The 128515-nt window shown below is 40.3% G+C and overlaps 5 protein-coding genes and 1 long non-coding RNA gene across 6 annotated transcripts in view; 4 read left to right on the top strand and 2 right to left on the bottom strand.

The window, feature by feature from the left end:
* LOC307163759 (H-2 class I histocompatibility antigen, K-B alpha chain-like) overlaps nucleotides 1–16112 on the top strand; it is a 17862-nt gene extending 1750 nt beyond the window's left edge. The window contains exons 2-6 of the mRNA XM_079879991.1: nucleotides 1–68; nucleotides 2314–2577; nucleotides 13752–14030; nucleotides 14275–14406; nucleotides 15125–16112. The exon at nucleotides 1–68 is cut by the window's left edge and continues 169 nt beyond it. Coding sequence (XP_079736117.1) covers nucleotides 2439–2577; nucleotides 13752–14030; nucleotides 14275–14406; nucleotides 15125–15156 — 582 coding nt within the window. The 5' untranslated portion in view covers nucleotides 1–68; nucleotides 2314–2438 and the 3' untranslated portion in view covers nucleotides 15157–16112. The remainder of the gene's footprint in view (nucleotides 69–2313; nucleotides 2578–13751; nucleotides 14031–14274; nucleotides 14407–15124) is intronic.
* Nucleotides 16113–36573: 20461 nt separating this feature from the next.
* Nucleotides 36574–43501, top strand: LOC307163348 (H-2 class I histocompatibility antigen, L-D alpha chain-like; the record flags this gene model as incomplete). Its single annotated transcript, XM_079879380.1, has 7 exons — nucleotides 36574–36847; nucleotides 38761–39006; nucleotides 39084–39350; nucleotides 40789–40839; nucleotides 40920–41198; nucleotides 41396–41515; nucleotides 41817–43501. The coding sequence occupies 7 exons, from the start codon at nucleotides 36574–36576 to the stop codon at nucleotides 41981–41983; spliced, it is 1404 nt and encodes a 467-aa protein (XP_079735506.1). The 3' UTR covers nucleotides 41984–43501.
* Nucleotides 43502–61097: 17596 nt separating this feature from the next.
* Nucleotides 61098–68828, top strand: LOC307163715 (zinc-alpha-2-glycoprotein-like). Its single transcript, XM_079879923.1, has 6 exons — nucleotides 61098–61243; nucleotides 66564–66806; nucleotides 66955–67221; nucleotides 67874–68152; nucleotides 68325–68468; nucleotides 68695–68828. Exons 2-6 carry the CDS (start codon nucleotides 66584–66586, stop codon nucleotides 68775–68777), a joined length of 996 nt encoding a protein of 331 aa, XP_079736049.1. The 5' UTR covers nucleotides 61098–61243; nucleotides 66564–66583; the 3' UTR covers nucleotides 68778–68828.
* A 4261-nt stretch (nucleotides 68829–73089) lies between these two features.
* Nucleotides 73090–75470, top strand: LOC307163347 (zinc-alpha-2-glycoprotein-like; the record flags this gene model as incomplete). The annotated part of the gene is made up of 6 exons (XM_079879379.1): nucleotides 73090–73157; nucleotides 73466–73702; nucleotides 73786–74049; nucleotides 74282–74557; nucleotides 74752–75129; nucleotides 75364–75470. The coding sequence occupies exons 1-6, from the start codon at nucleotides 73145–73147 to the stop codon at nucleotides 75468–75470; spliced, it is 1275 nt and encodes a 424-aa protein (XP_079735505.1). The 5' UTR covers nucleotides 73090–73144.
* A 5969-nt stretch (nucleotides 75471–81439) lies between these two features.
* On the bottom strand, nucleotides 81440–91679 carry LOC307163776. Its single transcript, XR_013822131.1, has 3 exons — nucleotides 91599–91679; nucleotides 81866–81970; nucleotides 81440–81584 (listed from the first exon to the last, which is right to left on the bottom strand). It is a non-coding gene; the product is annotated as an uncharacterized lncRNA (long non-coding RNA).
* A 5862-nt stretch (nucleotides 91680–97541) lies between these two features.
* LOC307163666 (NACHT, LRR and PYD domains-containing protein 3-like) lies at nucleotides 97542–121333 on the bottom strand. The gene is made up of 14 exons (XM_079879812.1): nucleotides 120896–121333; nucleotides 117091–117195; nucleotides 113874–113978; nucleotides 113595–113699; nucleotides 113305–113409; nucleotides 113011–113115; nucleotides 104512–106281; nucleotides 104171–104344; nucleotides 103678–103851; nucleotides 102405–102578; nucleotides 101919–102092; nucleotides 99563–99736; nucleotides 99078–99251; nucleotides 97542–98509 (listed from the first exon to the last, which is right to left on the bottom strand). The coding sequence occupies exons 1-14, from the start codon at nucleotides 120943–120945 to the stop codon at nucleotides 98503–98505; spliced, it is 3396 nt and encodes a 1131-aa protein (XP_079735938.1). The 5' UTR covers nucleotides 120946–121333; the 3' UTR covers nucleotides 97542–98502.
* Nucleotides 121334–128515: the final 7182 nt, after the last annotated feature.

The raw sequence follows: 128515 nt of genomic DNA, 5'->3' as shown, positions 1-128515 counted from the left end.
TGATTCTAGAAACTGGTTCATACGTCAGATCAGGACTCTGTCAAACTGCACAGACTCACAGTCTTCTGGTGAGATTCATGCTTTACTCTTATTAATTATCATGTTATGTTAAATTGTATATATTTTTCTACAGTTTAATTATATAATAATATATTTTATATTGTAATCCATATTTTAACACTGAATCTCAATGTACACTGTAAACATGCTATAAATTTAAAGGATTAAAGAGTATTTTACAACAAATTACTGTAATGTATCATTAACCCTCTGGGGTCTAAGGGGTTTTTGGGGCCCTTGGGATGTTTTGACATGCCCTGACATTTGTGCTTTTTTCAGTTATTTATAAACATGTTAATGGCAAAGGTGTAAATTCACTCTATATAGCACAAACAGGGCTACCATAATATGTGATCAACATGAATGTAGATGTTTGTATTTTTAAGAGAATAATGTTTATGCGTGGTTATTGGAAAAAATAAAAATGAAAGTTACTGAAATAAGACCACAAAACTCATACTAAATATGTGTCCACAAGACTTTTGACTAATGGATGTTGTAGATTCGAGTTCTGGCTTCAAAATTATGTGAAAATAGTCTTGCTTTATCGTTCACATAAAACAATACATTGATTTAAATTGTGTAAAACAGGTTTTGCTTGGAAAGCCAATATGCGAGGGGGGCTTGAACGAGGAGTGGTTTACACCTGAGAATACAATGTCCCACCCACTCTGCATAATGAGCTATTCATTCAGGTGTGACACTGACTGAGCCACAATGCAAGGACAAAAGATATATTTAGAAGAAGACTTATATGGACCATTTAAGATTTTGCTTACATCTATCTTGTAAATATGTTTTGCTATTTTATTAAAAAGGTTACAATTACAACAATAATTACAATTTCAACAATATTTCAAGTGTACTCTTTCTTTGTAAAAAAAATGATTATAGGCCTACATTTTATCATATGTATTCATTAGTTTGAATATAGCCAACATTGGAACAGCTAACATCTTAGTTGATGACTTTATTTTTGACAAAAACATATGAGCAGAAATTGCTAAACAAAAGCTTATTTGATGTGGCAGTATATTCTACAGTAAAAACTGTACCCAAATCTAGTCAACAAAATGTTGTCTTTCATATTTCGCCTGACTGTAACGTTGTTTTTATGAAATATTAGGGCATATAAATGTTAATTTGCAGTTTATTATGTTGCTTATACAAATAGCCTACATTTTATTTCAACATATTTCAGTCGATTTTTACTCATCTCAGTATAGCAATACAGTTTGCTAAAACATCATCATTCATTCACACACAGAAACGCGATTTAAATTTAAACTGTCTTTTTGCGAGCTGTGGTAAACAGTGCGCATCTCTGCCGTGCATTCATTCATACACAGAAACGCGATTCACTTGAGAAGGAACAAAAACTTACTACAGTATTCCTCAGCTCAGTCGGATCCTTTCTCCTCGAAATACCCGCACTTCTGAGGTACATTTTCCATTATTATTATTCCTCACAGCTCTGCGAGACGGTGTAAACAAGTAATGATCTGAATAAAGTTGTGTTTTCTCGAGCTGATATGGGGGTGTTCACAGTTTGCATGGGTTGCCTCAGTCATTTGCGTTTGAATAGCGCACTCTCCGTGAGCGGGGTCACATTAAAAATAATTAGATGAGATGAGAACGACTGACATCTCGCTCTTTTCTTACAGATTACATGAACTGAGAATATTTGTTTTTTATATAAATTACTTCATTTAAAAGAAGAGAATTCAAGCTTCATGCCTGTGTGTCTGTATGCCTGTTTGACTGAGTATTCGCTGAGTTATTGTTCATTTTCGGACGCGTTTCAGAATGGACTTCACTGACAGAGAGAAGGCAGAACTCGCTTCGTGTTTATTTTTCTTTATTTGGCAAAAAGCACAACACTTTGTTTTTATTGTGAGTATACACAAAAATAATACACATTTAACAGAATCGATTGATGTATGAAACAGAGCAAAATTAATCTCTTTTGAACTGATAAAAAAAAAAAGCGAGCTGGTATCGCCGGCGATACTGCCGACCCCAGGGGGTTAACACTGTAATTGCTTTGAAGTCACCATTATTGTAATTAGTGTTCATATGCTTGAGATCTTGGACCTTTTATATTCTTTATATACTTTGTAGACGCGGTGTCAGTCGCACCGGTGTTGTACTGAAATCTCACTTCCCTGCTCCTGATTGGTTCATTCGGAGTAGAGGCTGCTATCTGAGTAATCCATACAGTATCTATAAAGTATCTCAGTTCTGTGATTGTAGATCATGTTCTTCAGAGAATAATTGGCTGTGAACTGGAGAAACTTCCTGATGGATCAGTGAATCTGACTGTCTTTGATGAATATGGATTTGATGGAGAAGATCTTCTATCCTTTAATTATGACACTATGCAGTGGATTGATAAAAACCCCAAAGCCAAAGAAACCAAAGAGAAATGGGATCGTCAAACTGGACGAAACCAGTTCCTCAAACAATACTTCAAGAAGTGTGTGAACCTGATCTCAACGTTTAACAACGCAAATAAGAGTAAGTTCTAATTAGATCATTTTAATTGTCTCCTGTCTTTGTGTGTGTGTCCTGGTAAACCCTAAATTATGAAGACAAAATGTCCCCAAAAAGATGGCAATATCCAAAATCCTTGTGGGGAAATTAACTTTTAAACCATACTAACTGTGCGTTCACACCGCCGCCGGCGAGAGCGTCAAAGTGGCCGGAAGTCATTCATTTTCAATGAGAGCCGGTGGTGAGCTCCGGCGAGGGTGGCATGGCACGTCTTGGACGGTGAGAGTGGCGAGGAGAGTTGAAGTCAGATCAACTTTATATGACGCAGTTCGGCGGCAACAAATCGGAATGTAGAAGTCCTCCACTTGAGAGGAGTCCAGAGAACACAGTCAAGTAAATTTTGGTTCCAACCACATTAGTTCCCAAGCAAAATAGAGGAGAGGTTGATCATGTGAATTTGATAAGAAAAACACCCGCAACACTGTTTATAGGAAACATTTTCACGCTAGAACTCTTGTTTTTCAGCGGGAATGCAAATTAGATTAGCACTTAACCATGACCACAAAAGCCACACCACACAAATGGCTTTTAATTGGTTTGTTTCGTAAGCAAACATGTCACTATAATTGTTAAGTTCTTTCCATCGATCAATTTCTTACTTTTAAATGTAAAAGATTACATGAGGTTAACTTACCCTACCCTACTTGGTCAGTCTACACAAATAACGATCAACATGTTTGTGTTTGCTTTGCGGCCCGTCTAAATAAAGTGATAAAAAATATCAAGCATTCGATCTACGTCAGAGCATCAGAGCGTCCACGAATCTTTCTAAGGCATCGTTGGCAGGGCGGCGAGAGCGAATTTTGCTGCTCTCACCGGTGGCGGTGTGAACGCACAGTAAGTGATGTTTTTGGAAAATGCAGAACGTTTTGTGTGATGGGTAGGGTTATTGTAATGCGATAGAATATACAGTTTGTACAATATAAAATAATTATGTCTATGGAAAATTCCCATAAAACATGAAAACACAACGTGTGTGTGTGTATGTATGTGTGTGTGTGTGTGTGTGTGTGAGAGAGAGAGAAAGAGAGAGAGAGAGAGAAAAAGTGCAAAAGTTCAGGAGGTTGTTTATAATTCATAATTTAGTGAAAAATAAGTACTAAAAAGTAATGAGGCTGAGGCCGGGGCCCTCTCTCCTCAGTGCAAAACTTAAATGAGCGAGTGCTACACGCTTCCGGGTCATGTTTCACAATGCTAATCTTGCTCGCCAATGTCTATTGGCTTGTTCTCTTTCATCATCTCGTGTTCGAGATCCACCTATGGGAAGGGCATCCGTACCTGACCTCTGCAGAAGCATCCAATTGCACCAAGTCTGGCTAGACAGACAGAAGCGCGCAGCCAATGCCAGGTAAGGCCTTCACATTTGTGCCAATGCACATTTGCACGTCTTCAGGAGGACATATCGCCTGATCAGCCTCCGCCAAACGTGACAGTCGTTTATTCAGCCTGATTAGCTGTGTTCTGCATCCGGAGCCGCCCATGCTCTTGCTTCTCACCTGCTCCCCCTTCCAGGGCTGCCCGCCACGGATTGTTCACCGGTATGTCGCTGTCTAAATCTGCCGCTTCTGCAGGGAACAGCCCATCACGGGCCTTGCCGGCCCCATGCTGTGCGCTGATCGCCGATAAGGACCTTCACTCTTTCTGCGTGGTCTGCTTGGGCCTCAAACACGCTTAAGAAGCCTTGGAGAACCCAGAGAACTGCAGTCAGTGCCTTATGCTGCCCAAGAAGCTTTTGCGACGCCATCTTAAAGACGCAGCGACCCAGTGTGCTGAGCTCTGCCTTGCTGACTCAGATGGGGGATACAGTGACGATGACGCACTACCGGGGGCCTCCTGGTGCCCTACTTCACTTATTTGGGCTGACCAGCCTAATACTGCGTTCCCCGAAAAGGACATCTTCGCGGGCAACCTCCCACTCGGCGACGAACCGGCCGGCTCCGGCGATGAGGATGAAGTGGCACTTCTTGGGGTCTCAGAGGATGAGGAGGCTATCCGCCCTCTGAATTTCCTCAGGCTTACGCCCCCGCGGCCTTGCCTCAGTCTGTCCTCCCGGAAGCGTGTGAGCGAGCGGCCGCTCACCTCAACATTGAGTGGCCGGCTCCACAGAGCGCCACCGACCAGGAAAGGGACATTTACGACGGGAAAGTGCTGGGACCCCCTTCCGGTCCGAGGAAACAACTCTGTACGCAGGAATGAGAGCATAGTTCCTAGCCATATCAGCCTAGAAAATCGCAGCTTTTCATTTTCCGTCGGTCTTAGTACACGATGTAACTACAGAAGAGTCAAATTTTAAATAGGAAAAATATCGAAACTCTTTGGTCATTTTTTTGAGAGAGATGCTAATGGTCTTGTCTGATTTAATGATCTATGCTAAGCTATGCTAAAAGTGGTACCGCCAGACGCTGAATGGATTCGAAAACGGTAAAACTGTTTTTTTTTCAACTGTTTAACTCTGGAGGAGTTGTAAAATGAGCCTATTTCCAAAAAAAGTGGAGTATCCCTTTAACAAAGAAATGGGCCTGTAATTGAGGTTTAAGTTTATGCTAATTCGGGTTATTTCGAACCCCTGCAGACAGTCGGTCAGAACTGTGTAATGACATCAAATGTAGTGAATTCACTCTGCAGACTCCAAATCTCTTTGAAAGTGTTTACTGATGATAATTTCAATTTAACAGGTGTGGTTCTGGAACAGAAATACAGAAATAAACTTAAATGAGTGACTTACATAAATTTACTTTAACATTTGTAAGTGATATGATTATAAGGCAATGATCATTACAGGTATGAATAACAATAACATTGAGCCCTTAATAACGTAATAGGAAAAACAAATAGAACAGCCATTCTGTATAAGTCCGCTAGATGGCGCCCTTAGCGCATTTATGGGGACTGAACACATTTAAATCAATGATAACATGTACTGATAAATCACAAAATAATCCAACACATTGTCATGTCTTACTGTAAATTGTGTGTATTACTTGCAGTAGCTATTATGGATACTGAGAAAGGGATAACAGGACGGCAGTATTACTTAGATAACACAGATTCATATGGCGCAATGGCGCTAGATACATCTGAATCGCGGCATGAACGATCGGCGCATTCTGAGGAAAAACTGACAAAATACACTTACTTTCTATTCACGCACACTATATTACATCAGTAATATTCAGATGCTGCCAACAAACGTGCGATAAAGTGGAGTCATCTTGGAACAGCATACGTTCATTGCATCTGCTCGGTGCACCTGCTTTTCCTCCTTGGCACGTGATCGGTGATGACGTTGAAGGGTGCGATTGGTCAATAACAGAGGAGCCTTTTGAACAGCCGCCCCCGAATTCAATGTTTGAATACGCACATCTTACAAAAGGGTTTGCCCTATAGTAAGTTACTCCTAATCAAGAAGGGCTGGAAGTTTAATAAGACGAGATACTGGTCGAGTGTACCGTTTTTTCTTAACCTCTACAGTGGCTGACCTCACCCTGGAGTCTACTCCTGGAAACACTTCTGTGATTTTTCCCACTGGCCACAACGCCCGAGGAAGTTGAGGGTCAACAATCATCACCACTTCGTCTACTTGCAGATTCTCTTTATTTAACCTCTATTTCTGGCGAGCTTGGAGACTAGGCAAGTAATATTTGATGAAATGTCTCCAAAAATGATCAGCCAGCAGTTGGCTGTGTCTCCAGCGGCGACGGCTCAGCACATCTGATTCCTGATAAACTACCTGTGGCAAGGAGGCATCTCTGCGTGCGATGAGAAAGCAGTTGGGAATTATTGGGTCAATGTCAGATACATCTGAGGATGTGTAGCCAAGAGGTTTTGAATTCAGGATGCCTTCAATTTCAGTTAAGACTGTTCTCAAGACCTCTTCCGTCACAGTTTGCGCCCCGATGGTAACTTGGAGAGCTGATTTAATCGAACGGATCTCCCTCTCCCAGCATCCACCAAAGTGAGGTGCTCCTGGTGGATTGAACACAAACTTGATTTGTTGGTCAGCAAGGTGACGTTGAAGCTCACTGTGCAAGGCAGCAAAGGATTCTTTCAGCTCTCGTTCTCCGCCCTTGAAGTTAGTGCCTTGGTCACTTAACAATTCATATGGTTTTCCCTGTCGAGAGATGAATCTTCTCAGGGCCATCAGGAATGAGTCTGAATCTATACTGGCTAAGTGATCTATGTACACTGCCCTGGTTGTCAGGCACTTGAATAATATGCCCCATCTCTTCTCATTTCGACGTCCAATCTTGATTGTGTAGGGTCCAAAGCAGTCCATGCCATTTGAGAAGAAGGCAGGTTTAAAGAGCTGTTGTCTTGCAAGTGGCAAGTCAGCCATACAGGGAACTTCTGGTTGTCCCTTCCATCTTCGACACTCTACACAGTGTCGTTGGTGGCGCTGAACTGCTTCACGTCCTCGCAATACCCAGTAGGTCCTCCTTATCTCTGCGAACACTCGTTCTGGCCCAGGGTGGTGCAGCCTTTCATCATAATCTTTGATAATGAGTCTGGTCACAGGATGTTGAGGGGCAAGGAGGATAGGATGAATTAAATCTAGATCTGTCTCACTGCGACGTCTCAGGCGCCCACCCACACGAATGAGTCCAGTGGTATGGTCAAACTCAGGAGAAAGAGAAGCAAGCCTACTCGTACCTGATACCGGTTTCCCTGACTTCAATTGGGCCATCTCAGCAGTGAAAGAGTCTGTCTGAGTTTGACGAAGCACTAATAGCTCTACCTCTCTCCGTGTATCAGCGCATGATAATTTTGCCGCCCCGTAAAGCTGCTGACTGCATGCTTCAAGGAACTCGGTTAGCGTGTCATATTGCTGTGGATTTGGCATGGGTATTACTGTAGTTGATCCACAGAAAGCAGACTGCCTTAGCTCGTTACTTTGCTCATCAGTTGATAAGGAGGGTTGCTTGGGCCAATTTGCTTGTGGCAGTTTAAGAAAGGAAGGCCCTTGATTCCACTGGCTTCCTTCTATAAGGTCCCAGAGGTGTTTGCCTCATGTTATGTTGTCCGCAGGATTGTCTTCTGATCGTATGTGCTGCCATGTTGCAGCTGCTATGAGTTCTTGTATCTCCGCCACCCTTGTCCCCACAAACACTTTGTAACGGCAAGAGCTCGACAACAGCCAGGTAAGCACAGTAATGGAATCTGACCAGAGTGTTAAAGAACAGATGGGGATAGTGAGTTCGGTGACAAGGACCTTGGAGAGCTGAGCACCACTGAGAGCTGCACATAACTCTAGGCGTGGGATGGATTGCTGCTTTCGGGGTGCAACACGTGACCTAGCTGCTAGGAATACAATTTCAACTTGGCCTTCTTAGTTCTCAGTACGCAAATAGGCTACAGCCCCATAAGCCTTCTCTGATGCATCACAGAACACGTGTATGTCACGCCTGCTAGAAGGGAGGTCCATTTTTGGGCTGGAATAGCACCTCGGCAGCGAAATCTTCTCCAGATCACTCAACTCTTCCTCCCACAATCTCCATAACCTAAGGAGATCCTCTGGCAGCTGCGGGTCGTCCCAGTCACGCTTTTTATCCCATAAGCGTTGCACCAGTATTTTCGCTCTAGTGGTGTATGGGATAATATATCCAAGAGGATCATATTGGCTAGCTAGAACACGATAGATGCTGCGCATAGTTACTTTAGAGCAGTTCACAATCCGATGTTTGTAGTGCAAGGTGTCAGACTGGCACTGCCAGTGAAGGCCAAGTGTGGATTCAGGGGTAACTTGCTGTCCCAGACTAAGCCAGAGCTCACAACTGTTAGATCTTGATTCAGGTGGCAGGTGAGCGATCACCGATGGACAATTGCTGGCCCACTGCCGCAATTCAAAGCCTCCCTCAGCTAGGAGGGAACAGAGCTGATCGACAAGTTCTTTGGCAGCATCTTTGTTGGTGAGACTGTACAGGCAATTGTCAACATAAAATGACTTCTCGATAACTTCCCTCACCTGGTCACCTGGTTGACTGTGGTCTAGCACATGTTTCTGCAGGGCAAACGTGGCACAACAGGGGCTACATGAAGTGCCGAACGGAAGCACCTGCCATTGGTAAACATCTGGTGCTTGTTCTAATGCCATGTCTCTCCACAGAAACCGAAGTAATGATTTGTCTTCAGGGAGCAGCCTCACCTGATGAAACATCCCTCGGATGTCGCTGCTTATGGCTGTGGAGCGTTCCCGGAAGCGAAGTAACACCGCTAACAGGGTAGGGCTTAAAGTGGGACCTGGAAGCAGCAGCTCGTTCAAATTCTGGCCCTTGTACTGAAATGAGCAGTTGTAAACAACACGATTTTTACCATTATGTTGGATCATGTGGTGGGGAATGTACCATGATTCTTGTGTGCCATCTACTTCACATGGTCGCAGTTTCTCTACATAGCCAGCATTCTTAAGCCTTTCAACCTCGGTTTTGTAAGCCTGGGCTTGTTCAGGGTACTTTATTAGCTTTCGCTCAATGTTTCTTAGCTGCGGCAGTACAGCTTCTTTAGGCATGCTCAAAGTTGGCATGTTTTGGACTCGAAGGAGCGGCGTAGCATACCGCATGACCCCATCCACATTAACTCTCACCGTTCTCTCTTGAAGGAGTTTGATGGCCTCCTGATCAAGCTTTGATCGCATCACTAATTTCTCACTCTGATAAGGGATTACATCCATCTGCCATAGCTTTTCTACTTGAGCAAACAACTCAGAATTGGGTGAGATAGCAGTAAAGAGGCACTGATGAGAGTTGAGCCCGCGTTTGACTTCGTGTCTAGGGCCTTGAAGTGTCCAGCCTAACTGAGTTCTAACGGCAGCAGGTCCACCTGGCGGGCCTAGTAGGACAGGCTCAATGGGGGTGACTAGATGTGGGCAGTCTGAACCAATTAACAGTACAGGCTGTACTCTGTCTATTTGCTGCAGCGGCAATCCCGCTAAATGTCGGTACCTCTTTTGAAGAGATGCAACAGGGTAAGTTTGCTCAGCAAGACAAAGCCTTTCGGCTGTGAAGGCACCTTGAATAGGGATTTTTTTGTGTCGATTAGTGACTGGAGACACAGTAAATGAGACTGCCGCCCCATGAAGAACCTGTTGGTCTTGCCTCACTGTTCGTAGTATAAGGTCCTCAGGCTGTCCCTTAAGATCTAACTGCTGTGCTGCTGTATGGAGCAGTATGGTCCTCTCAGACCAATCATCTAACACAGCATACACCTCAATTGATTTGTCACCATTGGTGATAACCACTTTGCTCACCTTGAGGAGAACCTTGCGGCTGTAGATGGGCCGATCTACATACAAGATGTCCTTGGTGGTGTTAACCAAGCAGGAGCTTCCTTTTGTGTCTTTCTCCGTTGTATCCTCCACAGACCATTCATTTACATCATGCAGCTCCATGCTTCCTGTTGCATGTCTTACAGGGGGTTTTCAGGTTGCATTTGGAGGCATGATGACTACGTCCGCAGCACCAGCATCGATTGTTCTTACGAATCCAGCTTTCCTTTTGTTCCTTGGATAGCTCTTTGAAATTGGCACATCCATTCAGAAAGTGATTGACACTGTCACAGTAGGGGCAATATGCTTGTAATCTTCCTTTAAATCTGGAAAAATTTAGATGTTCCCTCTGAGGCAGGTGCCCGAGCTTCACTCTTACTCATAGGTTTCTCTGTGCCCAGCAGTATAGAGGTTGGTTTCCTAGTAGGTCTTGGGTCATGGCGGCCCTCTCTTTTCTTACTGCTGAATTCTGGTGGGAGACTAGACATCCTGGAGCCCTCATCCTGTACTTGGAGCTCATACTCTAACCAGTTAGAGAAATCAATGAGAGTAGGTATGGTTACTCGTAATGGGTGTATGTATCTCTTGAAGCTTGTCCTCAGCTCATGAGGGAGTTTGCATTGAAGTCTTGACACATGCGACCCACAGTCTAATTCAACAGTCCCCTCAGGCCCCAGTTGTTCTAACATGCTCACCAGTCAACGCACATGGAGTGCAAACAGCTTAAAAGCCTTTACGTCTCCAGTTCTGATGTTTGGGCCGTCCATGACTTGAGCGATGTTCTGCAGAACCAGCTTGTGCGGCTGCCCGTACATCTTGATAAGGGCTTGCAAAGTATCTGTATATGGGTGTGCTGAGTTGCCATAAGAATCCGCCACTAGCAGCGCTTCCTCTAACTGCAAATGATCTGTAAGGATCTGATATTTGAACCGTTCGGTGGCGTCAACGGGGAGGAGGTTTTCTAATGCCATGCGCAACCTTGAAAACTCTCTGGGATCTGATGTCGTCAAGGTGGGTATCGAAGGCTTGGGTCCCCTGTAGGTCTTCTCTTGGAAACATGGCGCTGCAGTTGGTTGGATATGTTCGGATCGCTGTGTAGGATATGACTCCCTGACACCCATGTGAGGATGATAGTTGTTTCTAGAAGCCTTTTCATCATAGTGGATGGGTTCAGCATACTGATATGGATGAGCATATGAATGCGTACCGAGACTCTGAGTAGGCATACGGTAGATGGATGTTGCTTGAGGCTGGTTAACTTGTACAGGTGAAAGAGTGCAGTCCATCATCTGCTCAGTTATCTGTCTGATCTGTGCAGAAGGATGTTCATGGGAATCTCTGACGTGCGTGGTGAGTACAGGCTGGCTGCGGCTTGTTTCTGGCACATGGAAACGGGGAGCTGGCGATGGGGGCACTGTTTTGCATGAGGTGGTCATGTTTGTGGCTAGCTGCTGGATCTCACGTTTCATGATGGCATTCTCCGCTTTCAGTCCCTGTAATGCTGATAAAATCTCTGGCAGGTGTTGCACGCAGCTACGAAGCTCATCATTCTCTCTTTGCATCTCCTTCCATGTAGGCTGTCTGTTCTGCAGCTCTTCATTCTCTCTGTGTGAGTCTCCCAGTGTATCTTGCCATTCATCTTGTATCACCAGGTCACTGAAGTGTGAATGTTGACTTATTGGGGTGGAGACACGAGACTCACGTTCTGCAGACAGTGACGCAAGTTCAGCATCATCTTCATCTTCATTGGAATATGCAGGTTGCAGTGATCTTCTCTCAGGTCCAGGTCTTTGTACTTGAAAGTCTGCCAAGTATGCAGGTGGCTTTAGGTGTCGTCTGGGACGGACAACAGGAGGCTCTGGACGGAATGTCATTCTTCTGCACTAATTCGAATCCGGCTCGAAGGACCATTTGTAATTGAGGTTTAAGTTTATGCTAATTCGGGTTATTTCGAACCCCTGCAGACAGTCGGTCAGAACTGTGTAATGACATCAAATGTAGTGAATTCACTCTGCAGACTCCAAATCTCTTTGAAAGTGTTTACTGATGATAATTTCAATTTAACAGGTGTGGTTCTGGAACAGAAATACAGAAATAAACTTAAATGAGTGACTTACATAAATTTACTTTAACATTTGTAAGTGATATGATTATAAGGCAATGATCATTACAGGTATGAATAACAATAACATTGAGCCCTTAATAACGTAATAGGAAAAACAAATAGAACAGCCATTCTGTATAAGTCCGCTAGATAGCGCCCTTAGCGCATTTATGGGGACTGAACACATTTAAATCAATGATAACATGTACTGATAAATCACAAAATAATCCAACACATTGTCATGTCTTACTGTAAATTGTGTGTATTACTTGCAGTAGCTATTATGGATACTGAGAAAGGGATAACAGGACGGCAGTATTACTTAGATAACACAGATTCCTATGGCGCAATGGCGCTAGATACATCTGAATCGCGGCATGAACGATCGGCGCATTCTGACAAAACTGACAAAATACACTTACTTTCTATTCACGCACACTATATTACATCAGTAATATTCAGATGCTGCCAACAAACGTGCGATAAAATGGAGTCATCTTGGAACAGCATACGTTCATTGCATCTGCTCGGTGCACCTGCTTTTCCTCCTTGGCACGTGATCGGTGATGACGTTGAAGGGTGCGATTGGTCAATAACAGAGGAGCCTTTTGAACAGGGCCCTTAAACTATTGGCTTCTATGACCCCTATATGTTTTAACATGTTGAAGACCTTTCTCAAACACAAACTAAGTCCCTATTTCATTTCTGGAAGCCGGACTGAATAAGCAAGCACTATTACTGTATTCAGATATCAAATACAGACATTAGAGAATACATGAAAAGAACATATCAGTGATCACACTGGTAACTTCTATAACAAAGTAAAATCTCCAGAGAATTAATTCAACTCATTTGATATTTAGAAGGAAAAATATTGATTAAAACCTTTTAATCACTCATTACATATACATTGAAGCAGTAGTGGATTACAAACCACCCCCTTCAGGTCGATCTCTCGACTCGATGTTTCAGAGAACCGGGATTACGATAGTAACCTATTGTTTTGTTTACACTTGCGGCCTGTTTACACCTGGTCACATCATGCGTTTTTACTGATCGGATAGCTATGTGATTTATCAAAACGATTCCAATTTACATCTGGTCACTTAAATGTGTTTTCAAAAACGGATGTGGTGAGCAGGACGAGGCTGAGGGCCGTGAGAGAGCGGCGCAAGGCCGGTGGTGTGATTAATGATGAGCGACACCTGTGAGACGCACTAGTCTCGATCTCTACTGTCATCGCTCCTCCTTTTATGCTTCCACTCCTCCGTGAGAGATACGAGACCGGTGTGGTTTCAACAACCGATGCATTTACACTTGTCCAGTTTCGTCAGGAATGCAGCCCAGACCTCCTCCTGATGTATTTTGAGCGATCGAATTCAAATCCGTCTCGAATGCGTTTCGGAGGGCATTTATACCTGGTCTTTTCCCGATCGGATAGCTATCCGATCACAGAAAACGCATGAAGTGGACAGGTGTAAACGGCCCCTTGAAGGTGATGGGCTCTCATGCGAGATCATTATTTGTCAGTCACCTGACATAACATCTTTGTTCCCTCCTTCCCAATTTCTTTGTAAAAATTTGTGTTAATTTTATTATGCTTCCTTTTCCAGGTAATCCAAACATTCACATGTTTGTGAGGAAATCTCCAGATGATGAAAGTAAACTGGTTCTGAGCTTCCTCCTGAACCAAAACAATGAGCTTATGCTGCGTTCACCACATAACTACTGTCATTGGAAGAGAATTTAATGCATTATTATTTTCTTCTCCAGGTAAACCAGATGTCTTTGTCTCTGCGTGGAAATCTCCTGATGATGAAAGTAAGCTGGTTCTGGTCTGTCTGGCCACTGGTTTCTACCCCAGAGATGTTCAGATGAACATTAGATTGAACAGAATTAATCTTGAGGATCAAACATCTTCTGGAATCAGACCAAATACTGATGAAACCTTTCAGATGAGAATCAGTGTGAAGATCAACAGAAACCATGAAGGATCTTACGACTGTCTGATCACTCACAGCAGTCTGACTGAACCAGTTACAGTAAACTGGGGTAAATATAAATTCTAGTCACAGTAGTCTGAAATGACCAGTATCAGTAAAACGTGGTGAATATCATAAATTTAGTTACTCACATACAGTATTATAGCAGGAGAACATGATAATGCTGGAATTTATTGTTTCTTGCCACAAACAAATACATTTAAAGTGCCTCAACTCATTTCAACAGTTCCTAATGTTGATTAAAACATTTATAACCATTTTGTTTTATTTATTTTTCTCTTTTCATTCTGCAGATGGAAAATGTTCTGACTGTGAAACGGATTATACAGAGATTATTACAGCAGCACCAGCAGCTCTCGCTTTAGCTCTCGCTGTGATTGTGTTTATGATTGTGACTGATGTCTACAAAAGGAAAAGGTCAAATGGTGAGTTTTAAATGTGCAACATTGTTGTAAATATCCTTGTTTTCTTTTCTTTTTTAAATGTATGAAACAAGAGATGGACAGTTTGTCCATATACCACGTGACAGTAATACAAATATGTGATTTTTTTTAATAAGATTTGATGATTTTTTTTTACGTTTACTCTGCATCTAATCATAAAAAAATATAATGAGATTTAACATATTAACATGCAATTCTATATTTACAAAAGCAGGATATCTGTATGTTCTCAAGCTCAAGTTTTTATACAATCTGTTTTATCTTTTCTATGTCAGAAGGAAATATGACATGAGAATATGACAGATGCTTATAATCATCGTCTCCACACACAAGTATCTACATCACATTTACTGTCTTTCTTGTGCAGAGAATCATAATTCATTCCAAAGAATCAAAAAGCAAAAGTGTAATTTCTTGACCTGGAAAAATTATGGAAATTAAAATCTTAAAATATCTTGGGGAAACTATATATATATATATATATATATATAATGAAATATTTCTTATGTCAAGGTCTAATGTAAAAATTGCAATTTAAAAAAAATCCTCAGATTCATGAATGACTAAAAACTCATAGGTAATAAAAAGTGTAAACATTAAAGAACATTCAGTTATTGAAACTGGATTTATTATGGAATGTAAATGATTTTATTGTTTTATTTGATCATTTTTAAATTTTCCACTTGTTTTTTGTCTTTAGTTGGTAGGCCACAGAACAAGGAGTTACAGTAGTCCAAAGAGGAGGATATGAAGGCATGGAGAACAGCTTCAGCATCTTCAAGATTGAGAAACAGTCACATACAGACAATATTGCAAAGATTGAAAAAACAGGATTTATCAAGCTGACTGATATGCGGTTCAAAGCACAATTTCGGATCAAATAGTTCCTCCAGATTCCGTACATTGGATGAAGGCCTAACCAAGACTCAATCAAACTGAATGGAGAAGTCGAGGAAAGTCCAGGGATTTGAGGGCCGCCTAACATGATTTCAGTTTTAACAACATGCAGTTTTAAGATCTTCAAGATGAGAAGTGATGGATGGGGTGGAAAAACAGAATTGGGAAGCAGAATAGATTTGTGTAACGTTAGTGTGACGATGAAAGTTCAGACCATGATGCTGAATGATCTGGACAAGAGGATCATGACAGTCCCTGTTTATTATGTTTTTTATGCTCTGTTGAAATATGACAGCTTCAGATATTTGACAGTTTCTTAAACATTTACAGGCTCAATAATTCTTAATATTTTTTATGTGTTTAACAATATTGTTCTCTGTTGTTGTTTCAAGCAAATGGAAATGGTGAATTAGGAAATGTTGTATTATTGTGGAGATACCTCAGAGGGATTTAATGCTTCCAGCCACATTGACTACTGTAAAATTACACACTGAAATGTGATTTGAAATTCAGATTTAGAACAAAAGGTTTTGAAAAAAGAAATTTCCCCAGCTATTACATACATCACTATATTGATATATTTATATTTAGTTGTTTTCTTTTTCTTTTCTCTTTTTTTTGGGGGGGGGGGGAGGGGGGGGGGGGGGGGGGTTCTGTATGTCCCTCTCTCTTCTGTATGTGTATATATGTCATTGATCTTTTACTTTGTATAAGCTACAATTTTTTAACTTGCAATAAAAAAAAGAGAAAAATACAGGACATAAAATACACACATCATAACTTATTCAGACAAATAACGCTGACTGCTTTATTTCCAAGATGATGCATACTTTGGATTTTAATACAATATAGTGCAAAATAGTAACAGAGGATTGTATTAATATTAATTGTATAGGCTAATCGAATCAACTTCGGCAACTAAACACAGATATATGTTCTTTTAATATTTCCTCCATAAAGAAATATATTATTGTGTTTGGTCAGTTGAGTTTGATGGTCATCAAAATCAGAGAGAGAGAGTCAGCCAATAATAAGACAGATCTCCGAGTCAGCTGTGCTTTTACATAGACATAATAAATACATGCGGAGTAAAATAGAAGTAAAAGCAATAATCAAATCTGTTTTTACTTAATTTTTATTTCCTGTTTTTATATGTTTTTATGTTGTGTGTGTTGCATGTTGTGTCTTAAGGATGTCCTGCCTCTTAGACTGCAAAACTAGTTTACCTACGGGTACCAATAAAGTAACCTGAACCTGAACCTGAACCTGAACCTGAACCTGAAGGTTCCATGATATCCAGGCTTCGATTAGGCCACCTATCCCATAATTACATTGTTTCACTGTTAGGAAAAGAGAATCTGAAAGTCGTTTGCAATATGGCTAGCCAGAAACAGTGTGTGTTGATTCATTACACAGAATATTACAGAAAAAAATTACAGAATCGTTAAGTTACATAGGAATTAATAATTTATCGGTAATATTTAGTAATGCACAAAGACAAGGGTTTATAGTGCTCTACTGAGGTATCTAAGGGAAATCCTATCTAAGGATTTTTTAACAGAATATAATACAGTATTTTTTTTTACTTTGCTCTCTGTCAATGCTTCACACACCTGTCCAGTTGGTGGCGGTAAATGCACCTTTTAGCTGGTTACCAACCGCCATAAAAGAGCTAAAGAAGAGGAAGAAGAGGAGGATACGCATTGTCAGGCTGAATACGAAATCGCCCCCCTAAGCCCTCATTCACTATTCCCTACGTTAGTCCACTAATACTGTTCACTTAAAGAAGTGAATGCTTCATTAAAATCTTCTCCAACTATAACTGCAGCAGATGGATATTTACATTTTAAATCAACAATTTTAGAAGACATATCCTGAAAAAAATAAGCTATTTTGTGTATGATTATTAAAACCATAAACATTAACCAAGATAAAGAAAAAATGATAGCAATAATCCATCTACCCTCTGCAGAAGAAAAGGACTGCAGAATCGAGCCGCTAAAATTACGGTGAAATAAAATCAAAACTCCAGCGGAGTGATTTGTACCATGACAAAATAAAACCTTACTTCCCCACTGATTGCACCAAAAGGTTTCATCTTTAAAACAAGAATGTGTTTCTTGAAAAAAAATAAACATCCCTTTTCTGTGACGTACAAAATAAAAATAAAGCTTTGAGTTTAGATAAATCACGAATCCCCCGTACAGTGAGAGAGAAAAAAACGAGACAGTTTAATCGTCATATGAACAATAACAAAACAAGAAAAAGAAAATAAAGATACTATACTACTACAATCGTAGCAAAGTTATGAAATGTAATACTGAATACAATAAAGTGCAAAACTTGAAACGTATCCATACCCCTCAATAATGGTTTAGGCTATCTGTTATATCCCCTCCTTTAGCTTACGTTAACATATAACTTAATGCTCTTACATATTTGTCAGCTTTTTGCCAATGTCAGTAATTATTTCACCAATCAAAAGTTCTTCAGCCAAAACGGCAGTGAACATCCCTGGATTTGCGTTCACCTCCAACATCCTAAAATAAATCAGACATCGTCCACAGAAATCCTCCTTCCATCCACGATAGCATTTGGACCCCTGAAGCCAGCACGGCGACCCTCCTTTCGGGCTTTCTCCACCAAAGGCCACAGCTTGTTCCGGGCTTCCTTCGTCCTCTGCGTCAGGTCCTCTGAGATCCTAATCTTCTTCTGTTTGAGCACTTCTGATCTTCTTGCATCAGCCCAGATAAGATCGCGGTGAGAAATTATACAATTATCGTGCGAGGGCATGCATTTCCCAGTTTAGGGCCAAGCCTGTGTGCAACATCAATCGAGGACTGCAGAACATCTGCTAAGCCTGGTAACACCTGAAGAAAAATGTCCATTATGTCCAGCATACCTGAAATCCTCAGATTCCATCGCCATAGGCATCCGGCTCATCCACTTTATCCCATAAGCGTTTGTTTTCTGCAGCCAGCGAAGACAGCTGAGAGTCCATTTTATCAGATTTACCAGCTGTATTCTCAGATTTTTTATCAACAGCGTCAACCCGTGTTGTGAGATCGGAGATGAGGGTGGAATTGGATTCAAACAATTTCTCGATCTTCAGAAGTTTCTCCATAAAGTCATCCTGCTTCTTACCCAGTCTCTCTATTGCTTCCAGCAAGACGGCATTTAAAGGATCTGAGGCAACATCGCATTTTCGGTGAAGGGCTTGCCGCTGGAGACTCGGGAAGACACACATCCAATGAATCCAGATTATGGGCAGTTTTGGCATAATTATGCATACGTTTAACACTTTCAGATTTTGGGATATCGTCCCCCTCCATCATGACGCCACACAGGAAAGCTCAGATCCATGTGCCGTGTAGCCTATCGTGAATGGTCGTTGAGGAAAACGGGGAAACATTTAGGAATTCGCAAAACACAGCATCTTTGATTTATGGGGAGCGTAAACAAACGTAATATCAGTGCATTGAGAACAGAAGAGTCTTTAAAGTGGAAGAAAAATCAAGTTTTGCACAAAATTCAGGAAAGAGCCAAGAAAACGTAACCTACACCGACGCCATCTTGAGGACGCCCACATCCAAAAGTCTGCTTGCCATGATCCATAATCTTTGAACGAAACAACAACAGTGTGAGCGTACTGCTAATTGTCCACGTCTGTCGCCATGGTTACTATGGCAGTACGAGCGGAAACCAGGGATAACGAGTCATATTACGTCATTGACAGGCGACAAGTGAACAGGGAGTCAGGGATGAGCCATTATTTAAAATTGGAATTTCTCTGAAATTAAAAATCTTTGGGAACTTTTGGGATATTGTAAGTAGGCTACAATATATATCACACTGTGCAAGTGATTTTTGAATATTTTATTACAAAATTCTTACATAGTGTAGCATTAAGCCACTGGTATTGGTAACAAGAGATAAAGTATTTGACGCGTAAAAACTCCATGAGCACAGATGTAAGATGCAAACAGTGTCTGTCTTTATTGTGCTCCAATCAATAAACATTGTTTCCAATTAGCTTCCTGTGGTGTCTCATTCTTTCAAGTTCACAGCATACAAATGTGAAGTCCATACTTTGTGTGAAGTGTCAGTTAGTATGTGAGTCTCGAGCGGAATGCCTGACAGTTGAATAATTAACTAGATGTACCGCATCGCGGTACAAAATATGACCGCCGCTCAGGCCTGCACTGGCTTTCCAGTGGGACCAAACTAAATTTTTCCGTAGAAGTCTAGTGGGGCTACATGCCCACCAAATTTCATGTTCCCCGGTGCTTCGGTGTCCCTGGTATCGTTGACGAAAAATTTACGGGGGCCCCAGCGCGGGGGGGGGGGGGGAGTGGCCCCCGGGGACCAAATGAAATTTTTCCGTAAAAGTCTAGTAGACCAACATACCATAAAAATTTCTTCATCCTCGGTGCCACGGTTCAGGTAGTTATTTAGGAAAAACTGCATTTTTTTGGGTTTGGGGGGGCCCAGCGCGGGGGGGGAGTGGCCCCCGGGGACCAAACAAAATTTTTCCGTAGAAGTCTAGTGGGGCTACATGCCCACCAAATTTCATGTTCCCCGGTGCTTCGGTGTCCCTGGTATCGTTGACGAAAAATTTACGGGGGCCCCAGCGCGGGGGGGGAAGTGGCCCCCGGGGACCAAACGAAATTTTTCCGTAAAAGTCTAGTAGACCAACATACCATAAAAATTTCTTCATCCTCTGTGCCACGGTTCAGGTAGTTATTTAGGAAAAACTGCATTTTTTTGGGTTTGGGGGGGCCCAGCGTGGGGGGGGAGTGGCCCCCGGGGACCAAACGAAATTTTTCCTTAGAAGTCTAGTGGGGCTACATGCCCACCAAATTTCATGTTCCCCGGTGTTTCGGTGTCTCTGGTATGGTTGACGAAAAATTTACGGGGGCCCCAGCGCGGGGGGGGGGGGGAAGTGGCCCCCGGGGACCAAATTAAATTTTTCCGTAAAAGTCTAGTAGACCAACATACCACAAAAATTTCTTCATCCTCGGTGCCACGGTTCAGGTAGTTATTTAGGAAAAACTGCATTTTTTTGGGTTTGGGGGGGCCCAGCGCGGGGGGGAGTGGCCCCCGGGGACCAAATTAAATTTTTCCGTAAAAGTCTAGTAGACCAACATACCACAAAAATTTCTTCATCCTCGGTGCCACGGTTCAGGTAGTTATTTAGGAAAAACTGCATTTTTTTGGGTTTGGGGGGGGCCAGCGCGGGGGGGAAGTGGCCCCCGGGGACCAAATGAAATTTTTCCGTAAAAGTCTAGTAGACCAACATACCACAAAAATTTCTTCATCCTCGGTGCCACGGTTCAGGTAGTTATTTAGGAAAAACTGCATTTTTTTGGGTTTGGGGGGGCCCAGCGCGGGGGGGGGGGGAGTGGCCCCCGGGGACCAAACGAAATTTTTCCGTAGAAGTCTAGTGGGGCTACATGCCCACCAAATTTCACGTTCCCCGGTGTTTCGGTGTCCCTGGTATCGTTGACGAAAAATTTACGGGGGCCCCAGCGCGGGGGGGGGGAAGTGGCCCCCGCGGACTAAACGAAATTTTTCCGTAAAAGTCTAGTAGACCAACATACCATAAAAATTTCTTCATCCTCGGTGCCACGGTTCAGGTAGTTATTTAGGAAAAACTGCATTTTTTGGGGTTTGGGGGGGCCCAGCGCGGGGGGCAGTGGCCCCCGGGGACCAAACGAAATTTTTCCGTAGAAGTCTAGTGGGGCTACATGCCCACCAAATTTCACGTTCCCCGGGGTTTCGGTGTCCCTGGTATCGTTGACGAAAAATTTACGGGGGCCCCAGCGCGGGGGGGGAAGTGGCCCCCGCGGACTAAACGAAATTTTTCCGTAAAAGTCTAGTAGACCAACATACCATAAAAATTTCTTCATCCTCGGTGCCACGGTTCAGGTAGTTATTTAGGAAAAACTGCATTTTTTTGGGTTTGGGGGGGCCCAGCGCGGGGGGGGAGTGGCCCCCGGGGACCAAACGAAATTTTTCCTTAGAAGTCTAGTGGGGCTACATGCCCACCAAATTTCATGTTCCCCGGTGTTTCGGTGTCCCTGGTATCGTTGACGAAAAATTTAAGGGGGCCCCAGCGCGGGGGGGGGAAGTGGCCCCCGGGGACCAAACGAAATTTTTCCGTAAAAGTCTAGTAGACCAACATACCATAAAAATTTCTTCATCCTCGGTGCCACGGTTCAGGTAGTTATTTAGGAAAAACTGAATTTTTTTGGGTTTGGGGGGGCCCAGCGCGGGGGGGGAGTGGCCCCCGGGGACCAAACGAAATTTTTCCTTAGAAGTCTAGTGGGGCTACATGCCCACCAAATTTTATGTTCCCCGGTGTTTCGGTGTCCCTGGTATCGTTGACGAAAAATTTAAGGGGGCCCCAGCGCGGGGGGTGAAGTGGCCCCCGGGGACCAAACGAAATTTTTCCGTAAAAGTCTAGTAGACCAACATACCATAAAAATTTCTTCATCCTCGGTGCCACGGTTCAGGTAGTTATTTAGGAAAAACTGCATTTTTTGGGGTTTGGGGGGGCCCAGCGCGGGGGGGGAGTGGCCCCCGGGGACCAAACGAAATTTTTCCTTAGAAGTCTAGTGGGGCTACATGCCCACCAAATTTCATGTTCCCCGGTGCTTCGGTGTCCCTGGTATCGTTGACGAAAAATTCAGTAAGGTGACGGGAAAAAAAAAAAAAAAAAACTTTGACAATCCCTATATGACCGCTTTCGCTAGCTACGCTAGCGGCGGTCATAATAACAGAATTTTCATTTATGAGTGAACTATCCCTTTAAGTTCAGCCCAAATGCTGGAGATAATTGCTCCATTGTTCTGATCTGATTGGTTGTTCTTTCACAATATGTACCAGGCCCGGAAATCCTGCTCAGATCCGGCCAGAATAAATAAAGCTCTATTGTATAAGGCTTTTCACAAGGGATATTGTATAGGCCTAAAGGCTTTTCACAAGGGGAAACGCGGAACGCGGAAATGGTTCATTTTATGTTCAAAGCAGAGACACTTGAGCATGAACAGTACTTCATAGTGTATTATAGGCTATCATATATTTTACGCACACACATTCTGTTTTTAAAAGTAGGCCTAAATGAGTGAACATTTTTGTGAGACAATCAATAGGCCTATCCTTCCGAACAAAAAAAGCCATCAAGACAATATCAAGGTTTTTAACATGACATTTCATAGATGAGCATGGTGCTGTCTGATATTCATTTTCATTTAAGTTTGAAATTTGTATACGTGCATTATGTTTCTACTGTGTCCATTAATACGTTTGAGAATGTTTGCTTAAAAAAGTATAGTATTTTATTTGTTATTTACCTGTAGGCTGAAGCTATATCTGTAGTTTAAAAAACAAAAACAAAACATTAAAGCATTAAATCCCGGGCTGAAAATGAGTGTAAGTGTTGATAAACTCGATACATTTTGAAAAACAATAAATAAATATTAAATATAAAAAAGTAGGCTACACCGTACCTCTTAGTGGAGTAGCATATTCATTTCATTTAAACTTTATTTTCACAATTTCTTGCAGAGTCGTGGTGTAACTTGGGTGGAAAAGACTGCTAGCACAAAGCTTTAGAGAGCAAGCAGTGCAGAACATCTTATTTATTTATTTATTTTATTCGTCATTTTTTTTATTGAATTTCAAAAATACAAAACTACTTAGTTGTTCTCAAAACATTTAACATTCCACATGAGGATGCAATAACTACCTAAAATAAATTGTTACCTAAAAGCAACACAAACATTAAATTCATTTGGCCGCACGTCATCAAATGACGCCATGCGCGTGCATGCGGAAGGCATTTATATTCTGGCAGGCGGTCTTTCGGCGAAACACAGTGATGATGCTCCTCTCAGCCTGTCTGTCTTTTCAACTAGAAGAAGATGCACGCTTTTACCTGCGCCCTCACTCAGAGAGCGTGTCTAAAATATAAATAGCAAATATGTTTCACACGCTCTCGTTTATAATAATTTCCTTTATACACGCAGTAATCGTTGGGCTTATTTGTTTCTCTTTTCTGAGTGATGCGCTTCAAGGTAAGAACTGAGTTCATTTGTTTTTCTTTTGATCCGTAACAGATAATGGTGCAGTATTTAGTTATCTACAAACTAAACTTTTTGTGTTTGCAACAGAAGTTGTGACCTTACCAGACAGAGTTAGATGGAGATGATCTATGGACTTATCTAACTCTGGGGGATACGGTGAATAACTAAAGTCCCCAAAAGTCGGCGTGTTCCTTTATTTGCTGCTTTTATTGACGCAGTTCAACACCCATGATTTTATTGGCGTTTTTGTTAAACTCTCGCCAAGTAGCGTAATGAAATCATTTGTTTTTTAGGCTATCTTTACAATAATACCAGCATCATCTAGTGTAAAGGTTTAATTGTATTGCACAGGCTTTCGAAAATGACGTAGCCTACACCGAGTTATATTTAAAATAGTTAACAATTTTGAATATTTAAAAATATATTTAAAATAGTATTTAAAATGTGTGTATTGTGGGGATGCACCCGTGCAGGATCGTGCTAATGCGTGCTTTATCATGTTGACCGTGCTTATTGGGATAATGTGCTTATTGGATTATAATGTGTTGGACTGAGCTAAATGGTGCTTAACCATGCTTCAAGAGTGATGTTCAAGGAACAATATGGACTATGTTGGTGTATAATATTGTGTGCTAATATTTGCAAGGTATGGACTTCATATTTGTGTGCTGTGAACTTGTGGCAAATTGTGGATTTTCCATCGCTGTTCTTGTTGAATTCATACTGAATTTACATCGCTGTTCTTGTTCAATTCGTTCTGGATTTTCCGTCGCTGTTCTTGTTCAATTCGTTCTGGGTTTTCTTTGCTGTTCCTGATGAATTCATACCGGATTTACATTGCTGTTCTTGTTGAATTCATACTTGATTTACATTGGTGTTCTTGTTGAATTCGTACCTGATTTTTGATTTGATACCTGATTGACTCTGTGTACACACAAAAATGCACGCAAATCCAATGCATTGGTTGCCAAAAGGTTAAACCTTTATTCTTTGTACTCCGAGCCGGCCTGTCCATTAGGCGATATAGTCGGTCACTTTGCAAAGGGGGGCCCCCTCAACCTTCGAACTATACATTATATCATTTTAATTTCTTGAATTCTGATTTTTACTGGATGCTCGGGTGCGCGCACCTCCACACAGAAAATTTAGTTAAGAAGCATTGCATAGACCTAACTAAACATGACACAGTTCACAAAGACGATGAGTAGCTAATATTACCCAGACCCACAACATACATAAAAAGGATAGCTCTGTATATTTCATACATGACAAATTTCCAAAAAAGATAATAAATACACAACAATAGAATGACTAAAATACGAAAACATAAGAAATATACACATAGCGCGTCTCACACTATTTTGCATAATACCGCCCGCGATATAGTGGGAGACCTCGAGTCAGGCCCGGCTGCAGGATGAAATGACTGAGGGGGCATGTGAAATTGTTAAGGGGGCTTAACTTTATACCATCAATGAACAATACACTGATAACTTGCTTGGTAAAAAAAGATAAGCCAGCGTCATTTATTATGCATATATGTGACCATGGACCACAAAACTGGTCTTATGTGTAATTTTTTTTAAATTGAGATTTATACATCATCTGAAAGCTGAATACATAATCTTTCCATTGATGTATGGTTTGTTAGGTTAGGAGAATATTTGGCCGAGATACAACTATTTGAAAATCAACATACAAAAAAATCGAAACATTGAGAAAATCGCCTTTAAAGTTGTCCATTTCTATTGGCGATAGTGCTGCATCCATTCACAAAAATAAATGTTTTATATATTTAAGGTGGAAAATTTACAAAATATCTTCATGGAACATGATCTTTACTTAATATCCTAATGATTTTTGGCATAAAAGAAAAATCTATAATTTTGACCCATACAATGTGTTGTTGCCTATTGCCACAAATATACCCGTGCAACATAAGACTGGTTTTGTGATACAGGGTCACATATTAAACCTTTCACGCTTAATTTTAATATTCTAACTGACTCCCCATAGTGAGTTTTTTCAAGGCGACTGTTATTTTAGAATTTAGAACGTTCCCCCTTAATGTTTCCATGGCGACGCGTCATATTTGTCACGTGACACACCGCGGATGTATCGCTTTTATTTCCTTTTCCTTTTTTATTCAAAATATTCACAAACTTGCTTACCATGTCATCAACTATCTGATATTCCGATTCTCAAAAATGTGTATGTGAGTGTGTTTGGTCATTTAAAAACCTTTATAAATAATTTTGATCTTGATCTATAACGTGAGATGGCTGTTTCTTTGCGCCGCAGTTCAGAGAATCCTGAGAGTCATAAATTTCTCCCGAAATACATGAAAGAAAGTGTAATAGAAGAATAGAGTAAACTACTTTATAGTTAACGTACTTCCACTGTGTTTATCTGATGAAAAACACACCGTCGGCAAATTATATTTGAATAGCTTCCACAGACATCAGTGTGTATTTTACAAACTTCAAATGTATTGTTTTACTAGTGCTTATGAGTATTTAAATGTCTGAAACCTAAAATAAACATTATGAGGTTGAAAACACTGCATAGTTGTGATATATGACAGCGCTGAACGCATCCGACTCTGGCTCAGCGGCGCCAACCAACGCGCGAAAGCAGTTTGAATCTGGCAGTTATGTCGTCACTGAATATTCTAAATCCCATATATTGGACTGTACCGCTCAAAAGGTTAAACATTTCATTTGTAACCATGAATACAAAATTGAAACTGAGGGGGCACAAATCAGATCTGAGGGGGCAATGCCCCCTTTTGCCCCCTCGTGGCGCCGGGCCTGCCTCGAGTACCGTAATTATCACAGTATTCACACACACTGATTCCACCACACTTCTCTCCAAAATGCTCACGGTTTAGAAACAAGAGACATAGGCTATTATTATTATTCTTAATTTCTTTTTTTTCTTTTTTTGTTGCGCTCTTACTCTTTAGTAATGCTTAATTGCTTAGGCCTATAATAGGCATTTTGCATGACAGAAAATGTGCTATCAAAAATAAAATGCCAAATATTATAATCTCTATGGTAATATCAAATCCATATTTGGATTGCCTCTTGTCTGTAATAATGTCACGAAGTCTCGTCTGAGTAGTCATACAGCAATGCTATTTTTAGTTAATTGAAATAAGAATAGATGTTAAGCTGTGGTAGAAATGGCATGAAAAAAGGAAGAGGAGAATGGTTGAGGAAGAAAGGCAAGCTCAAAGTAAAGGTATGTTCTTCTAACTTCTATAAATAGTAGGGGTGTGCATTGGCACTGCCCTCACAATTCGATTCGATTACGATTCACCAGGTAACGATTCGATACAATTCGATTCTACGATGCATTGCGATGCATCAAAATTCTACTGCACACAACAAGGCAAAATTTTCATCAGTCATGAAGCAATACAAGCAGTCAGATATTGAACAATAGATTTTATTGGCTGCTATGTGTGTATTATCACTCTCCTGTATCTTTGACATTTTGTCATTAAATAAAATAAAATTGAATGGTACAGGGTATTGGATATGGCATTTTCAAACCTGAAAAAGAAAAAAACATAAATCACTGCTTTCAGTGCTTTGAATGAGAAATGTTTCTCTTCTCTCTGCTTGAGAACCATTTGAAATTAAATTTCAACTTTATTGTCCAACTCAAGGCCAGAAAATAAACAGTGTAGGGGTGTAACGGTTCACAAAATTCACGGTTCGGTTCAATACGATATACACTTGTGTCACGGTTCGGTACGTTTTCAATAGGCCTACAGCAAAAAGAAAGAAATGCCAGAGAAATTTCCTTGATTTTTTTTTTTTTTATTCTTTTTTTATTAGAACTAACATCATAAAGTATGACATTTTTTTCTTTGAGCAATGATGGATCTATAATTGACTATTCTTAGGAGCATATAAAACAAAACAGCTCCTTGGAAAAAATTAAATGTAATATTTTGTGCTTATAAACAAATGTTTATTTTAGTTCAGATTAACATTTGAGGGCAGAAATGTTATTCATAATGTCGAAATAAATCCGACGTAATGTTACTTGAAAGCATTATAGCCTACTATTCCTGCCAAACTTCCAAAGTTGCAGTTAGTGTTACTACAGTAAATCCATGGTGAATATTGCAGACCTGTGGACACCGGATAGTTCATTCATGGCACAATGTTTCTTCCTGGTTTCCACGTCAGCGAGGTTTGATCCGTTAATAACGGAGAAATGTGAATGTTTCTCACTAGATCTCGCAGCGATGTTATTACTTTAGTGGCGAGTTCAAATGCTTTCTTTACTGGATCTCTTAGCGCTGTGTAGTATAAGATCGGCTCGCGCTGCGTTGGTCCAAACTGATAAACAGTCCGTCACGAGTAGCTCAGTTTCATTCCGTTTACATTGCGTTTGCCATTTGATGTTGTGGTTGCGCCAGCGTCTACATTATGAGCGCGCTCGCGACGCGCTTACATTTGAAATAACGTTCGGTTTGAAACGGTACGGTTTAATACGAATACGCGTACCGTTACACCCCTAAAACAGTGACATAATCGATTATGGCACTTTGCCGCATCGATGCTGAATCGTGCATGCCCCGCATTGCGATGCATCGCCGAATCGATTATTGTTGACAGCACTAATAAATAGTGTGTTATTTATTTCTGTTAGTTTTAATAATAATAAATGTAACAATGCCCATGATCGCAGACAGACAGACATGGAAAAATTGGGCCACATTCAGCGTGTTAAGAATTATCTACCCATGCATTTTGTATAGATTTTTAGTTAAAAAAAAATGACCCTCTGATGAAGTTATCGTAGTTGTTTAAATTAAGGCGGGCCATCTCAGGCCTAGGTGAAGGGTAGGTTGTAAAGAGCACGCAAAACGGCCGTTTTACCCCTTTGATATGCTAATTATGCAATTAATTTAAAAAAAAAAATGTCATATGTATGTTGAATAACTTAATACATATTTATAAACTTACATTTTTTAATTGTTGTCTCATGTGCTTTCTCTTCCTTCATAAAATTATGACAGTTTTATACTCCAGTGGGGCCAATTTTCATGATCTTGCCTAGGGCCCCACAACCCCACGGGCCGGCACTGTAGTACTGCATGGTTTTTAAGGTAGCCTACTGTGTGTCATATGGATGAACAGCGTTTGGCCACGGAGGAATCCTCTAAAAACCGAGACTGAAAGGCAATAAAGGTTAATTAAACTCTCAGCAAAGGTTTTGGTGGAAAGACTTGATTCATTACAAAAGCTGAGAAAAACAAAGCTGAACAAAGCACACAAAATGATTGAGACTATTAAAAGGTGGATGGAAGATAACAAAGAATATGAGTCTGAGGTACAAAATTATGTATGAAATCTTCAATGAGTTGTGTAGAGGCTAAGGAGGCACATGATTCATTGTTGACTGTGCTTTGAATTTGAGAAACATAAAGGTCGTATTTAACATTCTAGAAAGCAGTACTTTCCAACAACAGGACTCGCATTCTTTTGGTACATCAAGCTCAACCTCATACACTGTTGAAGAAAAGACTCGCAATAAAAGGGACTGCTTGTACTTTTTGGAACAGGTCACCAGAGGATAACCTGAAGACCTGGTTTGGAGTTGCCAACATCTTGATCCAGAAGTATGATTATCATTAGCCAAACATTTTCTGGAGGAGCAATTGGTAAAGAATTTAAAGTTGTTGCTGCATATATTGAGAAGTTCTTTAGGCTGGCCCTCAATAAGGACTGAGGATGCATAAGGATTACATACTTGCTCATTGTTTTTGCATGCATGTTGTAACATCATTGGTAATATCTTCTATATGCAAGAGCTTAACATGCCAAGAAGTATGAGAACTGTGAAAATGAAGTTACCTTTCTATTTGAGAGAATGTTGAAGAGAAAGAGCTTGTGAGATAATGGAGTTTAACCAAGGTCGAGCTAAATTCTCACACATTGTGAACTTCATCGAACGACAGACAAAGATGGCATCAGATGCCAGAGAGCCTGACATCAAAGCAAATTTAAAAGTGCTGGCTAATGCTAATCGTAAACTCTCTAAGATCATTATTCACGTCGGCACTAATGATGTTCGACTCCACCAGTCGGAGATCACCAAAATTAATATTAAAGAGGTGTGTGAACTCGCAAGTACAATGTCTGACACTGTAATTTGCTCTGGCCCCCTTCCCACGCAGGAGTGATGAGAGAGTCAGTAGATTGTGTTCACTGAATCGCTGGCTGTCGAAGTGGTGTCCGCTAAATAATATAGAATTCATAGACAATTGGAAAAGTTTTTGGGGCAAACCTGACCTGTTGAAAAGAGATGGTATTCATCCCTCCTGGGATGGTGCTGCTCTTCTCTCAAGTAATTTGGCTCATAGTCTTAGAGATAAAAAATGACAAATTGGGCACCAGGTCAGGAAGCAGACAGACTGGCTTAACCGACTGTCTGGTAGTGGCCTCGTGTCACCAAGGTCAGATAAATCCCATTACATAGAGCCTCTTTCACCTAGCTATCATCATATAGAGACTGTGTCTGTTCCCCGAATTTGGAAATCCAAAATGTTTAAACCCAGGTTAACCCCCTGAGGTCGGCGCGATAGGCTCGTTTTTTTCCTTATCAGTGCAAAAAAGAATCAAAATACTAATATTAATTTTTATCTTATATGCTTGTTATACATCAATCTCTCCTGTTAAGTGTGTATTATTTTTGTGTATACTCACAATAAAAACAAAGTGTTGTGCTTTTTGCCAAATAAAGAAAAATAAACATGATGTGAGTTCTGCTTTCTCTCTGTCAGTGAAGTCCATTCTGAAACGCGTCCGAAAATGAACAATAACTCAGCGAATACTCAGTCAAACAGACATACAGGCACACAGGCATGAAGCTTGAATTCTCTTCTTTTAAATGAAGTTATTTTTATAATAAACAAATATTCTCAGTTCATGTAATCTGTAAGAAAAGAGCGAGATGTCAGTCGTTCTCATCTCATCTAATTATTTTTAATGTGACCCCGCCCACGGAGAGCGCGCGCTATTCAAACGCAAATGACTGAGGCAACCCATGCAAACTGTGAACACCCCCATATCAGCTCGAGAAAACACAAGTTTAATCAGATCATTACTTGTTTACACCGTCTCGCAGAGCTGTGAGGAATAATACTTTCGTAATAATAATAATGGAAAATGTACCTCAGAAGTGCGGGTATTTCGAGGAGCAACGGATCCGACTGTGCTGAGGAATACTTTAGTAAGTTTTTTTCCTTCTCAAGTGAATCGCGTTTCTGTGTGTGAATGAATGAACGGCAGAGATGCGCGCTGTTTACCACAGCTCGCAAAAAGACAGTTTAAATTTGAATCGCGTTTCTGTGTGTGAATGAATGATAATGTTATACTGAGATGAGTAAAAATCGACTGAAATATGTTGAAATAAAATGTAGGCTATTTGAATAAGCTACGTATTAAACTGCAAATTAACATTTATATGCCCTAATATTTCATAAAAACAACGTTACAGTCAGGCGAAATATGAAAGACAACATTTTGTTGACTAGATTTGGGTACAGTTTTTACTGTAGAATATACTGCCACATCAAATAAGCTTTTGTTTATCAATTTCTGCTCATGTTCTATATATATTAGTGATCGACCGATATTGATTTTTTTATAACCGATACCGATACCGATTATTTGCAGGTTTATGTGCCCGATAACCGATATGCAGAACCAATATTTATTTACTGTTATACTTCTGTTTTTGACACAATTATTACAACACAAATGAACTGAACAAACCATTTTATTTATAACAATCACTCCCTCCTTGCATACACAATTTTTTTTTTATATTTATACACAAATAAATAGAGGGGTCTGAGTCCAAAAAATAAAGTGCACTGTTACTAAGTGTCTTTGTTTAAAAATAAAAGCTTTGATGAGGTAAAAAAAATAAAGCACAAAAATTATTCTAACATATTGGGGGAAAAAAAATCTAAATTACCTGATTTTTTTTTTTTTTGCATAAATATTAAGAATGTTTTTGTCGGTCTAGATCATGAAATGCTTTCTGACAAAGTGCTGTTTATCTATGCATTTACACAGAACTATAACTTAGGCTACTCAACCGCGATCGCGCATGGAGATAATAAATAATTAATTTCCACAGAGCAGTATTTATTTAGATTTGTATTAGCGAAATAATGGTTATGTAGTAAATGATAATAGCCTATAATTCAGTGTGTTTAAACGAGATAATCTTGTCAAAAGTTTCATGCAGTAGCCCTGCTTGAGTATTCCTGATCATCAACCCAGTGAGTGCTCAGCAATATGAACGAACTTTTTTTTTTCGAGACTAATGGTGATCAGATACAACAGATAGAGAATTAAATTCAGCGCTTTTATTTTCAACATGCACTCATTCATGTCTGCTTTATTTAATTCATGTAAAGTTACGTCTTTATTGGGGCAGGACATGACGGATTACGCTACGTGACTCCATGAGTTCGTCTCAATGTTTTAGAACCAAGCTGCATAAATAAACTATATCAGGCATTTATGTCTCAAATCTCATTTCTGCATGTCTGTTATGTTAAATAAAGTTGAATAATTAAAGCAAAGCAAGCAGAACGTATACTTTACATGTGCACAGAGTTGTTGTTGACTGATCTCCTCAGACGCGGGCTGCAATGGCGGAATTCTCAAAACGGCCACAAGATGGCGCCGTATATCGCCGAATCCGATATTACAAAACCGATACCCGATTATGGGAAAATGCTTAAATATCGGGAAAAATATCGGTACATCGGTCGATCACTAATATATATATATATATATATATATATATATATATATATATATATATATATATATAAATAATACTATTTGTCAAAAATAAAGTCATCAACTAAGATGTTAGCTGTTCCAATGTTGGCTATATTCAAACTAATGAATACATATGATAAAATGTAGGCCTATAATCATTTTTTACAAAGAGTACACTTGAAATATTGTTGAAATTTTAATTATTGTTGTAATTGTAACCTTTTTAATAAAATAGCAAAACATATTTACAAGATAGATGTAAGCAAAATCTTGCAAGGCATTATGCATAATGGGTGGGGCATTGTATTCTCAGGTGTAAACTACTCCTCATTCACGCCCCCCTCGCATATTGGCTTTCCAAGCAAAACCTGTCTTACACAATTTAAATCAATGTATTGTTTTATGTGAACGATAAAGCAAGACTATTTTCACATCATTTTGAAGCCAGATCTCGAAGCGACAACATTCGTTAGTCAAAAGTCTTGACACATATTTAGTATGTGTTTTGTGATCTTATTTCAGCAACTTTCATTTTAATTTTTTTCAATAACCACTAGGGATGCACCGATGTGAAAATTGTGGCCGATACCGATAACCGATATTAATATTGCTGTTATGGCCGATACCGATATTTACCGATGTCGATATCTCTGTATAGAAAACAAATTTTAATGATTATCAAATAAAGAGCTATTTTCCAAAACACTTTTTTTTTTTTTTTTACTTTAGAAATGACTGATATTGGGCACCTTTACCTGTATGCAAAATATGTCACACATACGACACATATGCATTATATTGCATTGCATATAATGTGTGCTGGTCAACTTGTCTAAAATTAAGAAACCCTTAGAAAACAGGGAAAAAAAACCAGGAACATTGTGTACAATTAAGATAGGCTACTTAATTTATTATTCCAATATCCAAATATGATACTAAATAGCACAGGGAAAAGGGCTTCTATTTGTGACGTGCTGTCTTTGCCTTTGAACATTGCACATTTTAAACAGGACACGCATTAGCTGAATAAATGTTAGCCAATTCAAACATATTTATAGAAAACAGTTGACAATGAATAGACAGGAGTCCAATAATAGCATAACGAATCACTTATTCTAAAAATAATAACAAGTAGGCTATAAGACGAATCCGACATATGGGCTGTGTTAACAGTAAAACGTCCGTCATTTAACGAATTTTAAAAACACGGATGGATAATACAAAGTGCTTTGACATTTTGAAAGAAAAAAACAAAACAAGCAAGAACAAAATTTAAACTTAGCCCGTCAATTTTTCATTTTACAATTATATTCTATCTCTATGCGCGCGTCCGTGTTTGTGAGGGAGAGCTCGCGCAGCACTGATACATCGGTAGCCTACTTTTTAATCCATAAGTAACGAACGCGCTAGTTTTCATACAAAATAAATATGTAACATAATTAGGTAGGCTACTTTAGTTATTATTAACACAATAACGTAACACATGAAGGCTACGTTTCTCAACACTGAGAATGAATAATAAACGCCTGTTTCTCCACTCGCGCTTATCAGTAATCCACAAATCACACGTGCGGTCACTTTTGAGAAAAATCAAATTCGAACGGGTATCAAATATCAAGCAATATTCAAATATCTACGAGTCAAAAAACGATCAATCAAAAATGTGTCATGAAGAGGGAAAAATCATAAGTCGCACTGGACTGCGTTAACAATGTTACTGACGGGACAGTTCTCTGTAACGCACGTCCAAAGACTGCTTTAAAACTTTCACAGAGACCTCAAACAGAAAGCACAAAGCCTGTCTTTAAATTTAATTTCGTTTTGTATTAATTGTATCTTAATTTTGATCAATGTTTCATCAAAAATAAACAAAGTAAATATTAGAAAATATTTAATCAGGACATGGAGGCGAAAGCGCGTGAACTGAAGCGCGTCTCAAATGAACCGAAACCTACCTGCCTCACAGACCTGAGACATAGCCTATATAGAAAGCTTGAAACATCTATTTTTAAACAGAACAATTCAAAATGAAAGAAAACAGACTGTTCTCTGCTTATGTCATCTGTATGAAATGTGTATTTCTCTCAGGCGCGTTCACTGCACGAGTCAGCATCAGTAACTTAATCTTCAACTTCACACGTCAAATATCGGCCTGTTCACATCGGCCCTATTTTGACATCGGAACGATACCGATGTGTAAAAAAAATGACCATATCGGCCGATATTATATCGGCGGCCGATATATTGTGCACCCCTAATAACCACGCATAAACATTATTCTCTTAAAAATTCAAACATATACATGCATGTTGATCACATATTATGGTAGCCCTTTTTGTGCTATATAGAGTGAATTTACACCTTTGCCATTATCATGTTTATAAATAACTGAAAAAAGCACAAATGTCAGAGCATGTCAGAACACCTCCAGGGCCCAGAAAACCCCTCAGACCCCAGAGGGTTAATAATGTAATTGATGTTCAACAAATAAAAAACAGCTATAATACAGATGAGCAAATGCTAAAGCTTGGGTTGCTGAATATTCGATCCCTTACTCCAAAAGCACTTATTGTTAATGATATGATTTCAGATAATAACCTAGATGTGCTGTGTTTGACAGAAACCTGGCTAAAACCAAACGATTACATTACTTTAAATGAGTCCACCCCACAAGATTACAGTTATAAACATGAGCCTCGTCTGAAACACAAAGGGGGTGGTGTTGCTGTAATTTATAGTAATATTTTCAAAACCACTAAAAAATCAAGTTTTAAATATAATTCTTTTGAAGTGTTGGTGCTTAATGTAAAAATATATAGTATAAACGATAAATCACGTTTGTACTGGCTACTGTATACAGGCCACCAGGGCACCATGAAGATTTTATCAAAGAATTTACTGACTTTCTATCAGAATTAATATTGACTGTAGATAAAGTACTAATTCTTGGTGATTTTAATATACATGTAGATAATGAAAAAGATGCATTGGGATTGGCATTTAAAGACATTGTAAACCCAATTGGAGTTAGACAACACGTGTCAGGACCTACTCATTGTCGTAATCATACTCTAGATCTAATATTATCACATGGAATAAATGTTGTTGCCGTTGAAATTCTGCAGCAGAGCGATGACATCTCAGATCATTATCTAGTCTCGTGTAAATTACATTTAGCCAAGGCTGCAAAGCCGACCCCGTGTTTCAAATATGTTAGACCTATCACTTCTGCCACTAAAGATTGCTTTATCAATAATCTTCATAATCGGTTTCATCATCTCAGCATCCCGGATAGCTTAGAAGAACTTGATATTGCAACAGAACTATTGAACCAATTCTTAATGCGCATGTGAACACCATCAGCGTTTATCACAGGTTCACATTTAAAGTCTGTGTAGAGAGAATGGTGTCGTCTTGGCGGCCCCTAATTTAATAACAAATTATCGTTGCGACGGAAGCGAATCAATCAAAACTAACTTTAGCTGTAAAATAACTTTATTAAAGAACCGCTATAAAGCCAAAACAATCTCTGTTACCTTAAATTATACGTTTATCTCTGTAAAGCTGCTTTGAATGGTAAATGGTAAATGGACTGCATTTATATAGCGCTTTCACAGACCTATGGCCACCAAAGCGCTTTACATATAGCCTCACATTCACCCATTCACTCACGCATTCATACACCGACGGCGGTGTCGGCCATGCAAGGCGCCATCCAGCTCGTCGGGAGCAGCTTGGGGTTAGGTGTCTTGCTCATGGACACCTCGACACTTGAAACAATCTACATTGTTAAAAGCGCTATATAAATGAAAATGACTTGACTTGACTCGAGAAACTTTTAACTCTCTCTTTTCCAGCACTTTAGACACAGTTGCTCCATTGCGCTTAAAGAAGATTAAAGAAAATAGTCCAACGCCGTGGTACAACGAGCACACTCAGGCCTTTAAGAGAGCAACCAGAAAAATGGAGCGCAACTGGAAGAAAACAAAACTAGAGGTATTTCGCCTCAAGCGTAGCGCTGATAAGACCGTATCATCAATGTTCCACCTCTACAAATTAACTATCATGGTTGATAACACCCGGCTACAGCACTAGCCCTTCCCCACATACCTTGGCGTGAAGCTTGACAGAACACTGTCATTTAGACAACACCTAGACACGTTCAAGGCAAAGACAACCTCCCGTGCCGCACTTATACGGCGGGCACCACATGGGAAGCTTCCACAAAGATGCTTCGCATCTCCACCGAGGCCCTGGAGTTCTCAAGTGTTGAATACTGAATACCCCCATGTCATTAAGCTGGACACTGCCCTTAACACCGCCCTGTGGGCTATTTCCGGATGCCTACGAGCCACTCCAATCAACCAACTGCCCGTCCTCGGAGGAATTGCCCCTGCAGAGGTCAGGGCGAGAAGGAGCAATGCTGGCTCTCGCTCGAGAGGCACAGGCGAGTGAATCCCACCTCCTCCACAAAATGGCCATGGAGACACCACAGCGCATGCGCCTCAAGTCCTGACGACCTTTTGCCACATACACCCAAGAACTGCTCCGCACTACATCAGCCAACATCTGCAAGGCTGCCTTGGTCAAGGCGAAATGGAGGGACCAGTGGAAGTAAGCGGAACCATCTCGGCTACACCTCTACGTTGAAGACCCCACAGACGTTCCTGGGCAGCACCTGCCCAGAAAGCAGTGGACAATCCTCAACCGCCTGAGGACAGGTGTGGGACAATGATGAAGTGGGGCATCACGGATAGCCCTCAATGCGAGTGCGGAGACCCACTACAAACTGTTGAACACGTTTAAACTGCCCCATATATCGGCCCCCAAACGGTGAACGTGGTTTAATTGACCTTGATTACAGGACGCTGGACTGGCTCGCCTCAACAGAACTGAAGGTCTAAGGACATATGCCAGAGAGAGAGGATGATCAAGTTTAGAAAACTGCTGAATAGGCTAAGTATATAACTATTAGCATTGGAAAGAATTGCAAATCTGTATCCACCCATAGTTGGGTTTAGTCATTGATAACCTCTTTGAAGCTGAAATGACTGTCATCAAGTAACTTTACAGATGATACAGGTTTAGTGCGAACAGTAAAGATTAAAACCCAAAGTAGTGTTCTGGAACAACCTGTTAGAAAGCTTTCTTTTATTGGAGGTAAATGATTGAGTTAAAAGTGGTTTTGTGATTTACAAGGTTAATAATGTCTTGAATTTATGACCAAATGTCTGTATGACATTTTTATGTTGTATGTAACATTGTATGTTGCTGTTTAAACTTTTGCTCAACTTTTGAAGTTAATGAACGCTTTAAAGGACAAGCACATTACAAGGCTTGCATGCTTTTTCTAAAAGTTCTCATAGGCGGAGCGTGTGTAAGGCTGAGCTCCTGAATCAGAGTAGATGACTTCTGTACATGAATTCTGGCACTGATAAGGACAGTAAAGGTCGCTGGCTCACTACACATTGGGAAACTGATGACTCCTGCAAGATGACAATGTCCTCATTGTAGAACATCACTACTGGTATTTATGAACAACAGCAGAACTGATATCTTTATGGCATTATTTTTAATGTTATTTAAAGTAAATTATGATAAATACTTTGGTTGTTACATTTATATTCTGTAATCTGTATATTCAGGATGTCACCATTAAAGTTTTTAGGTTATTATTACATCTGCACAAATGCAGGCTCCCCCATCATGGATCAGTGGAACATTCCATTAGTACTGAACATTATTAACATGATATTAACATAAATGTGCTGCTCGACACTGAGAAAGTTGTTTATTTATTTTTATCTTCATTATCAATGCAATTTCAACTTACAAAAGAGATGGGGGATATATAAAAAGTCATCCAAACAACAAACAAGTTCTTATCTTATCTATCTATCTATCTATCTTAATCTTATCTATCTATCTATCTATCTATCTATCTATCTATCTATCTATCGTAATAATGTATGATTTGCAAAAATGATAACTGCTGCGTCTGTGTGTAGATGAGAGAATCAAAGTGTATGCGCGTTGAGCACATGCTACATTGATTATGGCCCTTAAAATAGCATATGAATAACATGCGCAACGCGCCACTGACTTTAAACTGTTTTTTTCTGCCAGTGGCGGAATTGTTTTCTAAACCTGCAAAATAGCATGAGGGAACGTTTGCGCCGGAACACGCCTCCTCTTTGCGCCGAACCGCCCCGGGGAGCGCAAGTGTATTTCTGAGTTAACCGACGTGCGTCTGTGGAGGGAAAAGTCCGCTTTGCGCGGGTGTAAAATAGGAATGAAACATGCGTCAGTGTACAAAGTCAATTGTGCTGGGTGCAAGATAGGGCCCCTAGTGTAAAGAATGGTGGTGGTTTGCTATTGGTGGATCTCATGTGAGTGACAGGTTGTCCCGCCCTTGTGTCCATGTTGATTTCTTGGTCTGAAAACATCTGATCACTGGTGTAATGTATTCCTTGACCAGATAACATAAAGTGTTTTTATTTGTTGTTTGTGTTTTATATGTTACTTAGTGAAACATTTCTTCCACTACAAGTTTACAGTCCTGACCAAATCAGACACATTCCCAGAGTTCAGTGCTGTGTGTGTTTATGACGACAGACGGATCAAACACTTCAGTAATGAAGAAAAACTCTGGGTAAGAGAGAATCTGACTGTAGATGACCAGGATGAAGCTCCTGTAAATCCTCCTGATTTTAAACACTGGTACATACATCAGATCAGGACTCTGTCAGACTGCACAGACTCACAGTGTTCTGGTGAGATTCATGCTTTACTCTTATTAATTATCATTATATTTACTGAGTTTCTCATGAGTGTTGTTCTGTGATTGTAGAGCTTCACGTTCTTCAGAGAATAATTGGCTGTGAACTGGAGAAACTTCCTGATGGATCAGTGAATCTGACTGTGTTTGATGAATATGGATTTGATGGAGAATATCTTATATCCTTTAATTATGACACTATGCAGTGGATTGATAAATGTCCTAAAGCCAAAGAAATAAAAAAGGAATGGGATCGTCACACAGAACGCAACCAGTACCTGCAGTATTTCCTCAAGAACTGCATGAACTGGATCTCCACATTTGACCATACAAATAATAGTAAGTTCTGATCAGATCAGTTTAATTATCGTGTGTGTGTGTGAACGTGACATAAATTCAGGAGGACATCATTCAGTGAAAAATTATACTGAAAATTGAGAACACGTTCAGAAATGTTGTAATATCTTTGTTTGAGTGTTTTATTCAACTTTCTGCATTTGTAGTGACACATCAGCAGATGTGTATACAGTACTAGGGGTGGCACGGTACATGAAAAAACATCCGAACCGTTCGGTTCGCTTGTCTCAGTTTGGTGTGTGTGTGCGTCGCACGGTTCGACTCTTGCGCAATGTAGCCTCGTGCTAATACAATGCTAAATCATAAATGAGATGTATGTAGAATAACATTACGATGTCCAGCAATCGATTTAAATAGTGCACTGGGTTTACTTAGACATTTAATGAGATCTACTATATGTTGTTTTTTCACGTGAATAAATGCATATATCGACTGTTTCACTAATGTACTTTAATGGTCCAGTGGCAGAACTTTTGCCAAGCGTGTCGGTTCTGAGTTCTAATCCGCACTCGTATATATATTTTTTTCTTTTTTATCAAAACCGATTATGTTTATCAGTGGTTGTATATCAACACATTTGTGTGAATTTTGTTTTGTGATTTCACCGGAACGAATAGAGTCTCCACAACGGATTGAAGCACGCGTCCGAGTGAAGACTGTGCGGCGTGTGCACGAGCCACAAGAGAACACAGTATCCGCGCCACTGATCGCAGCGGCAACGAGCACTTTGATCACTTGATAATATATATTTTTTTTAATTCAGCGCTAGATTGCTTCTTATTTAACAAACGAACGAAACAAATAATTTGCTAGTTTACTGGAGATGTTTTATTTATTTGTATTGGTACATCCATGCCGCGAGATGTTTCAAAAGTGGTGGGGACATGTCCCACCCGCAAATTACGCCTATGATGACAAAACGCGAGGAGAAATTGACAAAGACCTGTCCGACACAGCCCACGTAGCTCTCACTACAGATGGATGGACCTCCAGGGCCACTGAAAGTTTCCTCACGGTGACAGCTCACTCACTATATTACTTCGAAATGGGAAATGAGAAGCTGCGTTTTGCAAACACGCCCCATTTATGAAATAAATAAATTAATAATTAGATAATTAAGCTATATATAAAATGCTGAAGTACATTTTTGGACTGTTAAAGATTAAAAGAAAAAATAACAACAAGAACCGTACAGAACCGAAAACTGTCACCCTAAAACCGTGATACGAACCGAACCGTGGGTTTTGTGAACCATGCCACCCCTATAAAGTACTGCCCAAAAGTAGGCACTTTTTTTCAGTATTTTCATAAAAAAATTAACCTTTTTAAACCTTAAAACGTTTTTCTTTATAATATATTTTTACACACAAAACCAATTTCTTTGTAAATGCTTGCTTGTTAATTGCATCTTCTTCTTCAGGTTCTCCAGATGTTCACATGTGTGCGAGGAAAGCTGCTCCTGATGATGAAAGTAAACTGGTTCTGATCTGTCTGTCTACCCCAGATATTCTTTGTAAATGCTTGTTTGTTAATTGTGTTGTTATTTTCTAGGTTCTCCAGATGTTCATGTCTTTGCGAAGAAAGCTCCTAAAGATGAAAGTAAACTGGTTCTGACCTGTATGGCCACTGGTTTCTGCCCCAGAGATGTTCAGATGAACATTAGATTGAACAAAACTAATCTTGAGAATCAAACATCTTCTGGAATCAGACCAAATGATGATGGAACCTTTCAGATGAGAATCAGTGTGAAGATCGACAGAAACCATGAAGGATCTTACGACTGTCTGCTCACTCACAGCAGTCTGACAGAACCAGTTACAGTAAACTGGGGTAAATATAAATTCTAGTGCTCTATATAAATATAAAATATAAAACCATAAATTCAGTCACTCACATATTTGTATCAGAAGAACATGATGATGCTGATATGGATTAATGTTTCTTGCCACAGCAATTACATTTGAAGCGCCCCAACTCATTTCAACAGTTCATAATGTTCAAAATGTTTATTTATATTTATTCTGCAGACGGAACATGTATTGACTGTGAGATGGATTATACATGGATTGTTACAGCAGGAGCAGCAGGTTTAGCTCTCGCTGTGATTGTGATTGTTCACTTCATCTACAAAATGAGAAGGTCAAATGGTGAGTTACAAATATGCAACACTATTGCTTTAAATGTCTTATTGTTGCAATATAATTGTTTAAAAGACATTTTAAAATGTATAGACAAGAGATGGGCTGTTTAACTGTATAGACCGAGTGACAGTAGAAATATGTGAACTAGTAGAGATTTAGAAAATTATGATATTTTATGATTTTTCAATTAAGTTTACTCTTCATGCATTAAAATGCATTGAATTCTATATTTACTCAAACTGGGTATGTGCTCAATTTGTATGTCCTCAAGCTCAAGTTTTTGTATAATCTGATTTATCTTTTCTAGCTCAGAAAGCAATGACAGATAAGAAAATGATGATGAGAGAAAAACTGAATAATAATCATCCTCTCCAAACACTGGTATATCCATCACATTTACTGTCAGTCTTTGTGCAGAGAATCATAATTCAGTCCAAAGAATCAAACCGAAAACCTGCAGACACCAGTCGATAGGTATGTGATGGGCACATTTTATAAAGTGTGATTTTTAGGCCTGGAAAAATTGAAATAATTAAATGATTATTTTAACATTTTGCCACTCTTCGTTTCTGTAAATTAAAAAGTGTTTCAAATATTGTTTTTGGTAAGTGTTCAATTAGATGGAGAACTGCTGTTCCCTTTCAAAAGCTACAATCAATGCTGCGCTGCTTAGCACATTGGGAATTTCTTTAATTGTTTTCAGATGTGAATTTGTGTAACAAGTCAATAGAATTGACCCGGAGGTTTTAATAGCATCGGTCGGTGACGTCACTGGCGCGCTCCCGCAACACGAGGCTATAAATAGATGAGCTACCGGTGCATCGTCAGGTCTTTTGTCTTCAGAGACTATTCTGTGTATGTGTGCGTCAAGAAAGCTTCTCTTACCTCTTTATATCTGCTACAGTTAGGAGTTGTTTTGAGTTAGCTTTTGCTTGGCAGTGCACATAAAATCTCTCTTTTCCTCTACACTCTGTCTGACAAGTGAAAGAAAAAGAAACTAAAAGAAAATTAGTGATTTACAAAACAAATGGTGTGTTCCTCTGTGTTCACATTCTATGGCTGAATCAGACACACAATGCAGTTTTGTTTGTTTGGGGAAAGAGCATGGTGACTGCGAGCACAGTGGAATGTTCAGTTAAAGTGCTTCGCGTTCGCTTTGCTTATTTCAAAGGAGTAGCACCCACATGTGATTGTGGGGCTCGTGTGTTGTTCTGGCTTACCCCTTTTCCACCAAGGCAGTGCTGGTGCCGGTTCGGAGCCGGTGCCTACTCGCGAACTAGTTCTTTGTGTTTCGACAGCCAAAGAACCGGTTCTCAGCCAGGAAAATTGGTTCCAAAGTGGAACTCTTTGCTGGACTAGAACCGTTCTTTGACCACGTCATGCTTACGTCGGGGGCTGGGGGCAGGGTTATTTTGACCAATAACTCGACGGGAAAGTTTGTGACCGCCATTGCTAAAAACACAGCGCTAGCTAGTAGAAAGAATGATTGTAGAAAGATGGATTCTGACCCCAAAATAGGATCGCAAAGCCAGGAAAAACATTTGCAGAAAGACAATGTAGTCCGCCATTGTAATTGTTATGCTTGAAGTTGGCGCAAGCGTTTCTGGGAAAGCTAAGACGTATGGCAACGTACACAGTGACGTAACAATGTCGTTCGCTGGGCTCTCTAGTCAGTGGAAAAACAAAAAGGTTCTGAGAAGGTTCACAAGTTGAACCAACTTTGAACCAGCACCAGTTCCGAACCAGTTCTTTTTTGGTGGAAAAGGGGTAATTGAGGAGCGAGAGACTGATGGGTCCCTATCGCTCGCTCTCTCCAGATCGCGATTTCCATTTGCCTGACTACCGAAGCGTGCCTCGGCGCTTCTTTGGCTCAGGCAGAGGACACTGATCTCATGGGTTCACCGCCTCCGAGCGTTCCTCCCGTGATGAGGAGAACTGCTTGGGGCGATCGCTCTTGCAGTGGCCAGATTACTCTGATCACAGCAAAATAGTAAAAAAAAAAAAATTGACTGTTTATGTTATGTATCTGTATTATTTTTCTTTATTCATTTTCATAATAATTTCATAATGTATTTTGTCAAGTCAGAGTTTTATGTGCATGTGTTCAGTGCATGAGGAGACTATAGATAGCATGGAACCATGTGAAGATCATATGTCAGAGACAAGAGGGAAGCTATATTTTTGCTTTGAGGGGTGAGTACATTGAAACATGTTTCAACTGATGCAGATGTAAACAACAAAGATAGTTCTTAATATGGAAGTGAATTGTGCCATGTGTTCGCATGACATATATGTTCCATTTTTAAAACTTAAGCAACATAGTTTACCATAAACGGAAGCTGCTCTGTAATGTATATAAGCTCAACCTTACTGTACCACTTCAGAGAAATGAAGGCAGAGAAACAAAGACATAAAGGCAGAGAAACAAAGACAAAGGCAGAGAAACCATTTACAGTTAGTATGATGGGGTGAGAAGATAGAGAAATGGGGAACAGAGAAATCTAGAATGAAGAGATCTCATGTAGCCTTATGTTCTTATATGCCTGTTTCTCTCTGTCTGACACATGATACATAATAAATTGAGATCTTTTGGCAAAAGTAACTGGTGTAGCTTCCGTGATTCAACCATAATGGGGGAAACCATGATATACTGCTCAAAAAAATTAAAGGAACACTTTGAAAACACATCAGATCTCAATGGGGAAAAATATCATGCTGGATATCTATACTAATATGGACTGGGTAATGTGTTATGAATGAAAAGATGCCGCATCGTTTGATGGAAATGAAAATAATCAACCTACAGAGGATTGAATTCAAAGACACCCCGGAAATCTAAGTGAAAAAATGATGTAGCAGGCTTGTCAATTTTGCTGAAATTTCATTGCAGCAACTCAAAATGGTACTCAGTAGTTTGTATGGCCCCCACATGCTTGTATGCATGCCTGACAACGTCGGGGCATACTCCTAATGAGACGACGGATGGTGTCCTGGGGTATTTCCTCCCAGATCTGGACCAGCGCATCACTGAGCTCCTGGACAGTCTGAGGTGCAACCAGGTGATGTCAGATGGACCGAAACACAATGTCCCAGAGGTGTTCTATTGGATGTAGGTCAGGTGAGCGTGGTGGCCCTTCAATGGTATCATTCCTTCATCCTCCAGGAACTGCCTGCATGCTCTCGCCACATGAGGCTGGGCATTGTTGTGCACCAGGAGGAACCCAGGACCCACTGCACCAGCATAGGGTCTGACAATGGATCCAAGGATTTCATCCCAATACCTAATGGCAGTCAGGGTGCCATTGTCTAGCCTGCAGAGGTCTGTGCGTCCCTCCATGAGGGGGTGCCTCCCCAGACCATCACTGACCCACCACCAAACCGGTCATGCTGAACGATGTTACAGGCAGCATAACATTCTCCACGGCTTCTCCAGACCCTTTCCTGTCTGTCACGTGCTCAGGGTGAACCTGCTCTCATTTGTGAAAACCACAGGGCACCAGTGGCGGACCTGCCAATTCTGGTGTTCAGTGGGAAATGCCAATCGAGCTCCCTGGTGCTGGGCAGTGAGCACAGGGCCCACTAGAGGACGTCGGGCCCTCAGACCACCCTTATGAAGTCTGTTTCTGATTGTTTGGTCAGAGACATTCACACCAGTGGCCTGCTGGAGGTCATTTTGTAGGGCTCTGGCAGTGCTCATCATGTTCCTCCTCGCACAAAGGAGCAGATACCGGTCCTGCTGATGGGTTAAGGACCTTCTACGGCCCTGTCCAGCTCTCCTAGAGTAGCTGTCTGTCTTCCTGGAATCTCCTGCATGCTCTTGAGACTGTGCTGGGAGACACAGCAAACCTTCTGGCAATGGCACGTATTGATGAGCCATCCTGAAGGAGCTGGACTGCCTGCGCAACCTCTGTAGGGTCCAGGTATCGTCTCATGCTACCAGTAGTGACACTGACCCTAGCCAAATGCAAAACTGGTGAAAAACAGTCCGAAAAGATGAGTAGGGAAAAAATGTCAGTGGCCTCCACCTGTAAAACCATTCCTGTTTTAGGGGTTGTCTCAGTAGCCCCGTTTACATGCACACTTTTTTGCTATTCTGATTGAGATCGTTCTGATTGACGGATTCCGGTTGACTGTTTACATGGGATGTTATCTAAACCGATCTGGTGTTTACATGTGCTGACGCTTTCAGTCGAAGTCATTTTCTGACATGCGCACACAGCTTGTCTGACGGATCTGGAAGCTCATTATTTCCACGTTTTCAATCCTGTCAAGATGGTGCATCACTTAATTGTCGCGTTTAGTTGTAGGCATCAGACGCGTTTCCACTGTCGGGCCAGTGCGAGCCATAAACGGGCCGTTTTATTGTATTGTGTAGGCTATTGCTCTTTGTTAATTATTGTCTTGTTTTGTAGCCTATTTGCATCAGCTTTTCATTATCATACTCATATCACACTCATGATAGCATATAATTAAATATAGGCCATCATTATTGTAAAAAAAAAAAGAAGAAAAAAAAGGAAGTTTTATCAGAAAACTGATCGGAAAGAAATCACTGGAAACAGCCTGATCGATCGCAAAACAAGAGCGACTGTTTGCTGGCATTTTTGTTGTTTAATTGAATTTTAAAACCCAAGAATAGATGTTTTACCACAGGTTTACAATAAAAATCGATACATTTATCATAATGAATTAATTTGTGTCAAAATTGCACACTAGTCACAGAAATAAAGTGGTTTACCGTTTATGACGTTTGTGAACGTTTACAAAAGAAAGAGGACACAAAACTTATTCGCGTCTGTTTCTGTTTATTTGGTAGCCTAGTAACAGGACGTATTTACATCACATTTAGAAAGAATGTTCATTTCTACAAATATGCCACCAAAAATATGACCTGAGGAGCTTTAGCACTCTCTCCCAGAAGGATACAGTTATATTTTCAGTCAGAGAAAAAGAGGATAGTCCGAGACATAGGCTACTGAAAGATAAAATAAAAACAGGATTATGATTTGTCTGATTTCTTCAAGCGTACATATTTTCCATGTTTACTATGGTAATGTTTAGCGTGCATAGTTTTTTTGCATCGGGTATAAATATTCCTACCTTATACGGTGATCAGAATCCACATCAGATCACAAACAGAAGGCATTATGTTAGCTGACAGAATTATCTGGCGCAAAACCAGGCATGCGCAGAAAGACGTACGCTCAAAGTAATCGGAACAGCTCGTTTACATGGTGTAATCTTTCGTTTGATCGGTTCATGAAAAGGTTTATTCCACCCCCTTCAATCCGACTGAAATTTCAATCGGTTTGAGCATTTTTATTCCGATTGAGGTGTTGACATGGAGCATTTTCATTCTGATTGGACTTGCACCTGGTTATAATCGGAATACAATGCTACATGTAAACGGGGCTAGTGTTGCCCATCTAGTGCACCTGCTGTTAATGTCATTAACACTAAAGCAGCTGAAACTGATTACCAACCCCCTCTGTTACTTAACTGACCAGATCAATATCCCAGGAGTTTAACTGACTTGATGATATTCTCTGATTAAAAAGTGTTCCCTTTATTTTTTGAGCAGTGTGTATATATATATATATATATATATATATATATATATATATATATATATATATATATATATATATATATATATATATATATATATATATATTAGGGCTGTCAAAAGATTAATCTCAATTAATCGCATCTAAAATAAATGTTTGTGTTTACATAATATATGTGTGTGTACTGTGTATAATTATTTTGTATATATAAATACACACACATGCATGTATATATTTAAGAAATATTTGCATACATATACTGTATATATTTATATATAACTTATATTATATATAAATATATATTTTTTATATATATATAAATTACACATTTTTCTTAAATATATACAAGCATGTGTGTGTATTGATATATATACAAAATAATAGGGGTGTAACGGTACACAAAAATCACGGTTCGGTACGTACCTCGGTTTTAAAGTCACGGTTCGGTTTATTTTCGGTACAGTAAGGGAAAGAAATGCAAACATTAAACTGCAGGTTGTTTATTACTATAAACTTTTTTTTAACAATTTGTTTACACTTTTTTAAACACTTTTTAATAAAATATAATAAAATAGATATAAAATTTAAAAAAAGAATAAGAAATAAAATAATGCTGCAAAGTTCTCCACTAAATAAAATACTCTCAGTCTCAAACCAATATCACATAGTAAAATATAATGAAAAATATAAATAACTATGATTACAGTGCAGCATTACCAATCCCAGCTTGTAGGCCTGCTCATATTTAAAAATTAAGGCTGGGAATCGATAAAAAAAAAAGAACCAATTTGCTGTAATTAATTGCAATTCCTCCAAGCTTGTAATCATCAATAATTAAACTTATAATCACCTAATTAAATGAAACATGGGGAAAAAAGGAACAGAAAATAGCCCTATATTAAAATAATATTAAGCATAAATATATTATTTTTCAATAATCAATCAACATAATCAATTTAAGATTTTTTTTTCCACTTTTTTAATAATTATCAAAATAAAATATAGTCCAAAGCTATAGTAGCCTACGAAGCTATTATTACCAGAGCATGTGATCAGAGCAGGTCATTTTACCATTGTTGCCAGCATGACTATACCAGCTCAGCAAACAGAAGTGTACTACTGAGAAATTTCACCTTATTTGAGCGGACTTTGCTTTTCCAGTGCGTGATCGGTACGTGATCGGTACATGATTGGAGTGTTTGGGCCGTTAACGACAGAGCAGAACGCGCATCGCAAACACGGAGTCGAACATTGAACATTGAGCAGAGAGTGCAGCGGCGCACACGGAGCGGAAAAGCTTTTTTTCGCCCTGCAGTTGATTTCATTGGTTTAGGTTACAGTGACGACGGATAAAACTTTAGAATCAGCTGCAGGGCGGGATTTGCGCTGAACGCGGAGACTTCCGCCACTTAATATGTTCGTGTGGAAACACGAAAATGTACCTATGTTCCACACACAAAATATTGCATTCAGTCATTCGGTACACACGTGCACCGAACCGAAAGCCCTGTACCGAAACGGTTCGGTACGAATACACGTACCGTTACACCCCTACAAAATAATTATACACAGTACACACACATATATTATGTAAACACAAACTTTTATTTTGGATGCGATTAATCGCGATTAATCTTTTGACAGCCCAAATATATATATGTGACCAGTCACGGAAAGTAAGGACACAAGTCGGTTCTGGGGCATTTTGAGTTATTCACATATTCTGAAAGTGTAGTATTCAAGCTTTCCAACGATGTGTAACACATGGAAATCTGATAATATTTGGAGAAGTTGTGGCCATTTGAAGGTAGGCACTCAAAAAAACTGAAATGGTAGAAATCTGCTTCTAAAGACTGGCAAGTTCTCACGCTTCTGGGAATGACAATAGGGCTCATTTACATCTCATTTAGATAAGTCATACCCCCTGTAAAGCTCCCCCGTCTCCCCCTCCCCCCTGAATGTACCAATTCTACAAATTCTCTAAATAAAACATCTCCAGTTAACTGGCAGAGCATTCATTTCGTTCGTTTTTAAATAAGATACTAGCGCTGAAATGTGTTTTTTTTTAATCAAGTGATCAAAGTGCTCGTTGCCGCTGCGATCAGTGGCGCAGATACAGTGTTTACTCGTGTGGCTCGTGCACACACTGCATTGGCTTCAATCCGTTGCGTTGTGGATACTCTCTATTCATTCTGTTGAAATAACAAAATAATTCAAACGTTTGCGTGTCCCTGCTTGATATACAACCACTGATGAACATAATAGTTTTGATGAGAGAAAAAAAACTATACGAAAAAAAACAACCTATACAAGGGCTGATTTGAACTCTCAACCTCTGACACGGCTGGCGAAAGCTCTACCACTGTACCATTCATATACATTTAAATATATATTTAAATCGATTGCTGGACATCGTCATGTTATTGGCGTCCATCTTCATTGAATTTTGAAATCAGATAGAGCCGGCCAGAGCGCTGCATAATAAGTAGCCACGCCGGCTTATTCAGTATGGAAATACACACCGACAATGACACGCCCCTACTGCGTGCTAGAATCTCCGAAAAACAAGCCGATTTCAACATCAAAATGTACGCTTTTAAATATACCAATACTGCTATCTCAAACATGGAGAGGCTTCTTCGTGATCTCATCTAACAGATTCTGCAAAAAAACGAAAATCACCCATTTTGAAAAAAAAAACGCTTCTTTCTCATTTTGCTCGAAAGTTGTACTGCCGACTTGTGTCCCTGGTTTCCGTGACGGCCGGGTCACATATATACAAGGGCGAAATTGTCAATCACACATTGGGGGGGACAGCTGTGGGACTTTTTGTGTTGGCGCATGCACACATTTTTTTTAATCAAAATAAAATAAAAGTCAGAGTCCGAATGTTTGTAATTGTATCACAACAAGGAATTTTATTACATCTAATCGTCAAACCAACGTATACTCACCCTGTAATGATTAGAGCATCGGCATCAATTACAAGCCGACATTCAATTACAAAAGTAACTTGTCAGTTTAAAAATAAACTCGCTGAAGTACTCAAGCCACATATTATAATAAATACCGTTTGTAGGCCAATGTAGGCTCATACAGTACAGTAGGTCCTATTTTCAAAATGCTGTATTTAAAAAAAAAAATAGAAAGAATATTTTTGCATCACTATCAAATTATTGACACATCTTTATAAATCAAACACAAAGTAATAAACTTCAAGAAGGTTTATGAAACCTATAACAGGGTTTTTTCCTGGCTCAAAATGAGGCAGAGGTGGTAAAATCCTAATAATGTATTTTAATAATAAGATCATTAAATTTGTATTTTTCTGTAGATCATCATGTAGCCTAATGTATTTCCCACATTATTTTTGTGGGTGGAGCTTACCCCTCTGGAATAAATTTTTTAACATTTTAAAGATAAATTCATTAATCTGGTGCACTTTGAGTCTCCCGAATCCACTGTTAAAAAGAAATAATCCACCCGCAAACCACCCTTAGATATCTGCATCTGATCATCACATTACAATTATTCAAATTCTTAGTTTTAAGCATGATAATATGGTAACATATCACACTGAAGTAGGCTGATTTAAAATGAACATTTATTTAAAATAAAAGTTCTTCTTTTGGCAAAATTACATTTCCTTAATAGCCTAAACAGAGGCTTTACTCCCTTCAAACTTAAATTGTCAATGTTTCCTTACATCACTGTTTGAAAACACAAATTTTTTGTACCTTTTATAAAGGGCATTTTTCCCCTAATTTTATTAAATGTATGCTCCATCTTTCATTTCAAATTCTTAAATTTGATCATTATATTCAATTAAAATAAGACACTAGGCTGTTACCAATCAAATTAAATAATTTACATTGAACAATTATAACTGTATTAAATTAGATTATTTTAAATATTTTTGAATATACAAATAAGGAATGTTGAAAAGAATGATACTTTATGAAACTAAACCGCCAGTAGGAGGCGGCAGGCGACCGTCTTAATGAGCGAGTCATTGAGTCATTCATTCAAACGATTCGTTCAAACGGCTGATTTATTCAGAATGAGGCAGTTTATGAATGGGTAATTGAATCTTTGACTCAACCGATTCGTTCAAAACGCTGAATCATTCAGTAATGCAACAAGTGTTGCTGTGAGATGCGCGATGGTTCTGCGGTGATCTTTGTTTGGAACTATTTTCGCTGCTGAAACAGAACAAAAACAGTCATTGCGTCTAAAATGTAAGTGACTTAATTTGAACTATTTGTTTATTGAACTGTTATGAAATCAGTCTCGGTTTCAATCTTGATGGCATTCAGGAAAAAAGCTCTCTGGTCGTGTGTAGCCTAGGCTATATATTGTTTCTTAATAAATAACTGATGTCTATTAAGCTTTTGCAGACTTGTTTTCTATCAATTCTAGCTATCGGCTAGCTTGTAGTCCTCCCATACATACAAGCTGTATAGTAGCCTATTACAGTCGAAATTCACAAATTCTACAATTCGAAATTCTAGTGAAATTCACCTGGTCGTTATCTAAGGGATTATGTCAGCCAAATACAGGATATTTACCATTCATAGATATGTGCCAAATGTCTGTCAGATTTCGCGCTCCTAACTCTTCTTCTGTTTGGTTTTTCCTAACTCACTGACGGTGCACGAGCTACTAAAGGTATAGGGAAAACATGACATGGATTTCAGGAGAAATAGGTTTTGTTAATGTACAGTGTAAGGCCAGTCAAATGGATTTGGGAAATGGACCGGCCGGGATTTTATATTTTCGGAGCTGGAAAGAAAGACGTATTTGCAATCACATCGATATTGCCCGCATAATCATACAGTATGATCAAATATTGGGGGGGACAAATTGTCCTTCTTTGAATATTGGGGGGGACGTGTCCCCCTGTCCCCCCATAGAATTACGCCTATGCATATATATATATATATATATATATATATATATATATATATATATATATATATATATATATATATATTATTATTATTATTATTATTATTATTATTATTATTATTATTATTATTATTATATATTTTTTTTTTATTTTTTTTTTTATTGATATATATATATTTTTTTGTCCCAGGTCTGTGGGGCTGTGCCCTGTTGGGACGAGGCATTTAAATAAATCAGCTACTTCCTGACACCCTCACGAAACCACTGTAACATCCCCGCCACCTCTGGTGATTCGGGGGGCAGCGGTTTCCAGCGACATGTTAGATGTTCCGTTGCTTCCTGCTGTCATCCAGGACACAGAACATCTAACATCCCCTCAAAAAGGAAGTTTTAAAATTGATACCGCTCTCAGAGAGTCTGGCAGCGTGGAAACTTCTGCCAGGCTTTTCTGCATGGGTATTAAGCATAGTACAAATAGAATACAGAATCCAATTTATTCATCGTGCTCCACATTTCAACGGCGTGGTCTCCACTTCCGTGAAACCGGAACTGATGCATGTACTGTCGCAAGAGCTGCAAACTCTTCTGAGCAAAGAGGCCATAGAACATGTTCCTCTTCCAGATAGAGAGTCGGGAGTTTGCTATTACAGCAGATACTTCCTGATTCCCAAAAAGGATGGGGGTTTGCTTCCAATCTAAAATCTTCGAGGCTTAAACCGTACAAAGCACTCAATTTCAAGATGTTAACTGTAAAGACGATTGTGTTGCAAATTCAACATCACGATTGGTTCGTCACGATTGATCTGAAGGATGCATACTTTCATATAGAAATATTGCCACAACACAGGAAGTTCCCAAGGTTTGCTTTTGGGGGCGAAAAGCAAAACTCTGTCACCATCGGGGGCACAACTGTCTCCCGCTCATGCTAAGACCAATTTTAAACACCCTAAGCAACATATGGCTAGGTCAGGACATTACATAGGTCTCATGGCAGCTGAGTCCACAGTGATCCCTCTGGGCCTTTTGCACATGAGTCTACTTCAGTTGTGGCTCAAAACCGGGGGATTTCAACTATACAATCCCCAAGGGCAAATAAAGGCAAGAGCACACGCTGAGTGCTTTGTCTCCTTTCAAAAATCCATGGTTATGGTAAGTCACGCGCTGAACTCTTCGTGCACTTTCTAAAATCCATGTTTATGGTAAGGGTTACGCACTGTGGCTTCGTTCCCTTTCTACGTGGTTTAGACCCTGGTTCCTTGCTTTGGGTCCCACTCTAGATGTGTCTTGCCGTCGCAGAATGCTAACAACAGACGCCTCCCTGATGGACTGGGTAGTGGTCTTAAATGGTCATCCAGCTCAAGGGGAATGGGAGGGTCATCAGCTCGATTGGCACATCAACTGCCTCGAGCTGATGGCTTTATTTCTGGCCCTGAAATACTTTCTCCCTCAGTTTAGAGACTGTCATGTCCTAGTGCGAGTGTCACAGCGGCAGTCTCTTGCATAAATCACCAGGGAGGTCTGTGCTCACGCAATCTGAACAGAATACCAAGGCAGATTTTTCTCTGGGCCCAGGAGAAGTTCCTGTCACTCACAAAGCGGAGTTGGACCTCCTCGCCTCCCATCAGACAGCGCAATGTCCCCTCTACTTCTCTCTGAGTCACCCAGCCCCCTTAGGTCTAGATGCGATGGCACACACATGGCCCAAAATGCGCCTGTATGCATTTCCTCCAGTATTTCTGCTCCCGGGAGTTCTAGCCAGAGTTCGCCAGCAAAGGTCTTGCTTCTTACTGATAGCGCCGTTTTGGCTGAACAGAGTATGGTTCTCGGAGATAATATCTCTTCTCGATTGGCTCGCCGTGGGTGATTCCGGAGAAAAGGGACTTTCTGTCTCAGACGGAGGGCACGATATTCCATCCCAGGCCCGATCTGTGGAACCTTCATGTTTGGCCCCTGATGGGTACCACCTGAGGGACACTGGGCTTTCACCTAACGTTATTGAGACCATTTTAAGTACTAGGGCCTCCTCCACTAGAAATAATTATGCCAGTAAATGGGGTGTCTTTGAAAGGTGGTTCACAGCACATAATGCAGATCCAGTCAACTTTCAGATTGCTTCAGTTCTGGACTTCCTGCAGGAAACGTTGTTGACAGGCACATGCCCCTCCACTCTCAGGGTGTATGTGGCCGCTCTTTTGGCTTGCCACGCCTTGGTGGAAGGGGGCGCTACTCGGGATACATCCTCTGCTCGCTCGCTTCATTCGTGGGGCCAGACGACTGAGGCCGCCTGTAAGAACCAAGATCCCCTCATCTAACGGGGACATGCAGGCTCTGTCGATCTCATCATCCTGCTTCGTCTTTGCCCCAGGTTTGGTGAAAGCGATTTTGCATCCTCATCCTGACTACCTGCCTAAGGTTCCTTTCTCAACCATACATCCGTCACCCTTGAGGCCTTCTGCCCTCCACCGTTCACAACACTGAAGCAGGAGAGATCTCACAGACTGTGTCCAGTCCGTGCTCTTCAGGCCTACGTCCACCGCACTAGCCAGTGGTGTTAGTCAGAGCAATTGTTCATCTGTTATGGGGGCAGTAACAGGGGGCACCACCAAGCAGACCATATCATATTGGGTCAGGGATGCTATTGCTTTTGCCTGTGAGGCGCGCGGTCAAGTTCTGCCAACGGGTCTACGGGCTCACTCCACCAGGGGGGGGGTTGTCTCCTCTACTGCTTTTGCAAGAGGTGCCCCCTTGCAATTTGTTTGTGATGCGGCAGGCTGGTCCTCTCTGCAAACACATTCAGAAGTTTTGTTAGTTTGAATGTTCATGCCACTCTGGTCTCTCATGTCCTTGAGTCAAAATCTCAAGCTAATGTGTAGGGCCTTCTTGCGTTCTTGTGAACACACCTACACAACCGTAAGGGGTCCAGACACTTTCAAGCACGGCGGCGTGGGTATTCTCGTTCCCAATGCGCTAAGGAGCACAGCAATGATTGTAGATTTTGAAAGGAAATGATCCGGGTTACTTGACTGTAACCCTGTTACCTGAAAAAGTGGAACGATTAAAGACGTTCCCAATGCGCTAAGCAGCGCAGCATCTCGTTCCGCTTTTTCAGGGAACAGGGTTATGGTCAAGTAACCCGCAGCATTTTCTTTCATTCTGAAGAGAAACAATATTCTGAAGCTATTACTTTTATCTTCTTTCAGCTGTTTCTAATGTCTGTTTATTGGTCACCTCTAATTTAATAAGAATAATGAATCATGCCAGTCCCTGTTTTTTATGATCATCTGAAATATGATGCTTCAAACTTTTCACATTTGAGTTTCTTGAAACATTTACAGGGTCAATAACATATCAAATTTGTTACGTGTGTAACAATATTGTTCTCTGTTGTTGTTTCAGGCAGATGAAAATGCTGTATGGTTGCAGTGAAGCATTAGTGGTTTAAATGCTTCTGGACTTACTGGACTAATGTACAGTCACACACTGAAGTTTAAGTCATTTGCACTAAAATCATGAATGGACTGTTTTTCACAAAGTTCTTGAACGTGAGACTACAGCAAATACGACAAATATGCATTCCCTTTTGCTCCAGTAGCAAAAATAATAATCCACGGTTGCATTTAATGACTTTCCAAATTAGGAAAAAAACAAAAATCTATAGATTAATTGCAGTCCTTAGAAGAGAGAAAGATGTCAAATGTGCCGTCACTCCCTCAGCCATTGGGTTAAATAATACATTTAAAAAAATTCTTGTTTCACAGAAATAGATGTGTATATATAATATGTAACATAAACACTAATGTACATACCTTAAAAAATAGGTAACACTTATTCAAATGAAAAGTTATCAAATGTGAAATGCCTCACATGTCAGGGAATCCAACTTTTCAATGTAAATTATAAGCTGATTTGTACTTTTTTACTTCCAAAACCACCTTTAACAGTATTTTAGTATTTTAGGGCAGTCGTGGCTTAATGGTTAGAGAGTCAGACTTAATAGACGGTATTAATTCTCAATACCGGCAGGAAACTACTTAGGTGCCCTTAAGCTAGACACCTTTGCACAGTGTGTGTGTGTGTGTGTGTGTGTGTGTGGATGGGTTAAAGGAAGAGGACAAATTCTGTGTATGGGTTACCATGCTTGGCCTTCACATGTCACTTTCACTTTCATTTTACTGTAAAATTACATGAAATGTAATGTTAGACAGTTTTTCCCCATAGTAAAGGAACTTCCTGTTAACCAATGAACTGGTTTTTGTTGTACAGGTGTTTTTTTTTCTTTTTTTTTTTTTTTTTGTTTTTTTTCACAATGTAAAAACTTGATGCTTTAGATGCAGAAGTTTAGATAGTGTTTGAAGTTATTTGACTTTTTACTATGATTGTTTGCCTTACATTTATCTATAAGCTACTGTGCTAAACAAATACAAAATTAGAATATATAAGCGTTCAAAACTTATATATGGCCAATACGGATCAGCAGTTTTGATGACATCACTCTGCACTACAGCTTCTCATCAGATTTTCTGTCCAATCAAATTCTCTCTAGAATGTGAAGTTCCGCCCCCTACATTATAAATGAAGCTGTGGTTTGTTCAGACATTTACTATTTTCTACATGGCTATACTATTTGTGAATAGCACATAGTGCACTACATAGGCAGGGTGTGGATTACACCGTCACCTTCGGGTAACAGATTCACAGCTTTAATGCGCACTCTTATTTCAGTGTTGTTGTTAATGTTGTGGTTATTTTAGCAAACAGTTTGCTTCGTATGTTCAGTTCAACAGCATTAAGTTATAGAGAGTCAACTTTATCACTCAACTGAACTCTGCACATGCATTTGATGATTAGGTTTTCTTGCTTTGTCCAAGCAATAAATGCACGTCCTTGAATGAGCTATTTACTTCAACTGCTTAGGTAATGTCAATGGTATATGAACCATTTCAGGGGCTGTCAAAATTACAATTTAAAATAAGTTAGAGCTACAGAAATGCATCTTAATATGTACAAATAAAGCCCCATATTATGCGTAGGCTGCTTTCTGTCAGACCACCCCAATAACCCCCTCCCCCCGATAAGGAATGATTCAGACAGTGTAAATATGCTTTCCATTGGGGCGAATGAAGTCTGGTTTCACGTTAGTGTCACTTGACTTGCCGCAGCTCCTGTTCAGAGACATTAAACAGAGTGGATCATATGATCCAGAAAACATTTCGGACCTGTTTGAATTCTGCACAGAATGATGTATTTTACAGCGATATGGAGGAGATAAGGTGGAGAAACGTTTAGAGATTAGGAGGAAACTGCTGCTTTACAGAGTTTAACAGCTCTGGTCGAGCTGTGATATCAAAAAAACGCTACTGGCTATTTAAAAAAAGGGGAGGAGCTGTTTGATATGCCCTGATCTGTTTTCTTGTTTCAGTGGAAATTACATCAACACATTGAATAATGCTGCGCGTTTCAAAGCACTTCAGTGGGACTTTAATAACTGTAGAAAAGTATCATCACAGTCTGTGAAAAGAAGCTTTGATAACAACTGTTGAATTGTATTTTGTTTTATTTTACTGTAATTGGTAACACTTTATTTTACAGTGTCCTTGTTACACATTACACAGCTGGCCACCCCCACTCTCACACACACACTGAGTGAGCACAGCCCAGGACCAGAGACAGAGAGGGTAGAAGAAAGCAGCGGCGCTTAAGTAGCGTTTTCTCGGAGTTCACTGTGTAGCTGCTCCCTGAATAGTTACTATAGTAATAACTTTAAATTAGGCTTGATTACATGCAACTAAACAAAACCCTAACCCTAACAGTAGTACATGTAGTTAATTAGTATTACACTGTAACAAGGACACCTGAAAATAAAGTGTAACACTGTATGTATTTTCATGTTCTTAAATGAACTTTTTTTTCACCAAACAGGACAGCAAAAGTATTGCACTCTTCCGGAAGTCAAACTAACAATGACTTCTTGTTGAAAATTAACATCCAAGTATGTATTTAATATTAAATATGGATTTTTAGCTTTTGTCATTGCTGAAATATTTCTGATGAATCACCTTCTCTTCTCTGCAGATCCTTTTTTGTTCATACAGTGATTAATCTCATGTTTTCTAGCTATTTGACTGTTTGAGAGATTTTGTATCTCCTGTTTATTGCCTCCTTAAAGGGGCTATATGCAACTTTTTCCCCAAAATAAACGTAACAATAGCCTTTTTATTTTACCATTTATGACTCAAACATCTCCTGATGAGCATACGGACACCTTGTCAGCTCACAGTGGGTGCACCTATAAGCCTGTATCCTATTTTTCCTATTTTCTGTCGGGTCGGATTTTTCGCGCGCTGTCTGCGGATGTGACGTCAAGCGCGTTCATGTTAAACGTTTCAGATCACTCTGCCACCACCGCTTTTCAGCAAACAAACTTAGTTTCTCAAACAATATATGTATTTGACTGTTCTTACCTCTGTAAACATAATGTTGACTTCTTTGCAGCGGATGACTTGTGAAGTGTGCACGTACGAGAGCGAGCAGAAAGGAAGAGCAGTTCCGTTTTTTGGCCACAGGTGTCAGTCGCGAATTTAAATTTCAGAAAATCGCATGTAGCCTCTTTAAGATGATTTTTTTTTTTTTTGTATTCCTGATTTTTAAGCCATTTTGGATAAAAGTATCTGCTGAATGTATTTTAACTGCTCAGAAATGTTTCTTGTTTATAATGGATTTATGTGAATGGTATTTTTATTTTAAATAAAATGTGTAAAACACAAACAAGTATATAACAGTGGTCTACGGCTATACTTTTCAAACATGCATGACCTGCATTTCAATTAATATTAAAATTGTTTTAATTGAATAATTGATTTAATGATTGTTCAATTGACCCTTCGCTAAGCCACGCTCGAAAACCGTCACAGGCCAATCGTGGCTTAGCAACCGTAACTAGGCACGGGAGGTCTGGCAAGCTTTCGAGCGAGGGAAACATACCAAAGCGTTGTGCATATGGATTGTGCAAATCTGATACCCGGTATCCTAAAAAAAAAAAGCCTGGCGCACTAAAAATATAAGCGGGAGAATGTTATCATTGCAAAGTGTTCAGGCTAATGTCTTGTGTTTATTCCACAAGATTTATGGATAAGCTGTTTGGTTTATAATTATTAGATTATTTTCAAATGTCACTTACCCTGCTGTGCATGCACATAGCAGTTCCTCAATTTGTGTGTTTCCCATTTGAATGGTCAGCGTATGAGGCGGCTGCTGCTGCTTGCGCTGGGACCGGCTTTAGCTTCAATTTTGATTAAATTATTCTCTAATCGGTTCCATATTATGTCGTGGATATATCCCTCGAATGCATGCTGCAGTCCCTTTTGTCTTGCTCTCTCAGATATTTCACCTGTTCGCCACACATGACTAATTATCTCCTTGGGAATGTCTGACACCGGTGCATTCATACTGTAATAGACTTGTCAGGCGCGAAACCTTGTCAGGCGTAGCAACAGTAACTAAGGAGGGCGGGGCTTAGCGAAGGGTCAATTATCTATCTATAAATTACAGAAACGTCTGTCTGTCTGTCAGTCAGTCAGTATGTCTGTTATTCGCATATCTCTCGAACCGTTAGTCCGATGGATTTCAAACTTGACAGGTGTCTCGCTACGGGCATGAGTAAGTGCAGTGCCAAGGATTGGCATTGTTTGGATTAGAAATGCAAAAGATATATATATATATATATATATATATATATATATATATATATATATATATATATATATATATATATATATATATATCTCTGTAAAAGAAGCACACACTGGCTTTTGCCGCTTTAGCCACTTTCCCTCTCACACTGCACACTGAGTGAGCACAGCTGGCCACCCCCACTCTCACACACACACTGAGTGAGCACAGCCCAGGACCAGAGACAGAGAGGGTAGAAGAAAGCAGCGGCGCTTAAGTAGCGTTTTCTCGGAGTTCACTGTGTAGCTGCTCCCTGAATCGTGTATTTTCCACATTTATTGTATGTCATTATGTCAGTATCAGTCTTTGCTTTCAATCATGCACAAATAAAGATGTCCCTGAACTTTTGCTGTGTAATTGTAACAATGAGCACTCAAACACACAGAACCAACAATTACTAAAAACACACACAAAATCTGATTTTGCACGGGCACTTTGCACTGCTCCCTGAATCGAAGCGCTTATTCATTTGTGGATGTTAACTGAATCTGTAAGTCAGCTATGCTGTTTACTTCTGAATATTATATTTCATTCTGGTGCGCTTAACGTTTTGACACTTTGCACTAGTTCAATTAAAACACGCAAGTATTATCCAATTCAATTTGATAGAATTTTACTATTAATTGAAACGCGCAATTCGTAAAAATCTTTTTCTGCGTGCAGGAATGAAGACGCAGGTGTGATTTCATCCTCAGCCATGCAGTGAGAGGCAGCAATACACCCGGAAGAGATGGTGAATATAAAAGGTTTTTTCCTTCTGTTCTATGATCTGCGAATGAATGAATGAATGAATGAATGAATGAATGAATTCTTTCTTTCTTTCTTTCTTTCTTTCTTTCTTTCTTTCTTTCTTTCTTTCTGTGGGGGTTCCCTCTTTATTTTTATTTAGGCCTTGGCTATTTATTAATTGGGAAAAGTGACTTGTGAGCACAAACACTTGACAAATAAATAAATGTGTTATTGGATAAAATAGTGTTTGCTGAACTGCATAATGGCACTTAAAGAAGGTTAAACAGTAATTCATCTACAAACAGCAAGATTCCTTTTCATAATTCTGTGGTAAATGTTTTATGATCCATTGATGTTTTTTAGTGAAAGTAGAGGAAAACAGACCATTTTAGCCTAATTCAGCTGTATTCTAAAGCCTACTGCTTAACGTGTTTGTTATCAATGCAACGGTAAAAGACAATAAAAAGCTAATTAAATGAAGTTTAAGTGTAGTGTTTTTAATATCATGACTACAAGTTACAAAGCCTGTTGGATTTATCACTTCCCTTTAATCTGTTGGCCAATAGTGTTAATACACTCCGCCTTATATGCCCAACTTTCACGACCAATAAATATCTTTCTGCAGAAATAAAGCTCTGACATTCAGAGACACTTCCAGATTTCATCAGTGAAACACAATAGAGCGCGCGCTGGAATTGAATGGCAAACATGTTTCACGCGCTCTCATTTAAAAACCTTATCTTTATCTAGTTAGCGATCGTCTGGTTTATTTCTCACTCTAGTCTGAGTGATGCGCTTCAAGGTAAGAACAGTTAATTTGTTTTTCTTCTGATCCGCAGCATACAAATGTTTAAACTAAACCTTTCGAGTTTGCTTATATTTTTAAAAAAAGTCTTATTCATTCAATCAATTTTTTAGACTTCTCACACCAACGTAATATGTCTCTGAACATTGTGTTATGCCACATATTTGTTATAGCATGTGAAACGAACTAAAATCGAAAGCGCAACAGGCTTTTTGTGTTTTAATGAGGAGTTCTGTTCCGCGCATTTGCTCAGGCGATCATATAGCTCATGATCAGGGGTCTCATTTATAAAGCGTGCGTACGCACAAAACGGGGCTGGAAACGTACGTACGCCAGTTCCCACGCAAAGGTTGTGATCTATAAAAAACAAACTTGACGGGAGAATGTGCGCACCTTTAAGCAAACTTTGAGCCGTGCGTACGCACATTCTGGAGACAAAGGGAATTGGCGACACCGATGGTGAGCTGGAGTTAAGTGTCTTTTTGGTCACTTTTAGACAGAAAATCTAAAGAAAATTAAACATATACAGAAAGATAATACAAATATAATTTCACTCACCAAGCCTGTCACTTGAAGTAAATATCCATCCCTTCTTAAATGTCCGCGCCAGCGAGCGCGTTGGGCCGTTTAGTGAAACTGACGCAAATAACAGTTTAAATAAATAAAATAATGAGTTAAACTATGTTTTACTTCTGATATAAACATTTAGATTAAATATGCCATTCAAATTAATGGAGTTAAGCACTTAAACATAAAATCATTACTTAGAAGTTACAACATTTTTATATTCAAATTCAGTCAATAGAAATATTTGTTGTGGATGCGATTGTTTTTGAACACTTTTCCTGTAGCGTGCTGTATGTTTTAACCACAGAGATAATTGCTTATCATGATAATACCAGATTGTCTGAGAAAATAGTTTCGTGCAAATAATGCCCAAGGCCTATCTGTTTCCATTAAAAATATAAATCAATTAAAAATACAATTCGGCCAGTGGAAAATATTGAGAAAAACTTTCTCTGAAATATATTTTACACTATTTGATTTATGTATTCAAAAACAAGGCAAGGATAGGCAAGGATAGGCAACTACTTGATTTTTATTAATGTAATGTGTCTTGTACCGTTAAATGTTATCACGTGGATGAATAATCATATGCAAATGATATGCAGATGAGGATATGCATAGTAAAACTAGGCGTTGTAAGCTCCATATATGGTTATTTCGGGGAGGAGACGCATGTGCGCACAATCTTCCGCTGACTGGGATTTATAAAGTGAATTCTGCGCAGGTTCTGGCGTACGAACGGTTTTATAAATCTGAATATTTTTTTGCGTACGCCATTTTTGGCTTTCGGGCGCACGTACACTTTTAGTAAGGTTCCTACGCACAGTTTTATAAATGAGACCCCAGGTGTTTCCCGCTTCTCTGAGCGACTCTGAATCAAACTCAATCTCTGCATGTGCTTTCAGTTTCGCATGCCTTTGGGAACGGGCACAAGTTACGCGTTTTCACATTCGCATAAAACATATATATATATATATATATATATATATATATATATATATATATATATATATATATATATATATATATATATATATATAAAACAAACAAACAAACAAAAAACATGATAACAGCAGATTTGTAATGAGAAGCGTTCGAAGCGATTCAGCACGTTCGGGTTTCCATGAAAAGTAAAGTAGCCTATTGTTTTCTTTGCACTGGTTTCTGGTTACTTTTTTTGCTTTTAAGGCTCTGGCCTGATAGGCACCAACAATCTTTCTGAGCTCATTCTGAGTCCAAAAGCATCTGTTAGATATCTGATGTCATCTGAGCAAAGATTATTGATGATCCCGAGACTGTGATTTTTCAAAACTGTGGAATAAACTAGTTTGAACTGAGCTCAGTATTTTTGTCCTTTTTTTTTTTCTTTTTTTTTTTTTTAGAACAAATTCTAAACGTTCTTAAATCAGGATACAAGCAAAGTGGCATAAGATATTAAGACTCGCATTCTAAAAAAATAAATAAAAAAAAATCAAAATGAAGTTAGTTTAAGCTTGAAAAAATAACAAATATCTGGGTCAGAATAATACATTTAATTTAAATGGATTATTTTTCTGACCCCATTGGCAGATATTTGTTCTTGTTTTAAGAAATATAAGGAGGAACAAAAATATTTGTTTTTGCAGTGTAACTGCTTAAAGTGTTTTGATGTTTCCTCTTTTCATTGCGTGAAATTTCATTGCGTGATAATGATAAATGATGATGTGTGTGTTTTTTTTGTTTTTTTTTTTAGTACTGTTGTATGGAACAGTGGTCAACTAGCCTACTGTTGTTTTTACTGTGCTTAAAAAAATAAAAATAAATATTTAAAGTCATGTCAAATTATATTTATGGAGCCCATTTTACACAACTGTTGACTCAAAGTGCTTAAACGATAAGACATAGTGGAGCAGAAAACGCATGCATGTGTACTGGTTTTAGTGCCACCCATCCATTGAATCGGCTGATACCCATCCGGGTTTATTAGGCTACTTAGTAAAATTACTGCTCTACTGATGATGTATAATTTGTGATGTCACCTGTGACTATATGTATAAACCAGATGTGACAATAGACACACATTTAAGTGTGCACACCACTTGCCTTCAGGACTTTCTAGCAGAAAGGCTTTATAGTTGAAATTGTGAAGGGGTATATATTATCTAAACCTGATTTAAAAAAAATGCAAATGAAAATAATAGCCTAATAAAAAAAATGTAAACCTGAAAATAATTATTCAATGCTAACTTTTGTCTATACAAATGGCAGTAAATTGGGGGTTTTAAAACCAGGGGTCTGCAAGAGAGCGCAGTCAGTGCAAAAGGAAAAACAGTGTAAAAAGGTATAATAATTGATAAAAAAAAATAAGATGAAAAAAAAAAGAAAAAAAAAAAGAAAGAAAACGTTCACTGAAGGATTAAGTGGAAGAAGTTCTGGAAGTTTTTCATCAGGTTTGCTGGAATGAGGTAGCCTAAACGTTCACCGTAGAAAACAAAATTAAAGCGTCGGAACAACAACAAGAAGAGACCGGAGACTGCAACAATAACAGATGACAAGTGCTTGATGAGGGGGTTATGGGGTTATGAGATAGCCACAACTTTAGTTTGAAAGAAATCAAAGACAAAGAGTAGTTTGATTTCTAACATTATTCTCTCAAAAAATAATAAATAAAACTGTCTGCACACTTGAATCCTTTAAGCAAATTTAATAGCCAAGCTTTCGGTCAAACGACCATCCTCAGGGCATCAATGTAGCAATCATACATATATGTGCCTGTATTTTTGTATATTTGTATTTATGTTTGTTTCTTGTATTGGGGATTTTCACTATGGGGAGTAAATGTGTAAATTACCTAGATAACTCAGTATGTTGGGTAGGTTGAAGAAAAACTACAACTCCCACCATTGGACTACAACTCTCCTACCTGGCTTCCACAGGTGTGGTAATCACGGTTGATTGTCCTGATGTGTTTGAACACAGTTAAGTTGATTGCTACATTGATTGTCTGTATGCCCTGAGGATGGTCGTTTGACCGAAAGCTTGGCTATTAAATTTGCTTAAAGGATTCAAGTGTGCAGACAGTTTTATTTATTATTTTTTGAGATCTTCAGTTTTGTTTGTCTGGCACCTTGGTGATCGTGAGTGCGGTGTTATTCCTTCATAACATTATTCTCTCAACAGACATTTACATCGATGGTCTGGCGTTATAATTTATTTGCTTTTGGTGTACTGTGGAGTGGGTAAAACTGTTTTTATGGCAGGCTAGCAGATACCGTTGACTCGCGCTAGCCTAGCACTGGCGAACTATGCAACTGGAAGGACTGGATGAAAAATGTTGAAAACTGTCTCCACTGATAAATAGCACCCAGGCTAACTTGGAAATGAGGTCTGATGTCCAAAATCCTGAACCAACCCTTTAAAGCTACAATATGTATTTTTTTTTTGTGTGTGCTGACTAATACTCACACAGGTCAGTTTATTAGACGAATGAAACTTGTGAGATAACGCAGTGCTGTTTCATTCGGTCTACACTATCACATTAAACTGCATTTGAGTGTGTTCAAAGTTATAATGTTATTCTATGTGTTAGTTTGTTGGCTGTATGAGACTAGCAGTGCACTAGATCAACATTAGAATAACATACTGATCATCTTCTAGCATTTTATCATGTTGAGCTATATAACATTGATTAGTTTTATGTACACTTGCTCACCTGTCTAATAAAGTACATGCAAAAGTGTCCCTGTCAAGTCGAAGTTAGTCGCAGACTTTGAGCTCTCGTCATCTCGTCACGCTGATATTGATCCTCGTTTTAGTTCTCCTTTTGTCCCAAAGTCTGCTTGCCATGGTCCGTAATGTTTGAACGAAACAAAAACAGCGTGAGTGTGCCGCTAGAGTAACGCAGTTGTCCACGTCTGTCGCCATGGTTACTGTGGCAGTACCAGCGAAAACCAGGGATAACTCGGACATTACGTCATTGACAGGCGACAAGTGAACAGGGAGTCAGGGACGAGCCATTATTTAAAATTGGAATTTCTCTGAAATTAAAAATCTTTGGGAACTTTCGGGATATTGTAAGTACACAACTGCAGGAAATTGTCACTTCTTCTTGAGTCTCTCCATCTCTGTCCAACTCGGTTTGAGCATAAAAGGCTTAACAGCTTTAGAAATGTTGTTGTTGTTGTTGTTGTTGTTGTTGTTGGGGACATTTAATATTCAACAAAATTATTGATCTGCCTTACTTCAGGTGGACGATGACACAATTTTCTTCTAGAAACAAACTGTTGTATTATTTTCAGGTTATCATTGTGAAGCTGCTTTGATACAATCTGTATTGTAAAAAGCGCTATATAAATAAAGATGACTTGACTTGTCTGCGTGAGGTAATCAGAGCTTCTAACACAAGAGCTCTTGAAGCTCCGCCCCCTGTGCCGGGAGCAGCAGCTCATTTCCATTTAAAGGGACACACACAAATACGGTGCGTTTTTGCTCACCCTCAAAAAGTGACAACTTTAACATGCTATATAAAAATATCTGTGTGGTATTTTGAGCTAAAACTTCACATACACACTCTGTGGAGATCAGAGACTTATTTTACATCTTGTAAATAGGGCACTGACAACCCCATTAACTCGCAATCTTGGCTCCTCTACTCTTTGGCACTTTGCTCCAAATCACTGGCTCGACACAAATGATTTGCAGATGTTTTGAAGCTTTGTGAAACGTGTTTCGAAAGCATTCACAAGTTATTTGTGTTTTATGTGTTCCTCAGAGAGACATTACCTCCAATACATGTTTACAGTCCTGACCAAAGAAGACTCATTTCCTGCGTTCACTGCTGAGGCTGAGTCCGATGACAAACTCATCGCTCACTACAGTAATGAAGAACGAGTCTGGATAAGAGAGAATCTGACCGACTGGACCAAAGCTCCTGGAGAACCTCCTGAATCTAGAGACTGGTACCTGGATCAGCTGTACACTCTGTCAAAGTGCACAACATCTGCAAACTGTTCTGGTGAGTTTAGATGTTAATAAGAGAGAAGGATTAATCAACATATGATCTTAGGTGACTTGCGATTACGAAGGTGTCATTTTATCAGTCAGCCCCCATATCCGTGGGTGGGTGGGTGTAGCTTCTCGTGAGTGTTGTTCTGTGATTTTAGAGCTTCATGTTCTTCAGAGAATAACTGGCTGTAAACTGCAGAAACGTCCTGAAGGAACAAAGAGTATGACTGTCTTCGATGAATATGGATTTGATGGAGAGGATATTCTATCCTTTAATTATGAAACTATGCAGTGGATTGATAAAAGCCCAAATGCCAAAGAAATTAAAATGAAATGGGATTGTGAAATTGAACGCAACAAACTCCTCAAGCATTACCTCAAGAACTGCACTGACTGGATCTCCACATTTAACAACACAAAAAAGAGTAAGTTATGTTCTGATCATTTTATTTATCTCCTGTCTTTGTGTGTGTGTGTGTGTGTTTGACACAATAACTGCAATAGGATGTTTCTCTTAGTACATGGGTTATTTATCATCATTATCGTTACCAGTGAGGATTGGTTCAGAAATGTTTGTGATATTTTAATTTCCCATTCGCATTGTGAAACACTGTTAATTCAGTGCAAGTTATTAAAATATATCTAAAGAAAATCTTCCAAGGTTTAATCATTTATGCAATGGTTTTCCCTGCAGTTTTAAGATGTGTGTGTTCACAATGCTTCACATCGGTCAGTGAAGATCCGGTTACTAAGAAAATGAGAAGTGTGGAGAGTGACTTGTTTACCAGTTAAAGTTTAGTTCCATTAGATTAAACGGTAGCTAAATTATTTGATTATGAATTATAAATGTTTGGTTAAAGGGATAATTCACCCAGAATTGAAAATTGTGTCCTTTTTTTACTCACCCTTATGTCATTCAAAACCTTTATGACTTTCTTCTGCACAGCACAGGAAATAATTTTTTAAAGAAAATGAAGAATACAGTTTTGTTTTTGTTTTCAGCACAGAAAGACAGAAGGAAATTCTTTGTTAATATTTATTTGTTAAATGCTAGTTATTTATTATTTCCTGCTCCAGGTTCTCCAGATGGTTATGTATTTGCGAGGAAAGTTCCTGGTGATCGAATTAAGCTAAATCTGGTCTGTCTGGCCACTGGTTTCTACCCCAGAGACGTTCAGATGAACATTAGATTGAACAGAATTAATCTTGAGAATCAAACATCTTCTGGAATCAGACCAAATACTGATGAAACCTTTCAGATGAGAATCAGTGTGAAGATCGACAGAAACCATGAAGGATCTTACGACTGTCTGCTCACTCACAGCAGTCTGACTGAACCAGTTACAGTAGACTGGGGTAAATATCACCATAATTACAGTCAATCACATATTTCTAACAGGAGAACATGATAATGCTGGAATAGATTAAAGTTGCTATTAATAGTTTATGAGGTTGATATAAAACATTTATTTAAAAAATTACATTGAATTTGTTTTTATATATTATATTTAATTTTTTCACTCTGCAGATGGAAAATGTTCTAACTGTGAATCAGAATATCAATGGCTTGTTATAGCAGGAGTAATAGCAGGAGTAATAGCAGGAGTTTTGGGTCTAGTTCTCGCTCTCATTGGGATTCACTGGTACATCAACAAAGAGAGAAGGTCAAATGGTGAGTTATAAATATTCAGTATGATCAAGTTCTTTTTTGTTGTTGTTTAAAGACATTTTTAAAATGTATGAACTAGAAATTAAAAGTTTAGCAGTATACAATGGTAGGTAAATGTGAACATGGTGATAGAGATTTTGATAATTTTGAAACAAATGAGGAGTGTGAATAAATGTAAACATATTTATGTTTACAAGAATATAATATTTATTTTATACTGTATCTTTAGGTCGGGTGAGAAATTCGTCCTCTTACGGCTCAGTGAATGATCAGAGGGAGATGACCAGTTCAGCTGATGAGATTCGATCATGAGCTCAATACTGATGGATCTACGACTGGGACGTGAACAGGTTTACAGGCATTAAATAAAAAAAAAAAAAAAAAAAATAAAATCATTTTGAATGGACCTTGTATTATACTTTTCCAGTTCTTTTTTTGCAAAAAGTGCATTTTGTTTTCTGTTTTTTTTTTTTTTAGCATTTTCTAATCTGGTTCAACTCTGCTTTATTAACAGTAATTTTGACAGTTTTTGTTTATGATGTTCTTTATGCTCGGTAGAAATATGATACATTTCACATTTAAGAGTCTCTTGAAACATTTCAAAGGGTCGAGATCACATGATAATGTTTCACTTGAAATTCAGTTTTCTAATAGTTTCAGTCAACTGGACAGTGAATTGTGAATTGGTGTTTTAGTGAAACATCTGAAAGTTTAAAAAGCTTCTGTTTTCTGTGATCAGATCAAAAGTGAAACAGAAAACACATTTGAAACGCTTGTTCAAACCAGTTAAACACAGATCAGTGTCACAGTGTTACACTCAACAGAAGCCAAACTAACAGTGAATTATTAACAGATTTAACATAAAACTCAAACTCATTAAGAACTAAGAGTATTATAAATTGCAAAGCCAAGGCATTTTTTATCTCATTATTTTACCTTGTAGTAAATCATAATGTGGGGAAAAACTAATCAAAAATTAGTATTACATCTAATACTTATTGCTATTAGATAAAATGCTAAACTAAAATGCTATTTCTGGTCATTACATTCAGCTGTTACCAGGCAGAATTATCATACATTCTACCAAGAAACCCATGTAAGATGATAAAATGAGACGGGCTAAAAGGAAGTGAGATTATTATGCGGTGCATGAGTTATAATATTTTCAGCACTGGGAAAGTTTATACAAACGTTTAGCAGTTACGGTTAAAGTCTGATTTTATGTAATGATCCTCCGCTGGAATCAAAGTCCTTCCTTTCAAATGATGTTTTTAAATACTGTCAGATCACTCGTTTTCTTTCTAGTTTTTGAGTCTGTGTAAAATGTTGTTATGAGTGTGGAAAAGCATATTTGTATTTTTTGCATCATGATTAGATTACACTCACCTAAAGGATTATTAGGAACACCATACTAATACTGTGTTTGACCCCCTTTCGCCTTCAGAACTGCCTTAATTCTACGTGCCATTGATTCAACAAGGTGCTGAAAGCATTCTTTAGAAATGTTGGCCCATATTGATAGGATAGCATCTTGCAGTTGATGGAGATTTGTGGGATGCACATCCAGGGCACGAAGCTCCCGTTCCACCACATCCCAAAGATGCTCTATTGGGTTGAGATCTGGTGACTGTGGGGGCCATTTTAGTACAGTGAACTCATTGTCATGTTCAAGAAACCAATTTGAAATGATTCGAGCTTTGTGACATGGTGCATTATCCTGCTGGAAGTAGCCAGAGGATGGGTACATGGTGGTCATAAAGGGATGGACATGGTCAGAAACAATGCTCAGGTAGGCCGTGGCATTTAAACGATGCCCAACTGGCACTAAGGGGCCTAAAGTGTGGCAAGAAAACATCCCCCACCCCATTACACCACCACCAGCCTGCACAGTGGTAACAAGGCATGATGGATCCATGTTCTCATTCTGTTTACGCCAAATTCTGACTCTACCATCTGAATGTCTCAACAGAAATCGAGACTCATCAGACCAGGCAACATTTTTCCAGTCTTCAACTGTCCAATTTTGGTGAGCTTGTGCAAATTGTAGCCTCTTTTTCCTATTTGTAGTGGAGATGAGTGGTACCCGGTGGGGTCTTCTGCTGTTGTAGCCCATCCGCCTCAAGGTTGTGCGTGTTGTGGCTTCACAAATGCTTTGCTGCATACCTCGGTTGTAACGAGTGGTTATTTCAGTCAAAGTTGCTCTTCTATCAGCTTGAATCAGTCGGCCCATTCTCCTCTGACCTCTAGCATCAACAAGGCATTTTCGCCCACAGGACTGCCGCATACTGGATGTTTTTCCCTTTTCACACCATTCTTTGTAAACCCTAGAAATGGTTGTGCGTGAAAATCCCAGTAACTGAGCAGATTGTGAAATACTCAGACCGGCCCGTCTGGTACCAACAACCATGCCACGCTCAAAATTGCTTAAATCACCTTTCTTTCCCATTCTGGCATTCAGTTTGGAGTTCAGGAGATTGTCTTGACCAGGACCACACCCCTAAATGCATTGAAGCAACTGCCATGTGATTGGTTGATTAGATAATTGCATTAATGAGAAATTGAACAGGTGTTCCTAATAATCCTTTAGGTGAGTGTAGATTAAGATGTCCTTATAGTGTTCCTGTTATTTTGCTAATCATGATTATAAGCAAGCACAAGATCACGGGTTTGATTCGGAACATGTGTTGATCAGATGTAAAGCTGTAAAAGTGTCTGTCAGATGCGTACTGTAAATGAGCCTCTTTGGACAACGTGTGTTAAATGTGCAATATTAAGAAATAAATGAGTCTTGAGTGTGTGTGTTTATGTACTGGATATGGTGAAATATGATGCTTATAAAGATCTTCATATCAGACATTTCTCTCAGCTCATATAGAAAATCATGTTAGATATAATATATAATATGTAATAACTGTAGGTTTTGAGACTATGATGCCCAGAAATGCTGTCTATGTAATTCAGTGTGTTCACTTCATGCATTTAACTGTCACAGCTTTAATAGTGTTTGTGCATCTTTGACTATCTGGAGATATTAATATTAAATATTAATCCTGCTGTATTTGACAATCTCAGGTGAAGCTGTTTAATAAACTACTGTGAAAATATCGTCTGATGACTTTTACACACGTGTCTTTAGCAGAGACTGATATTGATTCATTTAGATTTAGATTTCATTCAATTCAACTTTGTTAAAGAGTTGAAGGATCTAATTCTTCGGCACACCAATATATACAAGTTCAGCGATCAGCAACATTTATTAAATAAAAATATATATTTTTAATTGTTTAAATTTGTTTAATTACTATAAATTAAGTCATAAAACTTATTGATTATTTGTGAATTGAAAGTGTTTGTATTTTTATAGACCACATCCACACTGAAGCTGAATATCAGACTCGCTGCTTCTATAGTGTTTTAAATCAACATCAAATCAATTTTGATTATTTTTTAACTTTTTCAACATGATCCTAAATTAATTATATTTATATTTAATCACATGGAATATTTAGAGAAACTTCACCATCCGCACAATAGTGATGATAAAATTAAATGTCAAATGTATTATGGTGCGTTCAAGTCATCTTGTATAGATCGTATTTACGAGTTGAATGCACATAAACGCCACCACAATGTCGTAAATACCAGTGGGGAGCTCGGGATTTTCTTTAAGCCCCGATCTGTACCAGTTGGGGGCGTGTCAGTGAGAAACATGGCGGAATCAATGAATGCAACGTCTGTAGTTGAGCAAAGTGATATAGTGACATTGTAAGGCTTTTTCATTTATAACAAAGTAAGCTCTCTGCACAAAATATGATATAGCCTACTTGTAATATAACAATTATATACTAATTATATAATGATACAGTTAATTTACATTGGCTTCATAAGTTAATTAAAAACATAAAAAGAAAAACACACCTGATGCGAATTCTTTGTTCTTCATTTTCTATAAGCAGAGTTAACAAACCTTGCTATATTTTCGTGTTATTCATTAAAAGAAGGTACACCACCATCTTGCTCCGACGAAACTGACTTGAACGCACCTCACGTCGTCAACACGACTTCCCACCTTGTTCGTACGAAATTCCCAGGAGGACTTGAGCGCACCATTACTCATTAGTATTTGTGTCACATGACGGAGGCCCGTCTGACGAGGTCGACTCTGATTGGATTAGACTTGCGAAGAGGCGTGTCCAGTTCTGTATGCATGTTTTTTTTGTTTTTTTGTGCAAATTTCAGTAATAATTTAATTAAATTTCAGTCCACTCATAAATTTTTCAAATGACTTAAGAAGACCTTATGGCACAGAATGTCATAGGGACTATTTATGGAGTACGATTTATTTATTAATTTACATTCATTTACTTATTAATTGATTGTCCTGTTTGGACCGTGATATAATGTTTTGTTGTATATGTTAACTGTTAAAATTGTGAAAACTGTGTTTTAAGATAGTTTTAAAAAGATAATACTGTCAACAAAGAATGTAAATACATTTTTTTACGGCTGGACTTTTCCTCAACATATGACGTCAGGAATGAAAACGAAAGTGTGATTCCTCCAGCAGCCAGTGAGGGGCGACAGTGAGTGGATACACCTAAAGCTCAATACAACCCGGAAAAACGAGACAAACATTCACTTCAGTGTTTAATCTGTTCAAGACGCTTGTCTGAAATATAATGGATGAAAATGGTTGATTGACTCTACTTTTTTACATGTTCTGTATAGACATAAGAATGTTTTTGCTCATTTTTGTATTGTTTCTCTCTCTATTTAGCGATGGGCTGGAAGATAAGAACACGGTTTATTAGTTTCAGTAAACTAGATGCGACCTACAGTCACTTACAAACATACTATGAGTAGTATAAAATATAATGTAAAATAAAATACAGTTTTACAGTATGCTTTATAGTATAGTATGTTTTCAGTTTTTAAGTTAATTTTATCCACCATTTGTCAATGTTTACATAGCTTGTTTTTTTACACTGTATGTTCCTCAGAGAAACACTTCCTCCACTACAAGTTTACAGTCCTGACCAGATCAGACTCATTCCCAGAGTTCAGTGCTGTGTGTGTTTATGATGACAGACGGATCAAACACTTCAGTAATGAAGAACGAGTCTGGATTCTGACTGATAAAGACTGGACTGAAGCTCCTGAAGATCCTCCTGATTATAGAGACTGGTTCATACATCAGATCAGGACTCTGTCAAACTGCACAGACTCACAGTGTTCTGGTGAGATTCATGCTTTACTCTTATTAATTATCAGACATTATATTTACTGTGAGTTTCTCATGAGTGTTGTTCTGTGATTGTAGATCATGTTCTTCAGAGAATAATTGGCTGTGAACTGGAGAAACTTCCTGATGGATCAGTGAATCTGACTGTCTTTGATGAATTTGGATTTGATGGAGAAGATCTTATATCCTTTAATTATGAAACTATGCAGTGGATTGATAAAAACCCCAAAGCCAAAGAAACCAAAGAGAAATGGGATCGTCACACAGAACGCAACCAGTTCCTGCAGTATTTCCTCAAGACCTGCACTGACTGGATCTCAGCGTTTAACAACACAAATAAGAGTAAGTTCTCATCAGATCAGTTTAATTAATTGTGTGTGTGTGTGTGTATGTGTGTTTGTTTGTCTATATGAGTTGAAGATCCTTAAAGGAATAGTTCACTTTAAAATGAAAATTCTGTCATCATACACTCACCCTCTTGTTGTTTCAAACCTGTATGCATTTCTTTTCACCACAGAGAAACCATCGAGACAGAATCAATTTCATCATGATTTTATTCTTCTTTCTGCTCCAGGTTCTCCAGATGTTCATGTCTCTGTGAGTAAATCTCCTGATGATGAAAGTAAACTGGTTCTGATCTGTCTGGCCACTGGTTTCTACCCCAGAGATGTTCAGATGAACATTAGATTGAACAGAATTAATCTTGAGGATCAAACATCTTCTGGAATCAGACCAAATGATGTTGAAACCTTTCAGATGAGAATCAGTGTGAAGATCGACAGAAACCATGAAGGATCTTATGACTGTCTGGTCACTCACAGCAGTCTGACAGAACCAGTTACTGTAGACTGTAAATATGACCATAAATACAGTCACTCGCAAGGAGAACATGATAATGCTGGAATAGATTAAAGTTGCCACCCACAAACAATTACAGTGTCTCAACTCAGTTTAACAGTTTATGATGTTGATATAAAACATTTATTTAAAAATAATTACAACGAGTTTGTTTTTATTTATTTTGTTATTTTTTTCACTCTGCAGATGGAAAATGTTCCAACTGTGAACCAGAATCTCGATGGCCTGTAAAAGCAGGAGTAAAAGCAGGAGTAATAACAGCAGTAATAACAGCAGTAATAGCAGGAGTAATAATACCAGTAATATCAGGAGGAATAATAGGAGGAATAGCAGCAGTAATAGCAGGAGTAAAAGAAGGAGACATTGCAGGAGTAATAGCAGGAGGAATAGCAGGAGGAATGTCAGAAGAAATAGAGGGAGTATTTGTAGGAGTAACAGCAGGAGGAATAGCAAAAATAATAGCAGGAGGAATAGAAGGAGGAATAGCTGGAGTAATAGCAGGAGAAAAAGCTGTTTTGGGTCTAGTTCTTGCTCTCATTGGAATTTGCTGGTACATGAAAAATTGTGAGTTATAAATATCCAGCATGATCAAGTTTTTTTTTTTTTTTTTTTTTTTTTTGTTTAAAGACATTTTTAAAATGTATGAACTAGAAATTAAAAGTTTGCAAGTATACAACAGTATAAATATGTGAATGGTGATAGAGATTTTGATCATTTTGAAATGTGAAGTGTGAATAAATGTAAACATATTTATACGTTTACAAGAACATAATATCTATTTTATTCTGTATCTTATAGGTAAGGTGAGAAAGGTTTCCTCTCACAACTCATTGAATCAGATAGAGATGACCAGAAGGAGATTCAATCACAAGCTCAATACTGATGGATCTACGACTGGGACATGAACGGGTTCACAGGCATTAATGAAATGTTTTTATTTATTTTTTTTGGTCATTTTGAATGGACCCTGTATTATACTTTTCTAGTTCTTTTCTGCAAAAAGTTGTAAGAATTGAGAAATTAGTCCTGACTATATAATGAAATGTAGCAAAGGGTTCGGGGCCTTTTCTGTACCTCAGATTAGCCCGTGAGTCTGAGAGGGAGACCTCATCAGAATCCGTGTATCATTCGTTCAGTCGTTTTTTATTTAATATTGAAAGTAGAAAAATTAGAAAATGGTTCCTTTTTCGATTTTTCTTTATTTTCCATAAAAACGAAAAACAAGAATTCAGCTTGATTTTTCGTTCTGAGGTAGAAAAATGAATAAACAGCTTGAATATTCGATTTCTACACGTGGGCGGGAATGAAACGCCCCTTTCCTCTGATTTGTCAGCCGAAGATCAAAGTGTCCCGTCATCACTGGACTGCAGAATAAGAGTCCTCCGTTGTGTGGATTCTTAACGCGTTTTTTGCAACTTTTTCATATTTTTTCCATCAACCAGACTAACGTATGGCTCGACACAACCCATACTGGGGAATAGACTAGACAGGGCTACCAAAGTGACACCAAAGACAATCATTAAAATATATAAAATCTGGTTAGCAAACAGACAGTATATAATCTGAACTATATAATACAGCAGTCATAAACCGGTTAAAATCTTGTCAACACATTTGAGAAACAGCATCAGATGCATTCTCACAATGAAAGAGAATCTCTCAAGAGTTCATCAGGGCTGATTTCAGCAAAATCACAGAAAGCACCAGAAAACTCCTGTAGAGGTTTAAAAAAAGGGTAAGGAAGGCTGTCTCCACTATTCGCATTCCAGCCAACAACTTCAGGGATTGAGCACTGGCAACTATACTAGAAATAGCAGAGGGAAAGTTACAAGGATTAATCATAGGACACAGGATGGAAGACAGTGGCGGAGCCAGAGGGGGGTCCGGGGTGGCACTGGACACCCCTGACATGCAATTGGCCACCCCAAAATTTTATTTGCTTCTGGCAGTTGCTGATGCTGATTTAAAAAAAAATTACTTTCGCCGGCAGCGCGCGCAGTTTTCAAACGGACGAGCAGAGGACGAGAGATAGTTGCAAGATACCGAACTCCACCGAAGAATAAGAAAACATCATATTTGAAGTAAGTTTTTAAGGTTTAGCATCAGTTGTTTGCTCTGAATACATTAATACACGCATATACAGTACCATGCCATGTGTACGTTACAGTATACAAATGTTCTAGCTAATGTGGGGATGCCACAGCTGTCAGTGTTCAGCGAGTTAACATTTGGAAGTTTGAAATCAATTAGGTATCTCAGTTACTTCAGTTCAGAATAGGGCTAGCAATGATCAAATTGGTAACTTGACTGGTAACTTAGTTGATTTAATGTATAGTTAGAATGTAATTTAAATTACTCTCCCTGGCTTTGACGAGTTTACGGTAGGGCGCTATTACGCATCTCCTGAATGAGTAAGTTAGGCTAACGTTAACTCCAGATCAAAACACAGGCAAAGAAGAGCAGAAACAAGCGATATCATAATGCGATCACTATAGGACTATGAAGCTTTTTGGTGTAGGGTGTTGATGGACTCGATCTACTGTGTTTTGATCATCATTCTGAATCTGATCTAGATGTAGTCTTTGATAAAAATGCGATTTTCTCAGCTTTTTGCTCATGTTGCTTTTTATGAAACTTACCAACAATTAAGTGTTGATAGGAAGCACGAAGCTAGAATAAAACTGTTTGGTTTTTTTTGTTTAAAAGCACAGGGTCTGTTCTTTCTTTTGATATGTTCAGATATTCATACAACAAAATATTCTGGGGTGCCATGAAATTGTGAAAATTTCCAAAAACGCTAATGGTGGCTGACAATTATTATTAGGCTATTTTTTTATGCTGGCGAGAAAGAGTTAAGATAAAAAATGTTGGTAATTGGATGATGATTAGAATATGAATATGATTGGAATCATATTTGCCATTTGTCATATTTTTGAACAGGGTCAATTAAACATGAAAAGAAAGGGAGAGATATCAGAGTTCTTTTTAAAGAAGAACAAACAGGCAGATCATGTTGTATTAAATCTTCCTAGGATAAGATTTTATATTGATGGGCACTAAAATTGTTTACATTTTTCAAGTACATGTCTGTTTGATGCCTGCTATATCTAATAAAAAAATTAAAAAAGTTGTAAATGTGAGTTTTTTTTTAAACTCAGCAGTTTATAATAGACACATGCTACTGCATCTTATCTCCTTGGTGCTTCAGCTTTGTTTTCTGCAAATATTTTGGATGTTCAACACTTACAGACACAAACAGAGTGACCCAATTCCTTCCACTGTGTGGTGTGTGTGTGTGTGTGTGTGTGTGTGTGTGTGTGTACCCCCGAAAGTAGCAGTGGCCACCCCCTGGCCACCCCATGTATAAAACTCTAGTTCCGCCACTGGTCGCAACCGAAATTTAACCAAATATCAAAGTCTTATGACGTTGCGTGCCTGATGGGAATAATCTGTTATGTCTCATTTAGCAGATGCTTTTATCCAAAGCAAAGTAGGAGAGCATTTAACACACACTCGGCACAATCCGGCGCGACGTGACGAGGTCCATACGGGTTCTGTTGTCGTACACGTCTTAAGCCTCTGTTATACTTTCCGCGACCGCGAGGGCGCGAGGGTCCGCGAGGGTCCGCGTGACGTAAAAATCGTCATCGGGGGTGCGCGCGGAGGCTCGTTGCGGACAGCCGCGTGCCTCCCAGTTTTTGTGACCGCGCGGACAAAAGGGCGCGCGTTCATTAGGTTAAAACCGCGAAAGAGATGGAAATAACATGGACGCCAAATTTGAAAAAACGGAAAACGTGTGCATGCTAGAAATAGAACCAGTGCCTATTTTTCACGCAAGCCTGTTGGAAGCGTTTCCAGGCAAAATAGAATAGGAAAAGATGTTTATATGTCATTTTGACACGAATACATATTAATAAATGTCATTTTGATGTTTGAAAGTGTCTAGGTTTTGACATAAATGCAAATATAAACTATAAATATAAAAAATATTATCGATTATACTGTCAAGACCGATCTACTGCGCATGCGTTGAACGCGTTCACCGAGCGGACCTCAGCAGAAAGTATAAATACAAGTAGTCCGCGTCCGAGCTGTGCGCAGCTGTCGTGTACGCGTCCAAACTGGAGTATAACAGAGGCTTTACTCATAGACGGTCTTACTGCGTTACAGTTGGTTAAATCAACAAGGAAACTTTACGCGTGATTCATGTCATCGCGACATACATACTTACAGTGCGTGTTTGAAAAAAGGATGTAATTGTCCTCTGCTTTTTTCTGGGGTTCATTTTACCTTAGACGCCCAAGCAAAGTGACTAAACGAACGAGAATTCTCAAGATCAACAAGAGATTTGAAGCTTATGGCAGACACGCCCAAGAGATGATTCGCGCTGTGATTGGCTGAATGTTAGTTCACTCAAGTCTAAGTAACAAATCAGAGAACACGGGCGGAAATATTGGCGCTGGGTCAAAAAAAAAATGCGGGGGACAGAATCACTTAATTGTTTCTAAAAGTGAGGGGGATGTGTCCCCCCCGGTTGCTACGCCCCTGAATGTAGGCCATGAGTTCAATGCACTTTGCTAATAATCAGTGTGAAAGTTGTTTTGTGTGCTTCTGATCAATATTTCTTCAGTCAACAGCAGTTTTAGGGTCAGTAAAAGGCAGTCAATCAGGATGCTCCCTCTCTTTTCCACTAGTGTTAATATTGTTTATTTTTTACATACTGATAAATAGACCTGCTTATCCTGCATCATTTTCAAGATCAATTTGTCTTTAATTTACATAAAATGATGTCACATAAAAGTCATTTTGATGTGGTCAGTGTAACAAATAAAAGTATTCACCAATATGTGCCAGTATAAAATCAGTTATTGTTTTGTTTTGTTATTGTTGCTATTTCATACTGCAGGGACATGTTTTTGATGAGCATTTCTGATTTTTATTTAATTTGCACTTGTGTATCGGAGACCAGCTAGTAAGATAAGTGCACTGTATCAAATTATTAGTTTAAATGTTATAGAACATAGTAGTTAAAAGACACTTAATATTCAGTGGGACACTTGCACGTAATAAGTGAAAATAGACACATGAAAATTGATCCTAATGTTGTTGATTAATGTGTTCAGATGCTGGAAGATGTATAACAAATCTAAATAAACAGTTTTTATCATGTGAAAACAAAGTTTACAGTGGGAAAAAAAACTTTTTTTTACTCAGTATTTACTAATGTATTTTATTTTCATTTCAATAAGAGCATGTTAAGTACTGTTAATAATACATTGCTGGTATAATCATACTTATTGGCAGCAGCTGCAATCATATGAAAGAATAAAAAATAAAAAAGGGTAATTGAAACTTTTTTCCTTTTTTTTAATTGCAGGTTATAAAGTCAGAATTGCGAGATATAAACATGCAATTGCGAGAAAATGTCAGAATAGTGAGCTGATTTTTATTCTTGGGACTTTATAAGTCACAATAGCGAGCTCATTTCATTTCTCATCTCACAATTCTGACTTTATTTATTAGAAATATTAGTTTATATCTTGCAAATTCTGATTTTATATTGCACAATTGTGAGTTTAGGCTATATATCACAATTCGGACTTGCAATTCTGGAAAAAAAAGTCAGAATTGTGAGATTAAAAGTCGTAATTACCTTTTTAATTTTTTTTTTTTTATTTGGAAAACAAGCCTCTATACAATCCTGACATTTTATTCATAGAGAGAGTTTACTCCACTAGTATATCCCAGACTTCATGAATCTGTATGATTCTGTAGTGCAGAAACTCCTCGAAGTATCTGTGGGAAAAATACAAATTTTGAAGATTGAATAAAATTGTATATTTATCTATGGCTTCTATTCAAATGCAAATATGGTATGAAAATTATAAATCTTACGGAGCAGTAAGATCAATAATGTCATCAAGGTCATCAACCAGATTAGTATACTCCTTCAGTTTCTCTAGGATCCGAAGAATGGCTTGAATAAAGTTCCTTTATGATTCAAACAACAAAAAACAAAAAATAACTTGTCAAATATGAACTGATTTCAAAAAGATCAAACAAAGCTGAAATCATCAAATCAAAAAGAGGAATGAAAAGAATACATGTTTCAACATATTCAGATTTAGAGCAAAGTATTCATAAATAATTAATTGTTCTTAAAATAACACTTGATCTTTCATGTTCCTCTTACTTTGGTGCTTCTTCAAGCTGTTTTCGGGTAAATGCTTCACTTTTCAACAGCTCATTAATGACAACGCTCCTAACTTGATTCCATTCACTGTAAAATATAAGTTATACCATTTCCGATTGATTATTCGATTGCAAAATTCATACACAAGAACAAGCTAAATTTCAGCCAACAAAGTGTTTCAGAACCAGACAGTGTTTTAACAAGATTTCCAAGATTTTTTACTGAACATATGAAAAATAAAGAGGATAAAAGTCCATTTCTTACTTCTCTGATTGCTGGAGTTTATCAAAACTTCTGTATTGTTCTGTGATACCAAAAAAGTACCAACTACAGAAGAACACTGTCCTAATTATGCTATAGCAAACAAAAGATTATGAAGAGGAATATGTTATATATGCATTACATAGAGAGCACGAAGCATTCATTTTCTAGATAAATATATCAAGAACACACAACTTGTCTTACCGCAAAGGCAGTAATAGTTGATCATCTTTGCTCCTGTTTTTCTGTAATTCAATAAATGGACTACACAGATGCAAAACTCTCCTAAAGATGGCCTCAAAATAATGTCTGCAAGACAGAGAAAAACAAATAAAAAAATGTCTTACTATTTTAAGATTAACATATTAAATCATTATGATGTAATTAAACATGAGAAAATGTTTCATGTCTTACCTGTGAGTGCGTGATGCATCTTTCCCTTCAAGAATAAGGATTATGTGATTTACTCTGTTCAGAAACCTGTTGATCTCAGTAATCCCAAAGCCGACTTCAGAAAGTTTTTCATAAACAGGAAGAGTAAACAACTGCGCTTTTGCCAATAGCCCTGAACAAAATGGAGGGATCATCTTTGTTTTACCATTGATTTGTCATTATTATCGATTAACAATTATTAATTATTATTAACAATTCTCACAAATGTTAATGAAGTAAATCTACATGTTTACATGTCATTCCTTTCTGAAACAACAGATGAACAACTTTTGAATCAAAAACTGCTATTTCCTTAAGCTACTAACAAACAAAATCTAAAGTATCAGATACATGGATACATATTCATTAATCATAAATCATGGTTCATTTCATGCAGCATAGATGTCCACTTGCCAGTTAGACTGATTGAATCTGTCCGAACCAAGAGCCTAATTTCCACGACTGTAATATTCAAGGGCCAAGGCGTCAAAGAATGTATCAAAATGAAGTTTAGTCCACCTAGAAAAGAAAATTGGAATCAGTTACAGTAAAAAGGCACAATAAAAATAAAAATTCCAGCCCTTGATTCTGATTGGTGGAGCCACGTTCAATGTACATTACTCTACGAGGATACACTTGACCTCATTAGTTAATATTGAAATAAATATTTTTTTATGGACTAACCGTTTTATAAAATCAATAAGCTCTGAGAAGCTGTGGTTTACAGTGAATTTAGATCTGTAAACCACAGTTGATTTATTTACAACAGCGCCATCTTTGATTTTTAATGGGAATGAAAGCAGGGCTGTGAGGGATAGGCCTACATCTCTCCAGTGGGTTGTACTGTTATTTAATAACAGTATTAGTATTACTGATACTAATATCAGTAGTATTGTGTTTGGATTGTTCTGCTTACAAAACACTGCAAAAATATCTTTCCAAGAAATTTCAGTAGATGAAAAAAACTCTAGACAACATGAGCTCTCAACAGCGGATGCCATAGATAACACGGTAAGCCAATCCCTCACAGCCTCGCTTTCATTCCTGTCATGGCGCTGCTCTGAATAAGGTTTATTGCTTTATTTAACAACATTCAACAGAAGCCCTGAGTCACATGTGTCAAACTGTCCTGTGCTCCGCAACTGAGTTTCTCCAACTCAGCTCCAAAACATGGATTTGTTAAACAAGTTTAACCCTTTGGTTATCTTCGGGGTCTTTTTAACCCGCAAATGACTTTTGCTCAAATAAAAAAAAAATGTATCTTTTATCCAAATGGTATGAAACTTTCTACGGCTCTCAACACTTTCTAGATCAGGGATGGGCAACTTCGGTCCTGGAGGGCCATTGTCCTACAGAGTTTAGCTTCAACCCTAATCAAACCTGAACAAGCTAATTACAGGCAGGTGAAAAAAATAAAAATAAAAATGGAATGATATCTGTTATTATGTTAGCATGAAAAAAATAGTGACACTAGTTGTCTTCGGGGTCCCTGGAGACCCTGCAATGTAAATATACAAAATTCATCATCAAAACAGAAATAAAATGGCACACTTCCAACAATGCAATAAACATCCACAATGCAAAATTATCATGCTCACACACGCGCGCACACACACACACACACACACACACACACACACACACACACACACACACAGAGAGAGAGAGCGAGAGCGAGAGCGAGAGAGAGAGAGAGAGAGAGAGAGAGAGAAAAGTTACTGCTTTATTTGCTCTTTTGTTATGCTGTTCAGTTCATTGCATTTTGGTGTTCATGTCATGTATTTGTACTCAATATATAATATAACTGTACATATCTGTTCTGTAGTAACTGAGGTGTAGATTACATTTGTACAATTATATGAAAAAAAGAAGATTGAAATAAATTATATACTCTAAAAATTCAACTTTTATCTTTGATTCTAATCATAATGTCACATTATTTGGGGGGGGGGGGGGGGGGGTAATTTAGATATGAATCCAACTGGAAAAACTTATCTTTAGAAAAAAAAAAAAAACTTATCTTTAGATAAAAAGATATCTATCAGTTAGTCAAATAGCAAATAGCATATAGTGGAGCTCTATAGCAATCTAGTGGCTAAATGATCATTTTTTACTTTTAAAACTACATTTTACTAAATATGGGCAAACATGTTACACTAAACCATGTAAAATTATCCATGTTATAGCCATTAATGTCATTGAGTTAATGAAATATGGGTCTTTAATAAAGTGAATTTTACATAAAAAATTAAATAAATTTCCTATTTAAATAAATATTTTTAGATTTATTTCTAGAAATTTAAAATCTATCTTAAATCCTCCAAATACTGCACAGATGTTGAGTAAAAACATTAATAAACAGAGTAATCCCAATTGGGATTGGGATCCCAATTCGTTGGTAACTCCTACCGAAGTGACGTAGGAGTGACCGAACGAAAAGGGAACTATATTTCTTGGGGGAACACAATACAAGGATCATGATCATTCAAGTGGTTTTAAAGATAATTATGAAATAGTTTTAGTTGCCTGAAAGAATGAGAAATGCCAAGGTATAACTATTAATTGTGTAGAGCAGGGGTCTTCAACTAAAATTGCTTGAGGTCCAGTAAATGAACCCTCCTCACCAGCCGAGGTCCGGACAATTATATACCTATAAATATGAATTGATGGCTTTTACCAGACTAAAGAAATGAGTGTAGATAACTTTTATTTTTTTTTATTGAACAAAATATAATGTTATGAATAAACATATGTATTTTCATATGTATAAGCAGCCATAAGTAATCCTTCACAGAACTGATCTAATTTTAATGCTGTTCTGTTATGTCCTTTAAGTTGATTTGGTACAAAATATCTGAATTCAACCAGTAACAATGTCTGACAAAAATATGATAAAGGAAACTGTGCAAAATGCCTTCATAAATGTGCACTAAACATACATTAATTTCAACATTAACAACTTAAAAGGAAAACTAAAGTGCTTTTTTCGGCTGAACTGAGATTAACAATCACAATCAACGCAAACCTCCTTGTATTGTCTCTACTTAACTAAATGTATCTAATGTTGATAATCAGCAATATCATTCAGAAACACATGCAAAAAATAGTGCCACCAGTGTTGGAAAAATTAAAAAGTGCAAGAAACCCTTTATCTCTTATTTTGTACAGTCCATAAAAATGTAAATAACCTCTTATGAAATTTAAATAAAATTGTCTAAAATTCACTGTATTCTCAGTGAACACTCAATATGCTCGATGTTGGGCGGCGAATGAGTGAGAGAGGATGACCCGTGTAGATCGCTCATACTGGGCTTTAAGCTCATTTATTTTCTGCGCCCTTACCTCGGACTGCTGAGGATAAGTTCCCTTTCGTCAGCAGGGAACTCCGACGCCTCGTCGGGGGAGTTCCCCTGACGAATTGGGATCACGCTAGGGAGACCAATTGCCTTCGAGTGAATTAAAACGAGCCAATGAACATTGGCATGCAAGGTTTGCATTCCGCGGCCCGCCTACCAGTGCGGGTATAAGGCGGAATCAAGCGCATACACAAACGCTTTCTGCTTCGGAGCCGACCGGTTGTGTCCTCTCTGAGTGAATGAGTTTTAAGATTGTATTTATCTTACGCTCTACGAGTCTGCTGTTTTGGGAAGGGATCTCTCTGTGTTGGTGAGACGGCGTTTCAGCGACCGCGCGATTTCCTGTCTGCCGGCTGCGTCTACACGCTGTTAATTCAAAAGCTGTTTTTACAGCTGGTAAACGGTTGAGTGCGCACAGCGGGCTTACAGTTTCCCCGCTGTGTCGCCGCGTTGGGTCCCTGTGTGCTTCAGCACAATAAAGAGAGTAATTTCTTCCTGAAAGAGCAACACGAGTGAAGATCGCGTCCTTTTCAGGATGACGTTTCACTCGTGTGTTTCTGGATGCGATCGTTCCTGTCCTCATTTGACGGCCACGTTCATTGTTTCACATGCCTAATCAGTGTGTGAGACTGCGTTCGTGGGTGGTTCATGCTCTCTCATGAGTGCATGACCACGTCGGCACGTTGTTCGTCTCCCCTTTTTAAAGGCTCGAGCCGCTCAGCGTGCCGTGTGCCGTCGAGCGCCGGTTGACAGCGTGGGTTGTCACGGCAACCCAGCGCGCGTCATTCGGCGCTCAAGATGCGTGGTCAAGATCAAGACTCGCGTGCCTCTATGAGGTGAGTCCCTTTGCTTGTTTCCCGATCTAGTTCTCTTCTGGTGCACCAGGAGAGGGCTACTTTGGCAAATAACATTGGTGATCTGAGGGTTACAGTGCGGAATGTCTCGCCAGGTGAAAGACCCTCACGAGCTTCCCACTCCTCTAGCGCGTCACAAACATGCTGAGACTGTGTTCGTGGGTGGTTTGTGCTCTCTACATGAGAGCATGACCACGTCGGCACGTTGTTCGTCTTGCCTGAGGGCTTGAACGCTCAGCGTGCCGTGTGCCAGCGATGGCCACGTTCACTGTCTTGCATGCCTGGTTGACGGCCATGATCGCTGTTTCACATGCCTAATCAGTGTGTTGAGACGGCGTTCATGGGTGGTTCATGTTCTCTCATGAGTGCATGACCACGTCGGCACGTTGTTCGCCTCCCCTTTCTCGTAAAGGCTTGAGCCGCTCAGCGTGCTGTGTGCCGTCGAGGCTTTGAATGGGTTTTTGGTCCTTATCATGAGGGACCAAGCATTTCATTCGGGGCCCCAGGGGAGGACAGATGTCGATTGCTACATCGGAGAGAGGGCTGTTATACTCTGAAAATGTAATGGTGTGTTCTCATGCTGAAGGTTCAGACTTGACAGCCACACTTCCTGGGTCTAAAGTGCCTAGATGTGTGTGAAAAATTTTGGCAGTATGGAAGTATTTTGGTGCCAATATGGCAAGCCAAACATGCCTAATTCTGCAGAAGTTTTTCCTCTCTCACTACCCCTGCACATTCAGTGCATGTGGGTAGTTCTGACTCGGAGTAGAGCTGCGCTTTATGACTGACCGTGAATAGTCACAGCGCTGGCCTTCGGTCAGACGATGTCCACACTGTGGTCCAGAAGCGCCTTAAAACCAGCCCGCTCGGAGTTCGTTTCCCCCCCAGCAAAAGGAGGGGAAATGACCCTGAGAGGAGCGACCCAGAGAGTGTGACGAAAACTGCTCTTTGGGAGTGTGTGTCATCACCCCTCCTTCCCCCGGAGGAGGGCCGGGTGGAGACTCCTTTGTTAAATTTTTTGTTTCTGTTCCGCCGCCGACCAGCTGGTCGGTGGTACCCAAAACCTAAAAAAAGAGCAGTTTCTTCCTCCTCTGGGTCATTCACGGTTGGGTCTGCTGAACAAGCAGTCTCTCCCGTTACAGAGTGGGACGGCAGTGTGCGCCACCCTCGGGTCTCGCCACTCTCAGTCCCCTCTCCCCAGCTGGCAGATAGCAGTGGCGCCACCTCGGTCACGTCACTCCTGTCTGCCGCTGGGCGGGAAGGCACGGAGACCAGCAGCCGCCCTTGGGCCTCGCTCCTCGTCTCCTCCCCTTCCCTCGCCAGGCGACAGCCCGCAGCAGAACACTCTCGGGTCTTCTCTGCCGTCTGTCCTCCGGTGGAAGCAGGTAGGTGTTGTCCAAGTACACACCCAGACCCCGCTCTCGGCCGCTACAATGCCACCGGAGCCGTGTCCCTGCCGTCCGCCTCGCTGCCCCTCCGCGGGTACGCCGGCGGTGCGGGTGGGCTCGTTGCGGCAGTTTCTCTGAGCCTGGCTAGCGCTCCCGAGACCCTCGCACTGGCTCATTCGCACCATCCGGCTCGGCTATGCAATTCAGTTTGCACGCCGGCCTCCCAAGTTCAGGGGCATCCACTTCACCCGTGTGCGTCCAGTGGATGCTCCGGTCTTGCGGAAGGAGATCGACGCCCTGCTGGCGAAGGACGCGATCGAGCCGGTCCCTCCAGCCGATATGAGGTCAGGGTTTTACAGCCCTTACTTCATTGTACCCAAGAAAGGCGGTGGGTTACGGCCAATCCTGGACCTGCGAGTATTGAATCGGGCCCTGCACAAGCTCCCGTTCAAGATGCTCACGCAGAAACGCATTTTCGAGTGCATCCGTCCCCAGGATTGGTTTGCAGTGATCGACCTGAAGGACGCGTACTTTCATGTCTCGATTCTTCCCCGACACAGACCATTTCTTCGGTTTGCTTTCGAGGGTCGAGCATATCAGTACAAGGTCCTACCCTTCGGGCTGGCCCTGTCGCCCCGTGTCTTCACGAAAGTCGCGGAGGCGGCCATTGTTCCCATGAGAGAACAAGGCGTTCGCATTCTCAACTACCTCGACGACTGGCTCATTCTGGCACACTCGCGAGATGTGTTGTGCGATCACAGGGACATGGTGCTTCGGCACCTCAGTCAGTTGGGGCTTCAGGTCAACTGGGACAAGAGCAAACTCTCCCCTGTGCAGAGGGTCTCTTATCTCGGTATGGAGCTGGACTCGGTCGCCCAGACTGCGCACCTCACGGAGGAACGCGTCCAGTCAGTGCTCAACTGCCTCAAGTCTTTTCGGGGCAAGTCAGCGGTTCCACTGAAACAATTTCAGAGGCTCCTGGGGCATATGGCAGCCGCAGCCGCAGTAACGCCGCTCGATCTGTTGCATATGAGACCGCTCCAGCACTGGCTTCACGATCGAGTCCCGAGGTGGGCGTGGCAGAGCGGCACGTTCCGGGTCAAAGTCACCCCGCACTGTCGCCAAACCTTCACCCCTTGGTCGGATCCTGTGTTTCTACGGGCCGGTGTGCCCCTAGTCCAGGTTTCCAGGCATGCTGTGGTATTCACAGATGCTTCTGCCAAGGGTTGGGGGGCCACGTACAAAGGGCATGTAGTCTCGGGTCTGTGGACGGGGCCCCAGCTGCATTGGCACATCAACTGCCTAGAGTTGCAAGCAGTACGCTTGGCCTTGTGTCGCCTCAAGGGGTTTCTCAGACACAAGCACGTACTGGTCCGTACGGACAGCACTGCGACCGTTGCGTACATCAACCGACAAGGTGGTCTGCGCTCCCGTCGTATGTCGCGACTCGCCTCCCACCTCCTCCTATGGAGTCAGAAGCATCTGAGGTCGCTTCGTGCCGTTCATGTCCCAGGGGAATTCAATTGTGTGGCCGACGAGCTTTCACGTCAGCCTCCCCTTCCGGGAGAATGGCGACTCCATCCCCAGGTGGTCCAGCTGATTTGGCGAATCTTCGGAGCCGCACAGGTAGACCTGTTTGCCTCTCCGGACACGACCCATTGCCAGTGGTATTACTCCCTGACCGAAGGAACTCTCGGCACGGATGCCCTGGCACACAGCTGGCCCCGGGACTTACGCAAATATGCGTTCCCCCCAGTGAGCCTTCTTGCACAGACACTGTGCAAGGTCAGGGAGGACGAGGAGCAGGTCCTTTTGGTAGCCCCGTATTGGCCAACCCGGACTTGGTTCCCAGAACTCATGCTCCTCGCGACAGCCCCTCCTTGGCCGATTCCTCTGAGGAACGACCTTCTTTCTCAGAGACGGGGCACTCTATGGCACCCGCGTCCAGACCTCTGTAAACTCCATGTCTGGTCCCTGGACGGGACGCGGAGGTTCTAGATGGCCTGCCACAGGCAGTGGTAGATACCATCTCTTCAGCTAGAGCCCCCTCTACGAGGCGCCTCTATGCTCTGAAGTGGAACCTGTTCGTCGGCTGGTGTTCTTCCCACGGGGAGAACCCACGAACTTGCCCGGTCAGAGTCGTGCTCTCCTTCCTACAAGAGGGGTTGGAGCGAAGGCTGTCTCCCTCCACTCTCAAAGTGTATGTTGCCGCAATAGCCGCACATCACGATGTAGTTGAAGGTAAGTCCGTGGGGAAGCACGACCTGGTCATCAGATTCCTCAAGGGTGCTAGGAGGCTAAATCCACCTCGCGATTTGCACCCTGTACCCTCTTGGGACTTAACTTTAGTGCTAGAGCGCTCCAAAGTCCTCCTTTTGAGCCTTTGACGACACTGTCCATTAAGACAGCGCTCCTGTTAGCATTGGCTTCCTTCAAGAGGGTAGGGGATCTGCAGGCTTTTTCGGTCGACGTATCGTGCCTAGAGTTCGGGCCTGGCCTTTCTCATGTTACATTGAGACCCCGGCTCGGATATGTGCCCAAGGTTCCTACCACTCCCTTCGCGGACCAGGTAGTGAACCTGCAAGCGCTGCCCCAGGAGGAGGCAGACCCAGCCCTAGCTTTTCTCTGTCCCGTCCGGGCCCTCCGGGTTTATATAGACAGAACGCAAAGCTGTAGGACCTCAGATCAGCTCTTTGTTTGTTACGGAGGCCAGCAGAAGGGGAAGGCTGTCTCCAAGCAGAGGTTAGCCCACTGGCTAGTGGATGCTATCACCAGGGCTTATGAGTCCCAGGGTGAGCCCTGCCCACCCAGGTTGCGGGCTCACTCCACTAGGAGTGTTGCCGCTTCCTGGGCTCTGGCACAAGGCACCTCGCTAACAGACATTGTAGAGCTGCGGGCTGGGCGACACCGAACACGTTCGCTAGGTTTTATAGCCTACGTGTGGAACCTGTTTCCTCCCGAGTACTTGCTATGGCCAGTAATTAGAGGGAATAGGTGTGTCGGCTTGCGACGCCATTCCGTGAGCGGATACGTGCGTCTTTCGCTCCGTTGGTTACCCAACAAACGGCTAACCTCGTGAGTTCCTCCATCACCCCCTCCGGTGTCAGGCGTTGCGGACCGCCTGGCACCAGGTCTGCTACCTTCAGTAAGGAGTTGTTAGTAGACTGGGTGCCTTTCCAGTGGTCCCTGCGGCGACCCATGATTGCCACGTGCAGTTCAGCCGTGTCTTCCCCTTGACAGACTCATTCTGTCGTCCCTGTTGAGTACGCTCCTCACTCCTCTGGACTGGGACTACCTTCAAGGACTGCCATATGTTTCACTACCCTACGTGGTTAGTACATGTGTGTATTTGAGGGCCTTCCTCTAGGCTGCCTCAGCTTCCGCAGCGTTCCCTCCCCCTATTATATCCTTGGGGTCGGGCACGCTTTCCCAGTGTTATCCAATATCCACTGATTGGGTCTTGCGGAACAGCAGTGTGATTCCCTAGCTAGCTCCCGCAAAATTTCTGGAAACTGCTGCAGGGCTGTAGCTTAGCTGGGCGCTGGAAGGGGCCAGCACCATGGCGTTTTGGTAGGGATCCCAATTCGTCAGGGGAACTCCCCCGACGAGGCGTCGGAGTTCCCTGCTGACGAAAGGGAACGTCTCGGTTACGTATGGTAACCCTCGTTCCCTGAGTCCAGGGAACGGAGACGCCTCGTCCCGTCGCCATGCTGCTGTACCTTCGCGGAGGACTGGACACCGTTCGGCTCCTCAGCGAAAAGCGTTTGTGTATGCGCTTGATTCCGCCTTATACCCGCACTGGTAGGCGGGCCGCGGAATGCAAACCTTGCATGCCAATGTTCATTGGCTCGTTTTAATTCACTCGAAGGCAATTGGTCTCCCTAGCGTGATCCCAATTCGTCAGGGGAACTCCCCCGACGAGGCGTCTCCGTTCCCTGGACTCAGGGAACGAGGGTTACCATACGTAACCGAGACGTTTCTTCTAATAAGTGTCTATGTTTCCACTTTGAACAACCGCGACAGACTCGGAGCAAATGAGACACACGGGCCTTATAACAGTTACAGCTCGATGCAGGAAGAATAAATGCGTATTTTTCCACCAATTATCTCGGAAAACTCGGTTTTCAGCGTCAACTTTACTAATTTTTGAAAATGCCATTGTTTTTCACTCACTGAAAGTTTTATCTCTCTGCGTTTTTCACTCGCTGAAAGTTTCATCTGTCTGCGCGCTCTCTGCCCTCTTCATTGCACGCAATGACTGCGCGCGCGTCTGAACGTAGCAACAGTGAGCATAGTAACTGTAGTAGCAACCATAGCAACCCGTTGCGCTGTTGGACCCAAACGGCTCTACTGAGCTGACTTTGATGTGCCTGATATAAATGTGTTTTTATTAGAAAATAGCGGCATTTATTTATTTCATTATGTCAAAAGGCTTCGCGGTCCGTATGGACGCATTTTGCGGTCCGGATTCGGACCGGAGTCCGCCAGTTGGTGACCCCTGGTGTAGAGGTTTAAATGATATTTGTAATATTCAAAATTTCTTCCTTACTTCAATAGACCATGCCTTGTATCCGGGTCTAAAAGCACATGATAGTTTTCACTTGCGTTTCTCAACTTAATCAGCTCTGACCATTGCCTGTAACACACAAAATTCAGGCATGTTTTAAATGCTCATTTAACTTTATATTTATCAATCTGTCAATCAGTAGCATAGTCTTACTTCATAGAATCCAAGTATTTCGCATGGAACGACAGACTTTCAGTGTGTTTCAAAACTTCATCCCAGTAAAAAGCAATCAGTCCAGATGTGGTTCTAGGAAACACAGAAGATAATTTTTTTATTTAGAGATGTCATTAAGTACAATATTGAAGTTTGGAATTAAAATTAATAAAGGTTCTTACCTTAATGATATAAGGAAATCATTCTTCTCTTTTTGCCTTTCCAAAACTGAAATTTCAAAGGCTTTGTTTCTAATCTTTTCCATAACCATCTGCACTCTTCAGAGGAGACAACAAGTGGTTAAAATTACACTTTATGAAATGTAATAATTTTTTGTCATGGGCTTATTGTGTGCATTTTTAGCCCAACACTTAAGTTTGGAGGACAATAATATAAAATACATCCATTTATTATATTGCATCATTAATCCATAGTTGCAAAACTCAAAGCTCAAAACAGCTCTTACTCCTCATGAAATTGGTTAAAATCTATTTTTCCGATGTCCAAAAAGGTATCCACCCCAGCTGCGAGCATGTTCACCAGCCGGGATCTCACCACCCTTTTAAATGTCACAATACAGAATGTCACCTTTTAATATGCTACCCTTAAAAACTACAAGTAAAATTATTTTGTAGTACAATGCATGTTTTACTAACTCCGTGCCTACACTGGATGCGAACGGCGTAATGCGAAGCGCCAAACGACAATAGAAACCATTCAAATCAGTGATGTTGTCTACACTGGATGTGGCGTCCGGTGTTGACACGGTGTAATCATCACAGAATCTCATGGAGACCCTAAAGAGACATGGTGATGGGGAAAAAATTTAGATGGGAGGAAAAAATATGTCAATGCTTTAGCGTTCCCTCGCAAAAGTTTTGTGTTCAACCTAGAAACTTAGTGTTCGCTCACAAAACCTTAGTGTTCCCTCGAAAAAGTTTTGCGTTCCCTGAGAAACTTTGCGTTCACTCGCAAAACCTTTGCGTTTCTTCGAGAAACTCAGTATTCACTTGCAAAACCTTTGTGTTCCCACAAGAAACTTTGCTTTCGGTCGCAAAACTTTTGAACTTTTTGTAATCTCACATTAAAATGATCTACTTTGCGGGTTTTGCTATTACCTCGGAAAGCAAGTATTCTTATTTTTATGTGAAGGTGCCGGGTCGATTTACCGTGAAATCCAGTGACGTGACTGAGACCTGCATGCGCGCTCCCGAGCCTTTTGCCTCATCTAGCCTACTGACTTTGCACTCAACAGTGACGACACTGCAACTTATGACATGGACTTATGACTTATGCAACTTATGACATGTCTGATAACACTAAGAAACGACCTGCTCCCAGCACAACACAGACTCCAACACAAACTCCACATATTGATAAAAAACCAAAAAAAAAGTTTTTTCTGCTGAAGCTCGTAAGGCCAGATGTGAATCGGATGAACTTCGGGTGAAAACACGGATCAACATCGGCAGGGCATTGGAATCATGGAGAAACCTTCTCTACAAACCTAGAATGTACATTTCCTGAAGAAAATGTGGTGCTTGCAGTGGCAAAATTCGGCACGGTTGCTAGGGTTCCATACGTATCATGGTACGAGCATGGAGCATTAGTTCAACGTCAAGCTGATAAAAGTAGCCTATTATTGTACCGTTGCAGTGGGAGTTTACCTGAGTTTCCAGCATGTTGTGTGATGCTTTCTCCGGTGTGTTGCGTCTCAGTCTGGTCGATACCCAGAGTGCTCGCTCATGAGTTCGAGCACGAGCACTCGCTTGTAAACGTATTGGTTGCAATCTGAAACATCACTGCGAGAATCTGCTGAAAACTACATATAGCCCCTTTAAGAATGTGTAAAGATGATAAAGCTCTTACGGAAAGAACACATTTTCAGCGATGTCCTTGAACGTTGCCACAAATGTACCAGCAGCCGCAAACGGAAAAAAATTCCTGTGAAATAAAGAACAAGCCATATAAATATATTTTTTTAATCACCAAAAATCATACATAAATAAAATAAGACAAATTTGTTCTTTATCTAATAATTTTGACCAGTTCTAACTATAACCATGCGGTTCTAAAAATCATTCTAACTCATTCTAATTGATCTAAGTGAATAGCAGAGTGAGTCCACAACTATAACAATAGCGGAAACAAAGGAAAGATATTGGTCTAAATTATTCTTATTTTGTCTTCTGGAATCAGGGTTTAAACAACAATTAATATTCAGGGTCATTATCGATTTAACTGCAAAGACACTATCGGCGGAGAACAAAATTTGAACTGAATTGAGCTGGATAATGACACTAATTGAGCTAAATAATTAAACCATTGTCTTCCATAGAGATGCTTAGCTGAATTTAAATGGTTTCATATCTGCTGAACTTTGCAACATTGACACTGTTATTGAATTGACTTGAGGAGAACAATAACACTTATTTTCAGATAATCATCACAAGGCATAGTCATACATGTTTGTATGACTGTACAAACATGTATGTGTTGACGCAAGTCATGCTGACAATGAGGTCAATCATCTCCTCCGTAAAAAACAGATTGAACACAGAATCCATGTTCTGGACCCTTGTGATGGCATAGCGCGTCGGCCCTGGAGTCACGCTAGTGATGTAGTACGGACTCGAGTCCGGTCTCGAGACCGATTTCTGCTTTCTCGGACTCGACTCGGACTCGACCCTTCAAAGACTCGGTCTTGACTCGGACTCGACCCTTCAAAGACTCGGTCTTGACTCGGACTCGGCATAGGCGGTCTCGTCCCATCACTAGTCCACTAGAATACATACCACTAGAAAATTTTAATTGACTGTTCGCAAAGACCCGCCCCCCTTAGTTACTGTCGCTATGTCCGACAAGCTACACCGTTCTCACGCCACACCATGTTCTCACGCAGTGAAAAATACATCGCGGAGCAGAGAGGAGACTGACAACACGCTGACAGACAGGACAGACCAGGTTACTTTTCGGTTACTTTTGATATTAAACATATTAAACAAAGTCTCGCCTTTCAAACTTGGTCATTTTTTAAAAGAAATTTAAACAATAAATACCGTTTTGTGGCTCTTAAATGTGTAGTGACAGATCGCTGTAGAGCATCAGTTAAAGCTGCTCGTGAACCGATCATCTCTTCCTTCTAGTTAATTTATAGCCTCAAATAAACATGAACAAACATAAGAAGTAATGTTGTTTTAACCACGGAAAGGCGTCAGTACACTCCGTGTTTCAAGTTCAAATCCTCCCATGTTAACCAACGGACTCGGTCTCGACTCGGACTCGACCCTTCAAAGACTCGGACTTGACTCGGACTCGACTGAATTTGAAAACCAACGGACTCGGTCTCGACTCGGACTCGACCCTTCAAAGACTCGGTCTTGACTCGGACTCGGCATAGGCGGTCTCGTCCCCATCACTAAGTCACGCCTCTGGCAGGCTGAAGAAAGGGAGTTGTCTCCGCGTTAGTGGAAAACCACACTTCGCCGTTTCTCCCAATCCACCCAGATCCAGGATCCTCCGAATCCTCCTCGCCTTCAGTGGAAGCTAGAGAGGATGATGAGGGTGCCACATCCAAATCAGGATCTGACTCTCCTGAGTCTGTGGTGTCAGAGGGAGAAGACGATATATCCTGCAGCTCGCTGGAAGGGTCAGGCTGCATAATCATCTCTAAAACTTCACTACAAGTCAAGCCCTTTCTCATGTTGCTTGCTGCTCTTCTCACCATAAAATGACCAGCAGGCTTGCATGCAGGTGTTTAAATCCACTTGCTTTGTTTTTGTTTAGTCTGCATTTCTCACCATCAAAAGGCAGCAGATGCATAAATACACTTACTTTGCTTTTGTTTACTCCATGTAGTTCTGAGAGCTGAGGTGCATATTTTGATTTTCTCAGACGCATCAAGGTGAGTACACACACACACACACACACACACACTAGTGCTGTCAACAATAATCGATTCGGCGATGCATCGCAATGCGGGGCATGCACGATTCAGCATCGATGCGGCAAAGTGCCATAATCGATTATGTCACTGTTTTAGGGGTGTAACGGTACGCGTATTCGTATTAAACCGTTCGGTACAAGGCACGCATTTTCAAACCGAACGTTATTTCAAATGTAAGCGCGTCGCGAGCGCGCTCATAATGTAGACGCTGGCGCGACCACAACATCAAATGGCAAACGCAATGTAAACGGAACGAAACTGAGCTACTCGTGACGGACTGTTTATCAGTTTGGACCAACGCAGCGCGAGCCGATCTTATACTACACAGCGCTAAGAGATCCAGTAAAGAAAGCATTTGAACTCGCCACTAAAGTAATAACATCGCTGCGAGATCTAGTGAGAAACATTCACATTTCTCCGTTATTAACGGATCAAACCTCGCTGACGTGGAAACCAGGAAGAAACATTGTGCCATGAATGAACTATCCGGTGTCCACAGGTCTGCAATATTCACCATGGATTTACTGTAGTAACACTAACTGCAACTTTGGAAGTTTGGCAGGAATAGTAGGCTATAATGCTTTCAAGTAACATTACGTCGGATTTATTTCGACATTATGAATAACATTTCTGCCCTCAAATGTTAATCTGAACTAAAATAAACATTTGTTTATAAGCACAAAATATTACATTTAATTTTTTCCAAGGAGCTGTTTTGTTTTATATGCTCCTAAGAAGAGTCAATTATAGATCCATCATTGCTCAAAGAAAAAAATGTCATACTTTATGATGTTAGTTCTAATAAAAAAAGAATAAAAAAAAAAATCAAGGAAATTTCTCTGGCATTTCTTTCTTTTTGCTGTATCGAAAACGTACCGAACCGTGACACAAGTGTATATCGTATTGAACCGAACCGTGAATTTTGTGAACCGTTACACCCCTACACTGTTTATTTTCTGGCCTTGAGTTGGACAATAAAGTTGAAATTTAATTTCAAATGGTTCTCAAGCAGAGAGAAGAGAAATATTTCTCATTCAAAGCACTGAAAGCAGTGATTTATGTTTTTTCTTTTTCAGGTTTGAAAATGCCATATCCAATACCCTGTACCATTCAATTTTATTTTATTTAATGACAAAATGTCAAAGATACAGGAGAGTGATAATACACACATAGCAGCCAATAAAATCTGTTGTTCAATATCTGACTGCTTGTATTGCCTCATGACTGATGAAAATTTTGCCTTGTTGTGTGCAGTAGAATTTTGATGCATCGCAATGCATCGTAGAATCGAATTGTATCGAATCGTTACCTGGTGAATCGTAATCGAATCGAATTGTGAGGGCAGTGCCAATGCACACCCCTAACACACACACACACTTTATTATGCTATTATACTCCATATAACTCCATGTAAAAGCCAGAAACTAAGCTTTTTTTTGCACAGGCCTATCTAAAGGGTTAATGGTGCCACCTGGTTATCAACAGTAAAAATAAAAAAATTTACTTCTTCCCAACAGGCAAAACCACCAACAATCAAAAATGCATGATTATATGGTGTCATGGCTTTGCAATCAAAAAATGTGGTTATAATGGAAGTCAATGGGGCAAAAACCGCCACGAACAGTAAATGAGGGAGAAAAAGTTCAAATCTGATGCTGCACAAAAACTAACAATGCATCAAAACCAATGTTGTTTCTAATCTTTGACATGTCCAAGACTGTGATAAAAGGTAAAAAAATAATCCAGTCCACAATCACATTTTATATTGAAAATGAGTAATTTTGTGTGTTTTTTTCCCCCAAATCAGTGACATCATTTACGAATTTGGCAATTAAAGAGTTAAAATCCTGAATTTATTTTAAACATTTAATATTTTTGAGCAGGACTGAGGTTGATTAATAGATTCATGCAAAAAAAAATTGAAAAAAATATTTATCTGATACATTTTTACAGCAGTTTAAAGTAGTGGCTGTTTTCAGCCACGAAACATAACGAAAGGGTAGTAAATTTGCCCACAGTGTACTGTTGAGTTTTTGAAAAATTTCAAAGCATTTTCCCAAAATATGTGTCAAAATAAGATTTGTCACCAAAAAAAATTCCATTTGCTGAAACACAGAAAAAGTTATGGCCAAATTTAGACTCAAAAATACCCCATAGTGGATGAAAACATCCCCAACAGCACATAAGGGTTAATCAATAATCTGAAGCATGTTGTTTTGTTCACTGAGCAATAACTCTGCTAATGATAGTGCAGTGAGAAGTTTGTTTCTGTGCTGTGCTAGCAACATACAGTCATACAATACAATAATACAATATGTCAAATATAAACAGGTTATTTCCGTTCACTTGAATTCACACAGTTTTGAAAGGTAAAAATACTTAAAATAAAATAGCATATCTCACCAAATTAAATTAGGGATTTTACATGATTTATTCAGGTAAATTCCATGAAATAAATCAAGCCTTTACTCAAAAATATGTGTAATATTGTTACCATATTTTTTTTTAAGTAAATAGCTGTAACATTTTTTACAGTGTATGATTCAGGCATTACAGGTCAGAGGTCAGATTGGATCTGAACATTCAGAATATTTATCCAGTTCATCTGGTTGAAGATTTCCTTGTTTGACTTTGGATGAAGGATTGGATCATTCTGTAAAGTTACACAAACACATGTGTGTGTGATGATCACTGTAGGTTTGTGTCTGTTGATTCTGTTGAATGTTATTGTGTCTGTAGAGGCTCTTTATTCTCCATCAGCTGATCCAGAGAAGGTCAGACTAACATCTAAAACCTGTAAGTAAAACACAGACAGTCAAATATGTGCGACATTATTGAATTATCCACTTTAGGACAACTAAAAGAAACTACTTAGATGTATAATTGAAAGATTATAATATAATACTGAGATACACAATTGTTAAAGCTGTTTTTAAACATTCAGATTTTGCTTCTAAGTGACCATGAATGATGACCCTTGACCCTTATCTATAATCCTGTATGACTGTCCTCTTTCTGTGTAACTGGGTCAGGTTTATTTATAATAATGAAATTATAGTGATAAATATTTACCATTATATTTTATTGCAATTTACATTCTCTAAAAATAAACAATTTATGGATAAAAAAAACAATGATAAAAGCAAAAGATTAAATTGTTTGAAATAAAAAGAAACTTGAAGATATTTAATTGTTGCTATAAACTATTATAAAAATAAATAAATGAATCAAACTCTTATCAAACATGTTTATAGTGTGTAATTCACCATCACAAGGAAAGTAAACTAAATTTCAATTATAAAAATTTAAATTTAATTTAATTTTCAATTAAAATGTGAACAGTTTTAATCATCACTACTTACTCAAGTATCTTCAGTTTATAATGTGGATCCTCCTTCAGATCTGAGAGCAGCTTCACATCTGAGTCTCTTAGATGATTAAATGACAGATCCAGTTGTCTCAGGTGTGAGGGGTTTGATCTCAGAGCTGAAGTCAGAGCAGCACAACCTTCATCTGTAACACCACAATCCCTCAACCTGTAGAGAACAATGACACTCTTCAGTCTCTCAGTTCAGGAATCACTGATATAAATGATATGATATATATGAATTTATCCTCAACAGATTTATATATGAAAGCAGTTGTCACCTCTTCAGGACATCCAATCATGTTTTTGACTTGTAAAACTATCAAAAGTAAAATGACCTCAGAAGCTTTGGAAAGAATCCACTGAAGATTAAACATCCTTTTCAGTTACTTGATGGTAAACTTTTTTGCATACCGTATATTATTGATTATTCACCACAGGAGAAAAAGAAACGACATTGAGACTTTTATAAAATCTTACTCGAGTTTCTCCAGTTTACAGTGAGGATCCTGCAGTAGATCAGAAAGCTGTTTGACTCCAGAATCTCCTACTTTATTCAATGTCAGTCTCAGTTCTCTCAGGTGTGAGGGGTTTGATCTCAGAGCTGAAGTCAGAGCAGCACAACCTTCATCTGTAACACCACAATTATATAACCTGTAGAGAACAATGACACTCTTCAGTCTCTTGATTCAGGATCTACAGCAGAAGGATCAGCAGAACTTCATAATCAGAGACTTAATCCACGGCACCATTAACAGGTCCAGTCTAAGGTTCAGACCCGCTTCTACAAACTGCTTGAGCGGGTTAGTTTCCATTTGGTAAAAATTGCAAGAATTTTCAATAACACTTTATTTAACAGTGTCCTTTTTACATATGTTACATGAACTAACCATAATAATAACAGGTAAATTATGCATAATTACACGTAACTAACCCTCAACCAAATCCTAATCCTACCCTTATCCTATACTAAGTACAAGTAGTTGCTTAATATTACTCAGTACTTAAATATATATTTACACTGTAACAATGACACCTTAAAATAAAGTGTAACCAAATATTATTTTTTTATGCAAATACCCAAAATCACACCTGAGCGGATGAACTGAAAGCAGGTAAGTGGAAAGTGCAATGATAGTTTGGAGAGCGGGATGCTGGATGTGTATAGTATGTTTCCTCTGATGGGTGTAATGACTGGTAGATAATGCAGTGAAGGCTGGAACTCTGAACAACACTAGACTTGGAAGAGAATGGAGACGAGACTGGAGAAGGGTTGCTGGAGATATCAGGTATGAGTCGCTAAGGCCAAATTTACACATAGCCGGGTATTTAGAGAAATTAATATCCCTCCCTCTCTCCCTCCGTTTTCAATAATAACATTGTGCACACAACATGGTTTTCAAAAAAGTTGTCATTTACATCAACCCGCATAAATACGCCGTTGAGCGCCATCATAACTATGCCAAACCAGTGGGGGGCCGTGTATGGAGAAGGATAAAGCCATGCAAGCCAATCAGAATCCTCAGACTCGACGGATAACACAAGCGACTTCCTGTTCCTTTCAAAGGGCGCTCACATGACGTTAAGCATGTTCTGGCGCATAATGTGACGTTTGAGAACCTAAAACCCAGTTTCTCCCAGTTGACATGGCAACACATAACTGCCGTTATCAGAAATCTCCACTTTGGCCAGAGTTTTTAGAAATAATCGTTTTCTGTGATAAAAACAGGGATTTCTTGTAAATGAGAGGCCAAACCGCAGGGAAATATCTGTGTCTTCCCTTCATGTAAACGGGGCCTAAGACAGGGTAAGTAGTCCTCTTCATACAAACAAGACCGGACAATGAACTGTGGTGAAGTGTGTTGCTGCGTCCCAATTCACCTACTTATACTACACCCTAAAAGTATGGACTCTTTTTGTGAAGAAAAAGTACATACTTTTGAGTGTGTAGCAAAAGAGTAGGCAAGCTTTGGGACATACTACTTAATCATCTTAATGGACAGATCTGTCGCGTGCATCCTGTCACCGTAAACTGCCCTGTCAATCATCTTGTCACAGTTAAAATCCTCCATTCAATCTAATTTCATTTCCTACCAGTTCGGAGAGAGATGTAGTTGCACGTTAATCTGCCAGTCGTGGGTCTTTCAGGCGGAGACTCTCCTCATGTGTTTGCAATTTGAATATAATGATGCATTTAAAAGTTAAAGGCTAAACGTATCTTTACAAAAGTTCACAATCCTGCTGCAGATGCAATATAATGTGAACAACATTGAATATATATATTTTCGTCAGGTTAGATACAGATAATTAATCACTCAAACCCCTTTATCTAAACCCCTCTACATAACCGCCGGACTCACGCGTTCTCCATCTCTGTAGTTTTTTAACACTTTTCACTCGTGTTTGTAGTTCTAACCGAATCCTCGTCCAACGCGCGATGGGTTATGGGCAATATTAGCCGTGAGTGCTCATCGATCTACACTTCAGATTCTGACCGGAAATAGTAGACCATCCGGGTATCTTTGGAACACTCATTTCAACATACTACGATTTGGGACGTACTAATTCTATATTCTAATACTATTTAGGACGAATATTATGCGAATTGGGCCTAAATAGTGGCTAAATAGTGGCAGTTAGTGGCAGCGCTAAATAGTGGCAGCGCTAAATAGCGCATTGTGCCTAAATAGTGGCAGTGATGAGGGTGATGATGAGGTGCAGGTGTGTGTGATTAGAACTCAGGTGAGGGAGTGCGCTGTGATTGGCTGGAGTGAGAGTCTGGCAGATCTGCAACACAATCATTATTTACCATACGAGACATTTTATACAATCTTACCCCAGTATCTCCAGTTTACAGTGAGGATCCTGCAGTACATCAGAAAGCTGCTTGACTCCAGAATCTCCTACTTTATTCAATGTCAGATCCAGTTTTCTCAGGTGTGAGGGGTTTGATCTCAGAGCTGAAGTCAGAGCAGCACAACCTTCATGTGTAACACCACAATCACTCAACCTGTAGAGAACAATGACACTCTTCAGTCTCTCAATTCATGAAACACTGATATAAATGAAATGAGATATATGAATTTCTCCTCAACAGATTTATATATGAAAGCAGTTGTCACGACATCCAATCATGTTTTTGACGTGTAAAACTATTAAAAGTAAATTGACCTCAGAAGTGTTGGAAAGAATCCACTGAAGATTAAACATGCTTTTCAGTTGCTTGATGGTAAACTTTTGGTGTATATTTTATTTTTGTATATCATTGATTATTCACCACAGGAGAGAAACAGATGACGTTGAGACTTTTCTCAAATCTTACCTGAGTATCTCCAGTTTAGAGTGAGGATCCTGCAGTAGATCAGAGAGCTGCTTGACTCCAGAATCTCCTACTTTATTCTCAGTCAGACTCAGTTCTCTCAGGTGTGAGGGGTTTGATCTCAGAGCTGATCTCAGAGCAGCACAACCTTCATCTGTAACACCACAATTATATAACCTGTAGAGAACAATGACACTCTTCAGTCTCTCAGTTCAGGATCTACAGCTCAGATCAGCAGAACTTCACAATCAGAGACTTAATCCACGGCACCATTAACAGGTCCAGTCTAAGGTTCAGACCCACTTCTACAAACTGCTTGAGCGGGTTAGTTTCCATCTGATAAAAATTGCAAGAATATTCGATAACACTTTATTTAACCGTGTCCTTGTTACATATGTTACATGAACTTACCATAGTAATAACAGGTAAATTATGCATAATTACATGCAACTAACCCTCAACCAAATCCTAATCCTAGCCTTATCCTATACTAAGTACATGTGGTTGCTTAATATTACTCAGTACTTAAATATATAATTACACTGTAACAATGACACCTTAAAATAAAGTGTAACCAAATATAATTTTTTTTATGCAAGTGCCCAAAATCATCAACACATCTGTATATGAACACGGTTGTCACATCTTTACATTATCCAGTCATGTTTAATCATTGATATTGTAAAATGATGTCAGACACATTGGAAAGAATCTAATGAAAATAAAAGCAACATTCCCATGAATAATTTCACAGTAGATTTTGTTGTATGGCAATCTGTTACGGCAGCAGACTCAAGAGAAGGAGATTGAAGTTAATAGGGAGTTTATCGAGACAACACCTGAGCGGATGAACTAAAAGCAGGTAAGTGGAAAGTGCAATGATACTTTGGAGAGCGGGATGCCGGCAGTGAATAGTATGTTTCTTCTGATGGGTGTGATGACTGAGAGATGATGCAGTGAAGGCTGGAACTCTGAACAACAGTAGACTTGGAGACACGGAGGAGAATGGAGACGAGACTGGAGAAGGGTCGCTGGAGATATCAGGTAGTAGTCGCTAAGACAGGGTAAGTAGTCTTCTTCATACAAACGAGACCGAACAATGAACTGTGGTGAAGTGTGTGTCTAAATAGTGGCAGTGATGAGGGTGATGATGAGGTGCAGGTGTGTGTGATTAGAACTCAGGTGAGGGAGTGTGCTGTGATTGGCTGGAGTAAGAGCCTGGCAGATCTGAAACACAATCATTATTTACCATATGAGACATTTTATACAATCTTACCTCAGTATCTCCAGTTTACAGTGAGGATCCTGCAGTAGATCAGAAAGCTGCTTGACTCCAGAATCTCCTACTTTATTTCTAGTCAGATCCAGTTGTCTCAGGTGTGAGGGGTTTGATCTTAGAGCTGAAGTCAGAGCAGCACAACCTTCATCTTTAACACCACAATCCCACAACCTGTAGAGAACAATGACACTCTTCAGTCACTCAGTTCAGGAAACACTAATATAAATGATATGATATATATGAATTTCTCCTCAACAGATTTATATATGAAAGCAGTTGTCACCTCTTCACAACATCCAATCATGTTTTTGACTTGTATAACTATCAAAAGTAAAATGACCTCAGAAGCTTTGGAAAGAATCTAATGAAGATTAAACATCCTTTTCAGTTACTTGATGGTAAACTTTTTTGTATATATTATTTTTGTATATCATACATTATTCACCACAGCAGAAAAACAGATGACGTTGAGACTTTTATATAATCTTACTCGAGTATCTCCAGTTTACAGTGAGGATTCTGCAGTACATCAGAAAGCTGTTCGACTCCAGAATCTCCTACTTTATTTCCAGAGAGACTCAGTTTTCTCAGGTGTGAGGGGTTTGATCTCAGAGCTGAAGTCAGAGCAGCACAACCTTCATCTGTAACACCACAATCACTCAACCTGTAGAGAACAATGACACTCTTCAGTCTCTCAGTTCAGGAAACACTGATATAAATTATATTATGAATTTCTCCTTTTACAGTATTCCTTAGGTACGAAAGCACCTGCTAAACTCATAAATATGATCATGTTTTCTCAGTGTAATGATTGTTGTCAGAGTGACTTACTGAACTGATCTGGATTCTTTAACCACAGGCATCAGCTTCTGAAGAACTTCATCTGCTGTATTATTGACTCTATTAAACTGTTTCAGATCAAAAACATCCATCTCCTGCTCTGATGTCAGCAACACATAAACCAGAGCTGACCACTGTGAAGAGGAGAGTGTGATTTTTCCTATTTTTCCAGATTTCAGATAACGCTGGATCTCCTGCATCAGTGAATCATCACCCAGTTCATTTAGACAGTGGAACAGATTGATGGATCTCTCTGGAGAGCGATTCTCCATGATCTTCTGTTTGATGTACTGAACTGTTCTCTCTTTGTTGTACGAGCAGCTTCCAGTCTGTGTCAGTAGTTCTCGTAAGAGAGTCTGATTGGACTTCAATGAGAGACCCAGAAGAAAACGCAGGAAAAGGTCCAGATGTCCATTCTTACTCTGTAAAGCCTCATCCACAGCTCTCTGATGCAGCTTAGATAATGAATGCAATTTCTTCTGGTTTAAGATTTTAGAAAATAAACCTTGTTTGGTTTTGTCAAACACATTTCTGTTCTTATTTCTAAAGTAAATGTGTGCATATAGAGCTGCTAGATGTTCCTGGATGCTCATATGAACAAAGCAGAAGACTTTCCCCTGATACAAGCCCAACTCCTCTCTGAAGATCTGAGTACACAATCCTGAGTACACTGATGCTTCTGTCACATCAATGCCACACTCTCTCAGATCTTCCTCATAGAAGATCAGGTTGCCTTTCACAAGCTGCTGGAAAGCCAGTTTCCCCAGTTTGATAATCATGTCTTCATCTTTCACTCTCTTCTCATAGTCCTTCTCATGTTTGATGTTGGTCTGAATGATCAGGAAGTGTGTGTACATCTGAGTGAGAGTCTTGGGAATCTCTCCTCTCTCTGCTTCACTCAACATCTCCTCTAGAACAGTGGCTGAGATCCAGCAGAACACTGGGATGTGGCACATGATGTGGAGACTCCTCGAGGACTTCAGGTGTGTGATGATTGTATTGGCCAGACTCTGATCACTGATTATCTTCCTGAAGTATTCCTCCTTCTGTGGCTCACTGAAGCCTCGTACCTCTGTCACTCGATGGACACACTCAGAGGGGATGAGATCCGCTGCTACTGGTCTGGAGGTGATCCAGATGAGAGCAGAGGGAAGCAGATTCCCCTCAATGAGGTTCATCAGTAGCTCGTCCACTGAGGCTGATTCAGATATATCACACAGTTTCACTTCGCTCTTAAAGTTCAGAGACAGACGACACTCATCCAGACCATCAAAGATAAACAACACTTTATATTCATCACTGGATATTTCCATTTTGTTTGTTTCAGGGAAAAAGACATGAAGAAGATCTGAAAGACTGAGTGTTTTGTCCTTCTTCAAGTTGAGCTCTCTGAAAGGAAGTGGAAATATGAGCTGGACATCCTGATTATCTTTCCCTTCAGCCCAGTCCACAATGAACTTCTGCACAGAGACTGTTTTCCCAATGCCAGCAACTCCCTTTGTCAGCACAGTTCTGATGGGTTTGTCTTGTCCAGGTAAAGGTCTAAAGATGTCATTGCATTTGATTGGTGTGTCCTCTGTTGCTGCTCTCCTGGATTGTGTCTCAATCTGTCTCACCTCATGCTCATTATTGATCTCTCCACTTTCACTCTCTGTGATGTAGAGCTCTGTGTAGATCTCATTCAGGAGTGTTGGGTTTCCCTGCTTTGCTGTTCCTTCATACAGAGACTCAAACTTCTTCAGCAGATTTGATTTACATGTGCTTTGGAAAACAACAGATTACAACATGAATTAAAGACAGAATTAGTAATAAAATAAATGAACAATAGTCGATCAAATAATTACTCAATATCATGCAAATAACAGTGTTGTTGTTATGAAGATGAGCACGGCTGTTATTTGGCCATTTGCACAAGCTATTAGTGCTGTCCATGACAGATTACATGATTGAATTCTGTACTCAATTTTTATTTTGTTATTTAATTTGTAATCACTTCAGGTACATGTCAAATTAAAGGGGAAAAAATGAACTAATTCTGTAAAATAAATGTATGACAAAATGATCCTCTCTAGTGTAGAATGATAGATAACTTTCCTGGAGTAATTATAACATCACATTGTTGACAAGCTGTTCCCTTTCGTGGTCACTCCGAGTTACGTCGGATGACGACGATTGGGGTTTCGCTTAGAAGCCTATCACCTTCAAGTATTAGAAAACGAGCCAATGGCAATGAAATGCCATGGGTCTGCGGAATTTGCATAGCGTAACTCCGCCCGCCGCAGGGGGTATATAAGGAAGTACGCTGCACAAATGCAGATATGCTTTCGCTTCGGAGCCGAGAACTTCTCCACTCCTGTAAGCCAAATATTCTGAGTTAGTCTTCTCTTACCTTCGAGACGAGCGAACTCTCCGGTGTTGGTGTGACGGCGATTTCAGCGAGTGCTCACTACCCTGCTTGATCTGTTCAGTGATCTGACAGTTAGTGTGTTTTCTCCCTGTTCGCTTCAGCATCCGCGGAGTTTATCCTCTCACAAAAAGAGCTTGCACGCGGCACGTCTTTTTAAAGATGCCTCGCCCGTGCACTTCTGGTTGCGGTCGCGAGATATTTTTCTCTGATGGGCATGAACTCTGCTTAGCGTGTTTGGGCGTTGATCACGCTAAAGCAGCGTTCATGGATGACTCATGTTCTCACTGCGGGAACATGACCATCTCCATGCTGCGGTCGAGACTCAATGAGCTCACCAGAGCGAGAGTCCCCCTACCCACACCCCGATCTACTGGCTCCGAGAGGGCTAGTACTTCGGCTGGTGGCCGGGGTGACCTGAGGGTGACTGTGTGGGACATACCGCCGACACGTCCACGGTCCACACACCCCTCTTCAGCATCGGTACCCGCGAGTGTACAAACTGAGACCGCTGGTCCCTCTTCGGAGCCCCAGCGCGTCTCGTTTGGAGCTCCAGAGGAAGATACCATGTCGATCGCGGCATCACAAGGTGGGCGCGAGTCCTCGGGAAGTGAGGATTCGGCTGCGTTGCCGCCCTCGGGCGTGCCAGCGTTGCCCGAGTCTGATCCCGAGCTGACCGCCATGCTTTCCCGGGCAGCCGCGGCCATTGGTGTTGAGTGGTCCCCGCCACCTGATCCAGTGCGCTCGCGGCTGGATGATTGGTTTTTGGGAGCGGCCGCTGACACCCGTCGCCGCCCAACCCCAATTCCTTTCTTCCCGGAAGTGCATGAGGAAGTCACGCGGTCCTGGAAGGCACCCATGTCTTCCCGCGATCGTTCGTCGGCTTTCTCCGCCTTTCCTCCCCTCGATAAAGCTGATGCTTGTGGGTACACTGGGATTCCCACGGTTGAACGTTCTGTCGCGATGCAGCTGTGTCCGGCAAGCGCTTCATCACGTGGTGATCCAAAGCACCCATCCAAAGCCTGTAGATTCTCGTCTACTATGGTGGCGAAGTCTTACAGAGCGGCGGGACAGGCAGCTGCTTCTCTGCATGCCATGGCCATCTTGCAGGTTTACCAGGCCAAGATGCTCCGTGACATGCACGAGGGTAGGACAGACCCAGGGCTCTTTGATGAGCTGCGCGCCGCCACCGACCTCGCTCTCCGGGCGACGAAAGTGACCGCGCGCTCCCTGGGTTTGGTGATGTCCACTGCTGTGGTCCAGGAGAGACATCTATGGCTGAACCTGGCCGATATGCGTGAGCCCGAGCGGACTCGTCTGCTTGACGCTCCCATATCCCAGGCCGGCCTTTTCGGCGGTGCGGTCGAGGACTTTGCCCAACAGTTCTCGACTGCTCAGAAGCAGACTGAGGCCATCAAACACATTCTGCCCCGGCGTGCTGTTGCTGCTAAGCCACCGGTACAGAATCCTCAGCCTGCTCGCCGCCGAGGGCGCCCTCCTGCGGCTCCCGCCCCTTCCGCACGGCCCCAGCAGCAGTCTTCATCTGGGTCGCGTCGTGGAGGAAGCCGCAGGAAGGCACCACAGCCCTCTCCAGCCCCGCCGCCCGCTAAACGCCAGGCTAAGCGGCGCTCCTGAGACGGGCAGCTCAGGATTGGCTTTCCTTTCTGTTCAGGAGGTGGTAGCAGGGCCACTCCTTCCCCCGGTGGAGGGCCGGGGGAGAATCTTTTGTTCTCCACTCCCCGCTGCTCGTCCCACGACGGGCAGCACCCTAATGTGGTTAAAGACAGAATCGAAATCCCCAATCCTGAGCCCACAGAGCCCGAGGGCCGCAGTGCGTGCCACCCTCGGGTCCCGCCACTGCCGCCCTCCTCTGTCCCAGAGGTGCGGGATGACAGCACGCGCCGCCCACGGGCCACGCTCCTCTCATCCCCCTCTGTCGCCAGACCCCTGCCAGAGCACGCCCCCGTGGGACGCGCGCCCTCCCCTGGCCTCCTCTGGCAGGACGCGGTTAATGACCGTGCCCCCGCACAGGGCCGCTATGCCACCCTCGCCGGTGCCGGTCATTCCGCCTCGCTGCCCCACCGACGGTACGTCTGTGGTTCGTATGACCCCGCTGGTGCACTTTCTGGAGGCCTGGCTAGAGCTTCCCAGACTGTCCCGCTGGGTCGCGAGAACCATCAGGCTCGGCTACGCGATTCAGTTCGCGAGATCTCCTCCCCGCTTCAGGGGAGTCCGCTTCACTATGGTCGGTGGCAATGCCCCTGTCATGAGAGCGGAGGTCGCTACCCTGCTGGCGAAGGGTGCGATCGAGATTGTCCCTCCAGCCGAAATGAAGTCCGGCTTCTACAGCCCTTACTTCATTGTACCCAAGAAGTCCGGTGGGTTACGGCCAATCCTCGACCTACGCGTCTTGAACCGCTCCCTTCACAGGCTGCCGTTCAAGATGCTAACGGCCAAACACATCCTCCAGTGTGTGCGGCCGCAGGATTGGTTTGCAGCGATCGACCTGAAGGACGCCTACTTCCATGTCTCCATCTTACCTCGACACAGACCGTTTCTACGGTTTGCTTTCGAGGGGCAGGCATACCAGTACGCGGTTCTCCCTTTCGGACTAGCCCTGTCTCCTCGCGTCTTTACGAAGGTCGTCGAGGCAGCCCTTGTTCCCCTCCGGGAACACGGGGTTCGCATCCTGAACTATCTCGATGACTGGCTGATCCTAGCTCACTCTCGAGACCAGGTTTGCGAACACAGGGACCTCGTGCTCCGGCACCTAGTTCGTCTGGGCCTTCGGGTCAACTGGGAGAAGAGCAAACTCTGCCCCGTGCAGACGATCTCTTTTCTCGGTATGGAGATCGACTCGGTCGCCATGTGCGCGCAGCTTACGAGCGAGCGCGCGCAGTCACTGCTGACTTGTCTTCGTCAGTTCGAGGGCAAGAGTGCGGTTCCACTGAAACTTTTTCAGAGGCTCCTGGGGCATATGGCATCCGCAGCCGCAGTAACGCCGCTGGGATTGCTTCATATGAGACCGCTTCAGCTTTGGCTTCGCGATCGAGTCCCGAGGTGGGCATGGCAACACGGCACGCTCCAAGTCCCAGTGACTCCAGCCTGCCGTCAGACCTTCACCCCGTGGGCGAACCTCAATTTTCTACGGGCCGGAGTGCCCTTAGAACGAGTTTCCCGGCATGTTGTTGTATCAACAGATGCCTCCAACACGGGCTGGGGCGCCATGTGCAATGGTCATGCTGCCGCGGGCTCCTGGACAGGACCCCAGCGCCTTTGGCATGTCAATTGCCTCGAGTTGCTGGCTGTACGTCTCGCCCTGCACCGCTTCCGGGCGTTGCTCAGGGGTCAGCACGTACTAGTCCGATCAGACAATACCGCAACAGTAGCGTACATCAACCATCAAGGTGGTCTACGCTCCCGCCGTATGTCGCAACTCGCTCGCCACCTCCTCATATGGAGTCAGAAGCATCTGAGGTCGCTTCGAGCCATTTATATCCCGGGACACCTGAACCAGGCGGCCGACGAGCTGTCTCGAGTTCGGCCTCTCGCTGGAGAATGGCGACTCCATCCCCAGACGGTCCAGCTGATTTGGGATCAGTTCGGCGACGCACAGGTAGACCTGTTTGCCTCCCACGACTCGTCCCACTGCGACCTGTTTTATTCCCTGACCGAGGGCACGCTCGGCACGGATGCACTGGCGCACAGCTGGCCGCGGGGCCTACGCAAGTATGCGTTTCCCCCAGTGAGCCTTCTTGCGCAGACCTTGCGCAAGATCAGGGAGGACGAGGAGCAGGTCATTTTGGTTGCCCCGTATTGGCCCAACCGGACCTGGTTCTCCGAACTAGTACTCCTCGCGACAGCACCTCCCTGGCCAATCCCTCTGAGGAAGGACCTCCTTTCTCAGGGACGGGGCACCTTATGGCACCCTCGTCCCGATCTTTGGAACCTCCACGTGTGGCTCCTGGACGGGACGAGGCAGGTTTGAGTACCCTACCACCTGCGGTGGTGGCTACCATCACTTCCGCTAGAGCATCGTCCACGAGACATGCCTATGCGTTGAAGTGGAACCTCTTCGTCAACTGGTGTTCTTCTAAACATCAAGAACCCACGAAATGCCCGATCAGTGTCGTGCTTTCCTTCCTGCAAGAAGGGTTGGAGCGAAGGCTGTCTCCCTCCACCCTGAAAGTGTATGTTGCCGCCATTGCCGCACATCACGAAGCAGTTGATGGTAAGTCTCTGGGAAAGCACGACCTGATCGTCAGGTTCCTGAGGGGAGCGAGGAGACTAAATCCTCCTCGTCCTCCCCTCGTACCCTTTTGGGACCTCTCAGTGGTTCTAACTGCCCTGCAGAGTGCTCCATTTGAGCCTTTACAGTCAGTGGAGCTTAAGTTCCTGTCAATGAAGACAGCGCTCCTGGTTGCATTGGCCTCCATCAAGAGGGTAGGGGACCTGCAGGCATTCTCGGTTGACGAAGCGTGCCTGGAATTCGGGCCGGCTAACTCTCACGTGATCCTGAGACCCCGGCTTGGATACGTGCCCAAGGTTCCTACCACACCCTTTCGAGACCAGGTAGTGAACCTGCAAGCGCTGCCCTTGGAGGAGGCAGACCCAGCCTTGGCACTGCTCTGTCCAGTACGCGCCCTCCGTGCTTACGTAGACAGAACGCGGTGTTTCAGGACCTCAGACCAGCTCTTTGTCTGTCATGGTGGGAAGCTGAAGGGAAAGGCTCTCTCAAAGCAAAGGTTATCTCACTGGATAGTGGATACCATTGCTTTGGCATACCAGCAGCAAGGTCGTCCGTGCCCCCTTGGTGTGAAAGCCCACTCCACACGTAGTGTGGCTTCCTCTTGGGCTCTAGCGCATGGCGCCTCGCTAACAGACATTTGTAGAGCTGCAGGCTGGGCGACACCCAACACATTCGCGAGATTTTATAATCTCTGAGTAGAGCCAGTTTCTTCTCATGTACTCGCTTCAACCAGCCGGTGCTAGATTCTGCTCAGGTGTCTTCGCTTGCTCGCCATTCCTCTCCACGGACGGGATACGTGCGATATTCTCCTCAGGTGAGTCTGATAAGCTCTGAGTTCCTCCAGCACTGGTTACGTCATCGCCTGAGTTATGCCAATTTCCATAACACAGCTTTTGCGCTTGACTAGGTGCCTCCATGTGCATGGTTCCCCCTCTGGGCGACCCCCACATGTGTATTCCGCTGTAAGTCTCCTTGTGAGCGTGTGTCTTTCCCTTGGCAAGCCACCCTTGCCACCCCTGGGGTTTAAAATTCCACCTGCGGCTGGACACCCCAGTGATCTTCCATATGCAGCCTCTGGCCATATGTGTATTCTAAGTCCCCCCCATCAATGGCTGGGCATGATTGCATATTTCTCCCTGAGATATGCTTCCCAGTGTTCCTTGGTATCCCTGTGTTAAGTAGGACTCCTTCGTTCGTGCTAGTCTCACAACAGGGAGCTCAGACTTACGCAGGGCACTGGAAGACAGCCGAGGTGGCGTGATTAGACTGGAACCCCAATCGTCGTCATCCGACGTAACTCGGAGTGACCACGAAAGGGAACGTCTCGGTTACGGATGTAACCCTCGTTCCCTGAGTGGGAACGGAGACGTTACGTCTTCCTGCCACTTCCGCTGTACCGCTGAAAAACGCCTGGGGCCAGTCTCGGCTCCTCAGCGAAGACATATCTGCATTTGTGCAGCGTACTTCCTTATATACCCCCTGCGGCGGGCGGAGTTACGCTATGCAAATTCCGCAGACCCATGGCATTTCATTGCCATTGGCTCGTTTTCTAATACTTGAAGGTGATAGGCTTCTAAGCGAAACCCCAATCGTCGTCATCCGACGTAACGTCTCCGTTCCCACTCAGGGAACGAGGGTTACATCCGTAACCGAGACGTTTTATTGACATCTTTTTGTAAGTTTTACTGTATTCTTCAATTTACATTCTAAAGCTAATTCATGTTCATAATGTCGTTTTCATGCTAAAACTGGTGGAGAAGAGGAAGAGATGATTGGCTTAAGATTTCAAATATATTTTCAGAATTTTGGTAAGTCTCTCTAGACAGAAATGTTGTACCTCAGATCAGTTGATGTGTGTCTTTCTTTAAATGTCATTGGCTCTGCTATAGACACGTCACTCTTCATGGACACACAGCTGGACTCTGGTGAGATTGATCTCTCTCTGTGGAATTAACATTAATAGAGCAGAGGCATTAGAATAGAGATAACAGAATAGAGACAAGAATCTATCTATCTATCTATCTATCTATCTATCCTTTATTAATCTATCTGTCCTTTATCTATCTGTCTATCTATCTATCTATCTATCTATCTATCTATCTATCTATCCATCCATCCATCAATGTTGTACCTCAGATCAGTTGATGTGTGTCTTCCTTTAAATGTCATTGGCTCTGCTATAGACGCGTCACTCTTCATGGACACACAGCTGGACTCTGGTGAGATTAATCTCTCTCTGTGGAATTAACAGTAATAGAGCAGAGGCATTAGAATAGAGATAACAGAATAGAGACAAGAATCTATCTATCTATCTATCTATCTATCTATCCTTTATTTATCTATTTGTCCTTTATTTATCTATCTATCTATCTATCTATCTATCTATCTATCTATCTATCTATCCATCCATCAATGTTGTACCTCGGATCAGTTGATGTGTGTCTTTCTTTAAAGGTCATTGGCTCTGCTATAGACGTGTCACTCTTCATGGACACACAGCTGGACTCTGGTGAGATTGATCTCTCTCTGTGGAATTAACAGTAATAGAGCAGAGACATTAGAATAGAGATAATAGAATAGAGACAAGAATTTTTTATGATAGATATTACATAAAGAGAAACCTCACAAAGTGAAAGTCTATCTATCTATCTATCTATCTTTCTATCCATCCATCCATCCATCCATCCATCAATGTTGTACCTCAGATCAGTTGATGCGTGTCTTCCTTTAAATGTCATTGGCTCTGCTATAGATGCGTCACTCTTCATGGACACACAGCTGGACTCTGGTGAGATTGATCTCTCTCTGTGGAATTAACATTACAGTTTTTCTCAGTCGCTTTGGTGCATTTCTCACATCACTATTTATGTGTGCACAACAGTTAATGCAGTTCTCAAAACAATTAGTACAAACTGCAAAACCTAGTTGATAACTAGGGGTGTAACAATACATCGATATGGATCGATGCATCGATCAAACGTCTAACGATACGATGCATCGATACCACACATAAAATATCGATATACGGTACCTTTATTTTGACACACTCCACATCCTCAGGTAACTTTTCTCCGCTGAAATAGACGCCTGACAATATTGACTGAACCCATTGTCACAAAAGCCGTATTTTCCACTGTCAAGGCATCGCGAGTTCATGGTTTACAGCAGAAACGACAAGTCCCGAAAAGTCTGTTTTAGCGAATCAGTGCGCAGTATTCGCTTTCTTGTCACTTAGAAAAGACGCGCTAGCTGAGAGGAGTTTCGTCAAAGCTGACTAAAAGTGATCGAGGATGGATTTCAGCGAACTTGATGAACCCGTGATATCTTCTCTGAACCTAGGTAAATAAAAGCTGAAACTTTTTCACGGAATCTTGCTAAAACATCACGTTAGTGGTGAGGGAAAAGCTCTCTGTATTGCGTGTACGTTAATCACAACAACAAAGTTTGACAGGCGTCTATGTCAGCTGAGAAGATTAACGTTACAAAGATTAACCAAGTGTTTTATTATGTATCATAGCAATTACTTGGCTTTGTTTAACTCTGAAACATGAAATGTGGAGTTATCTGCTTTTGCCTCAAAAAAAAAAAAAAAAAAAAAAAAAAAAATATATATATAAAGTTCATTGAAAGTATTTTATATATATATATATATATATATATATATATATATATATATATAAAATACTTTCAATGAACTTTAATTTTATAAGTTACCTGTATTTGTTTTTTGTTATTATGGCTGCAGTTTGATTGATATTCAAATGCACAATATAAAAAAAAAAACATGATATATGAAAATGAACAAGAACGCAGTTATCTGTTTTTGCAAATGAACTCTTCTGTTATAGAGTTAATTTGCAAAAACAGATAACTCCGTTCTTGTTCATTTTCATATATCATGTTTTTTATTTTAAACTTGTAACAAACAACTTGTAAATGTCCCAATTGGGAGAGGGTGTGCAATTTTCAAAGAGTTTAATTAAACTTTCATGTTATATATTTTTGCATGTATTAGTGTGAGTTAATAAACGTAACTGGTTGTGTACACTTGGCACATAATATCTAAATATCGATTATTCGATCGATATAGCCCTGAATCGAATCGAATCGTAATCGTAACGCAGAATTTTTTGAGGTATCGGCAAATATCGTATCGCTGGCTGAGAGAATCGATATCGTATCGTATCGTGATGAACTGTCCGATTTACACCCCTACTATTTGTACAGCCATTTGAAAAATACAATAAAGTTACACATTACTGTATTTAGTGAGGTAACTGAGTACAAGACACTGAATATGTATATTTCACATTTTTACTGCATATGCTCTTTGCAATTCTAATTTGTTCACAGCATTTTGCAAAAGAAAAAATATTTACAACAAACATAAACTCCCTTTGGGTGGAGCTGTGCACAATAGGGTGGTCCTTATTTTTACAGTAAAGTCTCCATTTGTCATGCTCTTACTGTAAACCTTCAAATTGTTCCTTTATATAAAAAAATACAGCATGCCAATTTTTATGGCAGTAACATAATAATTACTCCACAAAAGCTCAATAGCTTTAAACTTTCTGATATTTTGATGATTTTTGTAAAAACAGATCATTTGAATTGGTATTGTAACTGGCTAGTACAGTTTTTCTCAATTGTTTACACACATTTTCTGCATGAAAATTGTGCCAAAAGCAGATAATTGTGTGTAGTGTTTTGAAAAAAAGTGTGTTTTAGAACTGCAATTTGAGTGTAAAGCAGGAATTGTGCTTGTAGTTTAGCAGAATTGGTTCAGGGGGTTGGTGAATGAGTTACATGTTGTGGTCATTGTGTCTCAAGTATCACAAAATGTGTGTAAACAATCGAGAAAAACTGTAAACCCCCCCCCCCCCCCCCCCAAAAAACAAAAAATATTTACAGCAATTTTACAGTAATATTGCATATCACAATAACGCCACACAGCTTTCAGTAACATAGGCAATCTTCCACATGATTGAGCTACCTCTAAATATATATTTTTTGTCAATATTTTTGCATATTTCTAATTTTGAAGTTAAAGGAACCGTTTAAGAGGTTAAGACTAACATTTTGCACAAAATGGACTTGATAAGGACCACCCTATTCTTCACAACTGTAAACAATATTGCAGTACATATTGGAGCTGAACATACAACATACATAGTACTGTAATCATTCATGCACATCCTCTGTCTGGCCACATCATTTCATCTACATCACAGTGAATATCATCTCATAAAAATTTTTTTTTTTTTTAAATGTGTAAAATTAGCTTGACAGATTTTGACAACTAGTTCAACATGTTTGTATGTAATGACTCAAGCAATGAAATGAGGACTATTAGTTTTATATGGAATAACTATTCAGCATTCACAAGTATAGTTAATTTTGACTGACATGACATAAGCAAATGATTATGTTATAAAACAGCAGAGAGTTGTATGAAAGCAATTGATGGATGTCCAAAAGCATTTGCAATTTGTTGGAAGGAATGAGAAACCGCTACTATGATGTGCACAAATGACTAAATGTTGTGGAGGTTGAACTAACTGTTGTGCAAATGTAAATATTGATGTGAGAAATGCACCAAAGCGACTGAGAAAAACTGTAATAGAGCAGAGACATTAGAATAGACATAATAGAATAGAGACAAGAATTTATATAATAGATATTGCATCTATCTATCTATCTGTCTATCTATCTATCTATCTATCTATCTATCTATCTATCTATCTATCTATCTGTCTGTCTGTCTATCTATCTGTCTATCCATCCATCCATCCATCCATCCATCCATCCATCCATCCATCCGTCTATCTATCTATCTATCTATCTATCTATCTATCTATCTATCTATCTATCTACCTATCTATCTATCTATCTATCTATCTATCCATCAATGTTGTACCTCAGATCAGTTGATGTGTGTCTTCCTTTAAATGTCATTGGCTCTGCTATAGACGCGTCACTCTTCATGGACACACAGCTGGACTCTGGTGAGATTGATCTTTCTCTGTGGAATTAACAGTAATAGAGCAGAGGCATTAGAATAGAGATAACAGAACAGAGACAAGAATTTATATAATAGATATTACATAAAGAGAAACCTCACAAAGTTGGTCAATGTCGATAAAGCATTAATTGTTGGAGATTTTAACATACACGTTGATAACACAAATGATGCGTTAGGGGCTGCGTTTACAGATTTATTAAACTCCTTTGGGGTCAAGCAAAACGTCACTGGTCCCACTCATCGTCTTAATCATACACTAGATTTAATTATATCACATGGAACCAATCCAACCGATATAGATATTATACCACAAAGTGATGATGTCACTGACCATTACATGGTAACTTGCATACTACGTACTGCTGAAATTTGTCATGTTGCGCCACGTTATCGACCAGGCAGAACAATCCTTCCATCCACTATCGATAGATTCTCAAATAGCTTACCTGATCTATCTCAGCTGCTCAGTGAACCCAAACAAACAGATGAACTAGAGGAAATGACTAGCACTACGAGCACCATTTTCTCTAGTACATTAGAAATTGTTGCACCAATTAGATTAAAAAAGGTTAGAGAGAAAACTAAAGCACCGTAGTACAAAAGTGCTACACATGTTATCAAGAGAGAAACCCGTAATTTAGAGCGTAAATGGAAAAAAAATAATTTAGAGGTCTTTAGAATTGCGTGGAAACACATTATAAAAAGGCCCTAAAAGCAGCCAGGGCTGAGCATCTCCATAAACTAATAGAAAATAACCAAAATAATCCAAGCTTTTTATTTAACACCGTGGCTAACAAATAAAGAGACATCACCTGAGCAAAATATTCCGTTACAGTGTAGAAGTAATGATTTCATGAATTTCTTCACTGAGAAAATAGAAAGCATCAGAAACACAATTGTAAATGTACAATCTTTAATGGTGTCTTATGATTCAGCCTCAATTATCGCCCCTCAAGAACAACTACAGCGCTTTACAACTATAGGACAGGAAGAGCTAAATAAACTTATCACTTCATCTAAAACAACAACATGTTTATTAGATCCAATACCCACTAAACTACTGAAAGAAGTGTTACCTGTAGTGGAAGAGCCTCTTCTCAATATTATTAACTCGTCTTTATCTTTAGGTCATGTTCCAAGAACATTTAAACTGGCAGTTATAAAACCTCTCATTAAGAAACCACAATTAGATCATAATAACCTAGCAAATTACAGACCAATTTCAAATCTTCCATTTATGTCTAAAATACTAGAAAACGTTGTGTCCGCTCAACTAGGCTCTTTCTTGCAAGAAAATGATATCTATGAAAAGTTTCAGTCTGGATTCAGACCGCATCATAGCACAGAAACTGCGCTCGTTAAAATTACAAATGATTTACTTTTAGCTTCTGAACAAGGCTGTATCTCAATACTAGTTTTACTCGATTTTAGTGCTGCGTTCGACACCATAGATCATAAAATACTCCTTGATCGACTACAAAATTACACTGGTGTTCAGGGACAGGCATTAAACTGGTTTAGATACTTATCAGACCGCTACCATTTTGTCTGTTTAAATGGGGAAAAATCGAAGATAACGTCAGTAAACTATGGAGTGCCCTCTGCTATTCTCAATATATATACTGCCACTTGGAAATATTATAAGAAAACATGGAATTAATTTCCACTGTTATGCTGATGACACTCAATTATATATTTCATCACGACCAGATGAAAACGCTAAATTATCTAAATTGACAGAGTGTGTTAAAGATATAAAATACTGGATGACGTGTAATTTTCTGCTATTAAATTCAGATAAAATGGAGGTATTACTTATTGGTCCAAAAAACTGCCCACAAAACCTCTTACAATACAACCTTAATTTAGAAGGATGTCCTGTTACTGTATCAATGACCACCTTAGAAACATTGCTAAGCTACGTAACATGCAATCTGTTTCTGTTGCAGAAAAGTTAGTTCATGCATTCATGAGCTTGAGACTAGATTACTGTAATGCTTTATTAGCTGGTTGTCCTGCATCCTCAATAAACAAGCTACAGTTAGTCCAAAATGCAGCTGCTAGAGTTCTTACTAGGTCAAAAAAATATGACCATATAACACCAATTTTATCATCTCCACACTGGTTACCTATTAAGTTTCGTATCAATTACAAAGTATTGCTACTGACCTATAAAGCCCTAAATGGTTTAGCTCCTGGGTATTTAACGGAACTTCTATCGCCCTATAATCCATCGCGCTCTTTAAGATCACTAAATTCGAGGCTTCTGGTCATTCCTAGGAAGTCCACTAAAGGAGGGTCTATCTATCCTTTATTTATCTATCTATCTATCTATCCAGAGAGCAGAGCAAAACAAAACTCCACTCAGGATTCCCGAACCATTTTAAGCCTAATAAAAAACTTAAGTATAGCTAAATCAAATAACTCTTCACGGAAATCCTGAGTGGAGTTTTGATTTGCTCTCTGGCTGCGCTGTCGTGTTCGTTCTACGTCACGACGCTTCCTACGCTACGTCCTACGTCATACGCCGGCATCCATCTCCCGAGAATGCGCGTCGACCGTTGCCGGAAGCCAGTTATTTTAATTTATAAAGTTTTAAATATATCATTATAACCACTGAAAGATCTAAGACATTTTCTAAAATAACTGAAAATGTGTTCGTCTGAAAAATGATTGACATATGCATCTCAAACAGCTTGAGGGTAGGGCTGGGACGTTACCGCATTACCGCAATACCGCGGTCACGTGACGCCTACCGCGGGTCAGAGTTCGTCACCCTCATCACCGCAAAAAATAATTTAAAAAATAAAATAAAATAAACACTGGCCTTCACGTGTTCACGTTGTGTCTAATGACATGGATTCATTGATTCTAATGACATGGATTGTAACATTGTGTCTTACATGGATTCAAGGTTTTCTAAACAAAACTTATCAAAAGATGGAGCAAATCCGACCTTTCGCAAGACGGGGAGCGCAATGTTCCATGACACATAATAACATTCCATTTGTAGGCTATATTGACCATAACCCCTTATTTACACTCTGTGGTGCATTACGGCTGCGACGCGGCTACTGGAGCTGATCGTGCCCACTCTAGTCAGTTGTGTTTACACCAGCCACGACGCGGCGCGTTTCAGAAGCATCTCTTCAGAAGCATCTCATTTAAACATTATTCAATTACATAGGCTACGGAGTTACTAAAACAATCTTTGTCAAAGAATAGCCTACACTTGTTTGTTCACAGTTTGAACGTTCTTGTTTCCATTTGTTTAATTTCAAGATCTGAGGTGAATTATCCATTGTTGCTTTTACAGCTACAAAGCTGGAGCACTAAATGATATTCAGAGTCAAATTACACGCTTTTTAAAGCACATTAAATAAAGCACATAAACTGTACCTGAGATTATCATCGCCACACTTTGTTTGTTGTTCCAGCCGCGACGTCGCAGAAAAAAAAACTGGGGGAGGGGGGGAGGGGGGTTGAGGTTTAAATCGGTTTACCGCTATACCGCGGGAATTTCTTGCTTTTCAACCGCGGTAAGAAAAAATCCATACCGTCCCAGCCCTACTTGAGGGTGAGTAAATCATGGGTTTAATATCATTTTTGGCCGAACTATCCCTTTAACAACTCTGGCAGACACCCATACATCCTCATATGTGATATACATAACATTAAGTTCATATGAAGATTGAAGTACCTGCATCCCTGAGAAGAATCTTCATGTCTGAGTGTTTGTGTGTCGTCCATGATTCATTCAGTCTTCATTGAGCTGCTCAGTTACACTGATGAATCAGAATTAAAATTTAATTTGCAATTTACTTGAAGTTTATACTGTAACTTACTTTTTCAAACTTGTTTACAAATAAAAACATTTTCCCTATTAATTTGCACTTTAATGTTTAAATAACATAATTAAAATGAATTTGTCACAGGTTTGTGTTTCCCCGGGTGGCCACTAGAGGTCCTTGTCCCCCACGGTGTCATTCTCTCATGCACTACATTTCCCATCATCCTGTTCTGTCTAATCATTCATCATTGCACACAGCTGTTTCCCGTCACCTTGTTAGTATCTGTGTATAAATACCCTAACTGTGTCACAATGTGAAGACTGCATCCTTCGAAGGCTGCGGACTTCAAACGATGCAGCCTATGCGTCCTCCGAACGACACACCATGTAGCCTTTGTAGGATTCCCTAATTGCGCAGCAGGTGTTCCCGATCACCACTCCAGGCGTCAAGCAACGGTGCAAGAGTATGCTGCCATCCTGATAATTCATTTGATATAACTAAGTAAACAGCTATGGAGCCAGAATTGGCTATTGTCATTTTTATGTTTTATATTTTACTTGAGGACATGGTAAGGATGTTTCAGGTCATGTACTTTTGGCTTTTTTTTTTTCCTCCAGAATTCCTTTAATGTACTTAAGGTATCAAGAGTAAAAGTAGAGTATGCAAGATAATTTTGCTTAACTAAGGTTTGAAATATATGACTAGTAGTTTTTCCTTAATGCGGTATTAGTGGTTATTAAAAGTACTTCAGTGTAATAAAGTATCTCAATATTTATTCCATGAGTCAGCCCTGCAAACCTGTTGGTAGACAACTTAGTGGATAGTGTAAATATGCAGTCAAACACTCTGGAGAGCATCCCAGATGATGTCCCACCAGCAGGAGGCCTTACCAGGGTCTCTATTGTGGAGCCCATCCCAGTCCAGCAGCACACCAGGGTCTCCCACTCAGCTGAATAAAAGTCTACGTCATTTTTTCTTATTTTATGTACTGTAAATTTAAATGTTTGTTGATTTTGAGATGTTTAACGTATGTTGTAAATAGTTGGGGGAAAAAAGTTATAGAAGAATTTGTTTCATGTAGAAATTATGACTCATTACAAAAATAAACAATGTCCAGAGCAATGAATTCTCTTTTATTTACACATTTAAAGTTGCATAATATTTTTTTTTCCTTTTAAAAAATCTAAGTGAAAAAAAGTTTATATATATATATACATATTTCTCAATCATTCTTTCAAGAAGAGAAAACAGTCTGTCCATTCTCTTTTGTGCTCTCCTCGCCTCTGCAGTCCCATGTCTTCTCTAATCAAGTCCAAAAACTCGTCCTCTCTTTCTCGCCTTCAGCGTGGTGCTGGTGCTGGTGCTGATGCTGGTGCTGCTGCTACTACCCCTGGCTCCTCCTCTTCTTGGTCACACACTGCTGAACTCGGCCCTGGTGTGTCCTCAGGGTTTGAGGCAATGAGGACAGGGGACTGGTGCAATGCCTCTGTCCCAACATCTCATCCATGAGGACAAACCAGGGCCAAGTTGCAGCAGTGGGTTTCCCACTCACACCCTCACCTGTCCCAGGACACGTGCAAACCTAAGGCAGAGCAAATTAACCATGGCTTGTTAACAACAACAGCACAATACATTTCAGCAAAGATGTGATCTCAACTTTCTTACTTTGTATTTTTAAAATCATATTCATATTCAGAAATCATATTCATGAATACTCAAATTTGGTTAAAACCTTTGTAGACATAGCTTGCATGACAGCACTACAAAAACACATAAAAGTGAAACCCCATTGCTTTTCTTATTGTTGTGGGCTTTATAGGGTGAGTGATATTTCTTATTTACACTAGTTAGACAGACTAGTGCAAATATTACAATAAAATTTAATTTAATTTATTTAGTTTATTTTTTTAAACTAATATTAGCACAAGTTTTGCCTCAGACCACCTGACAAATGAAGCCACGCAATGGTGACGAAGGAGTTAAGATGAAGTTTATAAGAAAGAAAAACTTGTGGCTTTTAACTGTGGTTTCACTAGCTATTTGAGTAAATGAAAATATAATACTTACATTTGAATGTGAATTTGCCGTCCACCAGCGAACTCTAGGCCATAATTTAAAAAAATAAATAAAAATGCTGTCGTCACCGGCACGCGATGAATTATGGGGTAGGAAAGTCCGCTAAGTGTCCATTTCATAGACTGTAAAAAAAGATGGACGACGCCCCTTCGCTCTCTTCCATTGGCCCTGTCCCAAATGGCACACTCCGGACTTGTGGACTTCCTCAGAGTCCACACTTTGGTGACGTCATGTAGTGCAGACCTATAGGGCCCTTGGCGCGAGTCCACGAGGGCGCATTGAGAGGTATTTTTGGGACAGACTCGATCAGCACGCCGGAAATAACGGGCTGTTTTTTTTTTTTTTTTTTTTTTTTTGAATTACAATGGAAATAATACAAAACAATGAACATGAACATGTGGGGATACAGAGAAAATGAAAGTAAATAATAACAGTAAATAAAATATTTTTACAATTTATATAAAACTTGTTCTATAATACAGGATATTTTCGAAGCTCTTTTATTGGAGGGGATTTTTTGAAGTGAAGAATAGGCTAACTGTAAATCATAAGCAAAAAAAATTGCAACTAGGTTTGAATTTAAGGTATCTTGCTTTGTGAATGATATTTACCCATCGTACAGAAAAAGTTTAATATATCATCTAGCTTTTTATTTTCAGAGAAATCAGAGTGAAAAATAACCTTACTGACAGAAATATTACAGGCCTGGTTGTTGTTGGACAGGAGAAATCACATTTTTTGCGCTCCAACGTCTTATCTCCATGTCAACTACACAGCCTAATTTTACAGTTCTATATTTTGATATTGTGCATATCACCTGGGCATTAGACAATAGATACATCATGCTTATTTAAATGATGTATACAGTTGTACATAATAATACATAAATAATGTTCCATTTGAACTAAGATTGCAATTTTAAAACATAATGAAAATGTGCATGAGTTTCAGATGAATTTACAGGTTTCAATATTCATACTATGTTTACATATGACTCAGTAAAGCCCTGCCATTCGGTTCTATTTATTTAATGAATCATAATGCGATCGTATTATTAAACGCGCTATTATTATGTTTGAGACATCAACCACTGCTCGATGACCATAATGTTTGTATAAACTGTAGATAACCACTGGTAAAATGTACATTTAGGTCATAAAAACCGTAATATTTTCTTCTCAGCCATGTCAACAATTATCCGCGAGTGAAATCTCCTCCCATCTGTTGTCTGATTGGCCTTTCGCAAGGATTCCTGGGTAGTTAAAGTGCGTGAAGCCTGCTTCTATGCGGGCTTCGCTGAAGACCGCTTCAAGGGTACAAAGGGGGCACTGCTGAGCACACTTCAGAGCGCTAAAATGCTGAATGGGACAGCCTACGGACTCGTAGACTCAGCGAGCACGCGCAATTCAAGTCCACGAGACCGAAAGTCCGCATGAAGTGCGCCATTTGGGACAGGGCCATTGATGAGAACTGAAGCCGCCAGTGTCCCGATATGGCGCTGACATATTGGAACTTGAGTCTGCGCAGTTACGATCTTGGGACCAGACCTGCGCAGTAGCGATCTCGGGACCAGACCAGCGCAGTAGCGATCTCGGGACCAGACCTGCGCAGTCGTGAGCAGGAAGTAAAGCCGCGAAATCAACGCTCCGCCCTCACTCGCCTCAGGGAAAGTGCATTCTGCACACTTTTTTAAAAATTGATTGCAGTACGACAAGAGGCTTATTAAAATAAAGTAAATACAATCTCCTCAGTCCTCCGAAGATCCCGAAAAAATGTCCGTTGGTGCTTCAGTGACTACTTCGCTCGGGAGAACCTGTCAATCACAGCTGTCAATCATGACGTTACACCACCGCATCACGTAACTAACTAAAAACCAACTTATTTTTGAAACAGACACTTGAACTTACATCAGCGTGATAAAAACGACAGCAAATGAAAGAAACCACCTTTGGAAAAAGATATTTGAAGTGTAATTTAATTGTTTAGTTGGTCTCACATCCCGTTGAATAACACGGGGAGGCGGGGCTTATGACCTATACTAGGACCAGTCACCGGGGGGCGATCGAGACGTTTTGGCTTCACTTTTCAGGGCTTGTGCGGCACGCTTGGTCCATTTATGTATCCTTCCTTTCACGGGGAAACGAAGGGTGCATTTGGCGTCGCTTTAGCCTTCGTCGCGCCGCGATGACGCAACCGGCCTTCGAATACGGCCTTCGGAGGATGCAGAATTGAATTGGGACAGCCTTCATCACGCCGCGGTGACGCAATCGGCCTTCAAATGCGACCTCCGTAGTGTGCAGCCTTTGAATTGGGACGCAATCGGCCTTCAAATACGGCCTTCGGAGGATGCAGCCTTCACATTGGGACACAGCTCCTGTCTGTTTCAGTCCTTGTCACAGAGTCGTTGTTTAATGTCGCTACACTTTTGAGGTCTGTTTTCTTGTCTGTTCTTGTTTTTGTTTCTTGTTTATTGGATTGCTTATTTGGATTTTGACCCCTACCTGGATGACTACGAGATTGGATTATACTTAATAAATACTGCTTTTGGATCTACCCTTTTCCCGTGTGTGTTCCGTGACAGAATTGAATACATGTGAAATGGATGTCAGTTTTTTTTTTTGTAAATACATATTTTCATAAAATCCCCCATGTAAATTTGATTAACAAAATAAATGCATGTCAATGTTTTGTCATTACAGCCCACCTTACCTGATGTTACACTGGTACACTGTAAAAAATTTCTAACCTCTCCAAGTCAAAATTTTCTAGTGACTGGTCACATCTAAATTTTTAAATTGGCCCAAATGCAATTCTTGTTGCAATAGTCTGTTAACATTGGCTCAATGAGAAATAATACATCAGACTAATTGAACAATTTAGATGTGATCAGTCACTAGAAATTTTTGACTTGGGGATGTAATTTTTTTTTTTTTTTTTTTTTTTTTACAGTGTAGTTGTAACATCAGCACTCTTAATTTACGGGTATTTATTTATACAGAAATTATATAAATTATTTCAAAGTTTGAGACACTAAGCAAAAATTACTAAGTAAAAAATGTTACAACAATTTTTGGGGGTAATTAATGTAATGTAAACTACACCATTTTAAGGTTAACTACTTTTTGTTGTTGTGGCTTTTAAAATGTATATTTTCTCCAGTACCGATAATTAAACAGTGTAATTTAAGCATATATGTTTAAATTGTGCAACGGGCATGTGTCCACCAAAGAGAATTCAATATGATAATAATTTCAAGAAATGCATGTTTAATTAAGTATTTGATGTTTAGGTTTTTACAAAAATAGAAAGCATTTTATGGTTACTATAATTAAATGAGGAAGTGAGTCAAAAGTAGCTCTCCTGACTAAAGCTCACTCACCTTGAGTTACTGTATTTACCGCAATTTCCCAACATGACTGTGTTTCCCGTCACAAATTGTACATTCCTGCAGAGGAACTAGAAATATTAAACACTTTGATGCTCTAGTTTTCTGACTTAAACGATCGTTTTATGTCCTGGTGTAAAATGGAACACAGTAAAACTCTGAAATACTTTCACATCTGACAGCTAAAGTTTCTAAACCTGTTTGGTGAGAAAAATCGAGCTCATGTCATCTAGTTCATAGAAACCTCAGTTATGACAGAGACTAATAAATAACAGATTTTATGACTATGTGTTGGCAATAAAAAAAAAAAAAAAGACAGGTTTGAGGGTAGGCGGTTATTAATGTGTTTTTATCTCATGAATATTAAGTAAGGCACAAAGAAGATCATAAGATCTTGGATCTGTATATCAAAAGTAGAGTATTTGCCCATTTCAAGAAAAATGTTAATAAAAACAACATTAAATAAAAAAAATATATAATGCAGAAATCATTTAAGTAGCACATAAACTTCTATATACACAGTGATTTCAGGGAGTTAATTCTGTACATCCCAGAGCCATTTTAATTGATAAAGATATGAGAAAATATACGAGAAAAATGTTTTGTTGCCAAGAGAACGAAGGAAACCTGGAATGTAATCTGACTACATACTTCTACCTGCAGTAAACAACAGATGAACTGATGACATGTATGTAATTATACAAAATGAGAGTATTAAGGAAGAAAGAAGAAATAAAGACTAATGCTTAGCCTTCAGTATCTTGACTCTTTGGTCTTTACCAGAGTAGATCTTCAGTAAACCCTTACAAATAAAACCAAAAATGGATATTGCAGTTAAACCACAAATTAACCGTGGTTTTGCTACACAAATTATAATATTTGTAGTAAAACTGTGGTTATTCAAATGGTAATCAATTTGCCAAAGAAAACATGGTTACTCCACTTTTACTATAATAAATCCAAGGTTAATTTTCTAATTAAGTATGTCACTGATTGCTTCACTGCTAAGAACACTTCCTCCATTAACAGATCACAGACTAAAAGTGTCCACTGTAACTCAAGTCTAGTATAGCGCTTTTTACAGTATATTCTTCAAAGCATCTTAACAGTGATATCAGGAAAATAATACAACAAAGTTTGTTTCGGCTGTACAGCAGATCTAGAAGAAAGTCATTGTCTGGTTAAAGTAAGTTTTTGATTGATTCATTTCTGTTGTAAAAATCATTGGTTATTAACTTACATGACGCCGTTTTCAACTGAAAACAGAAAACATTGAATGCGTTCTGGCCGTTCAACTCCAACTGGACAGCTCTAAACTAGCAACAATGAACAGATCTTACCTTAGTATTCTTAGACGTGCAGTTCAATCCCTTTACTAGCAAAAGCTGCTGATCCAGTTAAGCGAACAGAGGAAACACTAGAGCAGAGTTTACTCCGAGAGAAACAAGCTCAACACATGCAGTGGAATGAGGAAAACCTGTTCTGCGTGAACAACCCCTCAAACTACTGCTGAACTAGAGGATTCTGTGGAAGAGGGGAGGAGAGAAAGACTTTTAGCAAGACATAAGAAACATTTAGAAGTTGTTACTGACTGAATGCCCCCTAGCGGCAGCAAATGTAATTTGCAGCAAGGGTCATCTTGCAACTCTCCATTGGCTTGCGAGCTGGAAAAAACAAACTCTATCAGGCCAATCACATCGCTTAGAGAGTCGGTGGGCGGGCTTAACATAATGACGGCAGAGTTGCGACGTTTCTCCGTGAATTCCCTGCTACTTGAAAACAAAGAAGAGCTGCTGCTGCTGGGGAACAGTAGTCTTTCGAATCTGCTTTGGCCGCGACTCTGGAGGACTTGTGTTCTGGTGGTTGGTTGTAGCGCCATCCTATTGCGTGAAGAGGGAAAGACAGCGGTTTATCCCGCCACTCGGATTGAGCCCTGCCAGTAGGGATGGGAACCGAGAACCGGTTCTTCTTTAGAACCAGTGCCCAGTGAATCAATTCCTTGGAACCGTTAGCATGCCTGCTTAATAATTCCTCTTATCAACTTCCGCTTGTTGCAAATGTGTCATGA

This window comes from Squalius cephalus (genome assembly GCF_949319135.1).
Source record: "Squalius cephalus genome assembly, chromosome: 8".
Lineage (NCBI taxonomy): Eukaryota > Metazoa > Chordata > Actinopteri > Cypriniformes > Leuciscidae > Squalius > Squalius cephalus.
Note: the sequence above shows the minus strand (reverse complement) of the source record. Positions and strands in the feature narration are given on the sequence as shown.

Excerpts from the sequence above, each read along its gene's own strand:
- LOC307163715 (XM_079879923.1), top strand. The coding sequence starts at position 66,584 with ATGTTTACAGTCCTGACCAAAGAAGACTCATTTCCTGCGTTCACTGCT. Across the intron at positions 66,807-66,954 it reads AACATCTGCAAACTGTTCTG|AGCTTCATGTTCTTCAGAGA; the intron begins GTGAGTTTAGAT and ends CTGTGATTTTAG. Across the intron at positions 67,222-67,873 it reads ATTTAACAACACAAAAAAGA|GTTCTCCAGATGGTTATGTA; the intron begins GTAAGTTATGTT and ends TTCCTGCTCCAG.
- LOC307163666 (XM_079879812.1), bottom strand. The coding sequence starts at position 120,945 with ATGGACGACACACAAACACTCAGACATGAAGATTCTTCTCAGGGATGC. Across the intron at positions 113,979-117,090 it reads CACACATCAACTGATCTGAG|AGAGAGATCAATCTCACCAG; the intron begins GTACAACATTGA and ends TTAATTCCACAG. Across the intron at positions 102,093-102,404 it reads TCTAAACTGGAGATACTCAG|GTTGAGTGATTGTGGTGTTA; the intron begins GTAAGATTTGAG and ends TGTTCTCTACAG.